General features: G+C 41.3%; 1 protein-coding gene across 1 annotated transcript; it reads right to left on the reverse strand.

Moving 5' to 3' along the window:
* Positions 1-11,587: 11,587 nt before the first annotated feature.
* Positions 11,588-118,439, reverse strand: LOC124787558 (spermatogenesis-associated protein 7 homolog). Its single transcript, XM_047254348.1, has 9 exons — positions 118,320-118,439; positions 107,904-107,953; positions 94,042-94,333; positions 84,191-84,374; positions 82,620-82,832; positions 71,607-71,744; positions 50,464-50,621; positions 33,242-33,371; positions 11,588-13,058 (listed from the first exon to the last, which is right to left on the reverse strand). The coding sequence occupies exons 2-9, from the start codon at positions 107,932-107,934 to the stop codon at positions 12,330-12,332; spliced, it is 1,875 nt and encodes a 624-aa protein (XP_047110304.1). The 5' UTR covers positions 107,935-107,953; positions 118,320-118,439; the 3' UTR covers positions 11,588-12,329.
* Positions 118,440-144,179: the final 25,740 nt, after the last annotated feature.

The raw sequence follows: 144,179 nt of genomic DNA on the forward strand, positions 1-144,179 counted from the left end.
AACCGCCGCTGCAATATTTCACTAAGATGGTGGCTAACATAAGACAATCACTTATCGAATCTGGTTCAGGCATTGTTTTACTATCAACAAATAATATATATATCTTACGTCTTTTCTCTACCTTTATTATATGCATTAACATTTAAAAGTATTTCTTAATGTTACTCACTTATTATTCTGCATTAACCAATAATGCATACTGAAGATCAATAGCGATAATGGCTGCACTCCTTTGTAGCTGATCAGAAAAACTTAACATTTATATATGAGGAGAAGGACAATGAAATAAAACTCCAACAAAGTAGATTCTTTTCAATGACACAAACTCTGTTTCTGAAATATTAAATTAACAACAAAATACAGTGTTTTACCGACCTCAGTGCTTCAAGACATCAGTCACGTCCGATCATTACAACAGTTCGAATAAGAAGAAGGAATTATTCTAGAAGAATCATAGGTAACAAAAGATGGAGATTTTCATTGCCTTTTTTCCATAGGCTTTGTCTGAGAGACAGGTTTTCACAGAATGTTAAATTATGACGCTGACAATAATTATTTATTAGTTTAGTAACGAAGACCTTTTTTATTAATATCTCGAGAATGTTCACTCAGATTCCACACACAATAATGTTGTATATTCTGAATAAATATATGCGTGGATGTTACAGCAGGTTGGAGACTTGAATGACGTGAAGAAAATAAAACGTTACCCCAGTAAATTAACAAGTTCTTCTGTGCCCATACAGGCTGTAATCAATTTATAACAACATATGATGAAAGAGTTTTATTTCTCGAATAAGACGAAGGCACTTGAAAACTCATGACACAGAACATTTCTGTGAAAAAAAAATGAAGAAATGCAGGTACAGGAATACAAGACCGTATATTGGTCAAAAGCGGCAAAGATAGTAAAACGTCATGCATACAAAGACATTTTATCAGAATAGCAAACCACAGAGATACATTACTAGACTGACAAAAGCTGAAAAGCGCATCTCCTACTGAAGTCTGACGTGTAGTGAGGTAAGATTGCGGCGTCAAGGTGATTGTGTATGATACTAACGATTTTCTGGAACGAAGTGATGCTGTGAGCTGTACGAGGTCGTCTAAACAAGTTCAGCAGTTGAGCAAATATTTGCATACTAGTTGAGTTTTCACAGATTAGATTAGATTAATACTAGTTCCATGGATCATGAATACGATATTTCGTAATGATGTGGAACGAGTCAAATTTTCCAACACATGGCATAAATAAGTTAATTTAACAACATACCTAAGTTAATACAACAACTTTTTTTTATTTTTTCCACACATTGTAGAACCGTGTTAGGAAAAGAACAACAAGTTACATATACAGACGTTAGGCTGCAGTTTTCGTAATAACAGTCAAATGAATAAAGACACATGTTATCAATGGCAAATAGCGCATCTAATTATAGGATAATTTCCATAATTAGTAAACTATTCGAAGAAAAGCCGAAGTTGGCCAAAACTGGTTAAAAACACATCATTAAGCTACGTCTAATACGTGTAGTACAAAAACAAAAATACATAAAGTGTTCCTTGTTATGCTTGCATTGAGACACGTTACTTTTCTTGTATCTTCCGTCTGCTGTACGAAAAGTTACAGCCAAACACGACGCATGTACTGACCATTATGTCAAAACTCTAAACGTAGCGTACTTATATCAATTTAAACCCCATTTATTACGATTGCTTTATAAGTAAACATCAGCTGTTTACACGTCCTTCGCGCCAGCCACTGTATTGCGATTCTGAAGATCTACTTCAGTGATACCAATGACAATTTCTACAATGGTATCAGTCTAGTAATGTATGTCTGTGAAACAACCAACAGTAAAAGTAACCACGTTAGATGGTAATCTGAAAAGCGCACGTATCACAGACAGCGATTATCATCATCTCTGACTGTATCATGCGCTTTCCTGTGTAACACTCGGAGTTAACAGCGGTCGAATTTCTACTTAGCTGAACGCATTGTGCTAAGTGCATTTAACGTTGATGCAGTGCAGGCACCACTTAATCGCGATAAGCTTTAACCGTGGTGAAGGGACCCTCTGTTATTTTACGTTTTGTTGACGGTGCAGTCGGCCATTACAATAGATGGTATATTTTTGTCTTTCTTCAGTTTCCTGTGTCCCATAATTGCCTCGTTAATCTGTGTTTATTTTGTGACTCCCAGGGCAGACTAGACCGACATCGATGAAATAGCGAGGTATCCTAGGGTTCCAAGGTCACAGTTAAAACTTAATCCTATTAAGAAGTCTCTATGCTGCAACAACGTTAAACGCAAGCTTGCAAGATACTTTCAGCTAACCCGAATTCAACCACAGTCAACTCCATGTGTTATAGAGGAAACCGCTCATGATACAGTCAGAGTTAATGATAATCGCTGCCTGCTGTATTTACGCATACCGTATTTATCAGTTTTTTGTTGTAACATGAGTGTTGTTACAGTGCTACGGAGAGCAGGTAAAGTACCCTTCACAAGGGCACTTGTCAACCAGCTGATGTGAAGAAAAAAGAAGAAGCCGAGACCCTGAAAGTCATTCTTGCAAAACAGAGGAATGCTGAAGGCTGCTCATAAGCCCAAAAAAGTAGGTCACGTTTGGTCATGGTCAACCAGAAATAATGGTATTACCTCAGACAAACAGTAATAAATACTCAGTTTTTTTAGCCTTGGCCTCATCTTTACATTGCTATACATCAGCTACGAGACTTTACCTGCAATGTGCTGGTACTGTTCGTCAAGATGATTTCTGCATTCAGGATTGCTACCTGCCACTGTGAGTTGCCGACCATACAACTACTGATGAGAAGACTTGGAGACTTCTACCTCCAGCTTGCTGAACCAAACTGATGGTTTTTGGTGCACTGTCCACCTGTTGCAGTACCTAAGAGGTGCACTAAGTGCTGCTGACTGACTAGTACTAGTCATTGACATTCCTAATCTTATTTGGTGGAAGGTCTATGCTGCTGCTCATCTCCACACCATGCAGAGCTGTTGAGAGATTACCTGAGCACATCTCTTCAGTGTCTATGAGAGTCCTCTGGTAAAAACATATCTCCATCCTGGGAAGCAACCCCTGCTGTACAGGCTAGCCGATCACCAATGCAGCCAGCCAGCCAGCTGCTTGACACCGCAATTACGGGAGCCAGACATGGCAGTGTGAGCTCGGGCAGAGATTGCTGTGATAGCATCAGGAAGTCCCAAAGCCATGCACTGCACTACCCCTGGCCTGGACACCAGGGAAGAATACTTTAATGTATTAAAGTCTTGTTCCACTAATGTCGTATTGTTAGCGTGCAGTGTACCAATGGACCTGCTCCACTGCACTCTTGCTCCATTATCGCACCACAGTAGAGATACAACCCAGAGCCATACAATATGTATTGTATCTTACCCACTTGACATTCACTGCATCTCAAAATTCGTGATTCCAGTTTAAACAGGAAGAGCGTATAAGCCATTGTTCTCCACTGAAGTCGCCAGAAAACTTCTTATTACAAAACTTATAGTTGGCATCCATAGAATTGTCACCTAGACTCACGTCATCATCATCATCATCCTTGGTGTCTAACCACATTGAGAGAACAACCTAACATCTTAGATTTTCTTTAAATTTTCCTCTTAGTGTTGGTGGTAGGATTCCCCTTTTGCATTGTTCCCTGTTGTTGAAGCGTCATTTGAATTGCTTATATGTTTAGAAGCATAAAAAATTTCCAGCTTTTTCTTATAAGGAGAACTTTTCACATTTTTGGTTTTGAGATGGTAGTTGAAATTTTGGCACAGCTTTTATATCCTTGGGCGAGAGCACTGGGTAGAGTGAGATGGGACCAAATAAGGAATGTGACTTAGGTTGAGGTTCACCTCCACCAGCAGACTGAATATGGCTGTCAACACTATATGAAAGAGGCCTAAATGCTAGATCAACTGTGGCTATATTTGCAAGCAGCTGAGGCCCACACTGAGCTTCAGATTAAACTTTTGTCAGTTACCGTTTGGTCCATGAATAAAACCATCTTCTGTAAGTACTAAGTTGTTATAAGGCTAGATACGAGTGCCACGGAAACCACTCAGTGCATTACTCGTGGTTGCTGCGCCAATGAGTGCTTTGGTAAATAGTGCAGCGACTTCATATTGCAGCACAGTTCTAACCACATTATTGGAAATCCACTTGTCAATTTCTTGATTGTAGAAAGTTTTAAATGGCTTCGTGAAAGGAATATCCACAAGAAGCACCCAATGTGGACTATGAGGTGGAAGGCAGACGATTATGATGTGATTTCCTCTAGCAAGATTTACGACTTCTAGGTTCCTTTTGTGTAACTGGGTCTTCTGCAGTAGGCTTCACAAAAAAGGCAAAATGCTTCATACACTTACAAAAAAAGTCACATTGAATCCAGACCGATGGGTGAATCCTGGAATAGCTTCAGGACAAGTTTCCTTTATTAGCTTCAAGTCCTGCTTTTTGTGTGGAAAACTATCATCAGAGGGACATATTGTCTGGCAGCTGACATATAGGCAATCATGGTGGTAAGCTTACCCCTCTCTGCTAGTGACTCTTTTAGACTGCCAATTTTCCTATCGTACAAATCACTTTCACCAGTTTTCTTTGGATGTTTATGAGTCCAGTTTCATCTACATTAAATTTTCTGGCAGGGTTGAACTTGATTCTACCAAGTTCTACTCAGAAAAGGCAGAGACGTGACCTCACTTTGTCTTGAGCTCTTGTCAGTGACTGTGCTGTTCGTATTGTTAACTGGGAACAATTTCATTTCAAAAACAAGTTCATCTACTTTCACCTGCCATGTTCACTGGTTTAAAAAAGACATAGGGCAGATTGTTCCTTAAGGCAAGTTGGAACACCGTCTGCTTTACATCGTTTCAAATCAAACCAAAGAAATTCTTTTCCATTTCCACACAGTACTTGGCCAGGTCTTTCTCTACCTCAGGTATCAGCATTGGTTTCTTTCCAAGTTTCGTCTTACCTCTTCATTGTCTGCTTTTGCACATATTTTAATGTACTCTAGAATCGTTGATGGGTATTTCAAGCATCTTTGACACACTCAGCATTTCTATACCTTTTTTCTGGACAGCCCAACATGCAGGCACAAGGTTTGACGTGCTCCAAGTCTCTTCTCCTTTACCCCAGGCGTCTTGTGTATGAGCCATACAACAACAAAAATGAGGAATTTAATAAAGTATAGTCAGTTTTAAGAAGAAAATGAGTTTGGATAACAATGAGATAGATCAATTAACAAATTAAAATAGGTGTTTCCAGTATCGCTGAGGGGCAATATTAGGGACGCACTTCAGTCAACACAAACAACAGTCCTTCAAAACAACTTTTCTCACTATTAATAATACAACTGAAATCCTTATTTAAACGTACTTCCTAGAGATATAAATGAAATTATTAAATCTAAACACCTACCTGCTAGATTCCTTGGTTTACTGCAGTCAGTTAAAAATGTTTGACACAGGCTCAAACACTGCAGATGCCATATTGTTTCCACTATCACTCCACAGAAGCTTGCAACTGGCACTGGTTGTGGCACAACTGCAGAAGCTCAAGGCTAGTACAGCAACTCATAGGTTGCAGCCATAGCAGCTTGGCAATACGAGTAAGTGATATTAGGGGCAGGGGTGACATTTGGGACACCTACCCTGTATATATCAAAAGCAGTACCTAATGTCCCCAGCCCATTAATAGGCCTCTGCAGTATGCTCTTGAATTCAGATCACAAATAATTCATATTACACATTAATGCAACTGGAAAACTTTAGTTTGGCTTGATGACGTAACACCAAAAAATGATCCCTTGTGGAATGAAAGTAAGTGAAGTATGCCAGCTTTTGTATTTATATAGATTACTTATATCTGACAACATCCGCATTGCAAATAATGATTTGTTTAGGCACTTCAGCAGTTCTGTGGTATGCTCCTCCCAGTTGAATTTATTATCAAGCTATAATCCCAAGACTTTAACACTGTCAATTCCTTCTGTCTCCTTGTCATCATGTTTTAGGTACATGCTTGGCAGAAAGCTCTAAATTAAACAAAGTAGGCTTTTCTTAAAAAAAAAAAAAAAAAAAAGTTAAGTGATAAAGAAGTGGTAATCAACGTCTTAAAAACATCCGTGAAAATTTCATTCACTGATCTTTCTAAAACTATACTTCATTTGCTATTGCACAAAATGAATTTGGCATCTTGTTTTGTTACAGATGGAAAAGTCATTGATGTACCGGGTGATCAAAAAGACAGTATAAATTTGAAAACTGAATAAATCATGGAAATGAGGTGATCCACATGAGTTCCAAAAGAAATCCGTTGGAATTTGATTACTCGATAAATATTACAATTCTCAAGGCTGTCAATTCAACTAAGTACCTGGGTGTTAAAATCACGAACAACTTCAGTTGGGAAGACCACATAGATAATATTGTGGGGAAGGCAAGCCAAAGGTTGCGTTTCATTGGCAGGACACTTAGAAGATGCAATAAGTCGACTAAAGAGACAGCTTACACTACACTCGTTCGTCCTCTGTTAGAATATTGCAGGTGTGGGATCCTTACCAGGTGGGATTGACGGAGGACATCGAAAGGGTGCAAAAAAGGGCAGCTCGTTTTGTATTATCACGTAATAGGGGAGAGAGTGTGGCAGATATGATACGCGAGTTGGGATGAAAGTCATTAAAGCAAAGACGGTTTTTGTCGCGGCGAGATCTATTTATGAAATTTCAGTCACCAACTTTCTCTTCCGAATGCGAAAATACACTCCTGGAAATGGAAAAAAGAACACATTGACACCAGTGTGTCAGACCCACCATACTTGCTCCGGACACTGCGAGAGGGCTGTACAAGCAATGATCACACGCACGGCACAGCGGACACACCAGGAACCGCGGTGTTGGCCTCGAATGGCGCTAGCTGCGCAGCATTTGTGCACCGCCGCCGTCAGTGTCAGCCAGTTTGCTGTGGCATACGGAGCTCCATCGCAGTCTTTAACACTGTTAGCATGCCGCGACAGCGTGGACGTGAACCGTATGTGCAGTTGACGGACTTTGAGCGAGGGCGTATAGTGGGCATGCGGGAGGCCGGGTGGACGTACCGCCGAATTGCTCAACACGTGGGGCGTGAGGTCTCCACAGTACATCGATGTTGTCGCCAGTGGTCGGCGGAAGGTGCACGTGCCCGTCGACCTGGGACCGGACCGCAGCGACGCACGGATGCACGCCAAGACCGTAGGATCCTACGCAGTGCCGTAGGGGACCGCACCGCCACTTCCCAGCAAATTAGGGACACTGTTGCTCCTGGGGTATCGGCGAGGACCATTCGCAACCGTCTCCATGAAGCTGGGCTACGGTCCCGCACACCGTTAGGCCGTCCTCCGCTGACGCCCCAACATCGTGCAGCCCGCCTCCAGTGGTGTCGCGACAGGCGTGGATGGAGGGACAAATGGAGACGTGTCGTCTTCAGCGATGAGAGTCGCTTCTGCCTTGGTGCCAATGATGGTCGTATGCGTGTTTGGCGCCGTGCAGGTGAGCGCCACAATCAGGACTGCATACGACCGAGGCACACAGGGCCAACACCCGGCATCATGGTGTGGGGAGCGATCTCCTACACTGGCCGTACACCACTGGTGATCGTCGAGGGGACACTGAATAGTGCACGGTACATCCAAACCGTCATCGAACCCATCGTTCTACCATTCCTAGACCGGCAAGGGAACTTGCTGTTCCAACAGGACAATGCACGTCCGCATGTATCCCGTGCCACCCAACGTGCTCTAGAAGGTGTAAGTCAACTACCCTGGCCAGCAAGATCTCCGGATCTGTCCCCCATTGAGCATGTTTGGGACTGGATGAAGCGTCGTCTCACGCGGTCTGCACGTCCAGCACGAACGCTGGTCCAACTGAGGCGCCAGGTGGAAATGGCATGGCAAGCCGTTCCACAGGACTACATCCAGCATCTCTACGATCGTCTCCATGGGAGAATAGCAGCCTGCATTGCTGCGAAAGGTGGATATACACTGTACTAGTGCCGACATTGTGCATGCTCTGTTGCCTGTGTCTGTGTGCCTGTGGTTCTGTCAGTGTGATCATGTGATGTATCTGACCCCAGGAATGTGTCAATAAAGTTTCCCCTTCCTGGGACAATGAATTCACGGTGTTCTTATTTCAATTTCCAGGAGTGTATTTTGTTGAGCCCAACCTACATAGGTAGGAATGATCATCAAAATAAAATAAGAGAAATCAGAGCTCAAACAGAAAGGTTTAGGTGTTCGTTTTTCCCGCGTGCTGTTCGGGAGTGGAATGGTAGAGAGATGGTATGATTGTGGTTCGATGAACCCTCTGCCAAGCACTTAAATGTGAATTGCAGAGTAGTCATGTAGATGTAGAAATATATAATTTTACACTTAAAAGGCAACCACAGTGTAATTTATGAAGTCTAATATTCTGTACATCATCTTTCAATTTTGTATCATTTGTTGATGAGAAGATTCGAGGAGTCTGAAGATTGTTATAATTGATTCTTCTCAAAATCTTTTATGTGTTTCTAAATACTGAACATACTTTTGCCATTTGAAATTACCTTTTCAGTGTGAAGTCATCTTCAATAAAGTACATTTCTGCATTGGGTAGCGATGGCTGAGAGCACCTGGATGTTATTCCTTGTGAGTCAGCTTTCTGAACATTCTGTGGCCAAGAACTGAATAGGTTTCTGGTAGGTAAGAAGTTTAAAGAAGGGTAGTATGCTGTCTTCTTGTATACAGAAGTTGAATTTATGGCTTATAATTCAGGTGCTCAAGAAACTCTTCCACTATCCCTATGAATGTATCTTCAATGTACTTTAATGGTAAAGGGATATTTTACACATCTTTTAGCATTAGCAGTTTCTATCAGCAAAATAACGAGGACTTTTGTGTGCAGAGAAATGTAACTGATAAGTTTCGATGGAATAAAATCTCATCAGTGATAATAATACTTCACTAACTATGCTTTTAGTTATTTGATGGTTCCTGTTAACTGCAGAAACCCACTTTGCAACATATTCCCAAGTTTTGATGGTATTCTTTTATGGACATTTTACAATGTGTGAAAACAAGCAGAAATATCCTAGTTACCATTGCTCACTGCGCACTGGTAGAATGTAATATTAGGGACTTAATTGTAGAATGCCCTTCCTTAATTCACCATCAAAAATTTATAAGTGGATTGGTTATATAGAACTGAAAATTGTGAGACAAGGTCAAAGGGAATGATGAATGCACAAGAAGTATACATGGTAACCATGCATTTATTCAAGCATGCATGATACTTTCTCAAATTGACTTTACCCAACCCACCTGTCATCAAGGTTTCCTACAAGCCACTGGCTTACAGTCTGTTATAATGTCTCAAAAAGATTAAGTATGGTGACATATGGTCTTCAGGATATAAACGATAAAACGGTGTGTTGATTTTCTCTGTCTTGTTTAGTGTAACATCTAAACATTCATGGTGTATTTCTTAACAGATTCAACAGTCAAAAGCAGGTAAGTGCAACAATGCAAATCTTCATTCAATGTAAAAAAAAATTAGTAGACTATGGTTCATTTTCCGAAACTGATGTAACTTCAGTAACAAATGACACCAACACCTATCACTTACCCTGAAAGCAATTATGTAAGAAGAACCATAGAGAGCAACAACATAATATTTTCAAGTGTACAAAATTATATTTTTTGGACTATGATAGCTCTCTTAAGAAAATGCTTTAACTCATTACATTAGCATCTGAGTGCACCAACACAACAATGAACTATGAATTGTTGAAATCACAAGGAAAAAAATTTAGAGAGCCCACCACCCTCCTAATTTTCCAGGTTTTCCATGTGGACATAATAATTTAAGTTATGTTTAGTCTCAATTGTGTATGTCTTTCATTATGTGTGATATATACTGATCCAAACATTCTGAACACCTGTATAATAACCAGTATGTCCACCTCTGGCACAGATAACAGCAATGTCACATCATGGCATTAAAGCAATTAGGGCTTGGTAGATCGCTGGAGGGAGTTGACACCTCATCTGCATGCACAAGTCACCTAATTCCTGCAGATTCTGGGGAGGGGGCTGATGAGCTACAACGCCATGTACATTCACATCTCAGATGCATTTGATCGGGTTTAGATCTGCCGAGTTGGGAGGCCAGTACATCAACCGACATCAATTGGAACTTGACACTGTCTTCCTCGAGCCACTCCATCACACTCTTGGTCTTATGATATGGTGCATTATCTTTTTGAAAAATGCAACTGCCTTCGGGAAACATTATTGTTGTGAAGGGGTGTACGTGGTCTGCAACTGGTGTATGATACTCCTCGACCATCAAAATGCCTTGCATGAGCTCCACTGGACCCATGGATGTCTACATGAATGTTCCCCAGAGCTTAGTGGAGTCGCCACCATCTTATCTCTGTCCCGCCGCAGGTGTGTCAAGAAGCTGTTCCCTTGAAAGACAATGCATTTGTGCCCTCCCGTCAGCATGATAAAGAAGGTATTGTGATTCATCAGACCCTGCAGTGCTCTTTTACTGGTCCAACATCCAGTGCCAATGGTCACATGCCCATTTCGGCCGTAGCTGCCGATGTTGTGGTGTTAACTTTGACACATGCGTGGGTGGTCAGCTGCAGAGGCCCGTCGTTAGGAGTGTTCGGTGCACTGTGTATTCAGACACACTTCTGCCCAGCACTGAAGTCTGATGTTAGTTTCATCACAGCACACCACCTGTCCTATTTTACCAGCCTGCAACATCTGACACCTGTAATAACAGGTGGTTGCCCAACCCCACAATATCTAGAAGTGGTTTCACCTTGGTTTCACTACACATTGGAGACACTCACCAAAGATAGTTGTTCTCAAACACCTGACAAGTTGTGCAGTTTCCAAAATCAAAATGCTCATGCTGAGCCTCTGGGGCCATCACAATCTGCCCTTGGTCAAACTCAGACAGATAACATGCCTTCCCCATTCTACACACGCACATGCGCTCACTGATACTACAAGCACCATGCATGTGTCTGACTAGCCGTTATTCCTCGCCAGGTGATGCTGCTATCACCTGGATGGGTTTATATCGATAGCAGATCAGTGGTCATAATGTTCTGGCTAATCAAATGTACTATGCTACATATAAATTTTGGATCTTGTGGTTAGTGAATAGCACAATTTCTATATAAATTAACATTCCTATGCTGGAGTAAAGTGTATATTTGGTGTTTTGTTCACAAATTTGAAGAATAGTTTTCCTCTCTTTTCATAGTACAATTTCTCTTCTCAACTACTTTCCCTTTTGTAACTTGTTATAAACACTTTACATGATTTATTGCATAATTTCATGTCAATGACTCATTCAAGAGTTGAAAAACATGCAAAGAAAAACCAGTTACAACTGAAGATGGATAGTAATTCTGGCTTCTGTGCTGAAGATTATGAAGTGTCATACTGGAATATAATCAAATGTTGATTTTCAGAAAAACATTTTATTAGACTTTTTACATAAATATGGAGTTAAGTTGTGTAAAAATAATTAAGTCAAGCATCCTAGGAACAATATAAAACTGCACCAGTTATCTTAATACTGCAACAACACACAGCAGAAGACTGCAGAATATTAATACTGATTATGATCTAAAAATTAAAAATGTTCAACAAAGTCAGGACTGAAATCCTGAGAGTAAAGCCAAAATTAAGCTGAAATAAAGCTAAAATGATAGCACTTAAAAAAGCTGCCACTTAGTGTAAGCCTAAGTTTTCAGAATCAAAAGTTCATCAGAAATGGGGAGAACATGAAATGACAGAATTGGTAAAATGTGATAAAGATAAGACTAAGTGGCACACAATTTATGACTAGATCCTGCAGGTACAATGAAGTAGAATATAGCATACAGTATTCAAATTCTTGGGAAGCATTACAATCTTCTCTCTACTGGTCATTCATTGATGGTCCCAGGAATCTCAATACTGTATGCTGTGTTCCTCTGTACTCTTCACCAATCTTTCCTCTCTTCTCTATGCTCATTTTTCTAAAATGTGAACCTGTGTTTTCTGGTTTCACATTCTGCATCTTGTTTCTGATTGCACTTAACTTATGCAGCTTCCAACATTAAATAAGTGCTACTGGAAACTAAAGAGTGTAATGAAATGTTTAGTCAAATCGTAATCCTTCATTTTGTGTATACAACCATTTTAGAGACACACAACACAATATGTTTTGTTTATCAAGGAATTCAGTGACCTGCCTAGTGATAATAGCACTCACACATCGCTTAACTTACACTCAGTGACCATTTCAGACAAACATAAAATTTGTGAACATTCTGAATTTTTGTTTATAGAAGTGAGTGCAGTCTGATGCCCTAACTGCAGATCCATTAAATGCTCAATATCCTGCAGCTGACAATCTGAGTTGTTGCGGATAAGGTATCTACTGCTGTTACCTGTACTACTGCTACTAATGTTATCAGGATCGTTCACACACGAAAACTTTCCTAATTGTTCATCTGTGAGGCCATCTTGGTCACATTCCACCTGAGACTGCAGTTTACTGTTTTTACATTCTGTATCCAAAGAAAAGTCTATTTTAAATGGATGTAACCACAGTTCCTCTTCTAAAATATCCTGTGAAGTAGTATTTGCTGTGAATGGGTATGCACACATATATTCAACAGCCATTTCAACGCCACTGGACAATGGAAAGAAGTAGTTCTCTGGATCAATGTCCAATTTTCTTAGCTCTGACCTGTATTCTTGCAGCAACAGGTCATCGTCAAACGGATCACATATTCCTGTCTCTTCAGGGGATGTCTTTCCTGTAATACTGTTTATAACAACATTACACTTAGGTACATTTGTATTTTTACAGTTTTTGTCCCTAACAAATGATCTGTAAGGTGGCTCCTTTTCCAGGAACTTCTCCTCATATACATCTTCATCCTCCACATCTAGCTGTTCCATCAATTTTTTCACTTCTTGAATCATCTTTACCTGTGAAAAGATAAAGATAGATTTAATTTATTACATGAGAAAAAAGGTAAAGCAGAACATAAGGATTCATGCAAGAACAATGTTTATGCAAATAGGCTACCAGTTCAGTGAGTAGAAATAAAAATCTGTCCACTTAACACAAAAAGATGGTACTGCCATCGTAAGGAGGAGTATCTAATTACCTTACAATATAAACATGAGGTTTTGTTTTAAGATAATGAAATTTGTAGTATGTTCCATCTACATAAAAAAAATGGCTCTGAACACTATGGGACTTAACATATACGGTCACCAGTCCCCTAGAACTGCGGACTCCATTTACATAATTTAAATTGTCAAATCCCTGGCTAACAGGATGAGGATTTAAAAAACAAGTAAAGTAACAAGTGAATATTTGTTGAAATCTAACAAAAATATGTATAAATCAATAATTATTTACTATCAGATAGTTACTGCTGGCACCATCATAAGGATTATCTTGGCTATCTCTAATACTGACAATATTTCAATAAAAAAATGTCATTTCTTCAGCATCAAAACAAATAATGAATAATTGGAATTGAGGGTGCTGTACACTAGAAAAAGTAATATATCACCTAGAAAATGATGTTGTTATGCACTTTGTGGGCATACTTATCAGAGTAGTTGGTCACACTGGTTCTAATGATTTTATGAAATTTGTTGATTTCACTATTTATGCAGTCTCTGGCACTATCATGAAAATGAAACTACCATTGACTAAAATCACGTAACATTGTAAATGTAGTAATTCAAACACTAGGTTGACACATGCATTCCGAGAGTGTATGCATTACAGCTGAATAGATTACGCATTAATCAGCAATATGTTTAAGACAACATTAAGAATGACAGTTTTAGAGTTTTTTTACTCAGACTTCTTTTGTTAGATGACAGTGTACATAAATGTGATTATGCCACAAATGATATAAAGTGTTGAATAGTGCAGCCTCACATATCACTTTGGTAAAGTGATGTTTCATCCAATGTCTACCTAAACAAAAAAATGATGACTGCGACAGTTGAAATTATTTTTATTAGTTAAGTAGTTTATAATCACAAACTGTTTGGAAGGTGGTGTTACTGCTTGTGCATCTAAACTGTTACAAATGGACCCCACGCATCTTCAAGGAGGGATACTGCTGGCAGTTTACATCCAAAATGGATATATTGAAGTTTACTGTGCAGTGTGATATCTGGTGGTTTGGCAGTTACCCCACCTGCTGCGGAATAGGAGGAATTACCAAAGACAAAACTTTTTCAATTTGTTTTCAGATTTTAATTTTCCTGTTTCTTCTGGTTTTTTCCTGTCTTTTCATACCACACTGGCACAGGGTTGGTGTGGCTCTTAATGGATTTGGCACAGGTAGCTGGATGCCCTTCCTTTCGCCACCCGTTACCTGCCCACGACAGAATATGTGTTGGTTGAAGTGTTAATTTAGGGGAGGGGACCAAACAGCGAGGTCATCGGTTGCATTAGAATATGTGTAACCCAACTGTGTGCATGTAGTGTTATTGATGTGAAAATGGACAAAAGTCCTCTAAATGTGTGAGGCAGACTTGGGTACCAGCCCTGTAATCACCTAGTTAGATGTGGGAAACTGCCTAAAAATCACATCCAGACTGGCTGGCACACCATCTCTCACTGTTAATTGACCAGGCAGATTCAATCTGAGGCCAGAATGCCTCCCTGTCCCCGAAGTGACACTTTAAACAGCGTGGCTTTCTGGGTGGATAAATTTCACTTTTGCTGCTAGTCAGGTTTATTTTTTGTAGCTTACCATAAAAATATTTACAATTGTCTCAAATTACAAAATAATATCCAAGCCACAACTGTAGTCTACTGATACCTGCATCACCACCATGAACTCTGTTGGATCACAAGGGAAAACTCTCGGAGGGTTCTTGAATTAAATAGTGAACAATCTGCTTCCCCGTGCCACAGTCACAACTTGGAGAAGTTATTTTCTTCCACTTGTAGAGAGAATTCGCACACTTTCCAGTGTTGGCTCTTATTCAGTTAAGAAACAGCCAGATCTTTCATAGCAATTCAAAGCAAGGTGGGTGGTTGATATCCGTGACATCTTTAGATGTTCTGCAGTAGCATTAATCTGCCATGTGAGTCTCCAGCCATTATCAATTAACATCACTGCAGTTGCTAGGGATGGGTGACGAGAGCGAAGCCTTCCTTTGCTAATGGTTGGAATATCTGAGTGAACAGGGAGATAAGAATTTTACTGTAATTTTTTGTACTCCCATACAAGTGCACTTTCCTGCTGCAAAGATGGAGATGGGTAGCCAGAAAGTAGGTGCGGGTCTGATTGTACTATTACAAGGTACATGATACGGTTGAACTGTGTGTCACCAAGTTATGTGCTCCCAAGCTGAGAAGAAACATTCCACAAAAAGGTGAACCAATCCCAGAGTTGAAAAAACGAACGATGATGCACAGGATCCCCATGGTGTACCACACAGTTTCTAGAGACTGTTATACAAAGTTTTAATTTTAGCAGCTGTTCTTAATAGATGATGTTTGTGACCGAGCATTCTATCAACTGTGATGTCTATACATTTTGCGTTCCTGTTATGTCTGTGAGACAGTTCGTATAACAGGTCAATGATGAAATATTTTAGTGGCAACACTGTGCACCCCTTTTTGGGCTAAAGTCAACCTTAATGTGTAATAATAAATGTCATTTTTTCTTCTGGTATTTTAATTATACACATAATTGTTTCTTTTGAACTGCAGTTTGTTATGTACAACAAACTTCATGATACACACACACACACACACACACACACACACACACACACACACACACACACACACACACACACAGTCAAGCAGTAGCCAAAATACCTACCTCCTTAACCAGATGCCTACAAGATAACTGTGGGTGCACCTCATATAATTCTTGTACCATGTTTTTGAGCAATGAAAATTGATTGAAAATACGCAACATATGTTAACTTAATGCTTTCTCTCTCCCTAAGATATGCAGTGATTCAAAGTGCAAATGTAGCTGGACTGAGCTGTTATAGAAGATCAAGAATATGTTTTTTCCACTTCAAATTCTCATCAATGTGAAATATGGGCACCTGAAAATTTTGAAGCTTTCACGCTACAGTCCAATCAAAATTGCTTGACAGTTGACCTCCGCACTTTGGATCTGGTTTCCTCCAACCAGAGCACTTAGCGTCACACCCCAACTGTTTTCCATTGCCAAACTGCCATAACAGTTGGTCGGTTCACTTCCAATTCCTTGTCCAGCTTCCTTTCTTGTGTGTTCGGATCTCAAATCATGGATGTGGCACTTTTATTTCATCACACATGATAACTACATTGAAAACAACACAAACACACACACATATTTCATACGCACCACTAAACAATCGCTACTTGATACTTCCATACAAGACCACAATTCCTTGTCAATACACAGTTATCGAAATCACAACTTACATGTGATAAGCTTTGCAAGACATTACAAGAAGCTGAATTTCTGAAGGCTGCTATTCATGATAGCAACCAGGCCAGCACAGTTATAGATATAACAACTTCACCCAGTGTTTTTAATAGTTTGCATGTCATTTTCATTACATTATTGACTTTTTTACTTACTCGTATTTTTCTTCCAATCAATCATTCCTTTTTCATTTGGAATCTACCTGTTCTCCTATAATCTGCAATCCAGTGCCAACATGGACTGCTTACTGGTTAGTAATGCAGCAGCTCATGTAGCCAGTGTGAGGATAGTTTCAGGTATCCAATGATAGCGAGAAATTACAGTTTCCTTTTAGTGCTGAAACTGAATTTTTTCTGTCTCATAGATGTTAGCTTTAATCACCATGAACAAAGGAATTATGATTTTATTTCTGCCATAGATTGTTGATCACCATTTTCTGAGACACATTGCACATCAAGAGGTTGTGACTAGTTTAGGACAAGAGTTTAAATTCAGGGCTATAAAAAGCATTGCTTGATGCAGTTTAATTATTGGTCACTTAAAATCAGCTGTTGATATAGCATCTCACATTTCCGACATACCTTGTAGTGGCAACTTCCAACATTACTCCGCAATACACGTTACCAGCATTTGTGAAGTGACCTGTCTTGTTTGTGTGTCACCTACAACTGAGCGGTAGCCGGCAGCTGACATGACAACACTGCAGCAGTAAGTGAAAGACATCAACTATCAAGTAATTTTAATAAGAGTAAACTTACTTCCTCTGCTTGTTTTACATATTGCTTATGTAGTATCACTTGAGGTGCAGAACTGAATACACTTCATCTTTTTAAAACTGAGAGACAGACCATTTGCAGAAAACCATTCAGATAGTTTTAAGAACACACCACTTCTTTTCTTAGTGCATGTATGTTTGGATTGATTGCAAAATTTGTGTCTGCTGCAAAAAGAACTAATTGGGGAAAGTCATCTGAAGCTTATTAACCAAAACTGCTGGAAACCCATATGATTTGGAAGTCACAAAAATGACTTCAAATTATTTGCCTTGCCTTTGGAGATCTTTCAATACTAGTGCACGATAACAGCAATCAGACAGAAAAAATATCATGACAGACAACAGGGAAAGAAGAATGAAATTTTATGGGCATATCCACAGACTCCCAACAACAAGACTCACTCGGAAGATCATGATTTATGTAGAACAACTCAAAACCATTTCCTGGGTCCAGCAAGTCAAAACGGATTTAGAGAGGCTCTTGTGAGTCCAGATGGGAAGTACTGCAAGAGAATTAAGTCACCACTAGACCAAGAATAAAGTGGACTGAAGAAAGAAAAAGAATCCACAGAGAAAACATGAGAGCTGCTTGGAAACTCCAAAGACTGAATCCTAATAGCTTTGAGGGATCTGATAGGGTCCAATCATAAATAATAATAATAATAATAATAATAATAACAATTAAAAACAATAGTGGACATAAGATTGAACCTTGTGGAACACCATAAGTGATGTCTCGCAAGCCAGAAGACTCTCCTCCACATACTTTGGTTTAAGTATTAAGTACAACTTTCTGCACTGTGTTTATCAGATACGACATCATCAACTGATGGGCTCTACCTCACTATATTTAGGAGGATACTGTCATAAGCCATAGACAGGTCACAGAAAATACCAACGGGTGCTATTTTTGTTATTTCATGATTTTATAATTTTATGAGTGAACATGTAAAAGTAACTCTTAGTTAAGCAACTATTCTGTAATCCAAACTCTGATTTACTTCTCAACTCCGTGTTTACCACATCCAGTGTGTGTGTGTGTGTGTGTGTGTGTGTGTGTGTGTGTGTGTTTTATAGTTTCTACTTCTGTTCCATCAGGTCACTCCTAATTCTGTAGTTTCTGTCTTTAGTGGGACTGTTCCCTGCTCCGCCCACTATGATCTTCTCATCCTTTTTGTCACAATCCTTACACAACTTCCCTACATCCTCTGTCACCTGGCCAAGGCTTGCACTTGGTTTCATGATACATGTGACATGGAACCCTGTCCCTAAATTGTTCTCTATCATCTGGCCTACAATTGTGTCAGGACTACAGTTTAGCTGCACATTTTTTTTTCTTCCAATCTCTTTTGTTAGCAATCTACAGTTAGTTTCTACCAAAAGTCCACTATACCCTACTACGACCCACAGCTGGATGAGGCTCTTCCACCCCAGTAACAAGTCAAACTTGCTGAAAACTGTAAGCTCAAATGTAGTGAAGATGTTAAAGAGGTCTTTCCCCTCTTCAAGTTATTTAGTTGAAGTCTTGCGTGATCTAATTCCGCTTGAAGGGCACAAATCCTTGATTCCTGTTTAATGACGCTCTCCTGTTTTTTCAGAGACCACTGTTCCATGAGAGCCTCATTGAGTTCTCCATTCAGTTTCTCTTTATGATCACTCCAATGGAACTTCAATCCACAATGTCCAAATACAGCTGCCTTATTCTCCTGCAGCAACATCCAGAGTTATCATGCATTGCAACACAAATTTTAAACTTAAGAACTGACGTAAATTAAATAACACAGTTGAGACAATATAAATGTTTGCTATTTATGAGCTGCAAAAATTAGGCTTACAGATATGCACTTTGGGTGTATGATATAACATCCAAACTTACTTCTTCCTGCTTAAAACAAAAACTCAACACTCACTTAACTGCAGTTCATGTTAATTAAATTATTCACAAGTAAATGTCATGTTCAATCACAGCTTAACATGAGTATTACTTGATATTTGACAATGTTTATTATTGGCAAATCATGGTCTACTTCACACGATGCGATACTACATGACAATTGACATACAAAACATCAGATAATGAAATCATCATTAAATTGTATGAAGTCAGTATAAAGAGACATGCCTGTATATAAAATCTGTTTCAAACAATTACTTTTTCCTGTTAAAGTTCCATAAGAATAAATACTCATCTGCACGGAATGGAAAATGCAGTGTTCTCAATTGTGTTTCACGAGAAGAGTGTGTACTTCCTTCCAGGGATTCCCATTCGAGTTCAAAGAGAATTTCCGTATCCTTGTGTGTTGATCAAACCTACCAGTAACAAATCTAGCAGTGTACCTCTAAATAGTTTTGATGTTTTCCTTTTACACTGACCTTGTGGAGAACCCACACTTGTAGTACTCAAAAATGGACTGCACAAGTGTTCTGTGAGCAATCTTCTGTACAGACAAGCTACACTTTCCATAAATTTCACCAATAAATTTAAGTAGCATCTTTTAAAGCCACTCCCACAGATCAGGATAGAATCCCTGTCTCTGTAACCTTGAGCTCCATCTGTCTAATTGTGCATGGTTCAACATTCTGAACCATACATCAGAGCTGGTCTTATCACGTCTTTGTATATATCTTTACTTCGACCTCTATAGGCATTTTTCGCATTGCAGATGACTCCTGTTAGTGCCTTCCATTTCAACCACCCAGTTTTTATACAGTTTTCAATGTCTTTATCTCTAGAAGCTTTGGGTTTTATCATCATCTAAGGTACTTGAACTGATTGGATGATGCTATTAGGGCACGGTCCAGATGCTGTTACACTTTCAAACTGATGACCATTCCTGAGAAGTTGCAATACATATTCTCAGTTTTGGCCCTACTTACTGGAAGGTGATTGGAACCTGCTTTTGATGTTTGCCGCTCTTTGAAACATTGTTCCACCAGCCTGCCTTTGCTAATATCTAGTACTTCCTTAGCTATTGTTATTATGTAGCTGCGGAAATCATCCCAGAAAGTATCAATGCCTTTCACGCAGATTACATTAAGGATTACACAAAGCTATCTGGAAATTTTGGACAAATTGCACAATCATGTCAGACAGTTGTAATTGCTAAATGCAGTCTATATTACAGCGGGAGCATGTAGACTCTTGTGAAAGAATATTTATCCCTAAATTGTTACACACATTTCCTAGATAAATCTGCAAACACTACCTTATTTAGGTGAAACAGCAGAATGTTCAGCAAGGAATCTTAACCAGGTCAACAGACTTTTTGAATGAAGTCATGAAAGGAGTTCTCACTATACATGATATGAGCAAACCTGTCTTCAGCGGTGAACCGAGTGCCAAGTTTCATATTTTACACAAAGTCCAAGAAAAAGAAAAAGAAGAACACGAATGTAGATTCCTTCTGCATATGCTGTCAGGAAAATGGGCACAGAAACCAAGACTGCTAACTGATGATGAACCTGTAGGGTAGGTGAAGACAATGAATTGTTGCTTCTTCAGTGTGTATAGGCAGACAAGGAAAAAAAATTCCTGAATTTTTCCCGAATTTCCCAGTTAAAAATAAATTTTCTCCCAGGTGAAAATACACTTTTTCCATGATAAGTGACAGTATACTTTCCCTTGGAACTGTAAAAGTTATACATCCTTTGAATGGCTATGGTTTTATACACTGGCGTAGAATTTCTCGGTACTATAGGAAACGAAACTTAGGAGGGAGGCGGGGAATACATTTTGGAAAGATCTTTGATGTGTAGCAACATGTACACTGCACATTTTCATATTATGAAAGTATAAATGTGAATTCCACTAAACACCGCATGTTACTTTCCGAAGCATTGAAATCGAGATTGCGATGCACTTTTGTAAGCCAGTCACAGCTCATATCATTTTGGAAAGATCTTTGATGTGTAGCAACATGTACACTGCACATTTTCATATCATGAAAGTATAAATGTGAATTCCACTAAACACCGCATGTTACTTTCCGAAGCATTGAAATCGAGATTGCGATGCACTTTTGTAAGCCAGTCACAGCTCATGTCATGTGATCTCTCGGCATCCGATGACAACGGATATTCAGAGCACAGGACACATGATGTCAGCCAACAGGAACATCACTGTTAAGTTGCGTGAACACACAAATAGGATTAGTTAATGGTTTAAATTAATATACACAGTGTTGCTACAAGGAAAGCAAAGTTTTCACGTATAATATTGGTCTCTAAGATTTGTGGGGGCATAGAACCACTGGCTCATCCCACAATAATATCGCTACCCTACGGCAGCGAAAACAGCTGTATGTTTACCAGATCAGTTCTCTGTAGTGCGTGCTCTATGCTACACGCATTGTGTGTACGCTGCGAGAATAAAAGTATTCATAGTAAGTGACGGGAGAGTGTGTGATTATTTATCATAATAATTACCACGCCCGTTCTTCACTGCCTATAGATTAAGAACCTCCAAGAGAAGCTAAACTTTCACATATAATGTTGATCTCTTTTGAATGTGTTACACTTTGAGACACATAACACAAATGTAATCTTCTGGGCTCAAAAGTCTTCTAAAATGGCCTGTCCTCAAAGAGTTGAATTTTAAATGAGAGTCAAATGCTCTGTGATTTAAGAAATCAGTTTCAGCAGTTGCCAGAGAGTGCCAGATAACAGGCATCACCGCTCTTGCACAGCTACAATGACGCAGGAAGCCCGTATGCCCATACGTGTAACACATTTAAATCACTAACCGTAAACGCGGATCATGTGGAGACTACCCACCTACTCACTACAGCTCAGACTGCTCTGTGCATCTGCCCCGGATCTACAATATTTCCGAACACCCCCGCCCCAAGCGTTTGAGATAAAAGGCCAAAAATTTAAAAAAATCAACTTTTCAAGAAATGTTCATATTGTGGCACACATCTTTCTGAACAGTCTGATACATAAAACACAAATGTTTGAGGAAATGTAAGACATGATATTTGGTCTTCAGCGTGCCAAAGAGCAGTGATATTTCTTCTATCGCATGTCACTGTATTTTGCTCTGTGGAATTCAAACCTGTGCATTTTGTAATGGATGTCATCAAACTATATTCACGACAGTGGGGCCACTCTTTAAAAAAATAAATACAAATAGCAACAAAAGACTGGTGTGATTTCTCAATCTGATTACGTCTATTTTGTCACTGTCTGCTAGATGAAATGAAATAGGCCTGTCTAATATTGCAGCAGCTGTAACATACACCAAATAAATGAGACTGTTTTGGCACAAATGGTCATTTTTATAGCACAACAGAATGTAATTCATGAAGTACCAATATCAGATGCCTATTAGGCATACTACAAGCAAAAAGCTTTAGATTCGGAAATAGTTTTACATTTCATTCATATGCTCCAGCTTCTCAAGCGTGAGATTGGAAAGTAGTAGTACATAATTTTTGTTTAAATTTCGAATCGTCATATTCTTCCATAATTTGTGTGGTGTCCCCATTTCTTCTCCTTCCTCATTCCAACAAACAATCTTGTCATCACTAATTCTGTAACTATTCCTGCCAGTGTTAAAACTCGTTCTCTGGTTAGCTTCACTAACCCTGCCACAATCACTGGTTTAGTTATCCCGCATTTATTCTCTGGTTAGGCATTATTACATGTCCGTACAATGTGTTTTTCGCGCTACTCCCAGAATTGACCTTAAGCAGCTGCTAGGTGGGGACTTTACACTAGTCAGTGTAGTGATCTGGCCAAAACTTTTCTGTCAAAATTTCATTTTCTTGGATACACTGAGAAGATAATATGTAATCTTTCTTAACTGTTATTCCTGTTTATCATTTATTTGCACTCTGGTAGTCTGAATCTATGGGTTTCGCTAGTAATTATGACAAAGCTGATCATTCACAAACCCTGTCAACCACATAACAAACAGCGATTGGCATTCACCCATTTGGCTTTATTCCGCTCAGCTCATATAGCTCCATCCCCTTTTGTCTGCAGGAAAGTTTATTTCTAGATGCAACCAAGATTCCTCTGGCAGAGACATCACATACACTATGCATGCATTCAAAAATCAACTTTTATTCATTCAGAAATCAACTTGGAATATGTTAAAAATGTTAAGAAATCAACAGCAATGCGTTTCAAAATCATATGAATAATCGATAGACCAACGTGTGCTGGATGCTAGATGCTTTGTGAAACAAGATTTTTTTCCCCTCAAGAATATGAATTTGGCGTCCCCTCCCTGAAATTGCTGCCCATGACAGACATCCCAGTTTGCCCCTCAACCCTCCACTAAAGATCCTAGATCCAGGCTTGGTGCGTGTGCATGAACTGGTAGCTTGGGCGCATCTGGCTGCTTGCTGCTACTGCTTATACAGCTAACAGCCACACTTCAGCAGTCAGAAGCGGGTGAAGGTACTACTCATACACGACTCAACTGTGCATGCGCATGAGCCCGCTCACAACTGCTCAAACGAATCTAATGTAAACAGTTGTGACGTCACGCTCATCGGAGGCAATCTGTTGTTATGAAGCATTGTTATATATGGCGCATTTCCTTTGCAACTTAAGTTTTAATTTCGTAATTTCTCTCGTTCATGTTTTACTGCTGCAGTTTTATTCTGTAGTAACGGGATTCAGTAATATCCTTTCCAGAATGAGATTTTCACTCTGCAGCGGAGTGTGAGCTGATATGAAACTTCCTGGCAGATTAAAACTGTGTGCCGGACCGAGACTCGAACTCGGGACCTTTGCCTTTCGCGGGCAAATGCTCTACCAACTTAACTACCCAAGCACGACTCACGCCCCGTCCTCACAGCTTCACTTCTGCCAGTACCTCGTCTCCTACCTTCCAAACTTTACAGAAGCTCTCCTGCGAACCTTGCAGAAGTTTCAGTAATATCCTTTGTTAGAGTACTGGTTCTTACCAGCCAAAATTACAAACATTTAACTGAAAACTAAAACAATGAAAAATTCCCAGAATTCTAAAAAATTCCCGGGCTTTTCCTGGATCTCCCGGGTCGTATACATCCTGTTCTTATGTCTTAGAAGTATTCATCACAAAAACTTATGTTTCAAATGAGATAAGGCCATTTATTCCACAGTCAAGGCCAAACACTTTCTTTCTGTGATGGACACAACAAGGCAAATAAAATTCAGATTTTTTTTATAGCCCCAAGTTTCACAACGTCTGCAAGCTGCCTGTTGAAGTGTAACAATTCGCAGCAGCACACTTGCCCTGACATCTTTGCGAATACAAATAAATCAATATTTTTCTTATCTATGATCAGACAAAAAAATTAAAAAATTGGTAGTTGCACCCAGAAAGATATAAGCAAGTACGTCCACTCAGCCACCAGGAAGAAGAAATCCTGGAAGCTCTAGAAAAAGATGGAAAAAACACCATGAATTTGAAGTTGGAATGGGATTTTCGCCTAGACCATGAAATGCAGTAATTATCTGAAATTTCAAACTTCTTTTATGAAAAAGATTTTTCCAATTACTATTTTTTAAAGTGCAACTCATATTTGGTTGTTTATGATGACATAAATAATTTATTTAGCAACATATTCCACATTTAAAATTTAAAAGACAAAGCGCATTAAAAAATTAGACCCCAAAAATAAATGTCAGTTGCAGGATTAATACAACTTATTTAAAAGCCCTAATTTTCCCAAGAAAAAGAAGTCTATCTTGCTTTTAAAAAATGTAATTTTGGCAATGCTATTTCCAAAAATGTTTAGGGTTAAGTGTAAAGAGTCTGTGTTAATATCTCAAACTGAGCCACTTCTAGAACTGTGGCTTTTAAAATAAAAGCATCAGGCATGTTATGTGATAATAAAAATTTGATTTGATTTGCCAGTTGAAAACAGTTTAAATATCTCCTGTGTCAATTACATCACAGGAAAGTTCCTACCACCATTTACTATGTCTACCATCAACTGAAACTAAGAGAATGCTTCAAATGAAAGAGGAAGATTGTAATGTTTTTGTCATAAATGGGTGCAAAATTTTAATTACGTCATATTACGCAGCATTCCTTGTAATCTGTCAAGATGGATGTTTCCAAACTTTTACATACAATGCTAAGAAATAATGGCAAGATCCTCAATCAATCCATGAGAAAACATGTCACTGGTGGAGAGATTTGAAAGTAAATATTAGATTTTAGAATTATTTGCATCATTTAAACAATACTTAAATATAAATAAATATGCCTGTTATAACATCTTTATGTAAAGAAACAGCATAACTTAATCTTTGTATGAAAGTTAACCACGTACGGAATTACTCTGTTAAAGAAAAAGAACAATGTGAAGAAGCAGGCAACTGGGATGCTTCTAAGTGGAGTGGGATGGTGGAACTATCACCACAGAACAATACTTTGTCAGTTGCTGTTTATTTCTGGGGTAAGGTTCAAAGCAAGTGTGTGAAAGCCCAGAAGATCATCGTATCAGGAACCAGCCTTTTACTGACATAAAAAGTGATTTCCAACCAATCCCTTGCAGCAATAATGCCCTTGGCTGTGGGCTGTTTTTCGTGCAAGAAACCATAGATAGGTTGCATCAGCCAACTGAGTGAAAGTGGCCTGTTGGAATTTACCAGCATCTGTTGACTACAGAAGAATACATGTTTCCATATTCTCAAAAAATTCGTAGTTATGAAGGCTTTGGTATTGTATTTAGCACAATACCATAATGAGAGGAGGTCTAACTGCTATATTACTGCCATAGTACAGGGGGAAAGGTTGTTATGTAACACTTTAATGGTAACTGAAGCCAGAAGAGTCACCATAGGTTTTGTCACAGTACATTTTCATCCAGTACACATATAACCTTTAAGAAATACCACAAAAACACCATAAGCTCAGAAACATTACACCACGTATGGCTCACAAGACTACTGATATGATTAAAATGACACACGCCATTTTAGCTACTGGGATATGGCAAGCTTCAGTCAACAGACAATATGGAATCTTTGTGATTACACATAACAGAAGTTATAACAACAAAGATAACTTCCTTCTAATCGTCTTTCAGCTCCTTGTACTTGAGAAGGAAAGTTTGTTTTGAAATGATGGGGCGTCTGAACAAGTCTCACATTTCTATTACAGCATCTGACAGGCAAACTCAAACAATGGAAACTCCAGATTGGAATGTCAACTATGTAAGGAAAAGCTGAATTGCTACTCACTGTAAATATGACACGTTTAGTTGTAGACAGGCACAATGAAAGGACACTTTTCCATTAGCTTTAGGCCAAAACCTTTGTCAGAAAAAGAAACACACATACAACCATTCACACAAGCAACCACACCTCATGCACACATGACCGCCACTTCCAGCAGTTCGGACTAGAATGCAACAGTCTTGTAGAATGGAAGCAGCAATCTGGACTGGGCAGGGAAGGGGAAGGGATAGCAGGGTGGCAGGGATACAGGTGGAGAGAGAGAAGAGCACTGTTTGGCATCGTGTGCAGGGACTAGACTGCCAACAGGCTTAGTGACGGGAGGCTGTAGAAGTTGGGGAGAGGGGGGAGGAGGGAGCAAAAAAGGAGAGGAGCGGGGAAAGATGGTCGGGTGCAGTGGCAGAGGGTGGCACACAAAGAGAGTGGAAGACAAGAACAGGGTGCAGATGATACGACAGAGAGAGTGGAACCTGTTGGGTGGGAGGTGTGGCAACTGTAGGCTGAGGCTGGGATAATTTTGGGAGCAGACAATGTGTTGTACAAATAACTCCCACCAGCGCAGTTCAGAAAAGCTGGTGGTGGATGGGAGGATCCAAATAGGTCAGGTAGTGAAGCAACCATTGAAATCAAGCATGTGATGTTCAGCTGCATGTTGTATCACAGGGTGATCTACTTTACTATTGGCAACAGTTTGGCAGTGGCCATTCATGCTGGTGGACAGCTGGTTGATGGTCACACCCATATAAAAAGCTGCACAATGTTTGCAGCAGAGCTGGTACATGACACGGCTGCTTTCACAAATGACCCAGCCACTGATGGCATAAGCCTGTGACAAGACTGGAAAAGAAATACTGGGTGGGTGCATTGGGCAGGTCTTGCAACTGGGTCTTCCACAGAGATGTAATCACTGTGACAAGTGTTAGGCTGGTGATAGCATAGGGATGGACTAGGATGGTGGAGGTTGGGTGTGGGACAAAATACTATTTTAGGAGGGGTGGCAAGGATCTTGAGTAGGTTGTTCCTTATTTGAGGGTTTGATGCATGATGATAGCTTATTAAAACCCTGATGAAGGATGTTCCAGTCTGGAGTGGTACTGGGTGATGAAGGGGGGTGTTCTTTTGTAGCTGATTCTTGGGGTGGTGGAAAGATTGGGGGTGTGAGGGGAAACAGCATGGGAGATGTGTTTGTGGGCTATGTCTAGAGGATAGTGCGTGAAGTGGATGGGAAAGAATGTGTTGAGGTTGTTTAAGAACGAAAACAGATGTCTTGGAGTATCTTCAGTGACAGGAACTCCTTTGGCCAGTATGCTGATAGTCTCACCAAGCCATTCACAGAAAGGCAGTGTCCCCCAATCTTAATCTGCAAGCAGATCTCCCGTACCATTTCCCCTCACACCCTTCAATCCTTCCACCACCAACGAGAACTAAAGAATCAGCTACAATGGAGAGCCCTTTTCATCACCCAATAGCACTCTGGACTGTAACAATTGAACCACATCCTTCGTCAAGGCTTTGAACACCTATCATGATGACCTGACGTTAGGGAAACCTACTCAAGGTCTTTCCGACCCCTCCTAAAGTGGTGTTCTGTCTCCTACCCAACCTCCACAATATCCTAGTCCATCCCTATGCCACTCCAATTCTCAATCCTTGCCACAGGGCTCATATCCTGTGGAAGAACCAGGTGCAAGACCTGCCCAATCTCATCCACATTCCAGTACTGTCACAGGCTTATCCTAACCTATCACAGGCTGTCACCTGTGAAAGCAGCCACGTCATATACTGGGTCTGCTTAAGTCATTGCACAGCTTTTTATACCAAAGCGCCGAAGAAACTGGTATAGGTATGCGTATTCATATAGAGAGATAAATTAACAGGCCATGCTGCGGTCGGCAACGCCTATATAAAACGATAAGCATCTTGCGCAGTTGTTAGAATGGTTACTGGTGCTACAATGGCTGGTTATCAAGATTTAAGTGAGTTTGAAAGTGGTATTACAGTCCGCACATGAGTGATGGGACTCAGCACCTTTGAGGTAGCGACAAAGGGGCATTTTTCTGTATGACCATTTCACGAGTATACTGTAAATATCAGAAACTGATAAAACATCAAATCTCTGACATCACTGCGTCCGGAAAAAGATCCTGCAAGAACAGGACCAATGACAACTGAAGAGAATCATTCAACATGACAGAAGTGCAACCCTTCTGCAAACTGCGCACCGCGGATTTGGAATACACGCCAGACGACATGGATGTCGAAGACCCCTAGAGATCTCTGAACCATCGCGCTGTAAGCAGTGGCGGCGCGCGCCTCCTGGCCCACGTTTAATTTGAGGGCACCACAGTGGAACACTTGGTCCCAGTGGCCAACAGCGGTGCCCCCAATCATGTATTTAAGCACCAGTCTCTCGCTCAGCCTGTGAGTCTAATCGTTGTGTGCATCTTGACAACAGACAGCTTGTTTACCGTTCTTTGTTTTCATTACTAGTGGACGTCTTGGATTCATTTGGTTGTCTCTGTCTCCCCATTGCTTCTTGCACGTTGTCGTCGTAAGGTCTCTCTCGATCGTCCATCGTCGTTTTGTGCCCGTACTTTCCATTCGTTTCTTTGTTCGCGGGCCACTCTCTGTTTGGTCCCGCCGTGCTTTCTCGGCCACCCCGCAACCAGAACAGTCGCTGTTACAACACAAACTGCTGCTGATTTCAATGCTGGGCCATCAACTAGAGTCAGCTTGCGAAACATTCAATGAAACAGCATCATTATGGACTTTCGGAACCGAAGGCCCACTTGTGTACCCTTGATGACTACACGACACAATGCTTTACGCCTCGCCTGGGCCCGTCAACACAGACACTAGACTATTGATGACTAGAAACATGTTGCCTGGTCGGATAAGTCTCGTTTCAAATAGTATTGAGCAGATGAATGTGTACGGGTATAGAGACAACCTCATGAATCCACGTACCCTTCATGTCAGCACGGGACTGTTCAAGCTGGTGTAGGCTCTGTAATGGTGTGGGGCGAGTGTAATTGGAGTGATATGGGGCCCATGATACGTCTAAATACAATGTGACTTGTGACACGTACGTAAGCATCCTGTCTGATCACCTGCATCCATTGATGTTCATCGTGCGGATGGACTCAGGCAATTCCAGCAGGACAATCCAACACCCCACAAATCCAGAATTGCTGCAGAGTGGCTCCAGGAACACTCTTCTGAGTTTAAACACTTCTGCTGTCCACCAAATTCCTCAGACTTGAACATTATTGAGCATATCTGGGATGCCTTGCAACATGCTATTCAGAAAAGATCTCTAACCCCTCTTACACTTCAGGATTCATGGTGTCAGTTCCCTCCAGCACTACTTCAGACAATAGTCGATTCCATGCCACATCATATTGTGGCACTTCTACATGCTCCTGGGGGCCCTACACAATATTAGGCAGGTATACCAGTTTCTTTGGCTCTTCAGTGTACATTGGTAGGACTACCAACCAGCTGTCCACCAGGATGAACGACTTGCCACCCAGCTGTGGCCAAGAGTAAAGTAAACCACCCTGTGGCACAACATGCAGCTGAAGATAACATGCTTGATTTCAATGGTTGCTTCACTACCTGTGAGCCATCTTACACCGCCACCTTTTCTGAACTGCTCAGATGAGAGTTATCCTTACAACACATTCTTAGCTCCCGAAATTATTCTGGACTCAACCTACGAGTGTCCCTACACTCTCCATTCCCCCTGTCCTATCATCTTTTCCTTATTCTCATCTCCCACCCTCTGCCAATGCACTCACCCTTCTCTGCTACTCTCATTTTTCACTCCCTGTTCCCCTACCCCTCTCCTTCCCATCACCATGCCCCACAGCCAAAGGTCTAGTTCCTTCACACTCTGTCGGACAATGCTTTCTTCTCCCCCACTTGTATCCTGCTATCTCTTCCACTTCTCCACCCCCTCCAGACTGCTTGCTTCTGTTTTATGTGGCAACTGCATTCCAGTCCAAGCTACCAGAGGTGGTGGTCATGGTGTATGTGAGGTGAGCTTGTGAATGTATGTGTGTTTCCTTTTCTGACAAAGGCTTGGCTGAAAGCTGATGTGTAAGTCTTTTTCATTGGTGCCTGGATGGAAACCAATACGTCATAGTCACAGTGAGTAGCAAGAGAAAATCACTAATGGGAGACTGTGAGCTCTAACAACCAATTAGGACATGACCTTAATTGGCCATTCTCCCTCGTCGCACACATCCTTAGTGGTGCATAGTAATTCACTGCACTCACATTCAAGAAGGCAGCAATTTGAGGAACGGCCATCCAGATTTAAGTTTTCCATGGTTTCCATAAATTATGTAAGGTGACTGCCCACTAGGTTGGTTTAAATCGGTCAGGACCAATTTCCTTCTGGATCCTTCCCAATTCCAAACACATCCTTTGCCTTTAATGACACCTCTGTAAACAAGGCATTGAACCACAGCCTTCCGTTTCTTTCTTTCTTTCTTAGTAGGAAAAGAATGGGTGTAATCATTAACACACAACATCCACTTCATTCAAAATGTTTTGAATATGACATATAGCTTTTGGGATCTAGAGATAAGTGATATTAGTAAGTAATAGAACAAACACTGGCTCAGAGGCAATGGTGTTCGTCAATAATTTTTGAGGTATTATTTCCATGAAGATAGATACAGTGTCATATATTTATCTCAGAAGAAGAATGTCTTTCTTTGCAGAAGCCTTAAGACAGGAGAAACACACCTACACTATTTTCAACATAGGTTTCAAAGGAATGAATAACTGAAGAAAACTGGCCAGAAAGGACTGTTGTGTGGTGTGGCAGACATCTAATCTCTATTCCACTTCTCTCCAAGTGTTTTGCAGCACCACAGGAATAACGTTTGCAACTGCTACATGTTTGCCATGGTGCAGATCTGGCAAGTCTTGAACTGGTATCTGGTAGAATTGATTTTTGATAAATGTCAACAGAAAAAAATAAAGTGACATAATGTCTGGACTTCTAGGGGGACAAGCAATAAATGGAGTATCTCTCCCAATCCAGAGATCAGGGAACTCATGATCCAAGAATTTCCTCACAATGTTTGCAAACTGGCATGGTATGCCATCTTGTTGAAAGATCACATCACGTCGAAGTAGTGGTACAACATACAGCTCCAACATGTCTACGTACGTTGTTGCAACACTTTAGGCTCCACAAAGAACAGGTCTACAACCCTATCCTTCAACAATCCACACCACACATTCACTTTCAGAGAGCCACATTTGCACTCTATCACTACTTGAGACGGGGAGGGGAGGGGGGTTTCAGTTTCCCAAATGTGTCAATTGTGTATATTTACTATGCCAGAAGTGCGTAGTACTGCCTAAGAAACAGACACAATTGAGGAATGCTTCATTTTCATCCATTTTTGCCAGAATTGTCTCCACAAATGTTTCTGTCACGGGGTGTACTCAGGCTTGATTTTATGATGAAGCTGCAGTTGGTGTCCTCAGGCTTGCTTTTATGAAGAAGCAGCACTTTTCACACCCAAAGGTGCAACCGTTTATGGATGACATCATGTGCAGTTGAACGAGGTAACTGTAATGGCCTACTTGCTTGTCAGGTTGACTTATGAGGGCTCCACTGGGACATGAATTAATTCAAAAGTAGTCTCTGGAACTGCATGCTCAACATGGTGGCCCAACATCAAAAGCAAAGTCCCAATTTCCCAAAGCCACTTGTTCCCTTTCTTAATTGTTAAAATGGGAACATCATCAGTTGGTCACAGTCCATATTTATGTCGAAAACAACAACGTACCTGTGTAACAGACTTTAGGTCCACAAGAGAAAGTACCTTCTGCAGTCTGTAGTGGAGTCCACACAGCTGCTGACATGTGTTTATGTGAATAAAACAGTTATGCGCATGCACAAGCCGTACAAACTGCCACAGGCAAACCCAGGAAATATTCTGAGTTACCATACTTGTAAACACAAACCGTCAATAAATATCTCAAATACCTTTCACATTATTATATCTTAGATTACTATATGTTTAATCCAGACATCCTGTATAGGACTCGTTATTTCATTAAGCAACAGTAGAGATATGATATGAGCCTCATAACAACAATAACAACAAATAATAATAATTGTGTGTGACTCAATGGTAAAGTGCAAGTCTTTGACTGGACACCACTCTGACAGCTTGCATGTCCCTAAACTGCTCCAGTTATCAAAAAAGGGGACCTACAGTTTAACATGGAATCTGATACATGTGTCATTCTTGGCAACTTCTTACATCATTGGGAGGTAAAGATTAGATTAAAAGTAGAACAAAATTTCCTTTACTCTGGCCAGGATTCAACTCCACAACCTCTCAGTTTCCAGGGGTTTTAATTGATTCAAAATGTGAATACAAAAATTGTTTTTATTAATGTGTTTACTTATCCAGCAATCATCTCACAAAGATATGGAATTTGTCATCACAATACAATGAAAATAAATAGCTCACAATATACACAAGCAGAAGATATAACTACTATGCTTTTAAGAGGATAACATAGGTGGTCAGCTGTGGTCTTGACAAAGGAACCATCATGAAATTTGCCTGAAATAATTAGGAAAACCATGGGCAACATAGAATGGCCAGTCATAGCAAACTCCATTCACCTGAATACGAGGTCAATTTCTACTCAGGTGCAAAATATAAATGTATAATACATAATGAAAAATATGGTGAACATCTTACCTTATCCAGTTTGCCTTCATATTCAGACATGCACAGCTTTATTATGTTCTTTATCCCACTGTTTGATAAAGTATTATTTTTTATTATTGTGTTTACAATATCATTAGTGAACTGGAGGGTTGCATCATTTCTGGAAAAGAAAATGTTTTTCATATTATGGTAGGCTGACATGCATCTGCAGGTTAATTAAAAAAAAAAATAGATAGATAAATTGCAAAGTTTGGTAGCAATGTCTTGCTATCTAAAAGATGAATGCATTCACACTAAAATCTTTAATTTGGCTGTGTTTCATTTGTACCATGCTAATGTACTTTGGGAATCTGCGATTGAAGAGAGTGTGGATTAATGTTACCTGGCGATGAAGTCAATTGGGTGAGTCTCCCATCCCTCTCCCCTCAAAGTTTCATAAGGGATGCTGAGATAATGCAAATTTGCCAAGAGCATTACTAGCTAAGACAGAAAAGGCAGCAGATGATATGGACTGGCATCCAATACTCCCACTCCCCCCCCCCCCACACCACACACACACAAAACCAGACCACCTTCAACACCAATTTTTCACTTCTGAAGACAGGAATCCTGACATTTAGAAAATTCTGAGTAATAAATAAGTATAGTCAACTCTAATTTACTCTACATCTGTGTGCCCTTAAACTGAACAACAACAAGAAGTAATAAACTGATGAAATGTTGCATAGAGAGACAATAATGTGTTACACAGTAGAGCCTTGCTGGCAGGCAGCCCATCACAATGTTACCGTGAGTGAGGAAGAGCGCGAATGCACTTAAAAAACTTTGGCGGAAGTTGCCAAAGATTACCATAGCTGCCTACATGACAACTGAGTGAACACTTGTCCACAGCCATGTGGAGGGCACAGCCAAGTGAGTCCTTGTTCATGACACGCAGATGTTACATGCTTGCAATCAACTGCACAAAGGTTGTGAGTTAGCAGTCAGAACATGCGCAATGTGCTTCCCTTACAAGAGCTGGGTTAAATTTATTTGAATAACAAATAACAAATACAGACAAAAATTATTATTTTTTATTAGTGACAAACATATAACAGTATTTATTCAAAACATATTCACTTACAAGAGTAAAAACTTTTATTTGTCATCTGTGAGTAAAAAGCTTTATGAATAACAGATAAACTAGCAATCCAATGATATTAATTGCTTGAATTCTATATCATTTATGTACTTTTTGTTGCTTTTAAATTGTTTTTCAGAACAACTCATTCTTTCAAACATCTCACCATAAACTTTATTTGATTTCCAAATACTTCCACTGTGAAAAAGAAAATACATGCTACATATGCAAAGAGGATATTGGTGTCTTATTTCTCCCGAAAGTATCTATTTCATGACAACAAATATTCAGCCATTATTGAGAAACCATCAATCCAGCTGCAGTTTTTGGTAAATAACTAGTTATGATTCCATGTTAGTTTCACTTCCCAAATCACATTCAAAATAAAATTTTCATTTTATGTCGCAGCATTATTCGAAATGCTTGACCAAATTTCTTTGGAAAGCAACTCAAATCGCTTGATACGGGCAAGTCTTCAGGTCCAGATTGTATACTGATTAGGTCCCTTTCAGATTACGCTGATACAATAGCTCCCAACTTAGCAATCATATACAACCACTCGCTCACCGATAGATCTGTACCTACATATTCGAAAATTGCGCAGGTCACACCAGAGTTTAAGAAGGGTAGTAGGAGTAATCCATTGAACTACAGACCTATATCACTGACGTCGGTTTGCAGTAGGGTTTTGGAGCATATACTGTATTCAAACATTATGAATCACCTCAAGGAGAACGATCTATTGATACGTAATCAGCCTGGTTTCAGGAAACATCGTTCTTGTGCAACGCAGCTAGCTCTTTATTCGCACGAAGTAATGGCCGCTATCGACAGGGGATCTCAAGTTGATTCCGTATTTCTAGATTTCCGGAAAGCTTTTGACACCGTTCCTCACAAGCGGCTTCTAATCAAGCTACGGGCCTATGGGCTATCGTCTCAGTTGTGCGACTGGATTCGTGATTTCCTGTCAGGAAGGTCACAGTTCGTAGTAATAGACGGTAAATCATCGAGTAAAACTGAAGTGATACCAGGTGTTCCCCAGGGAAGTGTCCTGGGACCTCTGCTGTTCCTGATCTATATAAATGACCTGGGTGACAATCTGAGCAGTTCTCTTAGGTTGTTCACAGATGATGCTGTAATTTACCATCTAGGAAGGTCATCCGAAGACCAGTATCAGTTGCAAAGCAATTTAGAAAAGATTGCTGTATGGTGTGGCAGGTGGCAGTTGACGCTAAATAACGATAAGTGTGAGGTGATCCACATGAGTTCCAAAAGAAATCCATTGGAATTCGATTACTCGATAAATAGTACAATTCTCAAGGCTGTCAATTCAACTAAGTACCTGGGTGTAAAAATTACGAACAACTTCAGTTGGAAAGACTACATAGATAATATTGTGGGGAAGGCAAGCCAAAGGTTGTGTTTCATTGGCAGGACACTTAGAAGATGCAACAACTCCACTAAAGAGATGGCTTACACTACACTCGTTCGTCCTCTGTTAGAATATTGCTGCGCGGTGTGGGACCCTTACCGGGTGGGATTGACCGAGGACATCGAAAGGGTGCAAAAAAGGGCAGCTCGTTTTGTATTATCGCGTAATAGGGGAGAGAGTGTGGCAGATATGATACGCGAGTTGGGATGGAAGTCATTAAAGCAAAGACGTTTTTCGTCGCAGCAAGATCTATTTACGAAATTTCAGTCACCAACTTTCTATTCCGAATGCGAAAATATTTTGTTGAGCCCAACCTACATAGGTAGGAATGATCATAAAAATAAAATAAGAGAAATCAGAGTTCGAGCAGAAAGGTTTAGGTGTTCGTTTTTCCCGCGTGCTGTTCGGGAGTGGAATGGTAGGGAGATAGTACGATTGTGGTTCGATGAACCCTCTGCCAGGCACTTAAATGTGAATTGCAGAGTAATCATGTAGATGTAGATCAGATGTCTGTAGTTTGTTGTTAGCCTCCCTTGGTTTTGTGCAACAATCTTGGGTAGGACATAGCTACAATAACTGCAGCTGATGTAGAAAAGTGAAAAAAGTCTTCCAATTGTCGACTGACACTTTCTTGATAAAAAATGTTGTCAATGTGCTGCAATATTAAGAACTTACGTATTCTAATCCAGCGAACCTTCCAAAATTTTTGAGTATCCAAGTTCTGTGTAAATGCATAGATGCATGGAAGAGCAAAAAGCTATTCCATATTCAAACAGAAATGTAACTCAGAGTTAACCCTAAAACACTTTTGGATGACTTTGGGTGTCCAGTAGCATTCAAAAAACGTTTTAGGAGATTTTTTAGATTTAGTGTGTTGATGTTTGTTATTAGCAACTGAGTTCTAACTTTGTTCACTCATTTTCTAACACTATAAACATTAGCAAATTGTGTAATTATATTAATGAGGCACCCCTACCTGACAGTGTTAGGAATCTTGGTACAATGGAGGAAAATGCTGCAGATTAAGTGTTTCTTTTGGCTGCATTCTTATATTTGGCTACTTACGTACAGTGCCCTTGCATGTTAGCAGACGGAAGTGGGAGAGAGGGTGGGGGGGGGGGGGGGGGGGGGGAGTACTGGCAAGCGCAGAGTCAGTGGAATTGGGCTGCATCAATACTGTAACTGCTAAGGCCATTCACCTATGAAGTATTTCTGTGTTGAATTTGTTTTGCTGTACAGTAAGTAAGGCTGTGCTCAACCCAAAGTTTAGTTCGGACACTGCAGTGCTTCACTATGCATAGTGCGGTGTATTCAACTTCCCCCCATCTCTGAACCAACTTATGCAGTTCAACATGTACTCCAAAACACGGTGCAACTTCACTTGGCATTTTTCTCATTTTACAAATGAAAGAAGTTATAAGTAACAGAAAAAAAACTGTAGGACCAATGGACGATCAAACACAAAATCTTCAGTTTTGTAGACTGGAACTTAATGCACTAAGTCACATTTAGGAACAGTCAATTAATAAGTTATTCATATGCAGAAACTGCACTGAGTCAAGGGAACAAACAACTCCAGTACAAGAAGTAAACAAAGAATATAGAGTGGCATTCTATGTGATTCATTAGAAAAAAAAAGGAGATATTTTTGAAAGCAATTTTTTTTCTCTCCCCCCCCCCCCCGAAGACATATGATTAACATACTAGACTTTACAACACGCTTAAAAAGCTCCACGTCTTCATTTCTTATGAGCTATAACGCCAATACAATGTACAATCAAACATAGGAAAATCCAGGATGGAATGTAACAATATAATGAAAAGGATAGTTGCTACTCACCATATAGCAGAGATGCTAAGTAGCAGAAAGGCACAACAAAAAAGACTGAAAGTTAGCTTTGGGCCAACAAGGCCTTTGCAAAAAGTAGGTAACATACACACATGAACACACTCACGCAAACTCAACTCACACACACACACACACACACACACACACACCTCAGTCTCTGGCTGATAGAGGGAGACTGTGAGCAGCAGGGCATTATGGGAGAGGCAACCGGGTAGGGGTAAGGAGGAGGCTGAGGTGGGCAGGGGGAGGGATAGCAGGGTGGGGTTAGGGATGGTAAAGTGCTGCTGGGAGCGTGCAGGGATGAGGTGCAATCAGGAGGTTAGACAGAGGGTGGCAGAGAGAGAGAGAGAGAGAGAGAGAGAGAGAGAGAGAGAGAGAGAGAGAGAGAGAGAGAGAGAGAGAGGGGGGGGGGGGGAGGGGGGGAAGGGTAGTGGAAAGGTGAGAACTAAAAACACTGTGTGTGTTGATGGAACAGAGAACTGTGTAATGCTGGAATGGGAACAGGAAAGAGATTAGATGGGTAAGGACAATGACTAATGAAGGTTGAGGCCAGGAGGGTTATGGGAATGTAAGATGTATTGCAAGGTAAGTTCCCACCTGTGAGATTCAGAAAAGCTGGTGTTGGTGGAAAGGGTCCAGATGGTACTGGCTACAGGCTCTTAAGCAGTCATTGAAATGAAGGGCATCATGTTGGGTAGCGTGCTTAGCAACCGGGTGGTCCCATTGTTTCTTGGTCACAGTTCGTCAGTGGCCGTTCATGCGGACATACAGCTTGTTGGTTGCCATGCCCACATAGAATGCAGCACAATGGTTACAGGTCAGCTTGTAGAACACGTGACTGGTTTCACAGGTAGCTCTGCCTTTGATGGGATAGGTGATGTTTGTCACAGGACTAGAGTAGGTGGTGATGGAAGGATGTGTGGGACAGGTCTTGCATTACAGGGACATGAGCCGTGAGGCATGGGGGTAGTGGGTAGAGCACTTCTCATTTCAGGGCAGGACGAGAGGTAGTCAAAAACTTGGTGTAGAAAGTAATTCAGTTGCTCCAGTCCTGGGTGGTACTGAGTTATGAGGGGAATGCTCCTCTGAATCTGTGGCCAGACAGTGGGGTTTTGGGAGGTGTTGGGTGACTGGAAAGATAAGGCATGGGAGATATGTTTTTGTACATGGTTGGGAGGTTTTTATGATCTGTAAAGGCTTCAGTGAGACCCTTGGTATATTTCGGGAGGGACCACTTGCCACTACGGATGCAATGGTGATGGGTTGCTAGGCTGTGTGGAAGGGGCTTCTTGGTATGGAAAGGGTGACAGCTGTAGAGGAGGAGGTATTGCTGGTGGTTGGTAAGTTTGATATGGGCAGAGGTACTGATATAGCCATATTTGAGGTGGAGGTCAACACTGAGGAAGGTGGCTTTTTGGAATGAGTAGGACCAGGTGAAGCAAATGGGGGAGAAGGTTTGAGGTTCTGGAGGAATGTGTATAGGGTGTCCTCAGTCTCAATTCAGATCACGAAGAAGTCATCAATGAATTTGAATGAGGTGAGGGGTTTGGCATTCTGGGTGTTTAGGAACGATTCCTTTAGATGGCCCATGAAGAGGTTGGCACAGGATGGTGCCATGCGAATACCTGTAGCCGTACCCCAGATTTGTTTGTAGGTAACGTCTTCAAAGGAGAAGGAATTGTGGGTGAGGATATAGTTGGTCATGGAGACTAGGAAGGAGGGGGTTGGTTTGGAATCCATCAAGCATTGGGAAAATTAGTGTTCAATAGTGGCAAGGCCATGGGCATGAGGGATGTTAGTGTAAAGGGAGGTGGCATCAATAGTGATGAACAGGGCACCATGTGGCAAAGAGACAGGAACCATGGGGAGTCGGTGGAGAAAATGGTTGGCATCTTTTATGTAGAAGGATAGGTTGTGAGTAATTGGCTGAAAGTGTCGGCCTACGAGAGCAACGATTCACTCAGTGGGGGCACAGTAATTGGCCACAATGGGGTGTCCTGGTTGGTTGGGTTTATGGACTTTAGGAAGCATGTAGAAGGTAGGAGTGTGGGGAATGGTAGGGGTGAGCAGAGAGATGGACTCTTGGGAGAGGTTCTGCGAGGGGCCTAAAGATTTGAGGAGAGATGGAGTTTCTGCTGGATTTGTGGAATGAGGTCAATGTGGCAGGGTTTGTAGGTGGGTGAATCTGACTGCTGGCAAAGTCCTTCTGCCAGGGTACCCCTGCGCCTCAAAACAACAGTGGTGGAGCCTTTGTCAGCAGGTAGGATAATATGGTTGAGATTAGTTTTTAGGTGGTGGATTGTGGATCCTGCTGCAGATGTTAAGGTTAGTTTGCATGTCGAGCAATTTGGGGAATGATGGTGAGACAAGGTTAGAGGTTAAGAAATTCTGGAAAGTTACCAGGGGGTGATTGGGGGGGGGGGGGGGCAGTAGGGTTGGGTCATGGGTTGATGGAGGATCTAGCAAGGTTCAACATTGGTCTTTGGTTGGGTCTGATTGGTAGCGTTGGTGGCAAAAAAGTGTTTCCACCGTTTGGCCGGGAGAAAGAATTAAGGTCTTTAACAAGTCCTGCATGACTGAATTTGTGGGTGGGGGAAAAGGTGAGGCATTTGGAAAGGACTGATATTTTTGTGGGCTTAAGACTTCAAGAGGAAAGGTTCAAGACTATGTTTCCAGTCTGTTTAGGTTCTGGGTTGTGAAGGTGGAAGGGAGTTTTGGAGGGTGTTGTAAATGTAGTAGGTCTGCAAGACAGGGTTTGTCAGCTATGAGGTGACAGATTTGGAGGTTGTTGTAGAGGTTGTGGACAGTGGTACTCCAAAGTGGGAGTAGGAAGTGAGCAGGGTGGAGAGTTTTTTTTGAGGTGACATTGTACATGTTGCTCTAGTTCCTGGAGGGCAAGAGTTTCAATGTGTGTTACAGGTTCCAGGGATTTGGGATTGCATAGCAAGAGAATTTTACAGATGGAGGGAAGGTACTGCAAGGATGTTTGGGCTTGGTTGATATGGTTCACAGGACTATGATGATGATGATGATGATGAATTGGGTTAAGCAGGGTGCTCGACATCATGGTCATCAGCGCCCACACGAAGTCAGCATGTAAATCTCAAGGGTGAGGACAGAGGCTGTCCCCACATGCAGAGCAGTTTATAATATATTAAAGTCTGCCGCCCTTCCCCACCACACTGACAGTTCACAAAATTTCACTAGCACAGTAACACTGGAATCGGTATTGCGAGGATGGTGGGCAGATTGCCAGCGAGACTGAGGGCTGCCCTAATATCAACATGCGTAGCCACAATATGCAGAACTGAAAGTGGCATGCCACAAACTTCACAGACTGGTGGATCCTCCTGCCAGAGGAGGGAGCCATGTGTTATAGGGCTATGCCCAAACGCACAGACTGGTAAGCAAAACCTCCTTCCAGCAGTGAGGCTCACATGAAGTCCGCCAAGCCTTTGTGGTCGATTTGAGCGACTGCAGTTTGTTGTCTGTCACCTGCAACCATTCAGTCTCCCACTGACGCATGATTGCATCTGTCAGAAAATGAGATGATGGCATGCAATGGGATGGGACACTGATGGAAAGCACTATGACAATATGCTTCTTTGGCAGCTTTGTCAGCCATGTCGTCTTCCTGTATCCCAATGTGACCAGACACCCAACAAAAGATCACCTCCTTGCCACGGTAAGGATTCATGAATGAATTGAATCAGCAGGTCTACAGGATACATTCGGTGAAGTGCTTGCGGTGCACTACGAGAGTCAGAACAGACAAGAAACCATGTACGGTGATGTCTGTGAACCCTCTCCAGTGCCATCAGAATGCCATATAATTCCGCACCATAATTTGTAAATTGTTGTGGAAGACGCACTTTAGAACCCTACTATGGAAAACAACAGAACAACTGAGAGCATTCTCTTGCTGGGTTCCACATGTATAAACAACAATAAAACAGTGGCACATACTTAAAATCGACGAAGAAAATATGGAGTGCAAGTTTTCTTGTACTGTGTCAAGCTTAAAATCACTTTGGGCCTCCGAAGATGCCAAGGTGGCAATGAATTCCCATTCCTGGCTGTATATTTTGATGCCCGAGAGATCCAGATCCTTGAGACAGTCTGTAGCACGTATACCAAATGGCTTTGTTGCATGTGGCCAATTCCTGAACAGCCAGTCAAAGGTGGGTTGGGCCACTGAACTAACAGTCAATGAATGAGGTGATGCTGAGATTTTCAGCACCTGTTGAGCCAAAAGAATATTTTGCTGAAACCAGAGTGGTGGTTCAACAGTCTCTGCACACACATTCAGAACTGGGCTGGTCCGAAAGGCTCCAGTCGATATCTGAATGCCCTGATGGTGGACAGCATCCAACATCCTGAGGTTGGGGGGGACAGGCCGGTCAGTAGACCACACTGCCATAATCTTAGCGTGATCAAATGAATGCCCTATAAAACTGCAGGGGGCAGGATCTGTCAGCTCCCCATGTTTTTCTGTTACAGTACTTCAAAATATTCAATGACTGGAAGACCTTTGTTCGTATGTCTTTCAGGTGTGGGAGCCAAGTTAATTTCGAATCAAATAATAAGCCCAAAAAACGCACAGTGTCTTGAAAACATAAAATATTGTCCCTATTGTGAGCACTGGTTGGTTAAAACACCAATGAGCACAGTTAAAATTGACACATGTAGTCTACTTGGGTGAGAACCGAAAACCAGTTGTCCGGGTCCAGGTTTCCGGCCTCCTAATGGTCAGTTGTAGCTGCCTCAACGTTGTTGTAAGTTGAGAGGAAGAGTAGAAGATTGCAAAGACATCCAGAAACAAAGAGCATTTGACAGTGCTCCTGACTGTGGAGGAAATGCCACTGATAGTGATGGCAAACAAAGTGACACTGAGGACACTGCCCTGGGAGACCCCATTCTCCTGAACATAGCAGTCAGACATGGCATCACCAACGTGATAATGAAAACACCGGTTCTCGAGAAAGGATTGGATCAGAAGCGGCAGGCATCCACATAGTCCATTTCATGAAGATGGCGAAGAACGTTGTACCTCCAAGTAGTGTCATATGCTTTTTTGAGGTCAAAAAACACGAAAAACAAATGTTTTTGGTGTAAGAAGGATTCCTGTATTGCCGTCTCCTGTAGAATTATGTTGTCAAGGGTGGAACAAGGCGGCAGTTGACCATGCGTTCAAGACTTCCCATGCAACTGGTAAGGGCGACACTACAGTAACTGTTAGGGGTGCTATGGTCCTTGCCTGGTTTCCAAGATGGTATTAATATTGACTCCTTCCAAGTCGTGGGGTACTGTCCATCACACCAGATCCGACTGAAACAAGAGAGGAACTGTCCTTTCACTTCAGGGCACAGATGACAAAGCATGGCATCAGGTCCTGGCTGCAGACAAGGCTGATTCCAGTTCCCACATGGAGAATGGAAGGTTGTAGACTTCCTCATTATGCAAGAAGAAATTAAGCTTCCTCATCTCTGCAGTCCTACGGAACACCTGAAACGTGGGAGCTTGTCTGGATGATGTAGCAACAGTGAAGAAGTGTTCAGCTAAAACCTGAGCCATGTCTTCTGGCGTGTCCACCAAGACGCCATTACTTGACAAGGTCATAAGGGTATGTGTACTGCCCTTGCCTGCAATCCGCCTTATTGATTCCCAAACTTGCGCAGTGGAAGTGGATTGATTACTGGGTCATGAATTCCTCCAGGAAGCTCTCTTCTGTTCTTTTGTCACCCACCTCGCATGTGCATTCACAGATCTGAAGGCATGAAGATTGTCTGTAGTTGGACAGTGTTTGGAGTTCTGGAGAGCTGTTCATCTGACCCTGATTGCCAATCGACAGTTGTCATTCCACCAAGGTACAGGCTGTTGTCTGAGGTGGTTACTAGACATGGGGGCAGACGCAGCAGCAGCCCGTTGGATCTCACAAGTGATATGGGCCACTGCCTCCTCTGTACAATCCTTTTGTTCAAAAATAGCCTGTTGACTGTACTGTAATCAATTTGCCCTTTGTATCACCCATCTGCGTGGTCTCCTGTTGGCCACCGTACTAGTCGGCAGACAGATCCATTTCCCACTGAACTGAGTCTGCAATAGCTGGGGAACAAAACAAAGGTCAGTGGCTGAAAAAGATGGTACAAATGTGGAAAAGTGTGTCATCTGACCTGCATTCAGAAGGCAGATATTCTCAGAATGGATGAGTCGCTCGATCATCTGAACCCTATAGCAAGTGTTAGTTGAGCCCCACAGTACCTTGTGTGCATCCAAGACCCCCACAAGAAGTAATGGGTGCGGGAGTGCCTGGAAGAGTTCTGCCAGTGTGTCTGCATCCAAAGCATCATTAAAGCGCAGATACAAAGAACACACTGTGATGTTAAAGGGTGTGAGAACTTTCACAGCAATTGCTTGCATGGTCGTGGTAAGAGGGACTGGAGAGGAGTGGCATCTGTCATCAAGGAAAACAGCCACACCACCTTTAGCACTGTCTCCAGTAGTATCATCCTTCCTGTATGCATGGTAGCCCCATAATGCAGGTGTGTCAGTGACTTTAAGATGCATTTCTTGTAAGCAGATGCAGAAAGGTTTCTCCCGAACCAGTAGCTGCAATTCTTCCAAATGTGAGTGATATCCATTCAAATTCCACTGCAACACCGAAGTCCCTGTAGAATCCATTGTTTAGCGATAGTTGTGCTTTTCTTTCTCCCTCAGAGGTGGTGTTTTACCAGGGTGGTCAAGGGGAACGTTAGGGGGTTCCTTGCTCTCCAGTTCCTCTGATTGGAAGACCATATCCTCATGAGCATAGTGCCCATCAGAAATAGAAAGAGATCACCAATCTACTGCTTTCTTGGACTTAGAACTATTTTTTGAAGGATGTTTGTCTTTACTGACAGGAGGAGGTGGTTGCCTGGGTTGCAAGGATAGCTTAGTTGGCTTCTAATGTTGGGTAGTGGTATGTGGCTTAGATGGTAAGCCTATTGCTGGACGGCTTCTGAATGACTTCAGTTTCAAGTGGAGCGTTTCCCCCACATGTACATCAACAAGTGCATGAGCTCATACTTGAATCTGTGGTCTGAGTTTGTGTGGAGGCATCACATTTAGTGACTGGCGTCTTAAGGACTGATGCAAAAGAAGTAGCAAAAACCAGTGGTTGCATAACTTTGAAAGCTTTTTTAGCTTCCCATACGGTATGCGTATCTATACTTTCAACTCCTGAATTTTCCTTTCCTCATTGTAAACTTCACACTTTTTGCACCACACCGGGTGATCCCCAGAGCAGTTTACACATTTAGAAGAAAGTGTACAAGAATTGCCAGACTCGTGAGCCGAGCCACACGGAGCCTTTCTATTTCAATTACATCCCATAGTGGTATGGCCAAATCTTTGACATTTGTAGCATCGTATTGGGTTAGGAACAAACAGACGAACCTTAAGATGGATATAGCCTGCAAGGATAGTTCAGGTAATTCTGGAGTATTAACCGTGAGAATAAATGTTGCCAATTTTTCCAATTTGCCATTGACTCTCGTCATATAGTTATGCATTTCTGTGATGCCCATATTTTTCCATTCTTCACTTAACTCTACAGGGTCCACCTTCACTATATCGGAGCAGCTAACCACACCCTTACTAAAGTTAAGGGTGTTATGCATCTCAGCCTTGACTGGGTAGTCACCTAAGGCCTTACAACATCCCAGAAGCTTAGATATTTTGTTGGAATTAGCAGTTTCAACTAAAAGTGTTCCATTACAAAGTCGTTTGACACTTTTCAGAGACCCAGCAGCAATACCTTCCAATGCCTTGTGAATATAGAAAGGGGAGATCTTCTCAAAGTTCTCCCTGTTCACTTGATTACCATGAAAGCATTACGGCACACTAATGTTCTGTTACTATAATTCTGAGACTTCTTTTCGGGAAGACTGACCAACTGAGCCCTTTTGAGGAGTAGGTGTAGGTACCACCTGACGGTAAACCTGTCCCGTCAGAAGTAGTAGTTTGACGAGACCGTTCCATAGGGATCCCATGAGACGCTAGGGAAACAAAGGTCGACCCAGGCAGAAACCTGCAAGCCTTATACAACAGGGGGGCGGCAGATCCCCCAGAGGCTGCCCGCTAGAGATTGTTTTACCTCAACAGCCATTCACCTAATCGGCACCTAACACACACCTTGAGGGCTTTTTTATACAGGTGTATGCCTTACTCATGGACCAGGCAGTAAAGCCAAGACCCCCATTCTCCGAAACACACAATATTCCACCGCTGCGCTGCACAGCGGTGGCTGAAGCATGCCCAGAGCCTATGATGACAGAGGGTTGGCAGCAGTTAATGGACTCCAACTCAGGAACCCTGGGCTCACCAAGCTTGTACTCGGCAAACAAATGTTGAGCCCCTGAGGGGATAACTATGTTGGTGAGGGGCAAGCATTGGCAGAATCTGAACAGATGGAGGTCATTGAGGAAGGACTCAGCTGGAGGTGGGTAATTTGACAGTAAGGCCATTTTGGGGGATACCATGAGCCAAGCAACAACACAGGAACAGTATGTGGGACTGGTTTCTAGATAGAGATAAGGAAACATTCCTGTATTGATGTAGATGGAACGAGCAAGAATCCATGGTGTGGAAAAAACGCGTAAAAATATGTAAATAATGTAGAATTATGTTCAAAAAACTTCACATAAATACACTCAAATATGTGAAAAAAATTATGAAAAGAAAGAAAAAAAAATAACGGATGAAATAAGGGGAAACAAGGTGAAATACGAGGCAGTACGCCGACGTTGAGAGATGAGAACCAATTGAAATTTTTTTATATCAGTAAAGTGGATTGCAGGTTTGCGGGTGGATAAAGGTCAAACAGGAGATGTCAGAAGTGACTAGGTTAGAAGAAATTAATAGGTGTGAACTGGAATAGAGAGGAGAAGGAATGGGAGGTGGGGTGGGGTTGGCAGGACGAGATATAAGTTCGTGTGGCACAGGAAAGGTGCGGCAAATAACACACAAAAATATGCGAGGGTGACGCAAGGAGAATGATTAATATGAAGGTACATGATTAATTATATCAGTGGGTGTAGTGTGGGACATAAGATGCTGCATCAACGATCAGCGTGATCTTGTAGCCGACTGCTGTGCGCGGCTGAGACGATTGATGCAGTGTGGCTCGTAAGTAGAGTGTGACGTGCAGTTTGTAAGGCAACAAGAGAAACACAGGAAAGAAGAGAAAGAAGGATAGACACTGAGTATAGAAATGCATTGGAAAACAGTACTGGGTTACAATGGAAGAGAAGCCGTTAGGCAAAATCAAACAATTGAAAAATACAGGATGTACTGTAACAATATAATGAAAAGGACAGTTGCTACTCACCATATAGCGGAGATGCTGAGTTGCCGAAAGGCACAACAAAAAGACTGTCTGAAAGTTTGTCAAAAGAGGACAAGATACACTAACACACACAGGCAAATGCAACTCACACACATGACCACAGTCTCTGGCAGCTACAGCCAGACTGCGGACAGCAGGGCATTATGGGGGAAGGAATTGGGTGGGGTAAGGAGGGGGCTGGGAAGGGCAGGGGGAGGGATAGCAAGGTGGGTCAGGGGTGGTTAAGTGCTGCTGGGAGTGTGGAGAGTAGGGCAGCTAGGTGCAGTCAGGAGGTTAGAAGGTGGGCAGGGAGGGAGGAGGGGTAGCAGAAAAAGAAGGAACTAAAGAGACTGAGGAAGTTGGTGGAACAGAGGGCTGCTTAGTGCTGGAATGGGAACAAGGAAGGGGCTAGACAGGTAAAGACAATGACTAATGAATGCTGAGGCCAGGAACGTTATGGGAACATAAGATATATTGCAGGAAGAGTTACCACGTGTACAATTCAGAAAAGCTGGTGCTTGTGGGAAGGATCCAGATGGCACAGGCTACAAGCTGTGAAGCAGTCACTGAAATGAAGGTTGTCATGTCGGGCAGTGTGCTCAGCAACATGCTGGTCCAATTGTTTCTTGGCCACAGTTTGTCAGTAGCCGTTCATGCGGACAGAGAGCCTGTCGTGCGCACGTAGAATGCAACACAGTGGTTACAGCTGGTTCAGAATCATTGATGACATCTTCGTGATCTGGATAGAGGCTGAGGACACCCTATCCACATTCCTTCAGAACCTTAACACCTTCTTCCCATTTGCTTCACTTGGTCCTACTCAACCCATCAAGCCACCTTCCTTGATATTGACCTCCATCTCAAAGATGGCTATATCAGTATTACCGTCCACATCAAATCTACCAACCATCAGTAATATCTCCACCTCGACACATGCCACCCATTTCACACCAAGAAGCCCCTTCTATACAACCTAGCAACATGTGGTCGTCACATCTGCAGTGAACAGCGGTCCCTCTCAAAATATACCAAGGGTGTCACTGAGGCCTTTACAGATTGTAATTACCCTCCCATCATTGTACAAAAATGGATCTCCCATGCCTTATCTTTCCAGTCAGGCCATACTGTGAGCAGCTGCGCATGATGGAAGATGCAACCGGGTGGTGGGGTAAGGAGGAGGCTGGGGCATGTAGGGGGAGGGATAGCAGGGTAGGTGTGGGGAATGGTAAAGTGTCCTTTGTGGGAGCATACAGGGACGAGGTGGAGAGGGGGTGTGGTGGGGTAAAAAAATATATGTGGTAGAACAAAAACAATGGTATTTTTGGATTCATGTGAACAAAGTCGATATAAAACAAGTATCATAATCAAAAAAGGAAAATCATTGTTGACCTTTGTTATTTAAGTTGCAAATAATTTATATGTGAATAAATCAATTTGAATGATCTACTTATCCCAATAATTTTTCAGATAGAAATTTATTTGAATAATGCCTATCTCTGTGTACACTACACCTTGCACTTCATCCCTTTTTCCAGTCGTTGCAGTTAATATTAACAACTGTAACAAGTCCTATTAGTACATTTGCCTAATTTACTTAGAAGATACTACATTGTACCTGGACTGAAGTTTATTTGTTAATTGTTAACAAATTTGACAATTATAATCGGTTTACATGGTCGTCAACATAAATCTTTTTTATTTGTTCTGTCCAAAATATGTCTAAATTTCAGTACTATTTTTACAGCAGACTGAAATGCGAGCATTATTTCATCAGATATTCTCCCACACTAATTTACCATCCCACAGCTAAGTCAATGACCATCAGTATCATTCAATATCAGTCATCACTTTAAATTTCACAATACATGGTGATATTCAGTTACTTTGATAATCCTTGGTGAATCTCAGGTATGCAGCATACACTTTATCCATAGAAAACATGGAAAATCAACAGCTAAATAGAAATTCTGATTCTAAATGCATTATAAAGCTTGTCGGGTCCATTACTGTCACCCAACTGCGATGAAGCCATTTATAATCCATGTTTCCTTGGCCACATGGCAGGATCACTCACCTGAGTGCTTGTCCACAACATACTGAGAGATGAAACTGTTTCCACAATGCATGCAAAGTGAGTGATGGGTAACGGGTGCTGCTCACAAGGTTTCACCACAGGGATGCTGTGCTCTATTACACAACACATAACTACAGAAGATATCATCAATGGAATAGGCCAAGTAAGCCTGCATTTTAGTATATTCAGACTCTTGCGGCACACACTTACAGTTCACTCAAGGTTTTAAGGAAGAGACTATAGAGCAGAATTACAATTTAATGACCCTGTTTGAAATTTTAGGTGTAACCATTAGAAAATGTGGCAGAGCTCTGACTGATACAATTTATCTGGCATTCAGCTCCTGGCATCTGTGGACCTGAATCAAAATTTACTTACAATTTAAAAATGTGCTGAATGGGATTCACTGTCTTCATAAAATATATTTTTGCATTTGGGAATTTTTTCTTTCGTGGCATGGTCTTTCATGGTTCAATAAATTTAAGAAATTAAAAACTCTGCTCAAGGCGGAAGATGATTTGGGTGTCCAATGACAGTTGCAATTGAAGTAAATGTGTTTCATATTCAGACAAATACTCAAGAAAATGCCAACAGCATTTACCAGCACATGCAGGGTACTTTTAGGATTGGATTAGCACCTCTCTAAGATCTTTAAATTAAGGACTTCATAGTAGTGAAGCTTGCAGAAAACAGAAGCCAAATTTTCTTAATCAGAAATAAATGTTATTTAGAGTTCTGTCAACAGATCTTTACAGATTTATCTATAGCACATCAAAAATGAAACTCATACCTCACAGCAAACAATGACTAAACAAATTTTGCCTACTGAGAAAGCAGCTGTTCGCTTTTATGACCCTTGTCCAACAACATCAAGAGAGAAATTATTAAACAAAGGAGGGGAAGAAAACCACGCTCCGAGTCTCTAGAAATGACTATGTTCGCATAAAAACACCCCTAAAAAGGCGTTTCAGCAAAACTTTAAGAGACTGCACTTTTACAACTTTAAGAAACTACTATGAAAAGAAGTGAAATTAAATTTATGAAAAAGCAGAAACTTGTGCAACTTTCCAAAAGTTGTAAGTGTCCCTTATACTAAAAATTATTATTGTAATGTGAAGTTTTATAAATCTGAAATTCAGGTATGGCTATGTACATATGCACACAGAGGAAAACACTATCAATATTACAAAAAAAAAAAAAAAATGCAACTGGAGTAAATATTATACATGCAGCATAAGGAACAAATGTTGCCACAATACAGACATCATCTTACTTGTCATGATCCTGACCTTATGGAAGAGGAAATGTCTTTGAACAAGCACACACAAAATCTATAGAGTATATGTGCTTCATTCTCATAAAAATCATCACAAAGAACAGGATGAAGAAAAAGAAATAAAATAAACTGCTTACATTTCATCTTCATTTCTTCTGATGATGGAGATGTCACTTTCTTGATTTGTTCTTAAGTCTGTGTTGAGAGTATGACTCCTATTTTGTTCAGGACTAGACCCTCTACTTTCACCTGCTGAAGATATTCCGCCATTGTATGCAGAATCACAACTGGATAGCTATAAAAGGGGGGAAGAGCCAAAATTATATATTTTATCACATTTATTTTATTTTTGCAAGAATAAAATAAAGTTATTTCACCCAGCAAAGATCATACTGTGCATAACAAATGGTATTAATAACTATGGGCTTTAAAATTAAAATCACACAACTCCTGCCTATTTAAATCAACTATGCACAATATATTTCCACTTTAACATAAAATTCTTTTAGGGAAAATATTATGACAGTAACGGCATTCTCTTTGGCAGATGGAGGTATATCTAATAACATATAACCTTAGGCCACATTAAAAAATGATTCTGCAGAAACATCAAGTAAGTCTTGTAAGGTTCTGTACATGACCCACTTCTCTTCTTGACAAATATAAATCATTTATGAAAGACACAAAAGGACTCTTCAAAACCTATGGGTATGCTGATTACTCCAGTATACTGATAAATAGCCAGAATGCATTTGTACCAGAAACAGACTTGTAATTAGTTCACTGCAAACAGTCAATACTTCATCTTAGAAGCACTAATGAATTCAAAATAAATAAAAATTACTTACAGGTACAGAGTTGTGCAGAGAAACAGAAAAATTTGAAATAATTACAAAAACTTTATTTGATGCTCAAAACTGTGTTCTACAACAGTGGAAATGGCATTAGCCACCAATGTTTAAAAATTATGCATTTAAGGGCTGTCCATTTCACCATACACATTCAATAAGTCATTTCTTAAGATTTTGCACCTTGCGGCGCAATGTGTTCTCCGTTATTTTCACGATGTTTTCTTAAGTCTGGGCAAGGTTCTTTGGTTTTGTATGGAATACAGTGAACTCCATTTGTTCCCACAAAAAACAGTGACAGACTGAAAGGTGTGGCCATGCGATGTCAGCATTCCTTGAAATTATGCGATCCTCAAACTAACATTTCATTGCAACCATAGATAATTGGGCATTGTGGGAGGTAGCTCCATCTCTTGAAACCTGGTGTGCCGAATGTCATGATCTGGAAGACAATGGAGCTGAAATTCCAAAACTCTCACTACCATGTTGACAGGATGTGCTTACAGACCTAATACTGACAGTGGAGCACGCCTTCATCATCAAAGACGTAAGGATCTCTCAATCCACAGCATGACACTGTACCCACACAGTAACTTTAGCACTGTGTAATGAACACTGGTGAAGCAAAGCAGGATTTGTATGAGCTTAGTAATGCATGTTCTGCTTATTCACATATCCACTTGGGTGAAAATGGGCTTCATCTGACATCAAAAAATTTTCAGTTAAGTTAGCATCCTTTAGCCAATCATTTTTCACAAAACTGTAAGTGCAGTACAGAAGCATTAGGTTTCAGTTCTTGGGCAATCTGAAGTTTGTAACAATGAAATTGAAGTGTATGGAGTATTTTTTGTACACTCCGACATCCAAGCCACAATGACTATACTATTTTTTGCACCAAACAAAGAGGACACCTTACTACTGCAGCTTGAACAGCGGCAATGTTGTCTGGGGTACATACAGACAACACATGTACACTGCGCTTTGTCATCCAAACAAGACACAGCCAGGGCAAAGGCACCACAGACACAAACATGTAAGCTGGTGCCAGTGCCATAGACACTCATCACTTGCTGGCCAAGTACAATCTGTCAATAACTGGGCAACAAAGGACAGAAGCCGACTAAGAACACAGAAGAGCAGCTCTTATCCACTTGGTTACAGATCATCATCCAGCACTGACTCTGACAAGTAAATCTTAGATGTGAATAGACAGTTGTTGTAAATTGCATTTGCTATGTACTGTGAAGTTTACCTATGATTATTTGCACTTAGCCACTGAGAGCCTTTTCTGTGTTATAATTGTTAGTTTTGTTTACATTTTAGGCATATATTTCATGCAAGTGTAATCTTTATTTTTTTGACTAGGCTTAGCGGTTCAAAGTTCAATTAATTCATGTCTGTCATATAGAATTTAGGTAGTTAATTAAAACTTTCGAAAGTAACAAAGTTTGTTTGCATTAGTGTTTAGTTACGTATTAGTACAGGCTAAGAAACTTCAGTGCTCTTGTGCCAAGTTATTCTCTGCTTTTGTGTAAATTTTTCTATCAAAACGTGTGACAAACGTGGTGGTTGCCATAGAAATCTGAAGGAGGGAGTTTTCTGTGAAGACTGTAGGTTATGAGGCAAACATAGCAGCAAGGAAACTGGGGTTGATAACGAGGTTCTTCCATGACAATGTAGGTTATGTAGAAAGGGCGGGCAAAAATTTGTGCCCTTAATGCTGAATTAGAAAATGTGAATTTGAAATTTAGTAGGCTATGTGAGTAAGAAGAGATGTGGTGCTGGGAAAAAGTAGCAAGCAAAGGTCGAAAAAGGGAAACTGTTGAAAAACTTTAGGAAATTTAGTTAGCAAATCAATCTGGCTTGCTATCTGAGGTAGTGGAGGAAGGGCCTCAGCCAGATGTAGTTGAATGTAGGTTGAAACAGGATATTAGCTTAAAGAAAAAAGACAGGTTGGAACCAAATCAGAATAGGAAAAGAAGAATTCTGCTTCTAGGTAGCAGTCATGGGAGGGGTGTAGGCCAGCAGCTTCAGGGTACAGGGTACTAGGTCACGAGTTTTGTGAAACCAAGTGCTAGCCTTAGCCAGGTGGCAGAAAACTTAGGTCAGCTATGTAAGGTATTTGAGAAGGATGATCAGGTAATTATAGTTGAAGGAGCATGAAACAGCCTGGCTACGAATCCGAGATACAGTATTAGGAGTGACCTGGAGAAAATAGGAGCAGAAACTGGGCACTCAAATGTGGGGTTTGTGGAGGTCTTTCAATGCCATGGTCGGCCCTGGGTAAGGCATGTTAACACAGAGCTGAACAGATACTCCAGACACTGGCAAAACTTCACATAAGCGTTGTTCCATTTGATGCTATTGGTAGGTGGGGACACCCCCACATGGCCTGCACCTAAATAGGAAAGGGAAAGATAAGTTAGCTTTTCTACTAGCAGATACTGTAAGTGGGCCAAAGTTACACAAGGGATGATCCCTGTGGTTAATGGGACCAGGCAGACAGGTTTTTTAGATTAAAGCCAAATTCCAAACAGACAACATTCAAGAACAATAGAATAAAAGAAGCTTCATGTACACTAAATAGGGATAAATCCACGGGTAGTGTCAATTTACTTCATCAAAATATAGGAGAATAAAAAATAAAGTAAATAAGCTGTTAGTGCGTGTAGATGATCTCAAAAATAAGAATGCGACTGATATACGTTCTGTATCTAAACACCGTGTAACTGTGGGGCTGGAAAGTGTCAGTATAAATCGGTATAATTTAGCATCTTACACTTGCACATCTAGCAAGGATAAAGGAGGAGTTGCCATTTACACAGAACAAGATATAAGTACAAAACTGCAGAAGTAAGCAAATTTTGTGTCAATCAGCACTTTTAAGCTTGCGCATGTGAACTACAGCAAGATAATGTAGTGTTGATATTAGCAACAGTGTACAGGTCCCTATTAGGAAAATCAGAGCTATTCATAAAAAAGTTTGACTCCCTATTACGCTGTCAGGGGGAAAAAAAAAAAAGTTATTAATCTGTGGTGATTTCAATGTAAACTTTCTAAGCAATTCTGATACGAAAAGTGAACTAGAAGTGTTAATAATGAAATATAACATAGAATCAGTGATCAACATCCCTACACGTATAGCTCAAGACAGTAGCACTCTAGTAGATAATGTAGTTGTACACCAGAGGATGTAAAACTAACACATGCTTTCACTGTGACAAAGGGATAATTAGACCATGATACACAATTGATTAACTTACAAAACCTAGTAGGGTGTATAGTTCAGTAACCATCAAATAAAACCGAAAGGCTGGTCAACCCGTTATCTATAGAGCACTTCAGAGAAAGTTTAAGAAATGTTAACTGGGGAGCTGTATGTAATGAGCCAAATGCTAATGATAAATGCAACATATTTCTTGATAAATTTATATCCATTTTTGAATACTGTTGCCCCAAAAAATTACTGAATATAACACCAAACAGTTTTCAAAGAAACTTTGGATTACTACAGGTATTAAAGTGTCTTCAGGAAGAAAATGAAAATTGTAAGACACAGCAAGAATTAGTAAAGACCCAGAAGTAATTTTACACTATAAAAATCATTGTAACATACTGAGAAAAGTTGTCATAAAATCAAAAAATATGTATATTAGTGGTGAAATTAACAACTAGGGCAATCAAATCACTATGGAATATTGTTAGAAGAGAGACAGGAAAAGTAACCACTGGGGTAGGTAGTACTACTATTAAAGGGAATAAGACCATCTTAAATGACAGTACACAAGTAGCTAATGTATTTAACAACCATTTCTTAAGTGTAGGTGAAAAAATTTGTGAAAATAGTTTAAAAGAAAAAGCCAAGCAGTGCATGGAAGAGTCAGTTTTGAGAAATCCTTGTCAGATTAATTTTCATCTAACAACCTGTTGTGAAATAAGGAAAATCATTAAATCTTTGAAAAATAAGTGTTCTGTTGGGGTAGATGACACCTCTAACAATATATTACAGCAATGTGGAGCAATTACAGCTGATGTTCTGAGTCATATCTGTAACACATCACTAACTCAAGGCATTTTCCCCAACAGGTTAAAACATGCAACTGTGAAGCCTCTCTCCAATTTTCTACTGCAAGGAGTACAGTTCCTTCAATAAATATAACACATCAGTAGAAGTCAGTAGCCAGGGTAGAGCATACTAAGTTTTTGGGTGTACATATAGATGAGAATCTTAATTGTAAACTTCATATTTTGGATCTCCTTAAGCAACTAGGTTCAGCAACTTTTGCAATCAGAATAATCGCTAATATTTGAGGATACAGAAATTAGCAAACTAACATAATTTTCATACTTTCACTCTCTGATGCCATACAGAATAATATTTTGGGTAATAACACAACATGTAGGCAAAAAGTATTCACTGCTCAAAAGAAAATGGTTAGAATAATGTGTGGGGCTCATAGTTACACATCTTGTAGGCATCTGTTTAAAAGGTTAGGAATTCTTACAACAGCCTCAGAGTACATTTATTCAGTAATGAAATTTGTTCTCAATGACATGGACCAGTTTCAAAACAACAGTGACACTCATGATTATAATACCAGAAGAAAGACTTACACTATCCTTTACTTAAGGGGCGTAGGACCTATAGATTTATTTATTCCTATTTAAGAATTCATCTGCGGTATAAAAGGAGCTGTCAAGGAGATATGATTTCAATTTATTTTTGAAACTATTATAGCTGTCTGTCAGACATTTGATTTCTTCTGGTAATTTATTGGAAAGTTTTACAGTAGCATATTTTACCACTTTCTGTGCCAAAGATAGGTTAAGAAGGCGGTAGGACATCAAACGGGCTGACCTGGAGCAGAAGAGGCACCACAGGACATTTAATTTCCACTGTCTATACTTTTACAAATAAATTCATAAAACTTTGTCAACATGACCAGGAAGGATTCAAGTTTCACACTCATAGCACTGAAAGTTTAAAAATATGATGAAATAAATTTTTTTACATGTGAAATTTCATCATTGTTTCACTTACTATTGGCTGTATTTGTTGCTGTAGGTACACTTTTCTTCATAAGTAAGAGAGATTCTTTAATGAATTTTGCGCGACATACAAATCATACTTACAGGTGTATGAAACTCTAGAATCTATTTAATTTATGAAAAAATGAATGACCTGATACATTTTACAGTTCATGTTCAGAAAAAACTCAAATTTTATACATAATTATCTCAATTCTTACCACAGTTTTTAACAGATTTGAAAATTCTAGAGTCTCATACACCTATCAGTATGGTTTGTATGCTGTGCAAAATTCATCGAAGAATCTCTCTCACTTATGAAGAAAAGTGTGTCTACAGTAACAAATGCAGCCAATAGAAAGTGAAAAAATGATGAAATTTTACACGTAAAATATATATATATATATATATATATATATATATATATATATATATATATATATATATATATATATATATATATATATATATATATATTTTACGTGTAAAATTTCATATATATATATATATATATATATATATTGTTATAATGGAAGGAAACATTCCACGTGGAAAAAATTATATATAAAAACAAAGATGAGGTGACTTACCGAACAAAAGCGCTGGCAGGTCGATAGATACACAAACAAACACAAACATACACACAAAATTCAAGCTTTCGCAACAAACTGTTGCCTCATCAGGAAAGAGGGAAGGAGAGGGGAAGACGGAAGGAAGTGGGTTTTAAGGGAGAGGGTAAGGAGTCATTCCAATCCCGGGAGCGGAAAGACTTACCTTAGGGGAAAAAAGGACAGGTATACACTAGCACACACGCACATATCCATCCACACATACAGACACAAGCAGACGTATTTAAAGACAAAGAGTTTGGGCAGAGATGTCAGTCGAGGCAGAAGTGTAGAGGCAAAGAAGTTGTTGAAAGACAGGTGAGGTATGAGTGGCGGCAACTTGAAATTAGCGGAGATTGAGGCCTGGCGGATGACGAGAAGAGAGGATATACTGAAGGGCAAGTTCCCATCTCCGGAGTTCGGATAGGTTGGTGTTGGTGGGAAGTATCCAGATAACCCGGACGGTGTAACACTGTGCCAAGATGTGCTGGCTGTGCACCAAGGCATGTTTAGCCACAGGGTGATCCTCATTACCAACAAACACTGTCTCCCTGTGTCCATTCATGCGAATGGACAGTTTGTTGCTGGTCATTCCCACATAGAATGCATCACAGTGTAGGCAGGTCAGTTGGTAAATCACGTGGGTGCTTTCACACGTGGCTCTGCCTCTGATCGTGTACACCTTCCGGGTTACAGGACTGGAGTAGGTGGTGGTGGGAGGGTGCATGGGACAGGTTTTGCATCGGGGGCGGTTACAAGGATAGGAGCCAGAGGGTAGGGAAGGTGGTTTGGGGATCTCATAGGGATGAACTAACAGGTTACGAAGGTTAGGTGGACGGCGGAAAGACACTCTTGGTGGAGTGGGGAGGATTTCATGAAGGATGGATCTCATTTCAGGGCAGGATTTGAGGAAGTCGTATCCCTGCTGGAGAGCCACATTCAGAGTCTGGTCCAGTCCCGGAAAGTATCCTGTCACAAGTGGGGCACTTTTGTGGTTCTTCTGTGGGGGATTCTGGGTTTGAGGGGACGAGGAAGTGGCTCTGGTTATTTGCTTCTGTACCAGGTCGGGAGGGTAGTTGCGGGATGCGAAAGCTGTTTTCAGGTTGTTGGTGTAATGATTCAGGGATTCCGGACTGGAGCAGATTCGTTTGCCACGAAGACCTAGGCTGTAGGGAAGGGACCGTTTGATGTGGAATGGGTGGCAGCTGTCATAATGGAGGTACTGTTGCTTGTTGGTGGGTTTGATGTGGACGGACGTGTGAAGTTGGCCATTGGACAGGTGGAGGTCAACGTCAAGGAAAGTGGCATGGGATTTGGAGTAGGACCAGGTGAAACTGATGGAACCAAAGGAGTTGAGGTTGGAGAGGAAATTCTGGAGTTCTTCCTCACTGTGAGTCCAGATCATGAAGATGTCATCAATAAATCTGTACCAAACTTTGGGTTGGCAGACTTGGGTAACTAAGAAGGCTTCCTCTAAGCGACCCATGAATAGGTTGGCGTACGAGGGGGCCATCCTGGTGCCCATGGCTGTTCCCTTTAATTGTTGGTATGTCTGGCCCTCAAAAGTGAAGAAGTTGTGGGTCAGGATGAAGCTGGCTAAGGTGATGAGGAAAGAGGTTTTAGGTAGGGTGGCAGGTGATCGGCGTGAAAGGAAATGCTCCATCGCAGCGAGGCCCTGGACGTGCGGAATATTTGTGTACAAGGACGTGGCATCAATGGTTACAAGGGTGGTTTCCGGGGGTAACAGATTGGGTAAGGATTCCAGGCGTTCAAGGAAGTGGTTGGTGTCCTTGATGAAGGATGGGAGACTGCATGTAATGGGTTGAAGGTGTTGATCTACGTAGGCAGAGATACGTTCTGTGGGGGCTTGGTAACCAGCTACAATGGGGCGGCCGGGATGATTGGGTTTGTGGATCAGTTTCACCTGGTCCTACTCCAAATCCCATGCCACTTTCCTTGACGTTGACCTCCACCTGTCCAATGGCCAACTTCACACGTCCGTCCACATCAAACCCACCAACAAGCAACAGTACCTCCATTATGACAGCTGCCACCCATTCCACATCAAACGGTCCCTTCCCTACAGCCTAGGTCTTCGTGGCAAACGAATCTGCTCCAGTCCGGAATCCCTGAATCATTACACCAACAACCTGAAAACAGCTTTCGCATCCCGCAACTACCCTCCCGACCTGGTACAGAAGCAAATAACCAGAGCCACTTCCTCGTCCCCTCAAACCCAGAATCCCCCACAGAAGAACCACAAAAGTGCCCCACTTGTGACAGGATACTTTCCGGGACTGGACCAGACTCTGAATGTGGCTCTCCAGCAGGGATACGACTTCCTAAAATCCTGCCCTGAAATGAGATCCATCCTTCATGAAATCCTCCCCACTCCACCAAGAGTGTCTTTCCGCCGTCCACCTAACCTTCGTAACCTGTTAGTTCATCCCTATGAGATCCCCAAACCACCTTCCCTACCCTCTGGCTCCTATCCTTGTAACCGCCCCCGATGCAAAACCTGTCCCATGCACCCTCCCACCACCACCTACTCCAGTCCTGTAACCCGGAAGGTGTACACGATCAGAGGCAGAGCCACGTGTGAAAGCACCCACGTGATTTACCAACTGACCTGCCTACACTGTGATGCATTCTATGTGGGAATGACCAGCAACAAACTGTCCATTCGCATGAATGGACACAGGCAGACAGTGTTTGTTGGTAATGAGGATCACCCTGTGGCTAAACATGCCTTGGTGCACAGCCAGCACATCTTGGCACAGTGTTACACCGTCCGGGTTATCTGGATACTTCCCACCAACACCAACCTATCCGAACTCCGGAGATGGGAACTTGCCCTTCAGTATATCCTCTCTTCTCGTCATCCGCCAGGCCTCAATCTCCGCTAATTTCAAGTTGCCGCCACTCATACCTCACCTGTCTTTCAACAACTTCTTTGCCTCTACACTTCTGCCTCGACTGACATCTCTGCCCAAACTCTTTGTCTTTAAATATGTCTGCTTGTGTCTGTATGTGTGGATGGATATGTGCGTGTGTGCTAGTGTATACCTGTCCTTTTTTCCCCTAAGGTAAGTCTTTCCGCTCCCGGGATTGGAATGACTCCTTACCCTCTCCCTTAAAACCCACTTCCTTCCGTCTTCCCCTCTCCTTCCCTCTTTCCTGATGAGGCAACAGTTTGTTGCGAAAGCTTGAATTTTGTGTGTATGTTTGTGTTTGTTTGTGTATCTATCGACCTGCCAGCGCTTTTGTTCGGTAAGTCACCTCATCTTTGTTTTTATATATATATATATTGTTACGTTTTTGAACTTCCACTGCCATGTGTGTGAATCCTGAATCCTTCCTGCTCATGCTGACCAAGTTCTATGAATTTATTTGTAAAAGTATAGACAGAGGAAATTAAAATGTCCTGTGGTGCCTCTCCTGCTCCGTCGGCCCGTTTGATGTCCTACCCCCTTCTTAACCTATCTTTGGCACAGAAAGTGGTAAAATATGCTACTGTAAAACTTTCCAATAAATTACCACAAGAAATCAAATGTCTGACAGACAGCAATAATAGTTTCAAAAATAAATTGAAATCATACCTCCTTGACAGCTCTTTTTATATCATAGATGAATTCTTAAATAGGAATAAATAAATCTATAGGTATAATATATGCATTTGTGCCATTTAAGGGAATGAGGTAGGTAATAAAAGTTTAAGCTTAAAAAAAACCTTGACTCGTGCGCATTTCTTATGCACTTGACACGTTCCATATAACGGTTACCATGAGATTGATCAATGGAACATGTAACTAACTAGCTATTACATGCAGTGTTGCAGACTTAATCGTTCAACAAGCCACAAATATAAATAAACCTTTTTAACTCATTTGTGTGACTTTGTTACTAATTTGTTGGAGTGTTGTAGAATCTTCGTTCTCCCACCCTGTTACCCGACCCTGGGACATAACTGTGTAATAGTGGCAGGGAGGAAATTGTCTTAGCAATGTTCTGCACCAGGAGCCATATCACAGACTCACAGACTTGGCCTACTGTAATAACAGTGACAATTCAGCCTCCACAGCAGTACCAACGAGGTCTTTACAAAACTGGCGACAAGTATGTACAAAACCGGCAACGAGGTGGCAGATTCCCAAGCCAGAAGCAGTGGTGATAATGGCTGGCATGACTTTTGCTTCAAATTTACAGTGTTCTTATTTGTCTTGTTTCTACTAACCCAACACTGCACATTTGATTTTATTTTTTGTTCTAGTTGTGGGAGTATGTCATGTGACGTCACCTATGCCTGCACTGACTTCGGCTCCAAATACACAGAACCCGCCAATTGTATCCGTTCCTACTGATCCATTGCCTAATGTGGATGTAAAATCACCACAGTATCTTAGGATGTTCCTTCGATTTCAGATGCAGTCACTTCAGAAGCTTACCGAAATCATGACAATTCTTCACACATCAGGCAGCAGCTCAAACAATAAGCAGCACAGAAGACTTGACGGAGTATATTTTACAGTTCAGGGCCCACCTACCAGCCCGCCAAATATCAGTACTGTGACAAAGGCTTACTTCCTTTCCATCATTGGTGTATCAGTTTACAGAAGTCTTACAAAACTCTTCCCTACATCATGGCAGGAAGACGTCCCCTTTGCAGCATTAGTCGGTGCATTAAATAAATACTGTGAAGACCGTAGCAACATTGAAGCTGCCAGGTATAAGTTTCTTCATTTAAAGAAGCAGCCACGACATACATATTGTCAGTGGGTGACTGAATTACAAATGCTTAATGTAGAAACGCAAGCTCCGGTGAGAAAGTGGACAATATTACAGTGACTATATGATCAGGGACGCAGTCACACAGAATGTGTCAGATAATAGGATCACAGAACAGTTTCTGAAATATTCCGATCTTGCTTTTGAGCAGGTATTGCAGATCATTGATTACCAAGACTCTTGTGATTTTGCTGTGGACAATTTTCAGTAGTCTGGTAAAGTTTGTGCTGCAGAACAGAAAGGCAGAAATAGCTCTAGTGCTACACGGTCCCATAAACAGCTACACTTAACGGCACACAAACAGCCTCACGCATAGAATGCCATAACACATCAACAGCTTAAGCGCAAGTCATGCTTCGCTCACCAATAGCGTGGTACAAAATCTTGTCCTCAACACTATACAGCACATACACGTGAACATTGCCCATCACGTCAAGTCACTTGCTACTGCTGCCACCGAACTGCTTAAAAAGACAAAAGTTCCCGGGTAACAATGTGAAACAACTGTGCCCTATTGTGCACGTGCATGTTGTAAATTCACAACAGGTTGCTCCCACGGAACAATCGTGTGCAGTTATTCGGATCACTAGTTGCCCTGTGTAATGTTTCTCTAATAAACTGTATGTATCTTTAATGATTGCAGGCCATACAGTAAAACGTCAATTAGATATGGGTCCATCAGTGTCCTTGCTAAGCTATGAAATTTATGAACTGTTAGGCAAACAGAACCTGTGTCAATCTATAAATACGCTTATAGCGTACAATGGCCAGAACATTCCAGTGATAGGAACACTTAACATTGCAGCCACTTATCAGCATCTGCGGATGACAGTTTCCTTTTAAGTGCTACAAAGTACACAATCACCTAATATTTTTGGTCTGACTGTTTGGACAAAACATTGTGGCCAATGCGCTAGCTGTGTCTCATTTCAATTCAAGTGAAAGTGTTGCTCAGCTCTGTGATGAATTTCAAGAATTATCCTCAGACAGTTGTTTATACTTATCCATCGCCTCGCCCTCATGAACTCACGGATCGCTCAGGCACAGGCCGCTATTTTTCAAAAATTGACCTTTGCCATGTCTACCTTCAGATTCCTCTCAATGAATCTTCACAAAATACACTCCTGGAAATGGAAAAAAGAACACATTGACACCGGTGTGTCAGACCCACCATACTTGCTCCGGACACTGCGAGAGGGCTGTACAAGCAATGATCACACGCACGGCACAGCGGACACACGAGGAACCGCGGTGTTGGCCGTCGAATGGCGCTAGCTGCGCAGCATTTGTGCACCGCCGCCGTCAGTGTCAGCCAGTTTGCCGTGGCATACGGAGCTCCATCACAGTCTTTAATACTGGTAGCATGCCGCGACAACGTGGACGTGAACTGTATGTGCAGTTGACGGACTTTGAGCGAGGGCGTATAGTGGGCATGCGGGAGGCCGGGTGGACGTACCGCCGAATTGCTCAACACGTGGGGCGTGAGGTCTCCACAGTACATCGATGTTGTCGCCAGTGGTCGGCGGAAGGTGCACGTGCCCGTCGACCTGGGACCGGACCGCAGTGACGCACGGATGCACGCCAAGACCGTAGGATCCTACGCAGTGCCGTAGGGGACCGCACCGCCACTTCCCAGCAAATTAGGGACACTGTTGCTCCTGGGGTATCGGCGAGGACCATTCGCAACCGTCTCCATGAAGCTGGGCTACGGTCCCGCACACCGTTAGGCCGTCTTCCGCTCACGCCCCAACATCGTGCAGCCCACCTCCAGTGGTGTCGCGACAGGCGTGAATGGAGGGACGAATGGAGACGTGTCGTCTTCAGCGATGAGAGTCGCTTCTGCCTTGGTGCCAATGATGGTCGTATGCGTGTTTGGCGCCGTGCAGGTGAGCGCCACAATCAGCACTGCATACGACCGAGGCACACAGGGCCAACACCCGGCATCATGGTGTGGGGAGCGATCTCCTACACTGGCCGTACACCACTGGTGATCGTCGATGGGACACTGAATAGTGCACGGTACATCCAAACCGTCATCGAACCCATCGTTCTACCATTCCTAGACCGGCAAGGGAACTTGCTGTTCCAACAGGACAATGCACGTCCGCATGTATCCCGTGCCACCCAACGTGCTCTAGAAGGTGTAAGTCAACTACCCTGGCCAGCAAGATCTCCGGATCTGTCCCCCATTGAGCATGTTTGGGACTGGATGAAGCGTCGTCTCACGCGGTCTGCACGTCCAGCACGAACGCTGGTCCAACTGAGGCGCCAGGTGGAAATGGCATGGCAAGCCGTTCCACAGGACTACATCCAGCATCTCTACGATCGTCTCCATGGGAGAATAGCAGCCTGCATTGCTGCGAAAGGTGGATATACACTGTACTAGTGCCGACATTGTGCATGCTCTGTTGCCTGTGTCTATGTGCCTGTGGTTCTGTCAGTGTGATCATGTGATGTATCTGACCCCAGGAATGTGTCAATAAAGTTTCCCCTTCCTGGGACAATGAATTCACGGTGTTCTTATTTCAATTTCCAGGAGTGTATGTTTGTCATCATTACACATTTAGGACTTTTCAAGTTCCTTCATTTCCCTTTAGTAGCGCATCAGCACCTGACATTTTCAAACACTACCTAGAACAGTTGACTCCTTCTGTACCTTCATGCACAAATTACCTGGACGATATTGTAGTTGCTGGCCGCACAGCAGAAGAACATCTTACCAACTTGTGCACTTTATTTCAAGTTCTGTCTGAGGTTGGACTCAAACGTAATAAAGAAAAATGTGTCTTTTTTCCAGACGGAAATAGAATATTTGGGTAATGTTGTGAATTCTCGAGGTGTTCATTCAACACAGGCACATTTGCAAGCAATACCTGATCTCAAACCACCTCAGAATGTCAAAGAATTGCAATCTATCTTAGGAAAGCTCACTGCCTTTGGCACAAAAATGTTCCATTTGTTTGGTCCCAAGACTGTTATATAGCCTTTCAGAAACTGAAAGCAGCATGGCTCAGTGATCGACGCTTGACTCATTTAAATCAACAAAAACCTGTCATTTTGGCCACAGACGCAACACCCTATGGAATTGCTGCTGTTTTGTTACAACAGATTGTAACATCAGACAGACCTATTGCCTTTAATTCCAAGCTTCTGAACAAAGCTCAGCAGAACTATTTCCAAAGAAAAAAGGAAGCTCTATCCATTATTTTCCGAGTGACTAAATTTCACCAGTACTTATATGGCCAAAAATTCTGCTTGGTCACAGACCACAAGCCTTTACAGTCACTCTGCAATCTGGCCAAACCGATTCCTATTCATACTGCTCAGTAATAGTAAATCTGGGCTCTTCTTCTCTCCCACTACCAGTTTGAGATCATTTATCGGCCCATTTTTAAGCAAGTGAATGCAGATGTTCCCTGACGTCTACCAATGGGAGCTGATGCTGACTTCGACACTTCTGAAGCAGCATATTTTCAAACTGATGCATGAGAGACTGACATTGTTGAGCAGCTTCCCCTGGATTATTGCACACAGTAGCACAAGCGACTTATTTCAATCCTCATTTCACAAGTGACTTCTTTCGACCCTGATTTGCTAATTTCGCTCCAGTGCAATTCCACTGGAAGGCTTTATCAAGCACATTGTTAGCCCAATTGTTAGTCAATATTTTGCACGTTGACATGACCTTTTGGTTGTTCACGGAGTCATTTTGCTGCACACAGAGTCACAACATTTGCGTGTAGTGATACCAGAAGTGCTTCAATGACATGTACTCAACTTATTGCATCAAGGTCATTGGGGTGTTGCCCACACAAAACAATTAGCATGCAGACATTGCACATGGGTTGGCATGGACATGCAAATAGAATGGATGTCTGAACAGTGTCAAACACTTGTGGAATATCAGGCCACCCCTCCACAGTGTTTTTTCTGAGTAGCCCAAGGCAGAGGCACCTTGGCAGCATGTGCACATAGACTTTTCTGGCTCTTATTGGAACTCACACTAGTTAGTAGCTGTTGATGCATATAGTTTGTTGTTCTCATGTCGTCAACAACATATTACTCCACTTTGCAAGCATTTCAGTCCATATTCCGATTGAAGGTCTACCTGAATTGCTCATCACGAACAGCAGACTTCAATTTCTCTCTGCAGAATTTGAAGATTTCTGTACGGCAAACGGCATACGCCATCTCACCTTAGCACCATTCCACACATAATCAAATTGTGAGGCTGAACAATTTGTCCACAAGTTCCAATAGCAAATGGAGAAACTTCGCTTGCACCATCCATGCGAACAAACCTTGTAACGCTTCTTTTCCACTTATTGCTTTCAGCCCTTTGCCTGCAAATTGTTACATTGGCGATGCGACCGCACGCTTTTGCATTTGCACCATCCCTCACTGTGCTTGGTGCCAACAGACTTCAGTCCGCCAACATACTGGATTAATCAACCTGTGTTTAACAGAACCTACGGCAGAAAGAAGACATAGGAGTGTGGCATCATTATTAATTCACTTCGTTCGGTGTGTTTCAGATCCGAGGTACCGATGGATTGCAGAAGCGGCCCCTAAATCAAATTTGCCCTTGTAGCTTGCAGAGTTCTGCCACTTCTCATATGTTCACAGATTCCTGGCCTTCCAGGTCGACGCAAACTGAGCGTCATCCATCAGAGTGGGGTCATGCGGCACTGTTTCCAGACCTCAAGCCGATGGACATCAATCTGATGCCACATCCGTCCATTAGCGGATGTCTGGCGGAGCCTGCCACCCCACCATCACTGGATCAGCCTTGCGCCAAAGCCTACCACGTGGCCTCCAGTCAGGAAATACCGTTGCAGATTCACACCATCAAGAAGATGCCCTTTTGATGGGTGCTGGGATGGACCATCTGTGTCATTTTTTGGCCAGTCTTCCCTCACAGTCTCAAGATGGACCTCGGGGTGCAAACAGCGATTCGACATTGGCTACCGCAACGGTCATCATTCTAACACTGGTTCCAACACCCACATCTACCCCTCACCGTCGGTATGTTGCTCAGCCATACATCACGATGGTGTAGTGGTTTGGGGAGGAGTGGTGCTGTGTCATCCGAACAAGACACAGCCAGGGGAAAAGATGGGAGCTGGTGCCAGTGTCATAGAGACTCATCAATTGTGCGAGTTCCACCAGCACCATGGGTGGCACTGAGGATGAGGGTACCATCTTCACCTTGAGTTACTGACGGTCAATTACAATCCCCCAGTGACCGGACGACAAAGGACAGAAGCTGACTCAGAAGACAGGAAAGGGGGTCTCGCCCAATTGGTCGAAGATCAACGTCCAGGGCTGACTTAGACAGGAAATGTCATTTGATGAAGTCTTAGAAGTGAATGGACAGTTGTTGTAAATTGCAATTTGCTATGTACTGTGAAGTTAACCTACCACTATTTGCATTGGCCACTGAGGGCCTTTTCTTGAGTTATATTACATGCAGTGTTGCAGATTTAATTGTTCAACAAGTCACAACGATAAGTAAACCTTTTTAATTCATTTGTGTGACTTTGTTACTAATTTGTTGGAGTGTTGCAGAACCCTCATGCTCTCATCCTGTTACCCAATCCTGAGGCTGTGTAATAGTGGGAGCGAGAAATTGTCTTAGCAATGTACTACACCAGAAGCCACTTCACAAACTCACAGACTAGGCCTGCCACAACAACAGTGGCAACTCGGCCTCCATAGCAGTAGCGATGAGGCCTTTACAAAACTGGCGATGAGGGTTTACTAAACACTGGACTTGATTTTCCCAACCCAAATCAGTCAAATGAAACTCCTTGTGTGAAATTTCTATGCACCCACATGCATAACGAACTGAGGGGCCACCACCATGCGTATTAAGTTAGCCAGAAAGCTCAGCTCTATTGGTTTTGCATGTAGATGTTTCTCAAAGTGTTTTGATCTCCACAGAGGTTAGGTTGCACACTTTCACTCACTACAGCTTAAAAGGAAATCAAAAAAGTATCTTTTGCACAGAGGTGTGCAGAAAGAATGTTAAGTGACATTGATAACCAAACATCTTGCAGAAGACCCTTCAAGAACCTTTGCATTTTGCACTCATATGCCAATACATTTACTCGCTAATGGTATTTGCAGTTAATAATAGTAAAAAAGGAGAATTTAAGAGTAACTGGGAAACTTACAAATACAATATTAGAAATAAAAATAATTTCCAAACAAACTATTGCATTCCTGTTCCAGCCAGACAATGGAGTTTAAAATTCTGAGCCTCAAAAATGAAATAAAACAGTTAGTAGCCCCTCCCATAATTTATCATAATAGCAGGACTTGGGAATGTAAACTCTAGTTAACATTAGTGTTCCTATTAAATAAGATTTTCAGCTTCTTCAGTATATAGAAAGTTGGCACTATTCTCTAAAACCAATAATTTGATATGACTTTCCTGAAGAAAGGATGATTGCTATGCAGAGGTGGTGGTCATCTTTTTCCCTGTAAATTATGATAATTTAGATTAATGTAGACCTAGGTAGGTATCGAGGTGGTAGAGAAGTGTGTCCTGTCTGACTAATATGTAATTCCAGTTCAATGCAAGTAACTGATTGGTGGTTTCCTCCTCGTGAGCATATTTATGTGTACAGAGGCACAAATTTTGTGCGCTAGATCATTCTGTGACTAATTCCTTATTAAAGTACTTGTGTCATCATCACTACTTACAAACTGTTTGTGCGTAGTGTCAATTTCTCAGCACAAAGAAATCTAACCATCAAGCAACACAGTATCAGTTATTAAACTCACATTTCAATCTAACTGCATCTAAAACATTATTGCTGAAATGAAGGCTATCATTGAGTCGCCATATACAGCTAGCTGAATTGCAACAAGCAGAAAGCAGTTTTCGGTCATTACACTGTGCAGACATCCAATATAAGTTCACAGATACCCTTTCTGCCGCAAATGTTAGTCTTCAGACAACAGAACAGAATAAGATTATAGAAATGAACTCAACACATCACTAGAGCACGACTCAATACCCTTAGTCCAGATTAAAGACTATCAATTTGGCCAAAATGAATGGAGTTACACTGTTATAGCTCAAGACTATGAACAACCATAGGAAAAGTTTGGAAAAAACCTATCTACATTTGATACAATATAGGCATACAAACTTCAGCCCAACTCATCATGCAGCCAGGAAACAATTCTTACCATAGTTATGACTGTGATCAGCAACATGCACTTGGAGTGGTTTCTTTTTCTTTTTTTATCTTTTTTTTTTACACAATTTTCTTGTTACATGAAAGAAAATATAACATTATATTTTTTAACGTAACAACCACTACTAAGGCCATTATCACAATTAACAACTTCAGAATTCCATTTACATAAGAAACTGCTGCCTCGTTTGACACCACTGCTGAAGAGTCATTTTGACATCATCATCAATGTTGTGGTGCTGGTTGCCTACAGCCCCCCTTAAAACTTCAGGAAAGGATGAAATCCTAAAGGACCTGTTTTCATATAAATTTGCATACAACTTTCTACTCCAAGTCTTAAGAGACAATAGATGGTCACCCACTTTGGACTTTGTCATGAATATCTTTAAATACCCGAACCTATTTTCTTACCATTTCATCACCCATAGTGTTTTCTCCAGAAACTTTCCTACTGTGTCGATGAATTTTGATCATTTTCACTTCTTTTACATACATAAAACAAATCACTACATGCATTTCACACTCAGTGGGATTTTCAATTAAGTGTAATATTTTACAGAAGCACAAATAAACACCCAAAAAGATGAATGGTTCCATTATGGCATCTGTGGCCAGCCAGTAGATTCAAGTACTCAGCGAGCATGTACAGACTGCCAACAGCAGCATTGCAGTGGCCATATATAAACATGGTACTTATTTAAATAGCACACTTCATAGTTGTGGGTGGCTGTATTTGGGCATTTCCTTGAAAATAATCCAGTAGCTTCTAACAGAACGTAGCTGACATGCAGTGCCTCCTGTGTAGCCACTCTATAATCTTTGATGGGCAATTGTCCACATGTTATATGATAGAATGTTGATAGTTATTATGTAAATTGAAGGTGGATGGGGCAGAAAGGAAAGGGAAGACACTACTAATGTCAACTGCATCTGGAATTTGTACAGAAACAGTCGCAACAAGTGAAAATGTGTGCCGGACCAGGGTTTGAAACCCGGATCTCCCACTAACTAGGCACTTACGTTAATCACTATGCCAGTTAACCACTATGCCAACCAGACATAGTGCTTATTGCAATTGCATAGACTATCTATGAAGTCCCTCAGCCAACCCACATTCCCACCTAGTGTCACCTATCCGCAGCCCATGTCCATGTCCTCCTTGTTCGCTACTTTGAGATTCCCACAGAAGGTCGAACGTTATTGTGCATTGGCACTGAAGGTGGTGGATTCATTGCCCATCAAGACATATTAATTATAACAGGTGCAGCAGAACCAACTAAGCAGTTTCTATTGATTACCGCTGGGGCTGTGGTGGGGGTAGGCAGTTGCACGTGGTCTGCCTTTGTTCAGTCGTTGACCCCATTTCAGTAAACAACACAGTCTGGACCAGTGCACATCGTGGCTTTGCCATTGACAGTTATTATGAAAACAACAGTTCTATGATTGCTACACAACGAGCTTTTTGGCGACAGTTCAACATTCCACACAAAAATGCCATTCCTAATGCAAACACAATTTGGTCTTGGGATCAGCAGTTGCAGGAAACTGGTAGCACACTAAGAATAGATACACATGGCCGACGTAGATCCATCAGAATGCCAGGAAATGTGCAGCGGGTGAGAACAGCAATCCAACAACCGCCGCAACGTTCTGTTCGATGACATGCTGTTGCATTGGGGATTTAAGACCGCAGTTTGAGAAGAATTCTGCAATGCATTAATAAGCAAAACTTTCGCTACTGGGCTGAAAATAACCCCCGAATTATTCATGAAAGACCGCAACATTCTGCTGAAGTGACAATGTGGTGTGCCATATCACAATTTGGCATGGTAGGCCCTAACTTTTTTGAGGAGGAAGAAGTGACCGTGACAGTGAATTCCACACATTATGTTTCAATGTTGCAAAATTTTCTGCAACCCAGAATGGATGATATTGTTGAAGAACATGGACTGGGGGACTTGTGGTTCTAACAGGATGGAGCTACTGCTCACACAGCTCAAATTTCACTTGCTGTTTTGAGAGAAATGTTTCTGGGATGCCTAGTCTCTTTGAGGGGTGATGTCAGGTGGCCTGTGCGGTCACCAGATTTGAGCATTTGTGACTTCTTTCTTTGGGGATATCTGAAGGAAAAGGTTTTCAAAAGCTGCCCTCACACCCTACCAGAGTTTAAAGAGCGGATTATTGATGAAGTGAATGCCATACCCTGCGATATGTGTGCAAGAGCTGCTCCAAACTTCATGGATCGTCTGCAACAATGTATAGATGCTAACGGCCACCAATTTGAGGATATTATTTTCAAAACTAAATGAATGTAAAATTGTATATTGTACTAATTTAGAAAATAAAAACATTTTTTCTCTATACATCCAGATTTACTTTTTATTGCTCCTTAAAACTGCTTAGTCAGTTCTGCCGCACCCTGTATGAATGCATGGTGTCTCTTCTTTTGGACATGTTAGAACATGACGAATTAATTATATGAATGCGTGATGTCTGTTTTTTCGGACACATCATTTCAGTTTTTACAACACAGAGAAATGTGTGGTACTAAAATGATTAAATTAGCAGATCATATTTCTAAATTTCTTTGAGTTGTTTAAGAATAAATATCCAAATCAAATGAACATGCCATGGTAACATGAAAAAGTTTCAATAATTGACAGATTTCCTATGGAGACAAAACTTACTTCAGCTTTTCTTTTTCATTCATTTGGGATTGAAACATTAACATAATGCAATACAGTAATGCAGGCACTATAAAATATCCACTAAACATAGTAATGAAGAACTGGAGATGAAATACCTCACTTGCCACTTTTCCCTTTCCTTTCCTGAATGTGTAATTTGGCAGGAACTGTACTTCTTGATCTGCATTCCAATTGCTTTGAGAATCAGAATCTGCAGAATAAGCTGAAGTCTGAGTCGAAATCTGGTCTACCACCTTGAATATAAATTAATTTTAAATAAACACATTTGTTTTAAATCATTGTTCAAGAATAATGTCTTGATAACAAAATAATGCCGACAAAGGACACATAACATGTTAAAGAGAACGCTTGAAAATTCTTGTAAAACCCCTGTATTCGAGGATGATAATTTTTTATAGGTCCAGCTTTAATTTTAATAGCTGCTTTCTGAACTCTCCAAAGTGAGCTACAAAATTTTCAAGATATCCATTAATATAAATGTAAATATATGATTACTTCTTGCCTCCTTTAGGTCTTTCATTGATTAGTCAGAAGTCAGGCTATTATTTTATTTTCAATGCACAGGATGTTTCACAATGTTTTGATGATTTCAAATTTGAATAACATGTGTTAAAAACAAGATACAGCAATGGTGGCACTGTCCATTAGTACTGCAGAGTGCCAAGTTTCATCCCATATGCAGGTCAGTAATCAGCTTATACTGGTCGAAGCAACAGCGTGCATTTGCAGTGGTGTGCTATTTTCGTTATGGTGAATCCAACATGCCTTTCCTACAAATTTCAGGATTCAGCTGCGATATCCAATTGCTGTTCATGGAACAATATTGAGATGGACAAGAAACTTCCATGCAACTGTCAGTGCATTGAATCGAAAGTCAACTGGCCCCCAGAAAACCGTCAGAAATCTCAAAATACATGTGTAGTATTTTACCAGCAAGTCCCAATCATTCATTACAAAAACTTGGTTCCAACAAGATGGCGCGACATGCCAAACATCCAACAAGACCTTGCAAGTTCTCCATGAAACATATGGTAACCACATAATTTCCAAACATGCCCGTGTTGAATGGCCACCTAATTCAACTGATTTAACCATGCCAGACTTGTATTTATGTGGTTATTTGAAGTGAGAGTGCACTCCCTCCCTGGACAAGAAGCTTGTAACAGTTAAACGATGGAATTCACAATGAAATTTCCAGAATTCCAATTACAAAGATGTGTTCAAAAAACTGGGAGAAATGCCTCAGTTATTGCGCAGCCACAATGGTCATCATTTGTCTGAAGCAGTATTTCATAAGTAAACTTGAATAAGTCATCTTGTGTAAAATGATCAACCACGCTTTGCAATTAATTTTTGTGTTTACAAATTTTAAATCATTGAAATATTGTGAAACAGTCCTAGTTTACAAATAATTTTGAAATACTTCACAATTTTTCTCATAATTACTCATGTAACAACAGTGCAGCATTAGTTGCTCAACAATAAAATGACACAACATTCACACACATTCTTCTGTCTTGTGTTTGATGTACATACAACAATATTGGCAGTTTACATGTTGAGTGTGATTATGATCTTGCTGTTGGTAAATTTGTCAGAATAACTAATGCCCAAGAACAGAATACTTAAGTTGAAAACTTCAAGAAACTGTGCAGTTAAATTCCTGATCAATTTCTGAATGTTCACGTACAGATAAAGTTATCTTCATAAATGAAAGTACAAAAAGAACAATTTTTAGCTTCACTGACAGAGATGTTTCAGCAGAAATGATAATATTTGTAATGTAAAATAGCTTACTTAACTTTCATTAATTGTTACAAGAACAACCACTATAAAATATTCAAATGATGAACAATCTTGTAGACTTCACAACTGATACAGCCTCAACATTGTAATGTGATTAGGGGATGATCAAGAATGAAGAGTAAGCTAATACAGCTAATTTAACACAAATTCAGCAAAGAATCAGGTAATAGGAGAGTGAGGATGCAAGGAAAACAATTACACATGTAAAATGAGAGGAATTTGAAGTGGGACCAGCAGAAGAAAACAACGGGAAGTAAACTGATTCAGAAGAGCACAGCAAGAGAGAACACTGGAGGAATAGCAACAGTGTTGGAGGAATTTGGAGGATTGGGTGCAAAAGAGGGTGCGGGTGGCCAACATTTGTGAGATATCAGGATAGTAATAGACTTAAACATGCGTACATTTTATATCAACAATATAGGAAAATATAAATTGCTACTTACCGTAAAGAACACAATTAAAAAGACACATACACTATGTGATCAAAAGTTTCTGGACACCTGGCTGAAAATGACTTACAAGTTCGTGGCGTCCTCCATCGGTAATTCTGGAATTCAATATGGTGTTGGCCCACCCTTAGCCTTGGTGACAGCTTCTACTCTCACAGGCATATGCTCAATCAGGTGCTGGAAGGTTTCTTGGGGAATGACAGCCTGTTCTTCATGGAGTGCTGCACTGAGGAGATGTATCGATGCTGGTCGGTGAGGCCTGGCACGAAGTTGGCATTCCAGAACATCCCAAAGGTGTTCTACAGGATTCAGGTCAGGACTCTGTGCAGACCAGTCCATTACAGGGAGGTTATTGTCGTGTAACCACTCAGCCACTGGCCGGTGTATTATGAACAGGTGCTTGATTGTGTTAAAAGATGCAATCGCCATTCTCGAATTGCTCTTCAACAGTGGAAAGCAAGAAGGTGCTTAAAACATCAATGTAGGCTTGTGCTGTGATAGTGCCATGCAAAACAACAAGGGGTGCCAGCCCCTTCCATGAAAAACAGACCTCACCGTAACGCCACAGCCTCTGAATTTTACTGTTGGCACTACACACTCTGGCAGATGACGTTCACTAAGCATTCGCCATACCCACACCCTGGGATCAGACTGCCACATTTTGTACCGTGATTCGTAACTCCACACAACATTTTTCCACTGTTCAATCGCCCAACATTTATGCTCCTTGCACCAAGCGACGTGTCATTTGGCATTTACCGGCGTGATGTGTGGCTTACGAGCAGCCGCTCGAGCATGAAATCGAATTTTCTCACCTCCCGCCTAACTGTCATAGTACTAGCAGTGGATCCTGATGCAGTTTGGAATTCCTGTGTGATGATCTGGATAGATATCTGCCTGTTACACACTACGACCCTCTTCAACTGTCGGCAGTCTCTGCCCGTCAACAGACGAGGTCGGCTTGTATGCTTTTGAGCTGTAGGTGGCCCGTCATGTTTCCATTTCACTATCACATTGGAAACACTGGATCTAGGGATGTTTAGGAGTGTGGAAATCTCGCATACAGACATATGACACAAGTGACACCCAATCATCTGACCACATTCGAAGCAAGTGAGTTCCGCGGAGCGCACCATTCTGCTCTCTCATGATATCTAATGACTACAGAGGTCGCTGATATGGAGTACCTGGCAGTAGGTGGCAGCACAACGCACCTAACATGAAAACATATGTTTTTGGGGGTGTCTGGATACTTTTGATCACATACAGCTTTCGGTCACAGCCTTCATCAGCAAAAGAGAAACACACCATTGATACATACAAGCAAGCACACCTCATGCACATGTGACCATCAACTCCAGCAGCTAGGGCTGGAATGCCTATTTTATATATTTTTCGCTGCATTTTTTTGAAAATTCAGTTAACCACTGCCGTGAGTGATATTCTGTTTACTTTCCTCCTGCTATATGAATTTTAATCTTCCACAATCTCAGTTTTCAATAGTGTGTAGTCTGTGACTTCTAAAATTGCTTAAACAGAAATGAAGTGAAGCTATAATGAATGTCATTTTCTATTACATGTTTCTGTGCTTCACAATACCAGTCCGCTACGGCCAACTGGTTGCTTTTCCCTGATTTTACATGTTACGTAGAAGAGGCTATGATAATCCAAATCAAGTAAGCCATAATCACCATTTAATTGCGAACCATAATTGCAGCACAGACTATGCACAACTCTGGTCTGAATCTCTGAGATTTTAAATAGTCTGCTGAAATATTACAACTGAAATGTTGTTGTAGTGGGAATTCAGTACAATGCTTTTCAGCAAATTGCTGATGGATAATGACTACTTTTGTGGCTGGTCTGAGAAAATTCTGAATTTAAAAAAAATTGTTATTCATTAAACATAATCAAATGCCTAATTAAGAACAAAACTGTACAGTGATAAGGCAAAACATTATGAGCACTTCTCACCACAGGACTGAATGCTATCTGATGGTATTGTGGCACATAATGTGGTAAAGAAAGGTATGGAGCAGACACAAATGAGGAATCATTCTAGCAAAGGGACACGCCACAAAGGAGGGAAATCTGCTAGCATAAGCAACTCTGGCAAAGGGCAGCATGTTATGGCCTGGTATTTGGGAACAAACACCTCGGAAATGGCAAAGCTGGTTGGCTGTTCACAGGCTACTGTTATGAGCATCAATGGAAAGTAGTTCAAGGATAGAAAGATCATGTTTAGACGACAAGGCATTGGACGTCAAAGCCTAATCAAAGAATGTGTAGGTCAGATGCTTGCCCACTCTGTAAAGCAGGATAGTTGACGATCTGCAGCAGGTCTGATGGCAGAGTACAATGCAGGTCAGTCATAAGTGTTTTGGAGTACATCGCTCTGTGCAATTTGTTGGACATGGGGAATCTACAAGCAGACGACCCCTGTATGTAACCATATTACCCAACGACAGTGTCTATTAAAACAGGACCATGACGATTGGACCAAGGGTCAATGGGAATGTGTCACCTGCTCGGATGAATCACCAAGTTAATAGTTGTATCCAATTATGCCACCATTCAGGTAAACAGCTCCTCAAAACTTGCAATGTGCCACTGTCATAAGCCAGTGGGAGCAGTATTGTGCTAAAGGGGACATTCGCCTGGGTCTCCATGAAACCTGTATTGGCAACAGAGGGCACTATGAGAGCTGTTGATTACACGAACATTATTGCAAATTACCTGCTTCCCTTCACACTCGATACCTTCCCAAATGGTAATATCATCTTCAAGCTGGTTAGCTTTTCACACCATAAGACCAGAACTATGCTAATGTGGGTTGAACAAGGTATTACTGAATCTATGTTGATACTTTGGCTCCAAAATTCACCTGATCTAAAACTCTATGGATAGTATGCTTCTGGGATACTCTTAGGTGTCAGTTCCGCATCCAAAATCCACCAGCCTGTAATTTAAGGGAATTGCATGACCTCTGCGTAGACGTCTGGTGTAGCGTACCACTGGAAACTGGCCAAGGATTTGTTGAATCCATGTCATGCTGAACCAATTCTGTATTGAGTTCCAAATGTGGACCAATAAGCTATAAGCACATGGTCATAATTTGAAGTGTATGCACAACAAACCAGCCTACCACATAAGGCCAACCTTAGCATACATACGTGTTCCCAAGCCCCTCTGCCGGCCAGTTGATATTCCAGGAAGGTGAACAGACTCAATTCATCGCGCTGTTGGCGACACACACCCTCAGAGTGACATATTTTGAGATAGTCGCAGAGTGTCCCTTGGTTGTGCTTTGACGTGTTTCCACGCATTTACAAGTAAACAATATTAACATGCAGAGGGTGATGAACTGGTGCCTACACATTCGTTATGCAGTTACTAATTTTGTAGTACATGGAATGTGAGATGCTCCCACTGCACGTTGGAGAAGAAAACCAAGAAGGAAATTGATAAAGTGAAGGAGAAAGGAGAGGGAGAGATGTTCTTAGTACAGTGATCGGTGGGTAGCAACCACGAACTCAGCCAATCATAATAAAGCCCTTGTCTTAAGCGATGAAAGGAAGAGTACACAAAGTTTTTACGTAGACATGGGAAATAAAATTGACAGATATTCTGCCATAAGTTGTGGACTGGAAGAGTCTTTCATCTGAGGCTGCGGGAGAAACTTCAAATCTTTGCTGGAAAGGTCAGTCAACAGCCATCACCACAAAACAACAACTACACACTAGAACCTAATGACCCAGCTCAGCAGAATGCAGGTATATTTGATTGCTAACCCGGAGCTAGATAAAGGAAGCTTACAGTTTAATATCCTATCGAAATCGAGGTCATTGGAGTCAGCAGAGCTGAATAAAGGATCTGGATGGTAACTGCTGTAGCAGCAGCATTTCTCATAAATGTCCAGCAATGTTATGAACTCCCCTATTTCCAACATAATTCAAGCATGCTAAGAAGCACCAGGTATTCTTGTTCATTAGTGTAATTAACTGTTTACAAAGTTACACAGAATAAATGTTCTCTCTTTCACCTCAATTAAAATTTTCTGCACAGGTCCATTGAAAACCCTAAAAAAATATCTATCTAGTATTTAATCTAGGTCTGGTGTCAACAGCAGGATATAATACATACAACATAGAGTTCATGGTAAGCATAGGGCAATCTCAATGCTAAAATTATTCCCACTGAGGTAACCAGAAAGGGTTATGTAATGTTTATGCTCGGAGGGAGGGAGGAGGGGGGAGAGAGAGAGAGAGAGAGAGAGAGAGAGAGAGAGAGAGAGAGAGAGGTGGTGAGGCGTTTAGTTAGTTTTGCTAGTAAAACATTGTTTGGCTCAAAAGCTAAGTATCAGACCACAAATTCACAAGTCTGAGATTCAATCCTCAGGGAGTCTTAGGATTTTTCTATCGCTTCTCACTGCCTTCATTTCTGGCAAGGATTTGTTAATGCGGAAAACACCATGTTCAGTATCATTCAAAATTCTCATTAAAGTGAAGATATGTCTGGAACTAGCTGGATACGTCAGTTCCATGCTTAGAGGAAGGCAAGGGCATGCCAACTCCAATAGGATTATGCCTAGTAAAATACTGTGTTGTTCAAGTGCACAACAACGACAATTTGTTACACATGCAGTTACTCCAAGTTGAGTAAACACACAAACATTTTCCATTTTAAAAGGTTGTTTAGGAGCTTAAAGACTTCAGATATGCAATCGCGATTTTGGACATTTCTGTGATACGAACTTAAAATGCTAAAGTAATGGGTAGTTTGCAAATAAAAGTTGGACAAACTAAAAAGAGTGAGTGCATCATGGGGAATATTTAGCTTGCTCAAAATCAGAACTCCTAAATTCTGTTTATTGTAAGTGATGATATTATTTGCAGAGACCTCATCAATACTAAGTAAAACTATTTGAACATTTTTGATACATGTGGTTTAGGATCCAATAGAAACTATTAAATCTGCACTCTGACTGACAAAGTGAAGCAGAATCGTCAGAAAATAGTGAAATATGTCCAAGAAGAATTCAGTGAACGCTATGGTTGCCAACTGATTTGGATGAATCCGACGAAGAAGACAGTGCACAGTGGTCAGACTTTGATTTACCGAGGGCCAATAATAAATTTGAAGGATCTCCGGGTCCAAACATAGTTACCAAAGATACACAGACCATCGAGGATATTTTAGAATTATATATTGGGAATGATCTATTTGAATATATTAGCAATGAAACCAACAAGTACTACAGTCAAAATTGCAATAGAAGGAAACTGGATTTTAAAAAAAAATGCCAAATCTGTCGACATTACAGGACCCGAACTTAGAAAATGGTTTGGCTTGCTATCCTTCAGGAATTGTAAAAAAGGCAAGGATCGATGATTATTGGTCATCAAATCCATAGATAGACACACTGATATTTCGCAAAACGATGTCCCACAACTGATTCAGACAAATATTATCATTTTTTCATTTTTCCGACAACAATAAGCAAGATAATACCAACTGGCTTTTCAAAGTGCAATTCGTAATTGATTATTTTTCCAAAAAGTTTAAAGAAACTTTTAATCTAAGTCAAAACATCTCAACTGATGAAGGAATGATACTATGGCATGGAGAGTTAAATTTTAAAGTTTACTATCCATCGAAAATTACAAAATATGGCATACTCATTCGGATGCTGTGTGATTCGAGTACAGGATACATTTCCTCAATTCAAGATATATTCCGGCACTGGACAGCTTTTAGCAAAAACAGTGATGGAACTATTGACACCTTCTTATGGAAAGTGGCAACACCTCAACATGGATAACTATTATAACAGAGTAGAACTTGCAGAGAAGTTACTCAAAAAGAAAATTCAAGTTTGTGGAACGATACGGCAAAATAGAGGATTTCCAGAAAACGCAAATGTCAATGTGTTTGAAGTTTGTCATCAATGGAAAGATGAAGTACTCATGCAGGTATGGAGACATTCGAAAACTAAAACGATACAAATGATCTCTACAATACATAATGCCACTTTGACTGACACTCAAAGAAAATGTAGAAAAATCAATTACACAATAAAAAACCTGAAAGTATATTAGACTACAACTAATATATGAAAGAATGGATCAGGCAGACCAATATTTAAGTTATGAGGGTTGTAACAAAAGTAATGTTCCCATATTTTTTACAAACAGAAGACATTGTTTATTGTTATTAATTTATACATTGTTGAAAAGCTTACACTTTTGTCTATTTTTCAACATAGTCCCCATTTTTTTCAACACACTTTTGAAGACAATGCTCCAGCTTTTGTATTCCTAAGTTGAAGAAGCCTCCTGCCAACTCATTGAGGAGGCGTGTGACCTCCGATTGAACTTCACCAATGCTCTTGAAGTGTTTGCCACCTAAGTGTTCCTTCAGCTTGAGGCAGAGGTGATAATCGCTGGGGGTTAAGTCTGGGCTGTACGGGGGATGGGGTATAACTGTCCACCCAAATTTCTTCAAAAGCTCCTGTGTTTGACAAGCGACGTGGGATCGAGCATTGTCACGTAGAAGCACTACTCCCTCCGTCAGTCGTCCTCTCTGGCGATTCTGAATTGCTCACCGGAGTTTGGTGAATGTTTCACAATATCTGTTTGAATTTAATGATGTCCCAGGTTGTATGAAATCAATGAGGAGTACGCCCTTCTGATCCCAAAACACAGTCGACATAACCTTTCCTGCCGACTGGTTTGTTGGAATTTCTTAAGGGGCGGTGAACCAGAGTGACGCCACTGAAGAGATTGTTGTTTTGCACCGGGGTGGGGGGTATGAAACACCCATGTTTTATCTCCCATGATGAAAGAGTCCAACAATGTCTCCTTGTTGCCTCCCCCTCACACTGTTGAAGGAACCTGCGAGAACAGTCAAGGCATTGCTCCTTGTATCCATCAGTCAGCATCTGGGAGACCCAGCGAGCACACACCTTGCCATAACCCAATGTTTCTGTTAACGTTCTTTCAATTGCGCAGTGGGAAGCTTCAGGAATGCATTCAACAAGTTCATGGACAGTGACCCTCCGATCTTTGAGCAGCTCACTGTTGACCTTATGAACAATTGCATCCAAAACCAGTGGTCTTCCACTCCGTTCTTCATCATGAACTTCCAAGCGACCCTCAGCAAAAGCCATGCACCATTTGCGGACATGCTAAAAGGACATGCCCTCTTCACTGTAAACCTCAGTCAGTTGCCAATGAATCTCCACGGGCGGTAACTCCCTTGCGTGGAGAAACCAGAGTACAGCTCGAAACTCACACTTGACAGGAGCGGTGATCAACACTTCCATCTCTGATAGCTGCCAAGCCAACACTGAGCGACATAGCGAATCGCGGACGGATGGGCTCGAGAGTGGGGAAACCACTGCACACGGCCCTGTTGTCAGATTTAGCCTAGCAAATTCCCTCAAGGCTGAAGCTCATTGGGAACCTCACTTTTCGTACAACCCTCGTATTACCCTACATATAGAAAAACTTTAAAATGGTCAAAAAATGTTTGCATGTACCTCCTAAATTGCGTACTATTTAATACATTCCGTACATGGCAATATTTCAATACAGAACACAAGAGTCTCCGACATCACGATTTTTTATTGAAAGTGTCTGATTCGTGGATAAAAGACCATGCACCTGTGTCTGAGCAAAACTTGGGGGTTGCCATTACATCGCGTACGTCTCATCATGATCCAACTGACAGACTTTCTGGTCACATAAAGCAACACCAGCTAATACTTATTTCTGAAATGAATAAATGAAAACAAAGGAACTGCCATGTATGTTCCAAAATTAAAAAAAGGAGAAAAACAAACTCAATGTGCAAGCCTTGTGGAGTTGCATTACATCTTGGAGACTGTTTTGCTGCATATCATACGAAAGAGAAATACTAAGTACCAAAGACAATGCAAATAAACAAATATATGCAACAAACAAATTTTGTATTTATTTACATATGTATATCTTCGAAATTTCATGAAAGTAGGATAACAGGGTTGTGAACTTATGACAACTAACGATGAGATTAGTAAAACTTAACAATTTATAATCTGCTGACAATGCCAAGAACAGCTGGCATAAAACCAAGTAATCCGAATTAACGCTGCCGGCACCAAATGAATACATTTGTACGAGACATGCAGACGGCAAAAGCGAATAAATTTGTATGAGACGTGTGGATGGCAAAGTGTTAAGTGAAATTCAACAATGGAAAATCCTGGATGGAATGTAACAATATTATGAAAAGGATTGTTGCTACTCACCATATAGCAGAGATACTGAGCCACAGATAGGCACAACAAGAAGACTGTCAGAAAATAAGGTTCCTGCCAACAACGCCTTCATTGGCGAGAGCACACACACACACACACACACACACACACACACACACACACACACACACACACACGACCACAGTCTCTGGCCTCAGCCAGTCCCTGGCTGCAGAGACCAGAGACTGTGTTCGTGTGTGTGTGTGTGTGTGTGTGTGTGTGTGTGTGTGTGTGTGTGTGCGTGCATGCACGTGTTCTATCACCAACGAAGGCCTTGTTGGCTGAAAGGTCATTTTCTGACAGTTTTTGTTGTGCCTATCTATGACCCAGCATCTCTGCTATATGGTGAGTAAGTAATTAATATAAGTACATAGTAATTAATATAAGTAAGTAATATAAGTAAGTAATTAATATATAAATGCCTCAGGAGCATACACTCATTCAATAGAAGACAATGCAGGTCAGCTTACAGATGAGAGTTGTTAACGGCTGTATTGTTTTTCACATTACCTACGAAAAATCTCCATGACAAAAATGTAATAAGGTTTACGTACTTCACACCGCTCTTCATCGGCTTCTGCAAAGTCATTCTCTTTTACATCTGTCATTACTCTTTTGTGATGTACTTTTTTCCTCGGTGGGTAGTAAACTCTTAGATTCCGAATTCTTGGTTCGGCATCAGTTTTAAGAATTCTTGGCTTGAATGGTTTACTGGGTGAAATAAAATCTTTGCTGTGTACCTCCATAATATCAAAGGAACTTTTTTCCTGCAAACCAGAAATATTTTACATATAAAATCCACAAATTAGAGGTAAAAGACTGAAGTAAAAGCTTTCAATTGTTTTCCACATAACTGAAGATAATGGCAACAACTTGCAGCAAAATTTTTAGTCAAAGTATTTTCTGTACTCTGAAAACATTTTTTTTAATTTAAGTCTACATTTTAAGGTAATCCCTGTGCCATACTCTTTCAATACAACACGAAAAGAACATCACTGTTGTAATATATGTGGACACAATAATCACAGACAAGACTCATTTTGCCAACTACTTTGTAGATGATATTATGTGGGTACTTCAATCTGACAGTTTCAGGAGGTGTGAGGAGGGGGGGGGGGGGGATTTGCACTATGGTTGTGTAAGGAACTGGTCGAGGCAGAGGTTTGGGGCTGAACTGCCTAGTTTATGACAGTGCCAGCTTAAGCAAACAATAAAACAGTAACTGTTATCAAATGCTTTGCGAACTCCACTTTGCTTGGGGTTGTGTTTTGCTTCTAGGTTTCTTATTTTGAAAGAAGAGAAGATGCTAATCCCGATTCATCAAGAAGTTAAAGTACTACTCTCACAAAAACAGAAGGGAGTGGTAAATGTGTCTACGTAAATGTTATAGGAGTCCAAATTTCTCCTCATTTTGCTCAGTTTAGGGCTGCTAAGAATAGTGTTGATGATAAAACAGAATCGCTTCCCATCAAAGAATTTGTCAGCATTCTGATGAAGGCTAGTGGAAGCTGTGGAGTTGATGTACAAATTCTTCAGAATTCTAACATGGTTGAACTAGCACCTCATTTTTCAGGGGCTGTTAATACACAACTGAATTCAAGTTCAAATTTAAGTGCTCATGGCTGTTCAAGCTTGAGCCCCAATGACCAACTTTTAGTGTGTCCAAAACTGAATCATCATCATTTATGGTATAATCAATCAAAGACAAATCTCATGTTGGCAAAAATGTACTGAAAAATGAAGGATGCAGGCACATAAAACCGCAGTCACAGAATTTTTTTGGTGTTTGTGACAAAACAGATAAAGCAACAAGTTTGAGGCAAAATGAAGGGGAGAAAACTTTATACAGTAGTACAGGATAGAGCAATAGGAGTGCTCCTACATGAAGAATAAAAGGAAGAAAGACATGAACAAAATTCTTAATTAACCACTCATCTCTTCCCATCTCTGCACAAATGCAGAGTTCATTGTAGAGTTTGAGTCAGAAGGGTGAATAATATATGGTTAAGGAATAAGCAACAAAGATCCCTGCTCAAAGTGATGAACCATGGAAGAATCATTCTGTCAACCCCTTTCTGTCATAGTTCTGATAATCAATTAAAGTAGCATTCTTAACATCTATTACCTTTTTATGTATATTTATACTATTCCTTTCTGATGTTTTATAACAGGTCTTAGATTTTGTAATGGAATTATGGCAGCATTTAACATTACATTGTAGACTGATGGTAGACTGTGTGTTATGCTTGCAGCTCTTGGTAGGTCTCCTACACTTTGCATTAGGCACAGGCCTCTCTTCTTGTTGCTCTCTGAAAACATAGCAAAGTACTGTACAAGATAACGTTGTGCATAAGCATGTATGGCAGTTACTAAAAATTGGTAACTAGTAACAACAAAATACGAAAATTATACCATGAACAGACTAGTGAAGAGTGTGTTTTGTTTCTATCGTCCCCCTCATTCATAAAAATGGTTTATTTATAAATACAATTACCAATGATGAAAGGTGTAAGTGAATTTGTTTACCATATAATCAGTTCACAGCATAACTACATGCCTAATTACTAACAGCTTTGCCACAGAAATAATGCATAAAATATAAATTCTCTTTTAGTAATAAAACTATTCCGACAATGACATATTTTCTACAGTAAATTGGACCACTGGGTACTTCACTTCACAATGTGTGTTCAGACAGTTGAATGCAGCTGCACAAGTGTGTGTGTGTGTGTGTGTGTGTGTGTGTGTGTGTGTGTGTGTGTGGACGCGCGCGCGCGTTCTCTAGCCCATTAAAGATGCTAGTCAATACAGTTAAGGAGCTGAGAAAACACAACAAAGATACTAGTAATATGACACAGATAGATTATTGATGCTTGGAATATGACTGCTTGCTGTAATAGTCAACAATGAACTCTGGTTCTACAAAGTGTTTGAAATTTAGGAAACACACACAGTAGGAAGACACTGACATATATAAATTTGAGTTAAAAATATAATTTCAAAGAAGAGGAGAGATATAACAAATGGGAATATGGAGCTACAGGAGTATGGAGTATTGTGGTCAAATCTAAGGTTACTGAAAGTGAGTGGTTGGGTGTTTATCAATGTGGAATTGAACTTGGATCTCTTGTAACATCTAAGAGCCCTCAGATTTCATATGGAAATATAGTAGGTTTAAATAAAGATAATAAATTTAAAAATACAACAAAAAAAATTTTAAAAATGACTGTACAGAAACTGAGATGATGTAAAGAACTGACTGGTGTAATTTTAATGCAGAAAGCATCCAGTTTTTGGAATCAATGTCTGTACAGAGGATTTTTATTTCTTGCGGATTAATAAAAATTTTAGCTAAAAGAAGTAAGAAGCTTGGTAGTGGTTGTGCTGAAACAGCTACTGAAATCAAATATGATGAGCTGTATTTACGCTGTTCAATGACTGAGGATGTGCATATGTCACACACTCCTCAACTTTTAAGAAAGATGTACTTAACAAGATGCTAAAGAATTCATCTGATCCATTCCAAGAAAGCTTATTGTTTAACATCCTGTCCATAATGAGAACATTAGAGACAGAGTACTAACTTGGATTGCACAAGGAAGGGGAAAGACTTGCCTGTGTAGTTCAAAACAAACTGATTTATGAAAAACATGGGAAATCTAAATCAGGAATGAGGGAGAACAGGAAAAAAGCTTTGGGAAAGGTAGACACTGAGGCCTAGAGAGTTGCACAAACAAACGATATATCGCAAGACATCCCATGTGTAGATTCGTCCCTCTGAGAGACACTTCAACTTCACATTCCCAGTGCTACACTTTTACTCCACCTGCTCTCCCATAAATTCCTTTCCTTTACTCTTACTCTAAGTCCTCCACTTTCCGATGTGCTTTTGTCACAGAATTCTTCAAGCAGTTCTAATGATCAACACATTTCCTGTTTGGTGAGTAATGAACTATTCTTGTATACATATTACATTTCCTTCCTCCACACATAGGTAACGCACATTTTCTTTATTTTTCCTAACCCACTCTTAGCCTGTTCCTTCCACTCACCAGTCCGCACATCTTTCACTTTTTCACCACATACACCAGTCATGCAAGGAGGGGGGGGGGGGGGGGGAGAATTTTGCTCAACTTTAGTGCTAACAAATCTTGTGTTCTGTTTCACATGTAATTACACTACTGTTATTACATGATAACATGCCTCTCAGTTTCTTTCACAATTTGAATGATTCGAACTTTCCATTTCAGTAGATTCATTTTAATTTACTCCTTTTGAAAAGTTAAACTTGGTCTTAGTGTAGACTTAATCATAAACAGTACTTCAAATGTCTCCACTTTACTGCAATTGAACAGGTCCATTCTGAAAGTGTCTCAGTCACAATATTTTCAGAAAATGAATTATTGACAGAATAATACTCCTTGAGACTAAACTAATATGGTATGACAAAAGAGTGTCAGTCCCATGCTCACAAAGTGAAGTTACCAATAAATGTATTTCATAACTCCATGGAGAAAGGGCCTCATTCTGTGACTGAGGCTGTTTCTGCTTACACCAGTGGCAGCTCTGAATACAACTGACTCACATATGTACTTCCTATCTTTTTGCACTTTCTTATCTTGTAGGCTACAAGTGAGCGGATTATTGCTGATTGACATGAATTGTTGTGATCCAACACAGATTACTGCTTTTTATGGAAGAAATAATGATGTAATGTGCAAACAGAGACATAGAAATTTGTCTTTTGATTAGTAATCAAAACGTCTTTGGTCCCGGGTTCAAATCCCGCAGCTGCTTTAATTTTGATTAATAATCAGCATTAGCAGCCGAAGACTTCTGGCATAAGAAGTCACTCCTCATTCTGCCAATGGCCTTGTCAAAGAGGGTGGAGGAGTGAACAGAGGTTCAGGGCACTCTCTTGTCCTAGGGGTGGAAAACTGCCCCTAAAGACGGGAGAAACAGTAATTATCTACAGCATGAGGATGCAGAAGGCAATGGAAACCACTGCATTAATGACACAAACATGTATCCACGGGACATGTAGCCTGTAGCTGAAGAAGTGTTATGATGATCTCTCCATTGGCAAAAGATTCCAGAATAGTCCCCCATTTGGATCTCAGGGCTGGGACTGCCAAGGGAGAGGTTACCATGAGAAAAAGATTGATTAATCAACGGAAGAATAACGTTCTATGAGTCGGGGCATGGAATGTCAGAAGCCTGAACACAGCACGGAAACTAGAAAATCTGACAAGGGAAATGCAAAGGCTCAATGTAGATTTAGTAGGGGTCAGTAAAGTGAAGTGGAAAGAAGACAAGGATTTCTGGTACGGCAGAGTGTGTGCTACTGTGAAAAGTTTAGTGATAGTGTTGTTCTTATCAGAAGCGACAGCAAACCAACACCAACAACGATAGTTCAGGTATACATGCTGATGTCACAAACTGCAGATGAAGAGATAGAGAAGGTGTATGAGGATATTCAAAGGGTAATACAGTACGTAAAGGGAGACGAAAATCTAATAGTCATGGGAGACTAGAATGCAGTTGTAGGGGAATGAGTAGAGAAAAGGTTACAGGGGAATATGGGCTTGGGACAAGGAATGAGACAGAAAAAAGACTAATTGATTCTGTAACAATTTTCAAGCAGTAATAGTGAATACTCTGTTCAAGAATCACAAGAGGAGGAAGTATACTTGGAAAAGGCTGGGTGATGAAGATAGAGATTCCGAAATCAGATACTGGACTGTAAGGCATACCTAGGAGCAAATATAGACTCAGATCATAACATAATAGTGATGAAGAGTAGGCTGAAGTTTAAGACATTAGTCAGGAAGAATCAATACGCAAAGAAGTGGGATATGGAAGTACTACGGAATGATGAGATACACTTGAACTTCTCTAAAGCTACAGATACAGCAATAAGGAATAGCTCAGTAAGCAGTACAGTTGAAGAGGAATGGACATCCCTAAAAAGGGCAATAACAACATTTGGGAAAGAAAACGTAGGTACAAAGAAGGTAACTGCGAAGAAACCATGGGTACAGAAGAAATACTTTAATTGGTCAATGAAAGGAGGAAGTACAAAAATGTTCCGCGAAACTCAGGAACAGAGAAATACAAGTCACTGAGGAATGAAATAAATAGGAAGTGCAGGGAACCTAAGACAAAATGGCTGCAGGAAAAATGTGAAGACATCGAAAAAGAAATGATTGTCGGAAGGACAGACTCAGCATACAGGAAAGTCAAAACAACCTTTGGCGACATTAAAAGCAAGGGTAATAACATTAAGAGTGCAATGGAAATTTCACTGAAAGCAAGGGTGATAACATTAAGAGTGCAACGGAAATTCCACAGTTAAATGCAGAGGAGAGAGCTGATAGGTGGAAAGAATACAATGAAAGCCTCTATGAGGGGGAAGATTTGTCTGATGTGACAGAAGAAGAAACAGGAGTCGATTTAGAAGAGATAAGGGATCCAGTATTAGAATCAGAATCTAAAAGAGCTTTAGAGGACTTAAGGTCAAATAAGGCAGAAAGGATTGATAACATTCCATCAGAATTTCTAAAATCATTGTGGAACGTGGCAACAAACAACTATTCATGTTGGTTTGTAGAATGTATTAGTCTGGCAACATACCATCTGACTTTCTGAAAAGCATCATCCACACAATTCTGATGATTGCAAGACCTGACAAGTGCGAGAATTATTGCACATCAGCTTAACAGCTCATGCATCCAAGTTGCTTACAAGAATAATATACAGAAGAATGGAAAAGAAAACTGAGGATGCACTACATGATGATCAGTTTGGCTTTAGGAAAGGTAAAGGCATGAGAGAGGCAATTCTGACATTGCAGTTAATAATGGAAGCAAGACTTGAGAAAAATCAAGACACACTCATAGGATCTGGCAACCTGGAAAAAGTGTTTGACGATGTAAAATGGTGCAAGATGTTTGAAATTCTGAGAAAAGTAGGGGTAAGGTATAGTGAGAGACGGGTCATTTACAATACGTACAACAGTAAAGAGGGAATAATAAGAGTGGACGACCAGGAATGAAGTGCTCATAATAAAAAGTGTGTAAGACAAGGATGTAGCCTTTTTCCCCTACTGTCCAATTTGTACATTGAGGAAGCAATGATGGAAATAAAAGAAAGGTTCAGGAGCAGAATTAAAATTCAAGGTGAAAGGATATCAATGATACGATTCACTGATGACATTGCTATCCTGAGTGAAAGTGAAGAAGAATTACATGATCTGCTGAATGGAATGAACAGTCTAAGGAGTAAAGATTATGGATTGAGAGTAAATTGAAGAAAGACGAAGGTAATGAGAAGTAGTAGAAATGAGAACAGCGAGAAACTTAACATCAGGATTAATGATCATGAAGTAGATGAAGTTAAGAAATTCTGCTACCTAGGCAGTAAAATAACCAATGACAGACAGAGCAAGAACAGCAAGAGCAGTCTCTCAATGGCAAAAAGGGCATTCCTAGCCAAAAGAAGTCTACTAATATCAAATATCAGCCTTAATTTGAGGAAGAAATTTCTGAAAATATACGTCTGGAGTACAGTGCTGTATGGTAGTGAAACATGGGCTGTGGGGAAACTGGAACAGAAGAGAATCCAAGCATTTGCGATGTGATGCTACAGACAAATGTTGAAAATTAAGTGGACTGGTAAGCTAAGGAATTAGGAGGTTCTGTGCAGAATCGGAGAGGAGAGGAATATGTGGAAAACACTGGTAAGGAGAAGGGACAGGATGATAGGACATCTATTAAGGCCTGAGGGAATGGCTTCCATGGTACTAGAGGGAGCTGTAGAGGGCAAAAACTGTAGAGGAAGACAGAGACTGGAATACATCCAGCAAATAATTGAGGACGTAAGTTGCAAGTGCCAGTCTGAGATGAAGAGGTTAGCACAGGAGAGGAATTTGTGGTGGGCCGCATCAAACCAGTCGGAATACTGATGGGAAAAAGAGAGAGAGAGAGAGAGAGAGAGAGAGAGAGAGAGAGAGAGAGAGAGAGGAAGAAATATGAGATCAAACATGCAACACTGATAGCCAAGACTTTTATGAATTATAAAGGCACTGTAATCAGGTATAATTCTTTCCTTCATTGCTACAAAGACTTCTGTCTTGAAAACAATTGATAATGAAGCATGACTGAATCTACAATATACAGGGCTATTACAAATGATTGAAGCGATTTCATAAACTCACTGTAGCTCCATTCATTGACATATGGTCACGACACACTACAGATACATAGAAACACTCATAAAGTTTTGTTCGGCTGAAGCCACACTTCAGGTTTCTGCCACCAGAGCCCTTGAGAGCGCAGTGAGACAAAATGGCGACAGGAGCCGAGCAAGCGTATGTCGTGCTTGAAATGCACTCACATCAGTCAGTCATAACAGTGCAACGACACTTCAGGACGAAGTTCAACAAAGATCCACCAACTGCTAACTCCATTCGGCGATGGTATGCGCAGTTTAAAGCTTCTGGATGCCTCTGTAAGGGGAAATCAACGGGTCGGCCTGCAGTGAGCGAAGAAACGGTTGAACGAGTGCGGGCAAGTTTCACGCGTAGCCCGCGGAAGTCGACGAATAAAGCAAGCAGGGAGCTAAACGTACCACAGCCGACGGTTTGGAAAATCTTACAGAAAAGGCTAAAGCAGAAGCCTTACCATTTACAATTGCTACAAGCCCTGACACCCGATGACAAAGTCAAACGCTTTGAATTTTCGGCGCGGTTGCAACAGCTCATGGAAGAGGATGCGTTCAGTGCAAAACTTGTTTTCAGTGATGAAGCAACATTTTTTCTTAATGGTGAAGTGAACAGACACAATGTGCGAATCTGGGCCGTAGAGAATCCTCACGCATTCGTGCAGCAAATTCGCAATTCACCAAAAGTTAACGTGTTTTGTGCAATCTCACGGTTTAAAGTTTACGGACCCTTTTTCTTCTGCAAAAAAAACATTACAGGACACGTGTACCTGGACATGCTGGAAAATTGGCTCATGCCACAACTGGAGACCGACAGCGCCGACTTCATCTTTCAACAGGATGGTGCTCCACCGCACTTCCATCATGATGTTCGGCATTTCTTAAACAGGAGATTGGAAAACCGATGGATCGGTCGTGGTGGAGATCATGATCAGCAATTCATGTCATGGGCTCCACGCTCTCCCGACTTAACCCCATGCGATTTCTTTCTGTGGGCTTATGTGAAAGATTCAGTGTTTAAACCTCCTCTACCAAGAAACGTGCCAGAACTGTGAGCTCGCATCAACGATGCTTTCGAACTCATTGATGGGGACATGCTGCGCCGAGTGTGGGACGAACTTGATTATCGGCTAGATGTCTGCCGAACCACTAAAGGGGCACATATTGAACATTTGTGAATGCCTAAAAAAACTTTTTGAGTTTTTGTATGTGTGTGCAAAGCATTGTGAAAATATCTCAAATAATAAAGTTATTGTAGAGCTGTGAAATCGCTTCAATCATTTGTAATAACCCTGTATATCAGATGACAGAGATCACTATAAACAGAACCAAAAGAAACAAGTTTCTTGCCACAGAAACTCCGACAATGAATGTTTTTGACTTTAAGACTTTCTGGCTGATTTTCTATAAAAAAAACTTGCCCATCAGAAAGAGTTGCTAAGAGAACTGGCTGAAGGCAGCCAAGTGAAAGAAGCAAAATAAACTAAAATAAAATAGTCGCACCCAAAATCTTTACAGAAGATTCTCCCCCAATTTAATTTTTAAATTATCACTGTTCACAATTAGTTTCTTATCTACAAACACAATTATTTATTTGTTGTAAAGGCTGAAGAATGTTATCAACATTTAAGCGACATATAGGTACAATCAGTATTTTCTACACCAAAGTTACCTTTTTTTCTTTTTTTTTTATGTTGACTCACCTAGGCCTCCCCGCTCTAACATCTCGGATTTCGTTGAAATTTTGTGTGAACTTTCGCACAGGTCCCCAATGAATGTTGGTAAAGTTTAACAATTGCTGAAGCATTACTGACTGACGTATTTTTATGCAAATCAAGTTTTAACTGATTTTATGGAAATTTGGAAAGCAGTATGTTATTGATATTTTATATTGGAAAATATATGTTGCTAAGTTTTTATGTCCAAAGTTTCATGTTTCTTATTGCTTTAATCAGCAAGACATAAGAAGCCAAACTAAAAACTTTACTCACAGCGCGATTTTTCTGGCTACTTTGCCTTAATTCATGTAGCATTGTCAACTCTTGTTGGAAATTAAACTCACTGTTCTTGTAGAGCTTAAAACACATTGTTTAGAATGAGACTGGTTTTGAAGCTTCAACAGAAAACTGTATTTTTGAAAGAAGTGTTAAACACACCATATTTTCATATTTTTACAAAACTCATCATCTTTCCAACAAATTTGTAGATTATTGGAAAATAGTAGATGAATGAAATTTTATATTCCACATCCTTGTGCTACTGAGATATTGCATATTCAGTTTCACATTCAGTATGCATTTACCTTACATCCGAAGTTTACATTTTTTTTGCCACGATTGTCACACTCAAATTTGATTCAAATTATCTCGCTTTGTTAGCCCATGTTTGATAATCAAATCCACTTTGTTTTGCAGATAGACCATGGTCTTTCTAATGAACCCAGTTTAAAGAGTAATTTATTCAGCATTGGAAAGTGGTACATAAATGAAACTTTACATTTGAGAATGTTGTACTGTTAGGTTACTGTATGCCAAGTTACAAGTTTGTCATGCCATTATCTCCTGAAATCAAAAAGCCAAACTTTAAAATTTTTTGGGCGCCAATTTTAGGGCAATTTTGTCTGAAATTTTCTGTTTGGAGAAATGTATGATTCACACTGTGCTGTCTTATAATATATTTATTCACTACTGGTTTCAATCATGGATCAACCTCACAGTGGAAAAATATCTACCTTGACAACTTCACATGGCATACATGCTATTTAACCAGAAAAGTATATGCCATTGCTGTAGTTCTTACCAAATCTTCAGTTTGCTTGTATCATATGATACTGCACTATTACGGCATTGCAATAGCAACATACGACTTAACTGTTGATGGTAGGTTCTGCAACTACCATGGTTGTAATGGGTAAAGAGACTCAGGATTTGATTCCATAGAGAGAGCCTGTGTGTGCATGATAAAAACAAACTGACCAAATGTTAAGAACTGCAGAATGATGTATACTGTCCTGGTTAAACAGGTGGATGCCATATGAAGTTGTTACAATATATATTTTTCCACTGTGAAAATGGTCCATGATTGAAACCGATAGTGGATAAACATATTGTAAGACAGCACGGTGTGCATCATGCATTTCTCCAAATAGATCATACTACTGGTAGTAACTTGAAATTTTTTTTTTTTTTTTTAGAATTTTCTGTCTGACTACAGCTCATAAAATTCTTTTCATTATTATTCTGACAATGGAAACTCCAGAATTCTTAAGAGAACACACAAAGTTGTACAAGATGGCCAAATTTCATTTCTTTCAATAAAATATTGCACGAGATAACAGCTTAAAGTTGCCGGAAATTCACACTCACACTACGCAAAGTTGCACATGGAGTCAAGCAAGTGCCTGGATTTCGGCCAGTATTGCTTCCATGAATGTTAAACTTTACCAATGTTCATTGATGACAAGTGTGAAAAATCATATAAAATTTCATCAAAATCCTTGATGGCCGAGCAGGAAAATACCCCGAAATTAGGCAATTTAACATGGAATGATCCACATTTAATAACAGATTAATAAATATTTTTTTTAAAAAATTTCAACTACATGGCAGTGAATCAGGCCTTTCAAAAATGTACACACAATTATTTGCACTGTTTGCTGCGTGGTTGGTGTGTTACATTCAAAGAATAGAATATTATTATCAAAATTTTATTTTGATAAACTGTTTTTGTTTCACAATTTTTTTCTATTATAATTACCTTCCAGAAATAGGGCCCGGGTTGTATTTCTCACAAGTATGTGTAAGAGCACTATCTGTTGTCTCAGATGAACAATGAAATCCCTGTCTGAGTGAACCATCAGAACTGAGTGAAGAGTGGCACTCTGTGCTTGATTTCTTCCCTCGTCGTGTTGAAGCACTACTGAACTTACTATGGGAAGGTGCTGATGTGTCTACCACCTTTCTAGCACTTTTTATACGCTTATAGTGCTTAGACATTTGCCAATAAATCATGTTCTGGCTGATGATGTCAGTCGATGTTGGTGCAAATACTAGAAGAAAATACAAAAACATGAAATCATACACAACAACATGCCAATACACGATTCGTATGCCTAATCATTCTTATCATTGTTTCTGCACAATGCACGCAATGAGAAAGTTATTATTGCCTAAACAATGGTCTTGTTAAAAACTCGTAAATTGTTTTTAAAGATTAGATTAGATGTGCTTTTTGCTCCATTATATCCACAGCAAGGAGATCCTCCAGGATGCAGAAAATGTCAGAATACAGAAATGCGCAAAAAATATTTACAAAGAAAAACAAATATGCTAATCTACTTTACAAAGATTCCAAATGAAATGGTCCCCATGGATGTGGAATAAGTAAAAATTTCTACAATATATTTTCATTTAAAAAGATAATAGCAAACTTGCTGCAAAAAACATTTATGTTCAGAACATTAAGGTACATACACTCCTGGAAATGGAAAAAAGAACACATTGACACCGGTGTGTCAGACCCACCATACTTGCTCCGGACACTGCGAGAGGGCTGTACAAGCAATGATCACACGCACGGCACAGCGGACACACCAGGAACCGCGGTGTTGGCCGTCGAATGGCGCTAGCTGCGCAGCATTTGTGCACCGCCGCCGTCAGTGTCAGCCAGTTTGCCGTGGCATACGGAGCTCCATCGCAGTCTTTAACACTGGTAGCATGCCGCGACAGCGTGGACGTGAACCGTATGTGCAGTTGACGGACTTTGAGCGAGGGCGTATAGTGGGCATGCGGGAGGCCGGGTGGACGTACCGCCGAATTGCTCAACACGTGGGGCATGAGGTCTCCACAGTACATCGATGTTGTCGCCAGTGGTCGGCAGAAGGTGCACGTGCCCGTCGACCTGGGACCGGACCGCAGCGACGCACGGATGCACGCCAAGACCGTAGGATCCTACGCAGTGCCGTAGGGGACCGCACCGCCACTTCCCAGCAAATTAGGGACACTGTTGCTCCTGGGGTATCGGCGAGGACCATTCGCAACCGTCTCCATGAAGCTGGGCTACAGTCCCGCACACCGTTAGGCCGTCTTCCGCTCACGCCCCAACATCGTGCAGCCCGCCTCCAGTGGTGTCGCGACAGGCGTGAATGGAGGGACGAATGGAGACGTGTCGTTTTCAGCGATGAGAGTCGCTTCTGTCTTGGTGCCAATGATGGTCGTATGCGTGTTTGGCGCCGTGCAGGTGAGCGCCACAATCAGGACTGCATACGACCGAGGCACACAGGGCCAACACCCGGCATCATGGTGTGGGGAGCGATCTCCTACACTGGCTGTACACCACTGGTGATCGTCGAGGGGACACTGAATAGTGCACGGTACATCCAAACCGTCATCGAACCCATCGTTCTACCATTCCTAGACCGGCAAGGGAACTTGCTGTTTCAACAGGACAATGCACGTCCGCATGTATCCCGTGCCACCCAACGTGCTCTAGAAGGTGTAAGTCAACTACCCTGGCCAGCAAGATCTCCGGATCTGTCCCCCATTGAGCATGATTGGGACTGGATGAAGCGTCGTCTCACGCGGTCTGCACGTCCAGCACGAACGCTGGTCCAACTGAGGCGCCAGGTGGAAATGGCATGGCAAGCCGTTCCACAGGATTACATCCAGCATCTCTACGATCGTCTCCATGGGAGAATAGCAGCCTGCATTGCTGCGAAAGGTGGATATACACTGTACTAGTGCCGACATTGTTCATGTTCTGTTGCCTGCGTCTATGTGCCTGTGGTTCTGTCAGTGTGATCATGTGATGTATCTGACCCCAGGAATGTGTCAATAAAGTTTCCCCTTCCTGGGACAATGAATTCACGGTGTTCTTATTTCAATTTCCAGGAGTGTACAATAATTCTTGTTATTGTAGCCACGCATCATCAAACAGAAAAATTATTATACATTTTTTGACATGGAAAACTTTATCTAGGTTTTATGAATTAACCCATTAAGAGGAACTGTACATTCGGAGTAATTCTTATTGAAGCATCTACATGGTTAGACATGTGTACACACAGATACATAGCAGCATAAACCCTCACATATAGTCACACAGGAAGAATAAGTATAAATGACCAAATAATTCTTTTATTCAACTGCCTGATCACCCGCGAAATATAGGTAACCAACTACATTTTAACACATTTAATTTCCTCAATCAGTTTAGGGGAAATTCTGATGCCACACAAAATGATAAAATTTTCTGCACATTAATTTATAACTGGCTAAAACTGATAACAGAGACTCCACAAAATGAGGGTTGTCAAATTGTTGGAAAAACTGTTGAAATAGGTTGTACAGTAATTTATTTGTTTTAAGAATCACATTCTAGTATATCACCTGGCTAGAGGTAATCATGTAACAATGGGTGTTGCCTCTGCTGACTCTCTCTATTGTTCTTTCCCTCAATTTTTGTGGTCACAGTTGGACATTTGACTCTACTTATGAAAGATTATTGTTGTGGCGGTATTACTCTTCATTTCCATATACTTCAATATCTCTCTTCCTACCATCAAGTGAGGTGGCACAGTGATGAAACGAATACTTATATTTTGGAAGAGCGACAGCCAAATCCCTATCAAGCCTTCCAGATGTAGTTCCATATTTCCCTTAAATCTGTAAGATATTAAATGTCAGAGAAGTTCTTTGAAAAACATACAGTCTGCTTCCTCCATGAACCTTGCCCAATTTTAGCACATCCTCACTCTTTAATGACATCGTCACTAGCTCAGTGCTGAACTCTAATCTTTCTTCCATCAATAATATCACGGGATTTACGTGTGAAACACGTGTATGGATATTTTGGATTTACAACATGTGCAATAGTGTGTAGGTATTCTATTTCACTCTCTCTGCTGGTTACACTTGTTTAATGCTTGAAGAACATTGTGCCCACGTTTAAATGCCAGTAATAGCAAATGTGATAAACTGCAATCGTAACTCACATCCTTCTTGACACTAGATTTCTCTCACAACCTTCCTCATGTATATCTCCCACTTGGCTTTTGTAAATCTTGCAATACGAGGGGCATTTGCAAAGTCCATGCAAAATATTAACTACTTACTTGTTTGGGGTAAACTTTTTTATTTTTGAACATAGTCTCCTTTTAGACTTATTAACTTCATCCAATGCTCTTCTAATTTGTTGATCCCTTCCGAATAATAGGAATTGTCCAAGTCTGCAAAATAGCTATTAATTGCTGCAATCACCTCCTCATTTGAATAAAATCTTTGTCCTGCCAGCCATTTCTTCAAACTGGGGAACAAATAGTAGTCCGAGGGAGCCAAGTATGGAGAATAGGGGGGATGTGAAACAAGTTGGAATCCTATTTCCATTAATTTTGCGACCACAACTGCTGAGGTGCATGCTGGTGCATTGTCGTGATGGAAAAGGACTTTTTTGTGGTCCAATGGCTGGCATTTTTCTTGCAGCCCGGTTTTCAAACTGTCCAACAACGATGAATAATATGCACCTGTGATAGTTTTACCCTTTTCCAAATAGTTGATGAGGATTATCCCTTGCGAATCCCAAGAGACAGTTGCCATAACCTTTCCGGCCGAAGGAATGGTCTTCGCCTTTTTTGGTGCAGATTCTCCCCTGGTAACCCATTGTTTAGACTGTTGTTTGGTCTCAGGCGTATAGTAATGTCTCCATGTTTCATCCTGCAGATTCTTCCCGAACAGCTGCAAAATCATCCTTGCAACACCTCACACGATTCCGTTTTCGGTTAAGAGTGAGCAATCGCGGAACCCATCTTGCAGATAGCTTTCTCATGTCCAAATGTTTATGCAAAATATTATGTACCCATTCATTCGAGATGCCCACAGCACTAGCAATCTCGCGTACCTTAACTCTTCTGTCATCCATCACCATATCCTGGATTTTATCAATGATTTCTGGATTATCACTTGTGCCCATATGGCCACTCCAAAAATTTTGAAACCACTTATAAACTGTTCTAATCAAAGGTGCAGAGTCACCGTAATGTTTATCAAGCTTCTCTTTAGTCTCCTGAGGCATTTTGCCTTTCTTAAGGTAATGTTTAATCACCACACGAAATTCCTTTTTATCCATTTTTTGACAATCGCTCGACTTCCTCGATTCACACAAATACCAAACACAAATAAATAGACCAATATGGCTGAAACTTGGTGTGCGTTCTTTCCAAAGATGCTACTAACTAAATATGACCTTGATACACGCCGGTGATGCCATCTCTCAGACTTTGCACGGACTTTTCAAACGCCCCTCTTACACTCATTTTTTCTCTGTTCTTCATTACCAGAATTCCAGACATCTTCCACTTTCTTGACTTATCATTCCAAAATGAAGTGTAATGCCAGAATTATTTAACAGGTGTCTTTACCTTTTCTACAAGCAAACCGATTACCCTTTTCCTATTCAGCTCTTTATTTATAGCCTTCAGCGCCTCATTCTAGCCAGTTTACAGCAGAAGATTCCCAACTGATCAAATAAAAAGATCTCATATTTATCTCCTTTTGCTTTATTGGTGTGCTGTTGATACTGTTTCCCTGGAAACTTAAAAAAACTGATTATCCATTTCAACTTGTTCACTAATGAGATATTCATGATTTGGACTATCCTCATTCCTTCACAATCTCAACGCCTTCCGTCTCGTCTGCTTCACCTTGTCCCCCTCAATCCAGTGTGCCACCTTCCTGGATGCTGAACTCTTCCTCTCTGAAGGCCCCACCCACACATCTGTCCTCATTAAACCAATCAACCACCAACAGCATCTGCGTTTCAACAGCTGCCATCCCTTCCACACCAAAAAATTCCTCCCATACACCCTAACCACCTGTCAACGGTGTATCTGCAGCGATAAGGTCTCTCAGAGGCCTTCACAGACAGACAGTACCCTCAGATTTAATCTGTAAATAGATTTCCTGTGTCATAACTCCACACACCCCCAATTTCCTACCACCCCAAGAATCAGTTACAAAGGAGTGACCCTTTCAGCACCCAATACTGCCCCAGACTGTAACAGTTGAACCACATCTTTCATCAAGGCTTTGATTGTCTATCATCATGCCCTGAAAAGGGGGACATCCTACGCAAAATCCCCCCCCCCCTCCCCCAGAGTGATGTTCTGTCACCTACCCAACTTCCACAACACTCTAGTCCATTCCTATGACACTCCCAATCCCAACCCTTTGTCACAGGAATCATATCCCTATGGAAGACCCAAGTGCAACACCTGCCCAAAACATCCACCTTGTTGTCACAAGCTTATCCTACCCCATCAGAGGCCAGGCCACCTGTGATAGCAACTATGTCAGATAGTAGCTCTGCTTCAATCACTGCAAATCTTTTTATATTGGTGTGACGACCAACCAACTGTCTGCCAGGATGAATGGTCACTGCCAAACTATGGCCAAGAGCAAAGTTAACCACCCTGTGGCACAACATGCAGCTGAACACAACATGCTCGATTTCAATGGCAGCTTCACAACCCATGCTATCTGGATCCTCCCCTACACTACCAGCTTTTCTTTTGCCCAGATGGGAGTTATACCTAGAACACATTCTCCACTCCCAGAATCAATCCAGACTCAACCTATGGCAACACACTTTTCCCACACCCTCCATACAGCAGGTTTCACCACCAATGTCCTATCACCTCCTCCCAATTCATGTCCCCTTAGCCTCATTGTGTGACACTCCATGCCAACACATCCAGTGGTCTTTTCCCTTCCCTGCTCCTCTCCTTTTCCATTCCCCATTACGTCACCCTCCCTCACCAGCAGTCTCTCGACGCTCCGGCAGCCTTGTCCTGCCACTATCTAGTCGCTGCACATGGTGTCAGAGGTCATCGCCCCTCTCTCTGAAATCTATGGGAATTAGGTGACTTGTGTGTGCACAAATGTGGTGCCAAATCCCTCCAACGATCTACCAATGGCTCACTGCATCCATACCACGATGCGTCACTGCTCTTATCTGTGCCGGAGGTGGACATACTGGCTATTAAGTAGCCATGGTGGTCATAATGTTCTGGCTGATTGGTGTACATCATTTGCTTGACCCAGTTTTTTATTTATCTTCTACATAAAAAGTTATTTGGGATGGTAAAGACAAATGGAACATACTGTAGGCTCCAGTTGGTTTATTTTTCACACTAGAGTGAAGTGCTAACAGATCAGTGGGTAATCAAAAAGTTTTGTCAATGTTATATTTTGAAAAACTTCTGGCAGCAAGGTCCTATTTTTTTAATTATTTTTTTAACAGATTAGCTTTAATATGTTTGACATAATTTTTTTCAGTAATGCACATAAACGAGATATTACTGTCAATCAATATAATGCAATGGTAGGCATATTTTTTATTTCCAAAATAACACTACAAAACAAGGAAATATGACAAAAATGAAAAACATATGGAACTTCACAAACAAGTCAACAGAAATTATCACATCTGGGAGAAAAGACAATTTTGGCAAAAAATAACACTAAAATCAGCCATAAAATCTTTTCCTTTCCCTACTAATCAAGAACCTTAGTTCAGCATTTTTTCCCTCAGAAGTACCTTCCATAAGGTTGGCAAGATGTCGAATTATTTTGCATGTAACACTTGTGACAGTACTAGCCATACCACACATGCCAGAATTTGAAAATCCTGCTGCCAGCCACAGCATGGGAAGAGCACACAGTTACAAAAAACACCTGGGCTGCCGTAATGACTGGGGGTGCTGTAGCACAGCTTGGAGTCAGTCAGCATTAACAGGTGTTGGGAGTCGGTTGTGCCTCTCAGTGAGCAGCGAGTGAAACATCAACTCTGCCTGCAAGGACACGGCTTGCATGGGCCAGGCTGGTGAGTGGTGAGACAGTGCTCTTAGCATTTCACCAGCTGGGCTGCCAGCCATCAAACATTTTTGGCTCGGTACTAATGTGAGTGAGTAGGCACAAAAGAGGATCCCAAATAACATGATCTCATCCATGTATCCTGTGATCTTAAGCCCTTATGGTTCATTCTGTGGTCGGAGTAGGTCAATCTCAAAGGGTGTTGTGCGGACATTGGTATATTTCCGTGCTCTGTCAACCTGCCGCTAACTATTGCTCGCTTGACCTGTTGTGAAATTTGTTGCACTGTTTACTGGTGAGGCGTGTTTGTAGCAGAGACTTTTACAGCCGAAGAGCAGTTTGCAAGTAAGTGATCTTGTTGTTGTGGGTAAACTACAATTTAGGCTTTGTGTAAAAACTGCTATCCACTGGTGGGGGTTGATTCTGTGTTCATGGGAGCAATTGCATCTTAATTAAAGTGGAGTAGATTCAGGGGTTGTTTATGGTCTTTTTGAATAGCTGAGCATAATATCATATAAGTATCACCCACCCTGCTGCTCTTCCCTTCGGCAGTAAATATCATTTGTGTAATCTATTGTGCGTCATTGGTATTTTGTTCTGAGAATTCTTTACAAACGCATCATGTGGACGTGCTCGGCAGTGTATCTTAAAATTGTGGTATTATCCGTTAGCTGCTTTAAACATAGGTTTACTTTTGGTAGGAACCTTGGAGCTTCCCGAAATACAGTATAACCTCATTAGCACAACCTCGCATAAGATGAACCTGCGGTTAACGCGAAAAAAATATTGGTCCCACCAGGAATACATTAGTTCTTATGGTATGTTTTATCGGTTAACACGAATTTCAGTTCCTAGCGCAATTAAATTTCACTGTAACACAAACTTCCGACCTTAGAGTATTCTAAAGCATAATTTTTTTTTTTTCCGAAATGAATATAGGAAATGTAGCTACAAAGCTAATAATACTTATTGTTGACTCGTTTTTAATGTATTGTAGGTTGGTAGCCGCGATTATCACCTCAACAATCAGCGTATGCTGTACATTGTAAGACATTCAATAATGTGTCCAGCAGCTTTTAGGAATGTACTCAGTGCCAGATTTGACAAGTGTTCTGTTAGCTGCATCAAGTTGGAATACTGAATAAAAACTACAGTTACAACCGGTACCGTAGCGCGCGAAAATGGCAAAGAGGAAACAGACAGCTCTAAATGTACAGTCAAAGCTCAGGATTCTAGATGAAATGGACCATGGTACCAAGAAAACAGCAATTGCAGAGCACTTTGGAATACCTAAATCTACTTTACCTACAATTATGAAGAATCGAGAAAAGATTATTAATGCTGCGGCATCAGGTTCCGGAAACAAATCTAAATGACTTCGTACCGCCAAGTATGAAGACATCGAGACGTTACTGCTAGAATGGTTCAATCATATGCGTGCATCTAACATACCTTTAACTGGCCCTGTGATTCAGTCAAAAGCAAATGATATTGCTAAAGATGTGGGCACCGAAGACTTCTGTTGTTCCGCTTGTTGGTTGAATCGGTTCCAAAAGAGACATTCAATTTCATCTGTACAAATTTGTGGAGAAGCAAATAAAGTTGATGAAGAAAGTGCGAACAGCTGGTTGCACGAATTCAACCGAGTGAGGGAAAAGTATGCCTCGTGTGATGTGTTTAACATGGATGAAACTGGATTTTTCTACAATCTTTTTCCAAATCACACCCTGGGGATAAATGGTGTTAAGTGTCACGGTGTAGCACGAAGCAAACAACGTGTGACTGTTGTACTGTGCTGTAATGCTGACGGCAGTGAGAAGTTTCGTCCCTGGGTTATCGGTAAATCCAAGAAACCACGTTGCTTTAAAAACATAAATATGGACACTTCACCTTGCATCTACTCTCACCACAAGAAAGCTTGGATTGATGGCACACCATTTTGCAAGTGGCTTCTTCGTTTCAGCAGTCGAATGGTTGCTCAAAATAGACATGTTCTTCTTACATTGGACAGATGTACTGCCCATAATGTTCATGATCTGAACGTATACAACATAAAGGTTCAGTTTTTTCCACCCAACGCCACTTGCCGCCTTCAGCCTTGGAACAAGGCATAATCTCTCTCATAAAGAGAGCTTATCGCAAGCAACTTGTAAGAGCTACAATTCGTGCTGCTGAAAACCATAGTGCAACCCCAAATTGGAATCTGCTTGACACAATAAAAGCCATCATAGTAGCCTGGAGCTCAGTATCACCACATCATATAGGGAAGTGCTTTAACAGAGCTTGGAGACATAGCAACACTGAAGATGTCCACAAGTTAGAAGAAGCCACTTCACCTGATGAATGGACAGTTCTGCAGGACGTTGCGAACCCTGGGATTAGTTTCGAAGAATTCATTAGTGTAGACAACGATGTTGCTGTATGTGCTTCTGTGGAATCGGAAGCACCAGAAGCCGTGAACGAGGTGCAAGAAGGACCATCAGAAGAAAGTGAAGAGGAAGAGAATACAGATACCATTCCACCTACCCGTCAAGAGATGTTTAAAGCCTTGGACTGTTTAGAACAGTTCGCTTCAACATCTGACGTCACTGCTGGGTTTACGGACACTATCATTACAATTGGTTGTGAAATTACAAAATATTATCGTTCCCATGAATGTCAACAAACCATGACTGAATTTTTTCCAAGAAAGTAATGTACATAATTTGTGAGTACTTGTAATTTTACAATCACTTCATAGTGTTATAAGTCAACAATAACGTGATTGATAGTGTACTGTATTACACATTAGTGTACTGCTGTACATGTATACTTATTAAAATCTGTGTTTTTCACTTAACACGAATTTTTTTAAAACAAACTCCTAATTTTACGGTCCCTTCGGATTTGTGTTAATGAAGTTTTACTGTATTAATTGAAGCTAGAGGTTGACCAGCACTTGTGTTCTGGAACTGTAACATATGTAGGCTGAAAAATGTGGGTGGATAGTTTGTTTAATCATTTAGAAGTGTTAATTTGAGTGTGCTGTAGCTGGAGCTTGACCAACCTGAATCTGTCAGACTTGGGTTATGAAAACTGTAATATTTGGAGCAGTAATTTACTATTTTCATATTACAGTTTTTACAAACTGCACTAATTTTTTATTTTGTTAGGAGAGAGTTTTCATATTTTGTGGGATAATTGTTTGTTCATAATTGAGAATGATTTTAAATTGTGCACATGTTTCTCAACACAGCACCATCTCTCTCCCAATCTGAGTTCCTGCTACACTTTGGTAGCACAGTGTGGTTCAGGAGTTGCATTTTGATGTGTCCAAGGCCATTTCAGGAACAAGCAAGTGAGCTGATGAGTAGGGTACCTGAACTGGGTGCTAATGTGGTGGAATCCGGTTCAAGGAGTTGTACGAACAATTCAATGAGTTATTTGGGCTGGTGCAGGAGACGAGTAATGTTATTCGTGAGACGATACTGATGAGGTACCCTTGCCCTCGCAGCCAAGAACTGGTGAACCTGTCAGGTGAGGCTTAAGGAAAGGGTTCCCTAAGACGTTTGCTAAAATACCAAACCCTGTGAGTACACTGCTGCAGTAAGGGGAAGTGTTATCAGTTACATCTGTGGAAGAGGTTGGGCGAGCACTGCAATTTCTTTTTGGAACTACAAGATCAGGTTGTAGCACTGAATTTAAGTGATAACATTATTGCCTGCTGTTGAGCCCTATGGTTTCTGGTAGGCTAGGGATGTTTATAAGGCAAGTAAGCATAATTGATTTTCATTTTTTTACTTAAGGTGTTCAGTCAGTAAAAACTTCCTAGCGGCACGGACACACCATCAGTTAAATGAGAGAAAGTATATTGGCATCTAGTATGATGATGAATTGTTAGAAGATTATATGATGAGGGTACTGGATTTGGTACAGAGTATGTGTTTGGAATTCAATGAACAAGAGATTATGGCTGACATCTTGGAAGACTTGCAACTCAATGATTGTTGCAGGATTACCTTCCATAGGAGATTGACCAGTTTTGAGCAATTAGTCATGCTGACAGGATGCAAACGGATGCTAGGGCAATGGTACGGTGTGACACAAGATTGGATGGTTGTCTGGTTTGGGGTATAAAGGGACCAAACTACAGGGTCATCAGTCCCTTTTTCCTGACGCAAGCAAGGCTCAAAGCACAAAAACACCCAACACTGGACCTAAAAAGAAAACAAATGGAACAAACAAAAAACGGGGAAAACATATACCACAAGGAAAAGTACAGACTGGGCTGGCTAATCACAATAATAAAAGAGAATGAGCCAGGCACTCTGCAAAACATTAAAATATCCACCCCAAAGACAAGGCGAGGTGAGCACATGTAGGGAAAAGATGACCACCAAGACAAAGAAATGCAAAGAAAGTGCGACAGAGTTAAAATGGAGGGAGGGTGGCGACTTCAGAGAGAAGGCTAAGTGCCCACCCTTAGATGGTATGATAAAATCCCCCCCCCCCTCACGAATAAAACCTAAAACTAAATCTGCTGTCGAGGCACTGTTGCCCGACACCGAAGGTAGGGTGCTGAGAAGGTTAAAAGTCCGCCACAGAGCGGCTAAAGGTGGCCAGTCCAGCAAGACATGGACAACAGTCATATGTGAGCCATAATGACACTGAGGTGGGTCCTTGCGATGGAGGAGGTAGCCATGAGTTAGCCACATATGGCCAATGTGGGGCCGGCAGAGAACCACAGAGTCCCTGCCAGAGGCCTGCATGGAGTCTTCCACACATTCGTAGTCTCCTTAAGGGCACACAGTTTGTTGTGCACACTGAGATTATGGCATTCCGTCTCCCAAAGATGAAAAACCTTGCAGCATAATAATGATCGCAAGTCAGTTGCACGGATGCCGATCTCCAGAAGCGGTTTCCGTGTAGACTGTTTGGCCAGCCTGTCGGCAAGTTCATTTCCTGGGATTCCGACGTGGCCTGGGGTCCACACAAACAACATGGAATGACTGGACCATTCCAGGGCATAGATGGACTCCTGAATGATTGCTACCAAAGGATGGCGGGGGTAGCACTGGTTGATGGTTTGTAGGCCGCTCAAGGAGTCAGTACAGAGAAGAAATGACTTGTCAGGGCATAAGCGGATGCGCTCAAGAGCATGAGAAATGGCCGCCAACTCTGCAGTGAAAACACTGCAGCCATCTGGCAAGGAGTACTGTTCAATATGTCCTCCATGAACATACGCGAAGCCATCAAGCCTTCAGTGTAAACCACTTCATGGTTCCCGTACATGTCAAGGATCGAGAGGAAGTGACAGCGGAGAGCTGCAGGGTTAATTGAGTACTTAGGACCATGTGAAAGTTCCAGGCAAAGCTTTGGCCTATGTGTACACCATGGAGGTGTACGTGAATGGACCTCAAGTATAGGTGGTAAAGGCAAAGACTCCACTTCAGACAGAAGAGATCGCATGCAAACTGCAATTTTAAGCCCTGACCGGGGCCTCCAATGTGGGAGCTGAACCACCATGGATGGGAAAAGGAGCCAGTAATTCAGATGCTCAGGAGAACTACAAATGTGTGCAACATAACCGGCGAACAGTTGTGCGCGCCTGACCATCAATGGACGGACTCTGGCCTCCACCAGGACGCTGGTCACCAGACTCGTCCTAAAAGTTCCTGTTGCCAGCTGAACACCACAATGGTGCACTGGGTTGAGTAAACGCAACGCTGAGGGTGCCGCCGAACCATAAACCAGACTCCCATAGTCAAGGCGGGATTGAACAAGGACTCTGTAGAGCTTCAGCAGTGTAGAGCGATCTGCATCCCAGTTGGTGTTGCTCAGGCAGCAGAGGGCATTGAGTTGCTGCCAGCACTTCCACTTCAGCTGACAAAGATGAGGAAGCCATGTTAATCGGTCGTCGAAAACCAGTCCTAAGAATCAATATGCCTCCACTACAGTGAGTGGATTGTCATTGAGGTAAAGTTCTGGTTCCGGATGAACGGTACGATGCCGATAGAAGTGCATGACACACGACTATGCAGCTGAAAACTGGAAGCCAAGGGGTTAAGGCCCATGACTGCACCTTGTGGCTTGTGGATGGCTCCCTGTAAATGCCGCTCAGCAACACCAGTACTGGTGGAGCAGTATTAAATGCAGAAGTCGTCTGCATACTGAGAAGGTGAGATGGACGGCCCTACAGCTGCTGCTAGACCATTAACGACCACTAAAAATAGAGATACACTCAATACAGAGCCCTGCGGGACCCCACTCTCTTGGATACTGATCTATGGTTAAAAGAAGAGTCAATTGAGCTACAAATTCAGTGTAGAATCGGACAGGGATTTGATTAGGTCCTGGAGCTTAGTTCAATTTTAAAAATTTCAATTGTTTCACAAATGCCACTGACACTAATACACATTTCATTCATTTGTGCAATGGTACGAGACAAACTGGGGCTATCCTCCAGGATTTTCCTTTGTAAAAGACCATTTTAAAATGTGTTTCATACATGACTTTTACACATGAGAAGTTGTTTTTCTCCTTGGTTCCTTTATTCTTACTGAGCCTAAAGTGAGAGATATTTCAGTCGCAGTCTTTATATAACAGTTCTTATGCACACCCTGCTTTAAAATATTACTTTTTTTACTCCACAGCTGATCAATATTGAGTTAAGCTATGTCAGTTACTCCTCATGGTAATAATTATTGCCACAAATGGTCATGTGGCATTTATACAGCACGTGATTCCCTTATATCCAGACAGCTGTTGACTCACCATTACTCTTTACTCTTGTAAAGCACTTCATGATTCAACGTATACAAAATCTGAAAAATGAAGAGCACACAATTAAAATTAATTTGGTCATTCTATCAACATATAATTGTTAAATGTTAATTTTAAATATGGCTTACTGAGTGGGTACAAATAGAGAAAATAAAAATAGACAAGGGAAACCAATAATAAGATTTCTTGTATTGCATCACCTGGCACTAAAACGTAATAGGTGTGTATGATGAGGAAAAGAGGTGACAGAACGGAAACTTTTTTTCAGGTGTAAAGGGGAAAATAAGCAGTAGGCAGGATTCCAAATATGCACAGATTGCCATCTACATCTACTTGACTTCTGAAATTCACACCTAAGTGTCTCGCAGAGGGTACATCAGACCACCTTCAGACTACGAGGCACATCCACAAAGTAAGTTTCCTGATTTTCTTTTTCCTTTAAAGTAAAGTTGTGTTTAGGCAAGAAAATTGCACCTGTGCAGCAGATCTATGATATGACAATCAAATGTTGGCCGGACAGACCCCAACTGGTGCGAGTAACGCTGAAATGGCATCTCTTCTTCATTCTCTCGCCGCCTGTGAGGTTTGGTCACAAAACACAGCACCCACCGAAATTCATCTTCAGCCCTATCCGGTTTTCAGGCAGAACATCATGAGCAAACAGATGGTGCGTAGCTGGTTTAGACTTTTTTCTGAAGGTCGTCAAAGTGTCCATGATGATGAGTGCAGTGGGTGTCCATCCCTCATCAATGACCATCTAGTTGAACTGACCCAGCAGTGCATCCTGGAGAACCATTGCTTCATGATTACAGAGCTCAGCGGCCATTTTCCGCAAATATCACAATCCTTGTTGCACGAAATTTTTCTAAGCACCTGCTGTTTAGTAAATTGTGTGCCAGCTGGGTGCCACAAAACCTGGCACCTGAGCACAAAATTAAATGCTTTGAAGCAGTGGTATCATGACGACGGCGATGAGTTTCTGGACACGATCTTCACAGGCAACGAGACATGAATTTCTCACTTGACACCGGAACCAACCAGCAGTCAATGGATTGGCATCACAGTGGGTCTCCGGTCAAGATGAAATTCAAACAGACTGTGTCGCTCCAGAAAGACATGTGCATGGTGTTGTGGGACAGCACAAGCATTCTGCTCATTGACTTCCTGTCCAGATGTGAAACAGTGAACACTGACCGTTACGGTGAAACAATGCAGAAACTGTGACATGCCATTCAGAGCAAGAGGTATGGAACGCTTACTGCAAGTGTTATGCTGCTCCATGACAATGCTCGACCCCATACAGCTTGGCACACAGCAACTGTTTTTCAGAAGTTCGTCTGGGAGCTGTTTGATCATGCAGCATACAGTCCTGATGTGGTTCCCTGTGATTTCTATCTTTTATTGCGCCCCAAGAAATTCCTGTCCTCTGGCCAGTGTTTTGACAACAATGAAGAGCTTAAGATGACTGTCACATGCTGGTTCCATTCACAGATGGTGGACTTCTATGACACAGGAATACGACAGTTGATCCCACAATATGACAAGTGTTTCTGTTCTTTTGGTGACGATGTCGAAAAATAGCTCAAACACTGCTGTAACTGTTACCAAAAAAGTTTTTCATGCAACTTTGTTGTCTTTGTTCTTCTTTAAAAAAAAATTAGGGAAATTTACTTTCTGGATGAGCCTTGTATTTCTATAAGTTTCACACCCAAGCTCTGTGCAGGAAAAAATGAATATTTTAATCTTTCCATGCGAACTCAGATTTCTCTCATTTTATTATGATGTTTATTTCGCCCTGTGCTGGTTTGTGACAAAAAAATATTTTTGCAGTTGGAGAAGAAAGATGGTGATTGAAATTTCATGAGAAGATCCCACAACAAGAAATGCCTTTGTTTTAATGTAACCCACCCCAAATCCTGCATACGTCAGTGACACTCTCTCCCCTATTTTCGACAATACAAAATGTGCTGCTCTCTGTCCTCCATCAGTCCTATCTGGTAAGGATCCCATACTATGCAGGAGCACTTCAGAAGAGGATGGATAAGCGTGTTGTAGGCAGTCTCTTTAGTAGATCTATTGCATCCTGTGAGTGTTCTGCCAATAAAATGCAGTTTTTAGTTTGCCTTCACATTTTCTACATGATCAGTCCAACAGAAGTCGTTCATAACTGTAATTCCTAGGTACTTAGTTGAATTGACAGCCTTTAGTTTTGTGTGATTTACCATGCAAACGAAATTTAACACTCACATAGACCACCTCACATTTTTCATTAATTAAGATCAATAGCTACTTTCTTCACTATACAGCTATTTTGTATAAATTATTTTGCAATTGGCTATGCTCTCACACTTTTCATTATCTAGGATCGATAGCTACTTTCTGCACCATACAGCTATTTTATATACATTATTTTGCAAATTGGATATGCTCTTCTGCTGACTTTACTAAATGGTAAACGACAGCATCATCTGCAAACAATTTAATAGGGCAGCTCAGATTGTCTCCTAAATTGTTTATATATGTTAAGAGCAGCAGAACGTCTATAACACTTCCTTGGACAACTCCAGACACCATTTCTGTTTCACTTGATGACATTCTATCAATTACTACAAACTGTGACAGGAATTCACAAATCCACTCACACAACTGAGAAGATACTCCACAGGCACACAAGTTGCTTGAGAATCTAAAAACATTGAATCAAATTGAGATCCTGTTGACAGCATTCATTACTTCATGTAAATCACGAGCTAGTTGCATTTCACAAGAGTGATATTTACTTAATCCGTAGTGACAGCGTGTTAACAGATAGTTTTGTCCGAAGCATTTTATAATGTGTGAACACAATATATATTCAAAAATCCTACCACAAATTGTAATCTGTGATATGGACTTATAATTCAGCAGACTGTCCTATTTCCTTTCTTGGGCATTGGTATGACCTGTGCAGCTTTCCAGTCTTTAGGTACACATCTTTCATCGAGCAAGCAGTTATATTTGATTGCTAAGTGTGGGGCTATTATATCAACATATTCTAAAATGAACCACACTGGAATAAAATCTGGACCAAAAGACCTGCCTTTTTTAAGTGATTTAAGTTAATATGTTACATCGAGGATATCAAGATCTAAATTTCTGTTTGCAACAATATTATGAAAGGAAAGTTGCTACTCAACATATAGTGGAGATACTGAATCACAGATAGGCACAACTAAAAGACTGTCACAATATAAGCTTTCAGCCATCAAGGCCTTTGTTGAAAACAGACGACACACACGACACAGACCCACACACACACACACACACACACACACACACACACACACACAAACAAACAAACAAACGCAACTCACACCCAGAACCTCTCCCCAGAGTCCATCTCTCTGCTAATCCCCACCACTCCCCGCACTCCTACTTTCTACGTGTTTTCTGAAGTAAATAAACCCAACCACCCAGAACATCCCATTGTCGTCAGTTACTGTGCTCCCAAACAGAACCTCTGCTCTCATAGACCAACACCTTCAGCCTATTTCCCAGAATCTACCCTCCTTTATAAAAGATACCACCCATTTCCTCCAACGACTCTCCACAGTTCCTGCCCCTTTACCACAAGGTGCTCATCATAATTGATACCACCTCCCTTTACACTAAAATCCCTAATGCCCATGGCCTTGTCACTGTTGAACACTACCTTTTGCAATGCCTGATGGATTCCAAACAAACAACCCCCTACCTTATTGCCATGACCAACTATATCCTCACCCATAATTACTTCTCCTTTGAAGGCTTTACCTACAATAAATCTAGGGTATGACTGTGTGCACCCGCATGGCACCATCCTATGCCAACTTATTCATGGGCCATCTAGAGAAATCCTTCCTAAACATCCAGAATCCTACAGCCATCACCTGGTTCAGATTCACTGATGACATCTTTGCGATCCAGATTGAGGATGAGGACATCCTATCCACATTCCTCCAGAACATCAAAAGCTTCTTCCCCACTTGCTTCACCAAGGCCTACTTAATCCAACAAACCATCTTCCTAGATGCTGACCTCCACCTCAAAGACGTCTAAATAAGTACCTCTGTCCATATCGAACCTACTAATCCCATGCAATACCTCCACTTTGACAGCTGCCACCTATTCCATATCAAGAACTCCCTTCCAAACAGCCTAGCCACAAGTGGTTGTCACATCTGCAGTGACGAGCTGTCCCTCTCAAAATATACTGAGGGTCTCAATGAGGCCTTCACAGACCGTAATTATCCTCCCAAACTCGTACAAAAACAAATCTCCCATGCCTTATCTTTCCAGTCTCCCACAACGTCCCAAGGTCTCACTGCCCGGCCACAGAGGAGCATTCCCTGATAACTCAGTACCACCCAGAACTGGAGAAACTGAACTGCATTCTCCGCCAGAGTTTCAACTACCTCTCATCATGCCCCAAAATGAGAAATGTCCTGCCCACTATCCTCCCCACCCCTTCCACAGTGGTATTCCACCTCCACCGAACCTACACAACATACTTATCCTTCCCTTCACAACCCCTGTTCCCAACCCCTTGCCTCATGGATCATGTCCCTGTAATAGACCGACATGCAAGACCTGTTCCGTACATCCTCCCACCACCACCTACTCCAGTCCTGTCACAAAAATCACCCATCCCATCAAAGGCAGGGCTACCTGTCAAACCAGCCATGTAATCTGCAAGCTAAACTGCAACCACTGTGCAGCATTTTATGTAGGCATGACAACCAACAAGCTAACTGTCCCCATGAATGGCCAACGACAAACTATGGCCAAGAAACAAGTGGACCACTCTGTTGCTGAGCACACTGCCCAACTCGACATCCTTCATTTCAATGACTGCTTCACAGCCTGTGCCATATGGATCCTTCCCACCATCACCAGCTTTTCTGAAATGCGCTGGTGAGAACTCTCCCTGCAATATGCCTATGTTTCCGTAACTCTCCTGGCCTAAATCTTCGTTAGTCATTTTTCTCACCCTTCCAGCCCCTTTCCTGTTTCCATTCCAGCACTACACAGCCCTCATTCCACCAACACATTCAGTATATTTACTTCTCTCCTTCTCTGCAACCTCCCCCCCCCCCCACCCCCTCACCTCTCTCCTGCCCCCTGTCTAACCTCCAGACTGCACCTAGCTGTCATACCCTCTCTCCATCTCATCCTTGTGCGCTCCTCAGCAGCACTCCACTGTCCCCCACCCCTACCCTGCTACCCCCACTCAGTTGCCACTACCATTATGCACTCCTACTGTTGCTCGTAGTGTGGCTTCAGCTACCAGAGGCTGCAGACGTGTGTGTCTGAATGCCTGTTGTGCATTTTTGTTAAAGGTCTTGATGCTCAAAAGCTTCTATTGTGACAGTCTTTTTGTTGTGCCTACCTGCAACTCAGCATTTCCACTATATGAGTAGCAACTTTCCATTTCATAATACTGTTACATTCTATCCTGGATTTTCCACTGTTCAATTCTTCAGTTTGCTGTTAGACTTTGTCTCAATTCTGGAATATTTACTTCATCTTCACTGGTGAAGGAATTTCAGAAAACTGTATATAATAACTCTGTTTTAATGGCACTGTCATTACTACCATTACTATTACGCAGTGAAGGTAGCCATTGTGTCTTACTGCTGGTGTACTTTAAAAACGACGAGAATCTCTCTGGATTTTCAGCCACATTTCAAGATAAAGTTTCATGGATGAAAGAATCTCAAAGTCCACACTAAATATTCAGCTTCAGTAAAACCTCATCATCCTTGGAGATTTTGTGTGTTTTTTTAAATTTTTTATGCTTTTTCCATTGCACCACAATAGTGTTCTGAACTGTTTTATGTCCACTGGTGATCAGTTCCCTTTCTTATTAATTTATTTGGTATAAATGATTAATGGATAGTATAGTAGAATATCTTTGGCTTCCCTCTGACACCCATGCCTCCATCTTTGCTACCTTCCCTGTTTAACTTTCCCCTGTTGCTTCATAACTTGGGTTGTAACTGAATCCACTTTCCCTTCTTGCCCTTTTTTCCCCTCTCTCCTCCCTGACGAAGGAACAAAGTTCCAAATCTAGGATATGTAAATTTTCTGTCCTGGTTTGTGTATCTATCAGCTGTACTGAGGTGAGGTAAGTACTGGCCAGCCCCTCTATCTCTTAGTTAGTATTTATTTGGTATAAATCAATTGCCGTCGAAACAGTTTCCTGGAATTTAAGCCATGTCTGATCTACATTTACATAGTTTGGAAGGAGTGTTGACTGTCTCTAATGAGGTTGCCAAGCAAATTTTTGTCTGCTTGGTCTAACCCAAAAAAAACTTCCTAGTCCGCTCCCCACAGCCCGACTACCCATGTAGATGGCTTATGTGTGTAATGGACCTCTGACCTATTAAGCAGAACCCAATACCACAGCATTCTACAGCGCAAGTTAAGGAATCTGCAGCCTACATGCTCACAGATTTGTCTAAGGTTCTGATTCAGGCCCTCCAATTGGCTCTGTACCAAAGGCCCACAAATGATCCTGTTGACGAAGCTACAGATGGTATGCTCTGCCCTCATCTGACACACTGTAAGACTGGCAGTCTTTACCACTTAAGATAACTGTTGGAAACCGAAGACAATCTCTTCCTATCCAAATCGACAGACATCATCAGTACTGACAAGAGCCACCACCTGCAGTTGACTGCATCCTGTGCCCTTGAAGGCGCACTGAAAGATCCGTTCCACATCTGGAATAACTCTCTCTGAAATGCACACAGTGTGCACACTTTTCTTCTTTCCCTCTTAGACAGCTATATCCCAAAGGGGACCACTACACACTTAACATTGGAGCTCCCAGCTACTAGTAATCCCACTCTCTGTGAATGCCTGGCTTTTGCAGTCTGAGAGGCTTTCTGTGAAACAGGGCACATGACTAAATCTGGCTCAGGATTTTTATCAGTCACAGATAGCAACTGAAGGCTGTTTGTCAGTCAAACCAGGATGGCCTTTTGATTGGTTCCCTGGAAAATCTTTCGCTGGCTGCCACACCTTGAAACAACCTCCCTCAGGTAGTGACCTGGCCCGCAACAGTAGGGGACTAACTGCATGGACACTTGGGATGTGATGGGCATTCCACGGATCCCCATGTCCTGCCCCTGACACTAATGCACATTGTCAAGTGCACCAAATCAAATGTGGATGAAAAAATTACACCATTGAGGCAGCAGGTGAGAAGAGGACCTTACAAACAAGTTATATAAATGTACTTTTTAGTCATACATATCTTCATCCATAGCTTGAACAATTAATCTGGTAGAAAATTAATCTGATGACAACCTGCAAATCCTCATATGATATTAAATCATTATTTTTCTCATTCTTGAGAGATCTTAAACCACTATTTCTCTCATTCATTTTAAATGGATTACTTATATTCAGGAACAAAATGCCACAAAAGAAAAAATAACTGAAAATAATATAAATGTAACAGAATGTTTATTCCTATTTTCTATAGATAAGAGGGAGATGGCAAAAATAATCAATGGAATGAAAACAAGAAATAAAAGGATTGGATGATATATTAACCAGAGTTATTAAGTACTGCTTGCAGCATTTAGTAGAGCCCCTAACATTATTAATAAACCATCCTATGGAACTAAGAAGATTCCCTGAATTCTTCAAAGCCAGTGAAGTGATTCCCATATACAAGGGAGGCAACAAGTATGACCAAGTAAATTATAGATTCGTCACTAAAATATAACTTTTGTCAAAAGTAACAGAGAGACTAATAGAAGACAGACTGGTACACAGCACAGAAAGGAACAAGATCCTTAGCAATGATGAGCATGGTTTCTGTAGACATAGATCATCCACATCACCAACTGGAAATTTAATGAGGCAAATAATGACAGCATTACGGTAAATCACCAAAAGAATATTTGTAGTTTGTTCCTGAATCTCCAAACCTTACAATTATCATGATACACTGTTGCAGAAACTTCACCAATACAGCAAAAAAAAAAAAAAACAACAACACAATAGTGTGTGGAAATAAAACAAAACTAAAACTATCCAGCTAAATTTCAACAAATAAAATAGTGTGTCCGGCATTTGCCTGGAGTGATTTAGGGAAATCACGGAAAACCTAAATCAGGATGGCCGGACGCGGGATTGAACCGTCGTCCTCCCGAATGCGAGTCCAGTGTCTAACCACTGCGCCACCTCGCTCGGTGGTCAGTACTGGAGCCACTGCTTTTCATTCTTTACATAAATGATACAACTACACCAGAGGGTGCAAGGGTCTGCATTAAGCCCATGATACAGGTCTTACAGCTACGGATGCCACTGAGAATGAACTGCAGAAAAACCTTGTTCTGAATATAAAAAATGACATCCAGTATTGCGTGAATGGAAGCGTTCGATCCCACCCATCTGCTTTGACCCGTGACGTAAGGCTGTTGTGGTGTGTGAAATCATGACGGCACGGAGTTTAGTTTGTGAGAGTGCTGTATTTGTAGGTGTCATTTTGATGTGATCAGTGGTGCTCTCTGGTGGTGTGTTTATGTGTTGTCTGTTAGGTGATGTTTTTGGTTTAGTTTGCGTGTGTGGCATATTTATAGGTGGCGTATTGTAGCAGTCAGTCGTTCTCTCTGGTGGTGTGTTTATGGGTAGCATGTTAATGTGGCGTACGGGGTTCACTTGTGTGGTAGCACTGCACGTCTGTGCTTTCGGTGGAATATTTTTCAATGAGTTAACGATTTTGGTTTTGTTGTGTTGACGTTATTGTAGTTTCTTTTCTGTTCATCGTGTGTGAATCTTGGTAAATTGCTTTGTTTATGTCTTTGATAGGTATGGATATGACTGACAAGGTCAATAGTTTTTGGTTGTCGGCAATGATGGGGGACAGTGTGTTGTCTCTAGTAAAATATCTCCAGCTATTCGGCCTGTTGGCTGAAGTCGTCAAGTGTTCCGTGTGTCGTGAAGAAATGAGGCTTACTAAAGTTCCGGTGTCTCTGACCAGGGTTGGCTATATGTGGAGATGTCATAAGGATAACAGGTCAAGGGAAGTGTTCGATTGCAATTTTGATTTTCTAGGTGTTTCTTTGTGGGAGGGTTAAGTGTAGTGGATGGTCGTTTCTGCCATCTTTGCGACGTCATGGGTCAAAGCAGACGGCTGGAATCGGACACTTCCGTATTTCCAGTAAAAATTTGTTCATATATGAAATAAAAACAATTTACATGCAGGCCTATGTCAGAAGAAATGTTCACACTGAAAATATCAGCCGTAAAGTTGGAAACACAAACTTACACAAGACAAAGCAGCCATGAGAATGTTGAAGAGAAAAATTCAGTGATCCCAAATTCTTAATAATTCCAAAACATAAATCTAACTTAAACAAGCTTCTCTCAATAAAACACACACTTCCTGTAAGAGAACAAATAAAACTACTTTGTGCAAGTGTGCTGAAGGGAGTATCAGTCATTTACACCTTAAAGCTAAACAAGTAGAAAATCTAAAACATACACAGGTATGGCATTAAATATGTGATAATGCAAACAAATACGCACAACAATAAATAAAACACTACATAAAGTACATTAAAATAAGTTGCTAACTACGACTTCTGATAGTGAACATTAGAAAACTATGGAGTGGCAGATAAGACAAGTAAGAAAAAACAATAAATCAGGTAAAAGAACAGGATACACAACATATGTTAAAACAACTTTGAAGAAAATGTTGGCTACTTTCATTCTAAGTTGCATTACTGGGGGGTACTGCAGGAGCATAATAATGGGACAAACACTGAGCAGGGGTTTCTAACAACACAATAGTGAATAAAGTCATTAATCCAATGTTTCTGATATAAGTAGAGATCAGACCGACCTAAAAAACGTCATGAATAGTTCTTTTGGAGCAATTAAAGTAACTGACGCCTAAAAAACATTTGGCGCCAGTATTATTCAACAGTAACAAGTGGCAGCGAAATCGAAAAACGTTGTAAGTATATCCGTTTGGAACATATAGGCTACTATGTGACCAGTTCAAAATAGTCCTGAGTAAATGCACGTCAAGTCTCATCAGAGCATACACAAAGAACACTGTCAGCAAATGTAATGTAAACTGTCGGTACATGTACGGTTGTGCATGGGCATCGTCCTACAATCCACAAACACAAAAGGAATATATGTGGCAGAAACAAGTATCTCTCCATTATCGCGTTGTGGATCACGTTATTTCTGACTCTTACACAGTTTAATTATATACTGTATTGGCGTCGTCCTCCTCAGGCCAACAACACTGTACACGATGCATCGATAAGTACATAAAATTGTTTAAAATTAAATAAGATATGCAGTAAAGGCACAAGCTGCTTTGCTACAATAATCAGTAATTTACAATGCACTTACAATTATTTATACCAATACCAAACACGCTTCGTTCCTTTCCACAACAACAAACCACGATCAGTAAATACCAAACCTTGACACTTGACAGAAACTTACACATAAGTCAGAGATATTGTGTTGTTTGAAACGAGCATAGAGTATGCGTAAATCAGCAAACCTGTTTGTCAAACGCACACGTGTCTAGCCGCAAATTTGTCAAACAAGCCCGTAAACGCACAATCACTTTGAAGCAGACGCTGTTCGTGAATATTTTGACAGCAGTGAGAATTGCCAAAAATGCAGACAAAGCAGTCCAGGCATTGACTCTAACACTGTGTTTAAAGAGGAAGGATCCAGGGAATGACTTAAAATGAGAGAGATTTATCCATAAAAATTTTCTAAAACAAATATTACTCTCTGAACCTGATGACTACATCAACTTTGTTCGAACGGACAACGAAACTCGTAAAAGAGCGAACTTGTCTGACAAATTCGCTACGGATGGGTCGAACAAACTGTACACCTGCCAAGAAAGTGCGTCAATTTAATCTTCCTTTGAATCAGACTCATTTCGTGTAAATTGTATTTTGGCACTAGTGGGAATGACTAAAAATGCAGAGAAAGTATTTGTAGCATTGACTCTGGCACTGTATTTAAAGAGCAAGAAGAAGAAAACAAGACGCTTGGCCAGCGAATTTCTTAAAATGAGAGAGAAATATATACACGCGAAATACTGTTAACGGAAATGTTAAACCGGGTTCACATTACAGCCAGTGCAGTTTCATGTGTGAACTTCCAGTTTTTAGTCGGGCAACTTAAGAGACTCAACTTTGTCACGCCACATAAGGTTCAGCTTGGTTGTACTTTGTTGCGCCACTTTCCTACCATCATTTCTCTCTGGTGGCAGTATCTGGAAACACGAGCATTTTGTCGCAGTTATCGCGGTGTGATTGCTGCTGTACGCCATTCGATTTCCGTGTTTTTTTTGTTTTTTTTTTAATTTTATTTCTGAAAAGTGAGAACAATGGTTGGCAGGTACACTTTCGCCACTTCTAGAAGTACGAAAACAGCAGCCTATGCTTGACTTTCTGCGGCGGCGTGTGTGTGTGTGTGTGTGTGTGTGTGTGTGTGCAAACCAATGACGTATCCCAGTCTTAAAAGATTTTGAATGAATAAAGAAACGTAATTTATTTAACCAAAAAAGCGAGTCATATAAACTTCGTAATTTGTAAGACCAAGCATTATATAAATTGTGGGCTATACGCAGGAAATAGTTCCAGAATGTGATGTGGCAGCTGTTAAACTAAAAATTAGTTCCTAGAATGAAATTTTCACTCTACAGCAGAGTGTGCGCTGATATTCTAAATGTCTGTATCAATGACTGTAACTTTGGCCTACCCTTGCGTGATATCGTTGGAGTGGTACGCAATAATTTTCTTCCATCGGTTGTGAACGTGTAGCTGAATGCATTGCACTGTACTCTTCGCGACCTGGCTTTCCATTGTCACGTATTGGTTCGGTATCTTGTCTGACTAACCTTGCCGCTTCATTGCACGATCCAAATTGTCTCGAAACATACATTTGTGGTTCCGCATGTGTTTGTGGTGCCGCTGGTTCATGAAGAATTTCGAAACGTGTTTGTTGCTGTGCAGGCTGTCTGATTTCACGTAAGTTACTTTCCGCCTGTGATTGGAATCGCAAATGCATGATATCTTCGTTAATTGTTTGTTTTTCCGGTGCTGTTAGAGATACGGATGTGGTTGCACACTCAGTGCTTGTTCGATCCTGTTCACTACGCTCTTCAATGGTTTGCATCAACTCTGTTCGCAATTTGTGAAATTGTTGCTTCGTTTGCGCTTCTATTTTGACTATGCGATTATCGTATCTTTTCAGCGCTGCTTTTGTGATACGTTTGTGTAACACACTGTTTTCAACAATTTCACGCGCTGTACCTGCTGCTTGTCTAGTAATTACGTTTATCTATTTCTCTAGTTTCTTGTCTTCTCCCTGGGTGTTGTTAGGTAATGCTTTGATCTCGTCCTGAATGTCATTACGCAATGTTTGTACGTCCACTTGTACCTTGTCAATGTCTGTTCTCAATTGATTGTGATCTGTTATTAAGTTTCCTATCACTTCTCGAGATTCTTTTGCCTCGTCTTCAAGATGAATTAGGTGTATTTGAATTTTTTTGTTTTGTTCTTTAATCTCACGCATTTGTTTCGTGGCTTCTGCGATTTGTTCCCGCATTTGTTTCGTCGTTTCTGCATTCTGGATTTTAATTTGGATCGCAATTTCTTTATTTTGCCTTGTCATGGTTTCCCTCATTTGTTGTAATAATTCTGCCAGATTGGTGGGTCCTATTGCGTTTTCTTCCGACGTCCTACGTTCTGTATTTTCGCGCAAGTGTTGGTTTGCAACCGACTGCATTGAACTGTATAGTGACAGGTTTCTGCTCGAATTCTTGTACTCTGTTGCGAGGGAGCTCTGATTACTTGCACTATGGGTTCTACATATTCAAGACGCAAGTTATAATCCTCATCGGCTGTCTCTCTACTTTCCTGCTCCTCTGTCGTATGCTGACCTACGTCTTCTGTGCCTTGGCGTACATTATCCTCGTTATGGTGCGTTATCTGTCTCGCGATACTGCATCGTCTGTTGCACTGTCCACTATTCTCTGTCCGTCTTCATGCTGGGTCTCTACCTCAATTCTGTCAAGGTCTCGATCTGCCATTGCTAATCTTTCCGATTCCCTTATTTTCTGTTTTAAAAGCAATGCACGCGCCCTACTTCGCGTTAACATGCGCTCATACGATCTCACGCGTTTCATAAATTTTTTGCTCACACGACTTAACACTTATTATACGCAAGACTAACAATCCATTCACTTACTTGTCAACGATGTACCCGCCACCTGTGCGCTTGTATTGGAAAGAAAACGTAATTCTAACACTATTAAAATTCATAACTTAATTATGCTATTGTCTCTGCTAGAATGTCTCACTTTCTATGAATACTTTCTTACTATCTATCGCTGCAGCTACTGTTTTCGACTATTTATACCTTTCAGAAAAATTTTTCGTCACGAAAATTTTTCGACAGGATATTTTTCTGATCTAGTTAGGCATGTGGTCGACCTTCAATCATGGCATTTTACCATCCTGGCAGAGTGGCCATTCTCTAACATTGTGCTTGGTGTCTGTTTGTTCTAAGTCGTGTCACCCTACCACTTTCGCGCAACGACGCTCTGAGCGTGTTTTTTAGGGAATTGACTAGTTTGAAGCTGGGACCTGTTGCTGGTAAGGAGATGCCAGACCACACATGGCATGTAGAGTTCAGAAGAGTTCAGTGAGACTAGCGATGATATAGTCAAAAACTTAATGATTTCAGCGTCAGCTCCACTGCACTCCCTGTCAAAGAATCTTAATACTAACTAAATTTAGTGGAAGGGGTTCAAGGCTTTCCTATTTTTAGTTAGCTGGTAAAATAACGACGAAAAAGCAGTTAAGTTTACCATTGGAATTTTTATTCTACTCACAAAACATTGTTTATAAATTGCACTATTGATGAAAGGAAATATTTTAATACAGGATGATAAAAACCAACTACGTTCATCAAAAATGTGAACGAATATTCCCTGAATGGGTTTCCAAGTTCTACAATGGATCGAAGGATGACCTATTCCGTATCACATCTATAGTCTAGGTTTAAATTTAGTTTCATAAAAGAGAAAACTATCAAAATGGTCTACAGTGACCCTCAATTATCTTTAATTACTCATTTAACTTATCATAAATTACAGTGGCTGATGTAGCTTCTCAATAATTATATAACAGAAAAATCATCGCGTTTCAGATTTTAAATGTGAATACCGCGAAGTTTAATTGACGATCAACTCTAGTATTACGTAAAAAGGGGATGTAACAGATGAGGCTTCTGCAGTTCTGAGTGAAGCCTTATGTGCTCTTTATGCGGCATCGCGTGCGTTCATTACCTTGTCGGTGGTTAGGCAGCGGCGGCGGGCGGCGCAGGTCCACACACCTCGCCATCTCAGCAGCAACTCTCTAACTTCCTTTAGTACAATTTACTGAAGTGGGTTTAAGAAAAAGGTATCTGGCTGTGTTTTCAACTGACAAATCAGGTTCTCAGTGTTAACCTTAAGCTCCGCCTACAAAAATTCTGTCTATCCAATGAGAAACGTTATACTTTTCGTGGGGGGGGGGGGGGGGGGCAATGTTTTTAAAGTTTGCAACGTCACAGAGACGCGTATAGTCTCACGCTAAAACTTGCAGCTGATGTGGGCCTTTTAGTTATCGTAAGATCTATACAGTTTTGGCTCTATCTTTTAACATGGGTTGGGGGCTGCTCTTTGCGATCGGCCCTTATCGTAGGGCCTTCTAGCTTACACGGCTCTGCTCTCTGCTTCTGTTCTCGTTTCTCCCCTCGGAACTGCGTCTGTTTCACGGTGGGAAGGTATGACATGCATTTAGGCGTTCTTGTGTTAGTCTGTGGTATGCCATTTGCTCACTCGTTGATCGTACTACTTTGGTTAATTTAATGCCAGGCTTTATTCGGAGCTGTGTGACATACTGCCGGATTTGCTATCATGTCAGGGTTTTCATGGAAGGTGTTGGATTTGCCTGACACCTTACAACCAGACGTTTTCAGTTGGTGAGAGATCTGGAGAATGTGCTGGCCAGGGCAGCAGTCGAACATTTTCTGTGTCCAGCAAGGCCTGTACAGGATCTGCAACATGCAGTCGTGCATTATCCTGCTGAAATGTAGGGTTTCGCAGGGATCTTATGAAGGGTAGAGCGACGGGTCGTAACACATCTGAAATGTAACGTCCACTGTTCAAAGTGCCATCAATGCGAACAAGAGGTGACCGAGACATGTAACCAATGGCACCCCATACCATCAAGCCGGGTGATACGCCAGTATGGCGATGACGAATACACGCTTCCAATGTGCGTTCACCGCAATGTCGTCAAACACAAACGCGGTTGCTAACATCACGATGCTGTAAACAGAACCTGGATTCATCCGAAAAAATGACGTTTTGCCACTCGTGCACCTAGGTTCGTTGTTGAGTATACCATCGCAGGCGTTCCTGTCTGTGATGCAGCGTCAAGGGTAACTGCAGCCGTGGTCTCCACGCTGATAGTCCATGCTGCTGCAAACGTCTTCGAACTGTTCGTGCAGATGGTTGTTGCCTTGCAAACGTTCCCATCTGTTGAGTCAGGGATCGAGACGTGGCTGCACGATCCGTTACAGCCATGCGGATAAGATGCCTGTCATCTCGACTGCTAGTGATACGAGGCCGTTGAGATCCAGCATGGCGTTCCATATTACCCTCCTGAACCCACCGATTCCATATTGTGCTAGCAGTCATTGGATCTCGACCAACGCAAGCAGCAATGTCGCGGTACGATAAACCGCAATCGCGATAAGCTACAATCCGACCTTTATGGTACGCATTTCTCCTCCTTACACGAGGCATCACAACAACGTTTCACCAGGCAACGCTGGTTAACTGCTGTTTGTGTATGAGAAATCGGTTGGAAACTTTCCTCATGTCAGCACGTTGTAGGTGTCGCCACCGGCGCCAACCTTGTGTGAATGCTCTGAAAAGCTAATCATTTGCATATCACAGCATCTTCTTCCTGTCGGTTAAATTTCTAGTCTGTAGCACGCCATCTTCGTGGTGTAGCAATTTTAATGGCCAGTAGTGTATATCGAAAACAAATATCGTCTGTGTGCTGATAACGAGCATATGTGGCGATTCTATTAAATATACAGGTATTCATCCAGTCAGTGAACGAAGTCGCTTGGAGAGACTATTGTAGCACTTCATCGCCTGTACTGTAGGAGGGCCATAACCACACGGACTACTAGTCGCAAGAGACAATCCCTGTTTTGTTGTCTGATACATTGAGTTTTTCTGTTGTAACATGTCCAAACAGCACATGATACAGCTTTTAAATGGCCATACAGTTTGTTTTTTCCATCACAACTTCGAAACCTGTGCCAGCCTCTAAACTGACATTAACATGTTTCGATTCATTGGTTATGACTGAAAGCTGGACATTGCACGGTGTAAATTAGCCTGCTGCTCCCACAACACACACTTTGGATGATTTTAAGTAAAAGTCATGACATATGGGAACTGGATGATTTTTGCAGGGTTGTGGAGCTTTTCCAGACAGCTGTCCAAAGGTGACTGATGACCTCTAAATTTAAACTCATCTTTCACAGTGATGTCGCGTTCCGTTTCGATTGAGTCTTCATACGGCAGTCAATTACCCGAAAACTGTTTCGGTGCTGGCCATCCCCGGAAGGTGTTGCCCCTCTGCCAAGACTCTTTATCCATCTCAAACAAGAGATATCTGTCAACCATTATGTAATAATCAACAGCATACCAGTGGACGGATGGGATGGAAAAGACACCATCGATGTACTGTGACAGACAGCACAGTTGATAGTGCGATCAATTTTAGCAGTTTTGCCAGTTTTTTATGTAATTTCAGTGCCAATCAGGGACACGGTAGCACAAGTTTTCCAATTCCTGTATCATCGTTAAAGCAGCCCCTCCTCTACTTTGCGAGTACTTTTGTGAATGTAGACAGATGACAGTGCACTTCTTCCACTCATTGTTAATTCTCGAGCGTATATACCAAAGTATACCAGGCAGCGATCTACATACTTTTAGCACTTCGACCATAGTGCGTAATTTACGATTACGATTATCCATCTTTTCCTATACAGATAGGAGTCACAGAGCGTTCTCGCATTCTTAGGATAAAGTCAGAGACTGAAAGATCTCCTCCCATTATCTTTGACCAATTCTCCCTGCAACCATGAGACCAATTTAATGTGCAGCTGAACAGAAGTAGACCACTATGATCCACATCTCATGAAGTAGTAGAGCTAGACGAGTCCATGACTGCTGTTCCGGTCCAGTCTTACTCATGGCACCCATCCAAGTACACTATATTTCTCCAGATGCACGCATGTCGTGGAGGTTAGTGCCCCTTATCGGTGTATAGTAGATATGAAAGTGTTGTGATTATATAACAGACGGTAAAGAAGAAGAAACGTGAGGTTCCTACGTCTGATGGAACTCCAGATGGACCCATTTTACGTAAATCAACAGTGCTATCAATTCTAAAATATTGTACTAGTGTATGGTGTCAGTATCAAGAAGGATATAAACACATGCATTCCTAAGGCTACATGGTTCTGAACTTAAATCACCCTAACGCTAACGCTAATGCTAGAGCGGCGTAATTAGTTGTGCGGAACGCAACACTGTTGAGATAAATATATCCCCAGAGCATGACATACATTCTCCATGCAAGTTTCTCTTTGATATACTGTAGTGACAAACTGTAAAATGATAAAACTACTATTGTGCACACCAAAGAAAACATCGATTCTTCGTAGCACAAACAATACATTGTGTTCCAGAGGTATATGGCACTTGCTCTTTACGAAGTTCATGCCTGATTACAGTTCGGAAATTATGATATGTTCACAACAGCCCTATAAAATGGACGTCAGCAGCCAAAAATGTATACAAACAAACAGTGACATCTTAGCAGAAATAAACACTACGATCAGTAGCCAGAGGAGAGTAACAGTTTTATCGCAGTTTACCACCACTCCTGGTAACTTTCCTCTTAACACAGAAGTCTCCACTATTAAGGTGTGTATAATTAGCATCAGTCTGCTCTCCTCCTCCATAACATGTAATTTTATTGTTTTGCTCAGTACTCTTTTCATGTCTCTAATTTTATGTATTCTCAGTTTCCTTAATTTTGCTGGGTTTTCGCGATTTTACGTTTTTGATGGTATTTCCCTCAATTTTTATGTATATCACATCACTTTTTCGTGATTATACCTGATTTCCCACGAATTTCGCCGATTTTATGTTATCCATATTTTTCCACAGTTTTTCAAATGTACACAAATCAAAAAAAGTTTTGCATCACCTCGGTTCCAAGAATTCCAGAACCTGTACAGAAAACTGGAATAGAGATGAACATAAACATCATCTGTGCCCTTTTTATTGCTCCTGAAAGCCACACATCATGTTATACCGCCATACAGTGAGACCTTCAGAAGTGGTGGTCCAGACTGCTGTAGACACCGGTACCTCTAATACCCAGTAGCACGTCCTCTTGCATTGATGAATGCCTGTAGTCGTCATGGCATACTATCCACAAGTTCAACAAGGCACTGTTGGTCCAGATTGTACCACTCCTCAATGGCGATTCGGCGTAGATCCCTCAGAGTGGTTGGTGGGTCACGTCGTCCACAAACAGCCCTTTCCAATCTATCTGAGGCATGTTCGACAGGGTTCATGTCTGGAGAGCCTGCTGGTCACTCTAGTCGAGCGATGTTACTATCCTAAAGGAATTCATTTACAAGATGTGCACGATGGGGACGCGAATAGTCGTCCATGAAGACGAAAGCCTCGCCAATATGCTGCCGATATGGTTGCACTATCAGTCGGAGGATGTCATTCAAGTATAGTACAGCTGTTACGGCGTCTTCCATGAGCACCAGCGGCGTACGTCGCCACCACATAATGCCACCCCAAAACAGCAGGAACCTCCACCTTGCTGAACTCGCAGGACAGTGTATCTAAGGCGTTTAGCCTGACTGGGTTGCCTCCAACATGTCTCCAACGACTGTCTGGTTGAAGGTATATGCGACACTCATCAGTGAAGAGAACGTGGTTCCATTCCAGAGCAGTCCATTCAGCATGATGTTGGGCCCATCTGTACTGCTCTGCATGGTGTCGTGGTTGCAAAGATGGATCTCTCCGTGGATGTCGGGAGAGACGTTGCGCATCATGCGGCCTATTGCACACAGTCTGGGTCGTAACACGATGTCCTGTGGCTGCACCAAAAGCATTATTGAACACAGTGGCGTTGATGTCAAGGTTCCTCAGCGCCATAATCCGTACGTAGCGGTCATCCATTGCAGTAGTATTCCTTGGGCGGCGTGAATGAAGCATTTCATCGGCTGTTCCTGCCTCTCTGTATCTCCTCCATGTCCGAAGAACATCGCTTTGCTTCACTCCGAGACATCTGGATACTTCCCTTGTTGAGAGCCCTTGCTGGCACAAAGTAACAATTCGGACGCGATCGAACCGCGGTATTGACCTTATAGGCTTGGTTGAACTTCAGACAACATAAGCCGTGTACCTCCGTCCTGGTGGAATGAGTGGAACTGACCGTCTTCGGACCCCCTCTGTTTAATAGGCGCTGTTCATGCATGTTTGTTTACATCTTTGGGCAGGTTTAGTGACATTTCTGAACAGTCAACGGGACTTTGTCTGTGATACTGTATCTAGAGTCAACGTCTATCTTCAGGAGTTTTGGGAAATGGGGTGATAAAAATCTTTTCTTGATGTGTATATATGGTCATGTTCCTGACATACCCATGTGCTGTTTGATTTTCTACGAGAATATCTATGCTTCTTCTGCACCAACCCACTAAAAAATCCTAAGACTTGAGCTCTCCCCGATGATCCACTTGCCTGCCCTTAGGATAGGACGAGCATGAAAAAGTATAGTAAAAGTCGTTTCGTACCTATATGAAACTGAAGCCTCGATTTATTTCTAAGATTTGGCAGCGAAATGAAATACTTCGCATACATCTTCGTTCATCTAGACAAGAAGAATAACAAAACAGGTTTTCCATTGAAGGACATGTTACATCATACATGAGTTGGGAGTCGTCTGATCACTGTGGTTTGGAGATGTTTGCTGTGTAATCTACTGCTTGGACGTGTTATACCAAAAAAAAAAAGTATCAGACAACAACACAGGGATCCTCTCTTGCGGCTGATAGTCTGTCGGATATGGTCCTCCTATGGTACAGGCGATGAGGTGCTACACTAGTCTCTCCAAATGACTTCAGTCACTTAGTGGATTAATACCAGTATATTTAATAGAATCGCCACATATGCTCGATATCAGCACACAGATGGTATTTGTTTTCGATACATATATTGAAAGACAGGGACACGGTAAAATCTTATCGAGTTCTCTGTCACATGAAGTTAGCAGAGCTCTTATAATTCGTAGTTTTTCTCTGTTGGATGGTACAAACTGACAATAACAGAGAGAATGTTTGGGTTACAGACGTGAATGCACCCTGAGAGGCACAGGTCTCCTTTGGACTGTAATACCTGTATGTAGTTAGGAGACACACAGCAGTGCAGTAGCAAATTCCTCATCCTTCCTTCAGTTCCCGTACTGTCTGCTTCATGTTGCAGGAAAAACTTCATTTTGGCGCTGACTTTACAAATCGTACACCATTGGCGGAGCTACGACATAATGTCCCAATTTCCGCCGAGTTGTCAAAAAAGACCATCCTGTAGCTATAACTCAGCTCAACCACTTTCTAAATGAGTTGTAGAAGGTGGTAGATATAGCACTCCAAGACTTCAGCTCAGTTCGAACATAAATTGGAATGATTACATGGACAAAGCTGCAGGGAGGGCGGGGCAGAGACTGAGAAACAGTTACATGATACAGAGGGACTGTCTAAAACTACAGTGGAGTTTTGCTGTAGCAGACAGGTTCGAAAAAAGCTGATTCGTTTCGAGATATGAGAGTGGCATGAATATGATTCATCAGTGGCTGTGATCATCAAAGGATGTCTCCATAGGATTGAATGCAGGTATACTATGTGATCAAAAGTATCCGGGCACCCCTAAAAACGTAGGTTTTTCATATTAGGTGCATTGTGCTGCCACCTACTGCCAGGTACTCCATATCAGCGACCTCAGTAGTCATTAGATATCGTCATAGAGCAGAATGGGGTGCTCCATGGAACTCACACACTTCGAACGTGGTCAGGTGATTAGGTGTCATTTGTGCCATACGTCTGTGCGCAAGATTTCCACACTCCTAAACATCCATAGGTCCACTGTTTCCCATGTGATAGTGAAGTGGAAATATGAAGGGACACATACAGCACAAAAGTGTACAGGCCGATCTGTCTGTTGACTGACAGAGACTGCCTACAGTTGAAGAGGGTCTTAATGTGTAATAGGCAGACAGCTATCCAGACCATCACACAGGAATTCCAAACTCCATCAGGTTCCACTGCAAGTACCATGACAGTTAGGCGGAAGGTGAGAAAACTTGGATTTCATGGTCGACCGGCTGCTCATAAGCCACACATCACGCCGATGAATGCCAAATGATGTCTCGCTTGGTTTAAGGAGCAAAAACATTGGACCATTGAACAGTGAAAACGTTGTGTGGAGTGACGAATCACAGCACACAATGTGGTGATCCAATGCCAGGGTGTAGGTATGGCGAATGCCCAGTGAATCTCATTTGCCAAAGTGTGTAGTTCCAACAGAAAATTCGGAGGCCGTGGTGTTAAGGTGTGGTCGTGGTTTTCATGGATGGGGCTTGCGCCCATTGTTGTTTCGCATGGCACTATCACAGCACGGGCCACATAGATGTTTTCGGCATCTTCTTACTTCCCACTGTTGAAGTGCAATTCAGGGATGGCGATTGAATCTTTCAACACAGTCGAGCACCTGTTCATAATAGACGGCCTGTGGCGGAGTGGTGACACGACAGTAGCATCCCTGTAATGGACTGGCATGCACTGAGTCCTGACCTGAATCCAAGGGAACTCCCCTGGAATGTTTTGGAACACAGACTTCTCACCAGGCCTCTCCTCAATGCAGCACTCCGTGAAGAATGGGCTACCATTCCCCAAGAAAGTTTCGAGCACCTTACCGAACGTATGCCTGCTAGAGTGGAAGTTGTCATCAAGGGTAAGGGTGGGCCAACACCATATTGAATTCCAGAATTACCGATGGAGGACGCCACGTACTTGTAAGTAATTTTCAGCTAGGCGTCCGGATACTTTTGATCACATAGTGTATGTGGTTGAATGGATAGACTTGATTCCAAATCGCAGACAGCCTTTCTACCAGAAATCGTATCGCTTTCAGTGACTCTTATGTGTGCCTGTAGAACGTTGGCCGCTTTTTATGCAGGGTGATAGTAACATAGTAGTTGTGATCGTGTTTTTAATAGCACGGTACTTAGGCGAAATGTATGTTACCTACAGTAGAGTCCTACTGTGGTAATCTTCAAATGTGGTTCTCAGTAACGTTCCATGAAAAGATCATCGTCTTCCCTCCAGGGATTTCCATTTGAACTACCTGGTGAGCATAATCTGACTATAGAAAAAGAAAAATTACTCGACATGGAAAGTGACTCTCACGGTCAATTTAATTAGTTAGCCTATCAATATGATACCAGTGATATGCCGCCTAGTGGGTGGAGGCGATTCTTGACTTGGCGTTTTTTCCGTTGTGGCGATATCTTTTAATGATGTTTGAATCTCTCACCTACATAGCGAGAGATAATAAAATCACACGTATTACTGAATTTGTAAAGTGATATGTAGCATGAACTGTATATTTACAACTTCTCTGTGCTGTTATCTTAAGAGAGAGTCCGAAAGTGAGGAGGCATCCTACGGTAGTGGTAGATCTTAACACTTCATCACAAGCCAAAAATTGGTTTGATATTCTAGTCCTACGCTGTAGAACGTGACAGATAAGAAAACGTATTATTCTGCCTGATGTAAGAATAGTTAGACGGAATATAGCCTATGCCATAGTCCTGGACAGGATTTTCACAAGAAGTAACGATACTTCAGCGAAGTGAAAACGTATGTATTGCCTGATTTCTACTGACTTCGAAAATAACTCGCTTAAACTGGAGGAATCTATATTTCACGTGAGAAATTCGAGGTGCATGGTCAACAACATTGCTGCCTCAAATTGGGTAAAGTGGATTTTTTAGACTGGTGGATCTATGTCGGGGTGGAATTGTTTAGAACTGCTGTGTAAATACAAGCTGCAGCTGCTTGCTCTGCAGCGGACCGCGGCTGGCTGCAGTGGTGGTCACGAGGAATTGGCAATCAGAAGTAACGAATCTGCTCAGCCTGTGAGGGCTACATAGTATGCTCCGCCCTGTGTGATGTTGCCCAAGGCAGCGAGGGCTGCAAAGTGACCGGTGAGCTGGGTGAGCGCAACAGAAGCGGACATGTGGGTGTTATGTGAGAGAAGACTGAAAATGATGGACGTTGGCGCTGCAGGCATTGAAAACATCCAAATTCCTACCACTCCAATCATCCCTGGATGTCCTCCATGGCTGGGGATGGTGCACTCTGGCATATACGTGCATCCACGACTGCAGCTGCGGCTGCGGCAGTAATTTTCACCAACCTCTTTACGTCGCAGTGCCAGTTTACATGGAGATGGGCACACTGTGTGTGGATTTTGGGACAGGAGCGCACATGGTGTGCATGTGTTTCCAACTATCTTTGACACCTAGTCATGACAACTACTGATATGCACTGGATCGTGGTTTAAGTGTGCCATCTGTAGTGTTTCTCAATACATCACAGTAGGCTCTGTCTTGCAGTGGTATTTGCTGTTGTCTCTATTGTATCATGCACATTCCTCCCTCTTTCTGAATGTCGCAGAGAGAACCAATTTAGGAAGTCTACAGTACTTTTAAAAATGCTGTCGCAACATCAAATTCCCTTTTGATCAATTTATTGTTTCAAGTAGTTATATTGTGTGCATGCACGCGTTCTGCTGTGGGTCTCTCCCGGCTGGTGCGGATGGGTGCTATGCAGTAGACAGCGAACAGCTTGAGGATCGCGATCGTTAGTTTGTGTGTTCGGTAGAATATTTTTTTCCATCAGACATGTTTAGTGGAATGTTGTGGTGGGGGAGGGTGTTTGTGCTCTCAAATGTTGATGTGTACAAGATCTCGGATATATTCAGGGCTATTTGTGGAGGAAATTTCTTTACTTGATTTGCTTAATGTTTGTGTGTGATACTCAAATGATGGAAATATGTTTTGTTACGAAGAAGGAGCATTGTAAGGTGAAGGTGAGCATTATAAGTGATCTATTTGATTCCTGTAAATTTTTAAACAATTAATTTCAAAGGGTAGTGCAAATGGATTATTTCATCCTATTTTTGATATCGAAATTGCATCAGCTCTCCCTTTGTCTCCAGCATTAGCCAACAGGAACAATGTATTGTGAGGAGAGATGCAAAACTCCATCTGCATATTTAGGGATGTTGGTTCACACAGACAAGCAGGGAGAAAGACAGAGACAGGAAGCGCATCTGGAATTTCCCACTCAACAGAATGTTTATTCTTTGTTTGGGGCCTGCAAGATCAAAGGAGGCTGATATGTGGTCCATGGTTGGTAGTTTGTAGTGACGTGATCTGTAATTAAGACATTGGCCGGTTTTGACCTTCGTTGCAGTGCCCTGACGATAGAGACTTGCACGGGAGACCCCAAATGGTGGCTACTATACCACACTTCATTCCATTCATGATCTGTAGATCAGTTTTGCATGGTTTAACTGTTAGTGCAGTATGACTGCTGTATGTTTCTCGGTCTGTACAAAATAGTTTGTCACTGAGATTCTAGTCATTTGCCCATCTGCAGAAAGTGACGGTGGGTTTCGAAATATGTCATTAACTTTTAGATTTGTAATTGTGCTGATTTTCCCATCTGTGCTTAGACACCAGTATGCTTCGAAAAGTGAGGGAAATAGATAATAATAGCCTTAAGCCCAGCAGCAAAAATATAAAGTAAGCATACTCAGTGTTTCCAAGCGCAATCAGAATAGAAAAGAGCCTCAATTGTTTAAAAAATTTCATACAGCGATCGATTTCCTGAAAAATTCTTTATATTAATAAACTATGTTCCATACACAGTTTTGTATCTTGTAAATTGTCTAAATAAACAGTATTTCATACTCTCCAGTCAATTTCCTCCCAAGTTCTTTAACTAAATAAATAAAATATATTCCAAACTCCACCTTGCATTGCATAAATCATGTAAATAAACAATACTCCCCACATTGTCTAAATTGTTTAAACAATATTCCATGCACTGCAATAGATTTCCTGGCAATTCTTTAACTAAATAAATAATCTATGTTCCATACTCCACCTTGAATCCCATAAATTGTTCAAATAAACAACATTCCACACATTGTCTAAATTGTTTAAACAATATTCCATACTCTGCAATCGATTTCCCTCCAAATGACCGATAAATTGAGTCTTTTTTGCCGCCAATATCGGGGAGGGGGAGGGGAGGGGGAGGGCTGGTAAGGTTTCCCAGAGGGCATATTTAATTAAGTGATCGATTTTATCAATTAGTCAATCAAATTGGTATCAAAAGTGTGCTTATATTGGCGAGGGGAGTTCTGTGAGTGATGTGGGAGGAGGAGGTGAGGAGGAAAATGAGGAGGGGCACGGGAACAATAGGTAAGGGACCTGTCAATCAAAAGTAAGGATTACCCCCAGGTTGTCACAGCCTGTCAATCAAAAGGATGGATTATCCCCTAGGATCTTAATCCTCTTAGCAGAACATTAGGTTAAGGACCTGTCAATCAAAGGAGAACAATAGGTTTGTCCCTGAATGTATACTTTCTCTGCTGTAGGCACCCCCCAATGTGGGGAAATGTCCTTATTGCCCTACGACTTATATAAACAGAGATCGCCCCAACATGTGTAACTTACATAGAATCTAGCTAATTGGTGGATTCAGTGTGAACAAAAAAATATTCCTACCAATTACAGAGTATGGATATTAAGAATACTTGAATCTGATGTAGTCATGAGCTTTTTATTTAGCTTCTTACCAGAATTTCCTTATTAACCTTATTATCCTTCAAATTGTATTTAGTATCAAATTGCAACATTAGAATGTTTGACAATACTTTACATGCATATCTGAAGCTTAAATTGCTCTTTGGAAGGTATCCTGTAACAGTCAGAGGCAAAGGTTTAACAAGATTCAAAACTACATCATCTTTGGATATGTTAGATATAATATTATATAGATAAGCAATCTGCTTTGTAGACTTATAGTTAAGGAAAATGTAATTTTAGGACTCACGAGTATCCAATAGTAGTCTACTTTTAGAATTTTGCATCACCACATCAGTTTTAAGGACACCAAATACTAAAATTTTATTGTTTTTATACCTAAGCAAGTTCATTAAAGATTACCTATATTTTAGTTAAAAACTTTGGTGCCAATATTGAGGGCACAGTATATTGCTACATCAGTCTTGCTTTTAGGGAAGTGAATGAGAGCAGTTTCAATTTCTCCTTTATATATTAAATGTTTGAGGCCTATTACCATAACTTTTGGTCGTAGGGCTGAGTCTGGGTCATCTGAGTGGTAGTCTTGCCTGTTTAGATTCAAATAAATAAGCCACAAACCATGTATCCTTTGCTGGGATGACAATGACTTTATTCATTCGTAGATCAAATAATATGGACTGTCTTTTTCGATGCAGTGTATGCAGAGACAAACTCGACAGAGAAAGAATAAGCCTCTTGTTGACTCGTTACAAAGGACTACATGTAATCACAGAACTAAACATAGAGCAAACAGGAACAGATAATTTGCTATAAGCTAAAAGTAAAAGCCCTAGAATTTGTAAACAAAACACAGAACTCATTGGGGTCAGCACAGTATTAATTTGACAGCGCGAAATCGAACACTCACGGCACGACACACGCCATCAAATACTCGCGCACTACCCTTTACCAGAATGCTGGCTGCACTCACTACAACAGTCCCCTGGCGGAATCCGAACACCGTCCAGGAAGTGCTCCGGAAAGTGAAAGTTGAGTCCACAATAAGCCGCATGCAGCACACGATATGGAGGAAGCGGATGCGGCGGCGGGTGTATAAGCTGGCTAGGTGTGTCCAGCCAGCCAACGTCATGAAGAACACTGTGCAGATGTAACGGCCGATGCCGCTGCAAGAGCGGGCGGGGGGCAGTTGTGGTGGAGCCACAGGGCGGTGCACCCGGGAACCAGCGCAGGTGGAACGGCCGACGCCATTACGAAAGTGAGCGGAAGCAGTCGTGAAACAATCACGAAGCAACGGCCACAGAAACCACCATGGTCGAGGTGACTGGCATCGCCGAAATGTCATACAATGGAGGTGCTGCGACACTATGTAAATGAGAATGTGCTACCCCATGCATTGTAATGTTCGATTCACAGTCCTGGAAATTTTCAGGCACGCCAAGGCATTCCAAAGGTAACGATGTACATAAAGGATAGACCGCAATGTCTTTAACTGGAACATCATCCACGTTGTGGTTAGGTGGCAGGCACTGTCCGTGTAGTGGCTGTTGTTGTGCTGCCACGCTAGGTGGTGGGCATGTTGAACTGGGTTAGGCAGCTGCCAGCATAGCCGGGCGTAAATACCTGTTCACTTTTAACCAAGTTCGAAGGAAGTACACATGTCCACTCATGGTCGCAATTGGCAGAGTTAATGGGCCCATTACACTAGCACCAAAAGTCACGGGTAGATGCATTGCGGCGTAAACAATACAGTCTGGCACGTGATGTGAGTGAATGACGAAAACAAGCACAAATAAAGCTGGATGAGACATCGACGGTGTCTGCATCACCACTGTGGTAATCAAGGGAGATTAGTCAAGAGATAACTTACATCGATATGAAATATACATTTATTGAACACATATACATACGACAATTATGGCTGTTACACATATCACGAGCAGAAAGTTCACACCAGACTCGCTAGTCCAAACAAAAAGATTCCCAAAGATAGGGCGCTCTGCGCCAGAGACGCCACAGAACCATGGAGGTAAGAATAGAGGGAGACGCCGTGACGTCACAGCTGTGAAGCTATGTGAAGCCGAGGGTAGCCATCTCAATCCGACCAAAACATTGCTGCTGTAAGCTTGTGTGCATAGGCTTGTCGCTCGCTTTTGGAAGGATTTTGCGCTATTATGGTGACTTGTGTGGTGTTCGGATGTACGAATCGTTCTGATTGTGATGCGAAATCGAAGGGAATAACATTTCGTGTGTAAGTTGTCTCGTTAAGTGTGATTTTACAACTTCATTGTGAATGAACGTGTGCTACATCGGTACTCGCACTATAGCGTGTTTTTCTCCTGTATGATTTTAGATTTCCTAAAAATTAAAGTCGGAAAGCTCTGTGGGAGAATGCCGTGAGGAGGAAGAATTGGCGTGCGTCTAAATGGAGCACTATATGTTCTCAACATTTCCGAGAAGAGGACATAGACCGAACTTCCCTTTCAACAGTAAGGCTCCGAGAAAATGCTGTACCATCAGTTTTCCCTACACACCCAAAACATTTGCAAAAGGTATGTTAATTCAAAGAATTAAATTCCTAGTTTTCAAGTTCACGTTTCAGTATAATACGTACGTATCGTCGATAGAAGTGTTGAGTAACTCACGTTGTTTCATCATGTACCAAATTAAAAGCTAACACTACATTAACTGGCGTAAAGTATAGGCCTAAACAGGACACTGTGTAGATTTGCCATTCTATGTGCCGTATTTCAGTAAATATTGATGGTAATGAACAGTGTTTCCCAATAGTGTAACGTAACGGAAATGTCCCAGTACGTATTACAAACAAGATGTATTTATGGGGCTTTGGAGGGAGGGTATAGCTAACTTAGTTTTCAGTTTCTATTATTTAGTTTGTGATACACGTTTATTACTGAATTAACAAAATTGTATCGTTTACATTGAAGGCTAGCTATTCGTAATATTACATTAAAAACTATTTTTAATCAGAAGAAACGCGGAATTCTGTCTTTACGAGATTTTATTTTAAACAAAAACTTTGAAACAACCAATCTGATGACGTTACATGCGTATATGGTGCAATTAGCGACTGTAATACACGCAGCGCTACAGCACACTGGCAATGTTTTGGTCAGAGTGTCATGGCAGCGAGCCACGCCCCCATGGCTTCAAAACGTAGTATGGCTGGGATACGCAGCGCGATCTCCCCTTATTCTTACCTCCATGCACAGAACGGTACTTGGGCGTTTATGTTTACCATAGTAGAAAAATGTAAAATAAATGTAAATGATGCTTTGGTCCAATAGTATTAATTAAAAGTTAATGCTGTTCAAAATAAATTATGATTGTATGTTGATTCTCAAATAAAATATTACGAAGGTTTTGAGCATGTCCAGATGCGTGCGATATATCTCGATGTTGGTCCTGAACATATCGATTGTTTCGCTGCGACTCGCTCGCATCGCATCCGCTCGTTAGATAGCAACAATAGCAAAGAAGGATCAGTTCTTGAAATACGGTATGCGTCCCCATTTTGCAAATTTTTGGACAATAATCCAAGAAAGCCCCCCTTCCTAACTTCTACCAGAAAGTATTCAGAAAATGATATCAGTATTCTAAATGTACCGATTTTTCACGTGGCCGGCGCTCTTCCTCGTAAGCGATATGTAATGCACACAGTAACTATCACTTTTTTTATTGTTTGATCTTGCATATTTCGACACTTTTCATGATTTTTAAGCATTTTTCATGCATATTTGCACGCATATTTTAAGGTATTTATCACGCATATAATCCAGTCTCTAGTCATCAGCCATAGCATGATAGTTGGTAGTGGAGACAGGGAGCCAGGATGGGGGGGGTGACACCTTCATAATGCAGCTCAGTATGGCAATTTCAGCTGGGGGATATATCAGTGAAACTAGTCAATGTCTTCCTCATTCGAAGGACAGTACAGGGAACAGCAGGATGACAAAAGATCCCTTTCAAGGTAATTCACTCACACTACAAGCTTCCAGAACACAATTATTTCACGGTTATCCACTGATAGAACCGTTACTGTCTAGGCTGCAAAGAAACAACACTCACTTCAGCGCTTGCAAACAGAGTGTGATACAACTCCAGTTATAATTGGAGTTGCAACACTCTCTTTGCAAGTGCTGAAGTGGAAGTTGTTTCCTTGCAGCCATAACAGCAAGGGTTCTATCAGTGGATAACCTTGAAATAATCATGTCCTGAAAGATTTTAGCTGCAAGTGAATTATCTTGGAAGGGATCTTTTGTCAGCCTGCTGTTCCCCATACTGTCCTTCGACAATGAGGAAGACACTGACTAGTTTCACCCGCACATCCCCCAGCTGAAATTGCCATACTGAGCTGCATTATGAATGTGGTGTTTTTGTGTAATGTTGTCTTGGATGGTGTGTGGATTGGTGCAGGCTGTAGCGACATCAGCTATACTGGTGATGTCATGTGGGATTCAAGTGGGCTTGAGATGAATCACTGTAACAGTTGACAGTTTTCCGTGGAGTAAAATATCAAAGATGTTTTTGCCTCATTTTATCACTGTGTGGGGCCAGAATAAGGTCGTTGCAAAGTAGGGCAGCTTGTGTCATCCCTCAACATGATGTAGTCGCAGTCTCTTAGGGCTTGATAAACAAATATTTTGTGTGATCTTTATGCCTCTGGGGACAATATCCTGAGGCATGCAGTGTGGTGCTTGACCTTGTCCATTGGCAATTGTGTTTGTGATACGAAGTCCACCAGTAGTGATAGAGGTTGGCCATATAGAATTTCCACTAGGGAGGTGCAGAAGTCTTTCTTATACTCTGAATGCACACCTATAGACCCATTGCTGGAATTCCGTCGAATCTCTCCATGATACACAAGTGCAATTTTAAGTATGTGGTGCCGATCTTCCACAAAGCCATTGATTTCTTGGTCTAACTAAAGCGTTTGATACAGTAGACCACAACATATTGTTAAATAAGTTAGATGAACTGGGAATAAGGGGACTTGTGAAAAAGTGGTTCCAGTCATACCTAAAAAATAGAAGACAGATAACTGAAATTTCACATATTTCAAGTTGTTCAAACTATATTGTAAAGTATACTTCAGACCCAAATTACGTAAATATAGGTGTCCCACAGGATAGTGTCCTTGGCCCAATACTATTCCTCATTTACATAAATGACTTCCCACAGAGCATCAAGCATGAACAAACAATATTGTTTGCAGATGACTCAAATGTTCTAATCAGTGACAGGTCACCAGATGCACTGAAAGAAAAAGCCGAACAAACACTAAACAGTGTATGTGAGTGGGCATCCAATAAAAAACTAAGACTAAATTAAAAAAAACAAATGCTGTTAACTTCTATGTCTGCAAAAAACCACAAAGTAACAACTTTAAGTGAAATGATGAAACTATAGAATGTGTAGACTACACAGAATTACTTGGTATGCATGTTGACAGTCAGTGAAAGTGGGAAGAACGTATTAAAATACTTAGTAACAGAATCGCTACAGCATGCTATGCTCTTAGAATTCTGACTGCAGTGTGTGATACTACAAGTGTCAGATCTGTATTTTTTTCTTATATCAACTCTGTTGTTACCTGTGGAATAATATTTAGGGGAGTCAACAGTAAAAATATTGAAATAGTTTTCAAATTACAGAAAAGAGCAATTCGTATAATAACCAAGAGTGGCAGTAGGGCTCACTGCCTTGAACATTTCCAAAAGCTGGAAATCCTAACTGTCCCCTGTGAATATATTTTTCAAAGTATTATGTATGTAAAAAAAAAATATTGACTGCTATATGAAAAATTCTTTAGTACACAGCCATGAAACTAGAAACTGATACAATCTGCATCTAGAGAGGAAAAATAAAGCTACAACTCAGCAGAGCTTGTTGTACAATGCCGTTAAATTATATAATAAATTACCCCAAAATATAAAAGATATTGACACAATTGGACAGTTCAAAACAAAACTAAAAAAATTTTTACTAAATAAAAGTTATTACGCAGTAACGGACTATCTGAATTACAACATGTAGTGTAATTAAAGTAGCCTGCATTGTAATACATTAGGAAATAATTATAATATGAAATCCAGAATTGTACAGTACTATAAGAAAATTACATAAGGATATAAAACTAATATAAGACACCTCAAAAATGTGTGTAAATACCAATTTTATGTGTATAAATTGTAGGTATATTGTATTGTATATGATTTTGCTGACGAAATCCACACTATGTAAATTGTTACATGGATTAATAAAGAAATCAATCAATCAATCAATATGCTGTGGTTCAGAAGCGCTGAACACTGCCCAAGTTGCAGAGCTTGGGGAAAAGTACCTATTCGAATTGATGGCACTGATCAGTTGTGACAGAAGTAGGGCAGCCAAAATGAGAAACCCTTAAGTGAACACATGCCCTCACCAAGGATTCTGCTATGGTGTCAGAGAGTAGCATGCCTTCCACCCAACAGCTGGCTCAATTGATGGCCGAGAGATTGTAAAGGAAGCTTCCTGATTCAGGGAGGGGCCCGACAAGATCCAGGTGAACATGCTTGGAGTGACCCTTAGGTATTGAACAGTAGCTGTTTTTCAGCTGTGCATGCCAGCCTATTTTATAGTGTTGGCAGGCTGTACAAGCCAATGTTTACAATCATGTTTGACAATTAGCCATACAAAGTAGCCCATGACGAGTCTAGTTAACAACCCATGCAGTCAATCAAAAACAGTCTTCTGCATAATGAATGGGACGAGGGTTCTAGGGCGTCTCCATAACATGTCACATAAAATTTGAGCTGATGAACCAAGTACAGTGTGACATATTTTTCGCAAGTCAGTTGTGCTGATGTGTAGGAGATCACAATTTTATGTCCTGTAGTTGTGCCTTGGTCAACTCATCATAATCAGTGTCCACTGAGAGTGCCATGACCTGGGAGAGACAATCAATGATGACTTTTCTACACCATGAAGATTTTGGGCATAGATCAAAAACTGTGCAATATAATCTAAATGTCAAAATCCTGTGGGCAGCAGTCTTTTGATGTGTTGAAGATGGAGCTGTTGTAGACTGTAGAGGAATTCCACCCTGTAATAATCTGTTTATAGTTGACTTGGTAGCACAGACTCTATCTGAGACTAATCATTGCATTTTGTGGTGAAGTGGGGGCTCGCTGTGGCATTAACGTTATGCTTAAATACAGTTCTGTGATGAATAAAACTCTGTTGTAACATCACATATATGACCTGTCAGCTGGGGAAGTCACAAATGGGGGGATGTGCAGGCACAACAAGAAAAATCGCTGGGTTGATTGTGTCAGTGATGGTACTGGAGCTGAATCTCAGTGTGTGCTGTCTTTATGATGATGACGTCGGAATGATGTGACCTATTGCGTGTGACATGTTACAAGTAAGAATTTGCAGCACTGTGCTCATTTAGCTAAAACTCCAACTCCTGGCAGTCTTGGAGGATCTGCCAGAGGTTATCATGTGCATTGACAGGATGAGATGGCTGCAAGATGGTACGTGTTGTAGGCAGTTGTTCAAATGGCGGTGGTGTGCCAATGATGCCGGTAACAGACTCTCCACTGTTTTGACGTAGAAGAGTTCCTCATGCCAAGTTAGGAGAATGATGGAAATCCATTCTAGGTATATCCTCTCTGACATTGGCGTCTAAAAACTGCCACAGGAGCATGTCCTTCAACCCAAGATCCACAACCTAAGATGTTGAATCATAAAATTCAATGGAAGAATGGTGTGCAACACAAAGTTGGATAGCTGGCATAGTCCGCTCTGTCAGTGGTTCCTCATTGGCAGTGTACTTACTTCTGACCTGATGTTGATGAGAAAGTCTTGGCTGTGTGAACGATATAGCACATACTCTGCCTCTGGCATGTGTAATTGGAGCGAAAGTAGTTTATCCCGCAGGTTGTGGTTGTAGGCAACCTGTATTGTGAAGCACACTGTGTTGTGTCTTGCTCTTGTGTGAGCACAAGGTACCGTGCTGTTGCACACCTTGTCATCAAAGCATACATGAAACCAACAGAGGCATTGCCGAATCTGTCTGCCCAGCTACCGAATGTTGTTGGCAGCTGGGAGCATGTTTGTCTTGACTGGCTGAAGTTCACTGCTCTCACGGTGACTAAGTGACGTAATCCTCAGCTGCATGCTCGCTCACTCTGGGCAACTCGGGTAGCTGCGGCTGCTTGCTGCAATGTTATCCAAGGCTGGCTGACAGTGGTAATTTTTGTTCGAGAAATCCATCTGTTGTTGGCTCTGAAACATGGCTAAAAGTCTGTCAGCCAAAAATAGTTTCCATTGTATCGATTCATTCTCATGTGAGATCATAGTCATCTGTAATTGTGTCAAAACTTGACAATCCACAGAGTCCATATTGCATGGTCTGACATGAGGAATGAGTTGAAAAGGCATCTTGGTGCCTAGTCACTCATTGTAAATGACGTTGTGTCGTTGTTGTTCTGGTGTCCAGGCTAACCAGTGAAGTAAACTGCTTTAACTATGTTTTTTCTTGTTGATGATGATGTCAGTTTGTGGGGCACTCAACATCAGTCTTCAGCGCCTGTACAAGTTCCAGATCTTTCCATTTTTAGACTCGGCACTTCCCGAGTGATGCTGAGATGACGAGGAAAACACAAAGACCCAGTCCCCAGGCAGAGAAAATATCTGACCTGGCCGGGAATCGAACCCAGGACCCCATTATTCAGAGGCAGCAACACTAGCCACTAGACCAGAAACTGTGGACTTTTTCTTGTTAACAGCCAGAGGTGCCTGAATGATTTCACTGATTATGTCAGCATATTCGCCTATGTGGCTCAGTAGTGTGACATTCTTGGAGTTGTCATGAAAATTGCTATAGGTGTACATAATACCCTTAATGATAGCAAACCAGGTTGCCAGTTGTTCTGGGCAAAAGACTGGTAGTCTGTGGTGGGTTCCCGGTCAAATAAAAATTCCTCAGAAATTTTGGCATGGATGTGGTGGCAAGGGAGGTAGGAGAGCAACGGCAGACACTGCTACACTGGTTCAGATGAGGCATGAAGGAAAATTTCATGTAGCTCCACAAGCCAGGCTCTGCATGACATCACGAAAAGGTTTGGTGGAAATGTTTATGATGCGGCTGGTGCAATAAATTCATATGTCTGTCTGTGGCAGTCCGATGAGTGGTGTCTTGTTGGCAAGAAAGCGTGTTACACTCATCACTGAAACCGTGCAGAATGTTGGCAGTCACTAAGCATTGTTCATTTACACAAGGGTCATTGTTCCAAACAGCAGCACGTCAAAGAAAAGCATTGTTTTTGCATTTCACAGAAAATGTAGATTGCTCCCATTGATTCGTTGCACTAAACTAAACACTAGGAAAGCCATTTCCTTGCACTTGGGTTTTGCCAGAACTGTAAATGTGTGATGGCTCCATTGTTGGTACATAGGTGATGAGACAAAGTATGCTGAGCAATCAGTAGCAGACGTTCGTCAAGGGGTCACCAATATGGAAAGGGTATGGATAGGGAAACTCATAACAAATAATGTAGGCAGAGAGTGAAGAGCACATGAACATCCTAACTTTCGATACCTTGTGGATTTATTGGTAATTTTTCTTTGATTGCTGTTAAACATAACACAGATGCTGCAATCTGAAAGATACGGCGCTTAAATCTACCGTACTACTGCCCCTCCAGATTACATGAGACTCAGCATCAGGGTCGCGAGCACATTTTAAGGAACTTTTGCTCATGCGCAGCTCGTGTAATGTAATTGCCTTACGGACCAAATACATGCGGATTTGATAAACAATGTGCATGGTTCTGATGTGCACAGCTAGCCCTTGCCATTCAACTAGAAGTTTAAGTCAGTGCCACCAGCTGGTAGCACACTGCGGCAGACTTTTATCCCCATTTGCTCAGCATAAATCCTGCTAGATGATAGCACACTCATCAGATACGCTAATTCACTCACTGTATACTGCAGTAAAATTAAATTGAATGTCAGTATACGTTAAAGATGTAGTGACAGTAAACTTATTTTGTGGTTTTCTGCACGAACTGTAGTACATTAAGTTAAGAATTTTAGCATGCAGTAACCATTTCAGGCACAGAGGATCGTAAGGGTCTAAAGCACATCACCACCATTTGTGAGATTATAGTATTTG

Source organism: Schistocerca piceifrons, chromosome 1, assembly GCF_021461385.2.
Source record: "Schistocerca piceifrons isolate TAMUIC-IGC-003096 chromosome 1, iqSchPice1.1, whole genome shotgun sequence".
Taxonomy (NCBI): domain Eukaryota; kingdom Metazoa; phylum Arthropoda; class Insecta; order Orthoptera; family Acrididae; genus Schistocerca; species Schistocerca piceifrons.

Excerpts from the sequence above, each read along its gene's own strand:
- LOC124787558 (XM_047254348.1), bottom strand. The coding sequence starts at position 107,934 with ATGAAGTGCTTTACAAGAGTAAAGAGTAATG. Across the intron at positions 94,334-107,903 it reads TACAAGAGTAAAGAGTAATG|TATTTGCACCAACATCGACT; the intron begins GTGAGTCAACAG and ends ATTTTCTTCTAG. Across the intron at positions 13,059-33,241 it reads ATGAAGGCAAACTGGATAAG|GTAAAGATGATTCAAGAAGT; the intron begins GTAAGATGTTCA and ends ATCTTTTCACAG.